This window comes from Euprymna scolopes, chromosome 29 (genome assembly GCF_053919585.1).
Source record: "Euprymna scolopes isolate OS-2025 chromosome 29, ASM5391958v1, whole genome shotgun sequence".
In the NCBI taxonomy this organism is placed as follows: domain Eukaryota; kingdom Metazoa; phylum Mollusca; class Cephalopoda; order Sepiida; family Sepiolidae; genus Euprymna; species Euprymna scolopes.
In genome coordinates, this window is record NC_136510.1 from 2186533 (window position 1) to 2330711 (window position 144179).

At 33.0% G+C, this 144179-nt stretch overlaps 2 protein-coding genes and 1 pseudogene across 9 annotated transcripts in view; 1 reads left to right on the forward strand and 2 right to left on the reverse strand.

Annotated features, from left to right (window-relative positions):
• The window catches only part of LOC145252435 (protein Njmu-R1-like), a 97211-nt gene extending 90707 nt beyond the window's left edge, over positions 1 to 6504 (reverse strand). For 3 of the 4 annotated variants that reach the window (XR_013863597.1, XM_080111832.1, XM_080111831.1), the window contains exon 1: positions 6121 to 6502. Coding sequence is in view for 3 of the 4 variants with exons in the window: in XM_080111832.1 (XP_079967958.1) it covers positions 6121 to 6233 (113 nt within the window). In the remaining variant the exon portion in view is untranslated. Of the gene's footprint in view, positions 1 to 6120 lie in introns of all 4 variants that reach the window. The other variant, XM_080111833.1, reaches the window with a different exon arrangement.
• A 33896-nt stretch (positions 6505 to 40400) lies between these two features.
• LOC145252439 (proton-coupled folate transporter-like) lies at positions 40401 to 109491 on the forward strand. 5 transcript variants are annotated; one of them, XM_080111837.1, is made up of 7 exons: positions 61868 to 62227; positions 62704 to 62790; positions 85877 to 86756; positions 92396 to 92638; positions 96824 to 96907; positions 99344 to 99500; positions 102729 to 109491. In XM_080111837.1, exons 3-7 carry the CDS (start codon positions 85937 to 85939, stop codon positions 102823 to 102825), a joined length of 1401 nt encoding a protein of 466 aa, XP_079967963.1. In that variant the 5' UTR covers positions 61868 to 62227; positions 62704 to 62790; positions 85877 to 85936; the 3' UTR covers positions 102826 to 109491. The 5 variants fall into 5 exon arrangements, with proteins under 5 accessions (XP_079967964.1, XP_079967963.1, XP_079967962.1 ...); XM_080111838.1 differs by lacking the exons at positions 61868 to 62227; positions 62704 to 62790 and adding an exon at positions 40401 to 40616; XM_080111836.1 differs by lacking the exon at positions 62704 to 62790 and having other exon boundaries at positions 62016 to 62227.
• Positions 105873 to 106006, reverse strand: LOC145252987 (U2 spliceosomal RNA; annotated as a pseudogene).
• Positions 109492 to 144179: the final 34688 nt, after the last annotated feature.

A 144179-nucleotide genomic window follows, 5' to 3' on the forward strand; every position in this document is an offset into this window, starting at 1 on the left:
GGGGGGAACCAGCCCCCCCCCCCCCTGTCCAAATTGAAGAGCAATTGTCTGATATAAGGAAAATATTTCCACATTGATCAAAGCTGATTGTTTTCGGACATTTCCGGCGATCGAGACTGGAAAAATACCGCCAGAATTAGTATCGCTTTTATTATACGAAAAAGCCTAATCCACATGCGGCAAGCGAAAAATGTTGAATATTTATCTTCCCGAAGTCGAGCAAATTAAATAGACAGGCGAGATCCGTTAACTCGGAGATATTATGATTTATATGTGATATAAAAAGTTTTAAGTTGTGAGCCAACCGAGCGCTTCTCTGAAAAAGGCCTTTCTTGGACATACACAAAAAGCGAACATACATACACACACATTTTCGCTTATGGTTGCATATGGTTAAATTTGTGCTCATTTTTGCATTAATATTAATCCTTGTTAATTCCTAACTGTGCATCGAACAGATACCATAATACTTAGTTCGCTGCACTTTATCATAAATGTCCATACAAAATTTCAGGCAGATCAGTCCAGTACTTAAAAAAAAAAAAAAAAAAAAAAAAAAATGAAATGGATAAAAAAAGACAAAAACATTTGTATATATTTTTTTTGTCATATTCATCCCAAACAAGGAAAATTACCACCGAGACACAAGGCACTACTGTGGATTAGGGACCCATGTCTATGGTAGGGAGTTGAGCAGCGAGATGTCTGCTCTCATTATACTTCAGTTTAAACTTCTGCATGTAGAACAATCTGTGGTTGAATGGGGACAAAAATAGATGGTCACATTCAATATTGCCAAGAGTAAGCTTATTTCCTTCACTATTACAAGAAACCCCAACCACCAAGAGCTAAAGATACATTATTTGAAAGTACTTTTTCCAACTGCCCGGCTTAACGTTCACAGGAGTTGGAACAGATACAGTGAGAGCATTGCCAAGGCTGCTGCAAAGAAGATGGGTTTTCTCTATCCGTGCTAGAAAGTTACTTAGCCTGAAAGTATCCTGTGCCTCTACAATACACACCCAACCCTATAAACTGACCTTCTTCCAAACCAATTACCCTCCAACTAAAATCGGTGAAGACGGTGGAGAACAGGGACATACAGTGTGGGGGGGGGGGGTTACTAAGGGTGCCTAAGCACCTGCCCTTTTCAGAGAAATGTATTAATATATATATACTACATTTTTTCCATTTTTCTCGCTTGAGCCCTGCCCTGAAAAAGTTTTATGCACATCACTGGTGGAGAGGGAAGCCATTTCTGGGTCAACTCCGGAGTTAATGCCCGAGAGGATGGGCACCGGAAATAAAATAAAATAAAAATAAAAAACAGAAGAGTCTGTTTCAAGAATGTTAGGTGGGGCTTAGAAATAGGTTGTTTTTTTTTTCTCAAAAATACTACAGATGTTGTTCGTTATCGTATTTAGATATTGCAATAGTTGAGGGGAAATTGCAGAGAGAGGTACATGAGATGGATGCAAAATCCCATTATTAATATGGGTAGGGGTGTTTTGTAACTATTCTGTACTTTTACCTAACAATTTAATAAACAAAAATATTGTAAAAATTGAATTTGACTTGAAAATACTATTAAAAAAAAAAAAAAAAAAATAGCGCATAAGCAGCAAAAATTATTTTATTTATAAAAATAAAACTACTTGATCAATTTACATCATTTTTTTGGTGTACAATATCCCCCCCCCCCCCGGCACGGATATGTACAGATTTTCTTTATATTATTTATTTATTTATTTAATTCTGGATAAGCGTAAAAAGATGTCTAATACAATGTTTAAGTGGTAAACTTCAAAATTCGAAGCCCTTACCAAATAGAATATTATTTCTGGCTAGAATTAAAGTCAGGTATCATGGTTTATCCGTGGTGTTAAATTTGAAAGAAAACAGTGCTTCTATATTATACAAACGAAAGAAATATTGAATTTTAAGAGAAACAAATGGTACCTACGAAATTGTCAGGTCTCAAATAGTAAGATGTCCAAAAATTACGAAAAATGATAAGGTAAAAAAAGGTACTTGTACAGTTTAATCAAGAAATTAAAAAATGAAAATATCGAAAAAAAAAAAAAAAGAAGTTAAATTGTACATATCCGTTTTGACATGAAGATCTCAGAAAAAAAAAATTTCACTTAATTTGATCGAGTAGTTTTTTTGTTTTGTTTTTTTTTTTTACAGCGGAAAAAAACCGTATTTATGAGAGCGCGTTGAAGGCAGACATTTTGGATTTGTTTTAAATTTTTGTTTGAATTTTAGAAACGTCACGGGAGATAACTCCATGTAAAGCGAAAGCGCCGACACTCCCTCCCCATCTTTAATAACTAGCTTTTCTTCCTAAAAATCGAACCTTTTGCTCGGTATCATAATAAATTGTTTTTTCGCTGTAAAATAAAAACTACTTGATGAAATTAAGTGAATTTTTTTTTTTCGGAGAACTTCATTCCATAACAGATACGTACAATTTAAACTTTTTCCGATATTTTCATTTTTTAATGTCTTGCCTAAACTGTACAAGTACCGGTAAAAAATAATTATTAATGAAAAAAAAAAAAAAAAAAAACGAGCATTGTGTGTGTGTGTGTGTGGGGGGGTATCCACGAGTGAATAAATCTTATGCCAAAAATTTATTTTCACTATAACTAATGTTTGTGCAAATTTTCCAAAAAATTTAAAGAGTGGTTTTTGAGAAAAGTGCAAACAAACAAATGGACGAACGAGAGTGAATTACGAGGTCCAATCCCTCCTTTGTCGGGGGACTAAAAATAAATTTGTGAAATGAAACGAAATCACTATACTAAAAAAGAAGTTGACAGGGGAGATAATTAAGTTCTGTTGCTTACGACACGTGACGAATGCAATTCAAAATGTCGAACAAAATTTATTCACCATATATAAACTTTATCGAAAAGAGTTTTTTATTAATAATTATTTTTCTACCTTATAGTTTTCCGTTAATTTTTGGATATGTTACTATTTGCTACATGACAATTAAATAGGTACCATTTTTTTTTTTTTACTTGAAATTCAATATTTTTTTGTTTGTAAGCACTGAAATTAGTCCATTTCACCGGCGGCGCCACTATTCTAAAGAACCGAAAACGCGAGGATTGATTGATTGAATGCTATTAAAATGGACTGGAATGCAAAATGAATGCATTCAATTAATATATTGTTATTGATTAAAAACAACTAATTCCATTAATTATTTGGTCTGATGCTTGCCACCCAGTGGACCCACCATGGAAAAGTGTGACAAAAGGTCAGAATAAAGAGGGGATTGAAAAGCCAGCGCACAAGAAGTATATGTACTTACTACTTCGACTTGGGGGAAAAAAAAACAAACAAAAAAACTGAGTAGCCCCGTCCGTCGGTATTGTCCGGTAAGTGGCGACTAATCTCTCTTGGACTTCTCCTTGTGAAGTAAGTATAAGGTTAGGAAGGTGGACTTCTCAGGTGTCGGAACCATACCTCAACTAAACAGAAAGAGCCACCTAATTTCAAAATGGTTCAGAATATCGAACTGATTGTCAAAGACGTATTCTCAATTTGATATGAAAAACACGAGTAATGTCACGTTGACCCCCGCCCTCCTTTGGTTCGATCAGCTGACAATACTTGACATTAAAAAACAATAAAAAGCTTCCAACTTTAACCATTTTTATTATTACACGTCTTTACTTCCACTTCGTTTTGTGTGTGTGTGTGTGTGTGTGTATGGGGGGGGGTAATTATGCAGAATACGGATCGTGCTGAAATAACGTTATTATTTAGAAACCCATGGGGAAAGGGGAGGGGTATTATTATAATTCATTAAAAATTGCACTTTAAAGACAACTCGAGACACACATGCAGGTTGCAGGAGCTGTTTATAAAAAAAACAAAAAAAACTTTTTCGCACCAAAGTTATTCAGGTTTTTTATTTTGATTTCCTATTTCAGTCACGTAAATCAGTTACTGAGAAATGGATTTTAACAAACTTATTTTTACTTTTTCAGTAAACCCAAAATAACATTAAAAACATTAAGTTTCATTCACCAAGTTTCAACATACATTTGAAAATCGACCGGAAAAAATATAGTCGTCATCTTTAATAGTCGAAAAACAGAGTAGCTAAGAAAAGACCATAACTCAAGTTTATAATCCTACTTCAGTTATCGTTCTTTCTCAGCTGGCCTCTTGATTTGTCTTTAAAATGGCGACTATATTTTTCCGATCGGATTTTCATTTCAGCGTTTCCTGTTTCACATGGAAAAAAAAACTTAGTATTTCTTTTGATACTTATGTACTTATAGGATGATGCTGAAATAACATTATTTAGAAAGACATTCTTAACATGGGGAGGGTGCTTTGTAATCTGTACTTTCACCGAACAATTTAATAAAAAAAAAAAAAGGGGTACTAAGGTACTCATGCAATGCAGTGTGCACTCATGCAGAGAGTGATCCGTGCTGAAATAACGTTATTATTTAACAAGCCATTCTTAACATGGGGAGGGGAGGGTGTTTTGTACCTATTTTGTACTTTAACCTTACAATTGAATAAAAAAAACATAACTTTAATTAAACGTGGAAATACGATTTAAAAAAATAGCGTAGATCACTCTGCATTAGCACCGTTTTTTGTTTTTTTTATTCAATTGTTAAAGTACAGAATAGGTACAAAACACTCTCCCCTCCCATGTTAAGAATGGCTTTTTAAATAACGTTATTATTTCAGCACGGATCACTCTCTGCACGAGTACCAAAAAAGGATATCGTAAAACTTGACTTTAACTTGAAAATAATATTAAAATAAAATAGCACGGTAATATAAATACATAAGCACCTTGTTCTATTATTTTTGTACTTATGCAGTTTACGAACCATAGTAAAATAATATTTTGAAAGCAATTCTTAACATGGGGATGGCGATGTTTTCAAAACGTCTGTACTTTCACCTAACAATTTATTAAACGAAAAATGCCGTAAAAATCGAATTTAACCGAAGATTTTTTTTTTTAATAAAATATGGTCTAAGTTAAAATAGTTAAAAAAAAAAAAAAAAAAAAGAAAAAAACCCCAAAAAACGCCGAAGCACAAATGTTATTTCTATTTATTTCTATTTACGCGGGACTTATTTTTATTCTGGGAAAAAAAAAAAAAAAAAAAAAAAACATCTATGGCTTTCTTGAGCATTGTTTGAACTTTTACTAAAGTCGTTTTTGTTGCAAGTTTTTAATTTGTTACATTAAAAAACACTTTTCCACGCAAAAAGAAAGCAAATTTTAAACATTCTATTTTTTGTTGTGTCCTTAAATATTTTAAAATAAAATCTTTTTAACTGAAATACAAAATAAAATTCTAGAAATTGACAATGAATGAAAAATTGACAAAAATCGAAGGAAAATGGAGAAAGTAGTTTTAGAATTAAAAACCCAAGTAACCGCTTAGATATTTTAAAAAACATTAAAATAAAATTTAAAAGATATGAAATTATAGATTTAAATAAACTGAAATTTAATTAAACAAACAAACAAAAAAAATGAACAGAAAATCGAAAACAACTTCAAACTGAAATCGACATGAGAACAGCTGACAGAATGGAAAACTATTTTGAAGTTAAAAAAATAAACATTGACATTAAAGATTATGGAAAACAAATATTTTTAAATATTTATTAAAATCATCTACATTAAAATATTTCGTCTAAACTTGATAGAAAACGTAAAAAAGATTTGGACTTAAATTAAAATATTCGTAAAACCATTTGGATCGTGTTACGCTTTCAGTGCCCCAAAATCCTCGTTTTTAAAAGACCCTAATTTTTGTATGATTATTCGATTTGTATTTTCAGAATTAAATTTAAATTTTAGAATTGATATTAAATTAAATCTTTCTGTATAAATTCTCACTTTATTACTAAATCTTAAATTGCAATATAATTTTCAAAACTACAAAATCAAACAATCATATTAAAAAATAAGGGTCTTTTAAAAATGAGAAATCGGGGCGCCGAAAACGTATACGACTGAAAAAAAAGAAAAGAGCATCAAATTTTTCTACAGAAAAAAGGTAAATTATTTATTTTCTTAAAAGAAACGAATATTGTAAATAGATAAATGCTGCCTACCTGGTCGAATGGAACGTGTACAAAGCATAAAAGTGCTGTCTCTGAACTTGTGTAGGCATATTGTTGTCGTGTAGGGAGGAGGAATCTGAATCGTCGACATTGGCGTCAACCATGCTGGCTGGCTTCAGGGGAAGGGTACATCAAAAAGGCGAAAGAAAGTAAGCCGAACACGAAACGAACCGTTGACCCTTTAACGCCAAACCTATAATACTGTCGTACAGTCGTGCACCACTGCACCAACGAGTAAATTTCACTTTTTAATTTTTCCTAAATAAAAAGTAAACTAAAAAGAAAAAAAATTGCTGATTGTTAATCCAGCTGCAAACCGGATCGGCAGTCGGCACATTTTATGAAGCGCTGCTAAAAACAACTGCAGTATAGTATGATATTAACTGCAAAAGTGCATCCAAGCATCACATGTATGTACAGTGTACACAGGTGCTTTAGATTTTTTTTTTTTTTTTTTTTTTTTTTTTTTTTTAGAGTCCGATGAAACTAAAAAAATGCAAATAAAATTCTTGGATATTTAAAAAAAAAAAAAAAAAAATGGCTCAAGTTTTAGTTAAAAAATAAAAACTTTTAAAAACTTTGACACTTTTTCGGTATTTTACTAAGACATTTTTATGAACCATTTTTTTTTTAAATCTAGAATTGAAGCTAATTTTAAAAAAATATAGAAAAATTCTTATGATGTATGGACGTAAGTAGATCAAGTTAAAGAAGAAAATAATTGGCGCTTCTACACTATTGGGACGAAATTTCGGGAATCGTAAAACTGAAGTTCACATGAAAACAATGGTACCTACGTTTTCCTCGTATTTTTAAGATGATTATATCCAAAGATTACGAAAATCGATGAGGTAGAAAATTATTTATTAAAGAAAATAAAAAATAGTATTTGATGAAAACGATCGTAAAAACACAGTAGAGTTCAAAAAGGAGGTGATTTTCTGTTTCGATTTAAACAAGATGGCGGCAGTTTTTCAGATTATAGTTATTTTTTGGTTAATAATTCAGTAATATTCAGGTAATTCCGACTGCATAATTTGGAAGCTACCATTGTAACTTATTAGAATGGACAAAACAAAAAATTAGTTGAAACCATTGTTTTTTTTTTTGTTTTTTTTTTGCAAGGCCCGGAAGCCACTCGAGGATAAGGGTTATTACGTGTACAGTAATCAATGGGATAGTATCGTAGTAATCGTTAGTATTGGGGATTTATTTGATAAAGTGTCTTATTTAAGGGGGCGGTTCATCAGGAATTTGTTTATGTTGGACTTGAAGACATCCAAGTTGTAGTCAGGTGGGAAACAGGCAAACGGAACAGAGTTCCGCAGGCATCTTCTAAGAAAGAAGCTTTGTTCATGGAATCTACGTTTTGATTTTGGCACAGATAAAGAGTTGGGAAAATGATTGACAGTAGTTTCAGCTAGACGGATGTTTTTCGTGAAGTTTGGCGAGGGGGGGACTGAAAACTAAGCGCCAAATTAAATGATTTTAAACGAAATCGTTAGCATCACAATGCTTATCTCACAAGTTTGAATTATTGCAGAGTTATCTGCCTTTGTTTTTCTGGATGGTGACACAGGACAGCTATTTTTTGCTTTCTAATAAAATGAGATTTTCTTAGATAAAAATAAAACTACTTGATCAATTTACGTGATTTTTGGAATATATCATTTTCATTCGGTGACACGTACGTACATCATAAACAATTATTGCTAGTGTACAAAAAGGATCCCAAATTTCTAGCCTCTTTCTGTCTTCGGAATTTTAAGTCACGTGGTATTAGCTGATCGATGCCACATCAAATAACATTAAATTAGTATAGATATAACCAGCGTGAGGCAGATTGAAGAAATGCATAACGATGCAAAAATCTTTTTAATGAAAAAAAGTGTTTATTAGAGTAATAAAGACGTGTTGTCAAACTACTATTTCAGCCTCACTTGCATGCAACACACACACGTACACAATGCACAACACCTTCAAGTTTGAGACATGTACGGTTATCCCCCCTTATTTCCATAGTTGCATGTTTAAACCGATAGGTGACAATATCAACTTCCTTTTCTCACTCTCTCTCTCAATATATTTCTCTTTTCATCTGGATGTTATCCTCCTGTTTTTTTCTTATAAACATGTCTTGTACCAGTCGCATGTAATAAATTCACAGTTTGTAAGTTACATATTTTGGTGAGCATTGTTTCTTTTATTGTTGTTCGTCCACTGCTTTTATCCTTCTACATCTGGTAGACAGCATTTAACAACATCCACAACAAGTGGTGACCAACTATGTGATATTGACTTGCTACCCCCATGAAGACACGCTACAATCCTTCGGCAAGATGGCACGTGCAACAATGGCGTTCACACATGTTTGAATATTCTTTCTCCTAAGTGTATGTCCGCCGCATAACTTCTTACTGCATGACGCCGTCAAATTAATACCTCAATATTTTTTTTTCTAAAATATGTATATTTTAAAGTAAGAAAAACTCAACCCAAAACCGATCGGACGCAAAACACTTTTTCCTTATGTAATAGACAAGCGTATGTTTGCAAGAAAAATGCAGACGAATAAAATTAAATATATATTTTTTATTTTCACCAAATCAAAAGATTTATAGCGGTAGAGGCGGCGGCGTCAGTAACAACGAGTCTAGTTGATGCCAGCGAGTTACTCGCGATAAGTTGGTGACTGCGATGACGACGACGGCGAGATATTCGCAGTAAGTTGGTGTTGGTGATGATGCTGAGATATTCGCAGTAAGTTGGTGTTGGTGATGATGCTGAGATATTCGCAGTAAGTTGGTGTTGGTGATGATGCTGAGATATTCGCACTAAGTTAGTGACAGCAACAATGGCGAGATATTCGCAGTAAGTTGGTGTCGGCAATGATGGTGAGATATTCGCAGTAAGTTGGTGACGCACAACAACGACGAGATATTCACAATAAGTTGGTGACGGCAATGACGGCGAGATATTTGCAGTAAGTTGGTGTTGGTGATGATGCTGAGATATTCGCAGTAAGTTAGTGACAGCAACGATGGCGAGATATTTGCAGTAAGTTAGTGACGCATAACAACGATGAGATATTCACAATAAGTTGGTGACGGCAATGACGGCGAGATATTTGCAGTAAGTTGGTGAAGCACGACAACAAGATATTTGCAGTAGGTTGGTGACGGCGATGATGGTGAAATATTTGCAGTAAGTTGGTGTCGGCAACAACGGCGAGATATTTGCAGTAAGTTGGTGACAATGAGATATTTGCAGTAAGTTGGTGACGCACGACAACAAGATATTTGCAGTAGGTTGGTGACGCACGACAACAAGATATTTGCAGTAGGTTGGTGACGCACGACAACAAGATATTTGCAGTAAGTTGGTGACGCACGACAAGAAGATATTTGCAGTAAGTTGGTGACGCACGACAAGAAGATATTTGCAGTAGGTTGGTGACGCACGACAACAAGATATTTGCAGTAGGTTGGTGACGGTGATGATGGCGAAATATTCGCAGTAAGTTGGTGTCGGCAACAACGGCGAGATATTTGCAGTAGGTGACGATGAGATATTTGCAATAAGTTGGTGACAGCGACGGTAAGACTGCCTTGTGGTCGGAGGAGGGGTTCCTTTTAATAGTTGGTTTTTGGCTCAAATCGGATAGAAAAAATATTTTATTTATTGTGTCTCTGATTGGTCAGTAAGTATGTCGCCTGCTACGTCTGCATGGAGAACGCAGTTTTGTTTTTGTTCTTCGCAGAGCATGCATAGGCGTAATGGAAATTGTGTACATGACTGAAATTTTAATGTGCGGCAAATGCACTTGTATTTTTAACAGAGTTGATAATACAGTAATTGAGTGGTATCTGTTATATAACACTTATTTTGCTAAGAAAGAAACCACAGCAACCCCACGACATGACAGAAACTTTGTAGATTTCAAGATACTTCTTTACAACATGCAAAAGCCACATATATGTTTCTTTTCAAACGGAAGCTATTTTTACGAAAAATTTCTTCCTCAGTCCAGAAGTACTCCTTCATTATGAAAGCGTTACCCACAGAAGTTGCTAAGGAAATTGAGGATATTTTGGCAAACCCATCCAATGAGAATCTGTATGAAGCCTTGAAGCAAGCTATTTTGGAGCGCACTGGCACTTTGAAAACAACCTGGCTCAAACAGCTTTCTACTGACTTATCTTTGGGAGATCGTACACCTTCTCAACTTTTGCAACAGAAGAGACGATGGATAATCACTTGCTCCTACAATTATGGTTGAACAAATTGTCCCAAATGCTGTCCATGTTCGTCGGAGGCAAAGATCTCATGCAATTGACTGTAATGTAATAGTAGACTGCTTTGCCAATAACTACCACCGTGCCTCTGTGGTACTTACCGTTGTGACCGCAACTGTTACTTCAGTTTTTCCACTCAATTCCAACACAGAACCGGCAGGAATCACCGCCCTCACCAAAGTGATAGAAGCTCTTCTGTCAGACAAACTTTCATGTTCCAACCAGAGATACAACTTCCAAGGCAGACGTTTATCACAACGATGCAGGCAAACCTTGACATTTTAACATTTTTTTTCTGCATTTTTCTTCTCTTTTTGTGATCTGGAAACATTGGTCTCCTAAATTTGTGTGCTCTGGCCATGCCTTTGTTTCAGATTTAAGCACCACCAGAAATGATACCCAAATGAACATCTATAATACGATTTTGTGGTTTCCTATGAAGAGGGGGGGGTCTTTTACCGTTCCTATATAATTTCTTATCTATTTATGAGAGAAATGTCTGTATTTTTTTTTTTTTTTTTTTTACAGTGATCACCACTTATCAAGGCCCGGAAGCCACTCAGGGATAAGGGTTATATTTCTTTTATCAACTCATCAAGCTGTATTTATCAGGGCTGTGACCGTCTAGTTAAGTGTCTCTTAGTGTGTGGATGCGTGAATTACATACAACATGACTACATACAATAATACATGACGTGAAGATATACCTGGCTCTGCTTTGCTGTGGAGGACTCTTCAGCGATCATCTTGGGAGTTAATTCTGTCAACCAAAGACAAACGCATGCCAAATGAACACAAGACGATGACTGTTTTTTTTATATTTTATTCCATTCCACAGGTATTATCTTAGCAGACTAAAGTGGACCAGCAATCTTGGCATGCGGACAAACTGTCGCCCCCTTTTTGAGGAGACCTTTATTCTCACATCTTGTCTCTTTCGTGTCTAGCAATGAAATCAACTAAAATTAACTAAATTTCTCAAAACTGGAAACCCTGATACGTCAGATCTGGTCCCCCATCTACTCAGCTTCGGTGCAGCCGACTGGTCATTCAGTTTGACATATGTCACAACATTGACCCTTTGACCCTTTGACCCTGCAATGCTCGCTGAACTATCATTTCCCACACTTCATCTATTGTCATTCTGTCAGAAGGAGAAAAATAGATATTAGATAGATAGATACATAGATAGATAATCCAATTCTGAATAATTATTTTCTAACTGGCGTTGGCCGGTTATCACATAACACATCCGAATGCACTAATTAAAAAAAAATTTTTTTTTATTACATTTTCACCCCAAACAAGACACATTGCCACTTTGATGTAGGGAGCTACTATCAGGGACATAAGCTACAGGGGTACAGGGGTAGGGAGTTGGGCAGCAAGATGTCGATTCACGTTACACTTGAACTTCTGCATGTCAGTACTGTTGGGGAAGCAGGGATCTGGAAGGGAATTCCACAGTCTAGCGGTTCTGGGGAAGAAATTACTGAAGTAGAAGGCTCTCTTACATCTAGGGATCCCTACTGTGAAGGAGTGGGATTTAGCTGCTGGTCGGGTTTGTCGGGGGTATTTATGTCGAGGGGGTACAAGTGCTTGCAGTTCATCAGAGCATTCACCATTAAAGTACTTGTAGAACAGGCAGAGGGATGCAACATTTCATCGATGGGACAGAGGCTGAAGCTAAGATGACAGTTCAGGACCTATCAGATTGGCAACTCTCATTTGAACCTTGTCTAGGAGCGAGAGACTAGTGGCAGATGCTCCAGCCCAAATATCCAATGAAAACTTATTGATGCCCCCCCCCCACTAACTTTTATAGCCTTTCCCTTTACAAACAATAACTTATTTTTTTTCTTAAAAAAAAATATGGAAAGAAAAATCCCTAAAAGTATTAAAATGTAAATGGTAGTGTTGTGATGATTAATCGGAATCGGAAAAATTAGAACTTTTGCGGGTATCGGAATCGGAAATTTTCCGATGCCAAAAACGATTCTTTTAATTATCTTTTTTATTTAATTTGATTTTGCTTTAAACAAAATCTTCCATTGTTGGTAATAATGATAAAATGATAAATATTTATTGATTTTAAAATACCAGTAAAATTAAAATCGATAGATCACCTCTCCCCAACCATTGAAAGTGTTGAATGATTGCCTAAAATCATGTACAAATGAGTCTCTTTCTGAACCAAGCACTGTCGATTGGAAAATTGATGATTCTTGTCTCAGTTTTTATGAACCTGACAAGATTTGGGCCCGAACAAAGGTCATAGATATTGACGACAAACTAATTGAGGTAAATTAAACTTGATCAAAGGAATACTTACAAGAAATACTGTGACATACAAAACGATGATGTTTAAAAATGTGCCAAGTGGTGATCCCCATGTAAAAAAAAAAAAGAAAAAAATGGAGTATTGTTGTCACATTTGGGCTGGTTCATCTGCTACTAGCCTCTCTTTCCTGGACAAGGTCCAAAAGAGAGTCACCAACCTGAATTGTCATCTAAGCTTCAACCTCTGTCCCATCGACGAAGTGTTGCATCCTTCTACTTGTTCTACAAGTATTTTAACGGTGAATGCTCCAGCGAACTGCTAGTCTTCTACTCTAATAGTTTCTTTTCCAGAACTGTTAGACTTTGGAATTCCATTCCGGTTTCCTGCTTCCCCAACTGTACTGACATTTAGAAGTTCAAGTGTAATGTGAACAGACCTCTTGCTGCTCAACTCCCTACATAGCATCCCTGCAATTTATGTCTCTGATGGTAGCCTCCTAAGTCAAAGTGACACTGTGCCTTGTTTGGTGTGAAAATGTAATTAAAAAAAAAAACAAAAAACGCTGCAGTAAAGTACATCAACTCATACTCTTCAAGGAGTGTTGTCATGTACTGTTTTATTTATATATTTTTTTAAAACCGTTTGAAAAAAAAAAAAAAACAGACGGTGCAATGAAAACAACTAATTAATAATGAAATACTGCACAATTAAGATACTTTGACATAAAAAGGAAAAAGAGAAAACGATCTGGTTTTTCATTTGTTTTTTTTTTTATCTTTTTTTTGTCTGCGGTGTGATGTGATGGGAAGATGTGTTGACAAGTCACACATTTCAATTCAGGCTTTCATGTTGGGCTTCTTAATTACTTAGACACAATCACATCAAATCAATGAAGTGAAAATATGTGGTAATTTCTTTGCGACCTGCATAAGAAGATTGCGTTCATTATCCAAATTGACTTTTCGATTTTATTTATTAGGAAAATTTGTGTGTTCACAATAAATTCGGTTTACAGTGACTGTACACAAATAATAACATCAAATAAATGTTTTCATTGCATCGTCTGTTTTTTTTTGGGGGGGGGGGTTCAAACGGTTTTAAAAAATATATAAATAAAACTGGATTCCAATACAATCACTGATTCTATTCTAAATTTCCGATTCCAATACAATCACTGATTCTATTCTAAATTTCTGATTCCAATACAATTACTGATTCTATTGTAAATTTCTGATTCCAATACAATCACTGATTCTATTTTAAATTTCTGATTCCAATACAATTACTGATTCTATTGTAAATTTCTGATTCCAATACAATCACTGATTCTATTTTAAATTTCTGATTCCAATACAATTACTGATTCTATTCTAGATTTCTGATTCCAATACAATCACTGATTCTATTCTAAATTTCCGATTCCAATACAATCACTGATTCTATTCTAGATTTCCGATTCCAATACAAATACTGATTCTATTCTAAATTTCTGATTCCAATACAATTACTGATTCTATTCTAAATTTCCGATTCCAATACAATCACTGATTCTATTCTAAATTTCTGATTCCAATACAATTACTGATTCTATTCTAAATTTCTGATTCCAATACAATCACTGATTCTATTGTAAATTTCCGATTCCAATACAATTACTGATTCTATTCTAAATTTCCGATTCCAATACAATCACTGATTCTATTCTAAATTTCTGATTCCAATACAATTACTGATTCTATTCTAAATTTCTGATTCCAATACAATCACTGATTCTATTCTAAATTTCCGATTCCAATACAATGACTGATTCTATTCTAAATTTCTGATTCCAATACAATTACTGATTCTATTCTAAATTTCTGATTCCAATACAATCACTGATTCTATTCTAAATTTCCGATTCCAATACAATTACTGATTCTATTCTAGATTTCTGATTCCAATACAATTACTGACTCTATTCTAAATTTCTGATTCCAATACAATCACTGATTCTATTCTAAATTTCTGATTCCAATACAATCACTGATTCTATTCTAAATTTCCGATTCCAATACAATTACTGATTCTATTCTAAATTTCTGATTCCAATACAATCACTGATTCTATTCTAAATTTCTGATTCCAATACAATTACTGATTCTATTCTAAATTTCTGATTCCAATACAATCACTGATTCTATTCTAAATTTCTGATTCCAATACAATTACTGATTCTATTCTAAATTTCTGATTCCAATACAATCACTGATTCTATTCTAAATTTCTGATTCCAATACAATTACTGATTCTATTCTAAATTTCTGATTCCAATACAATTACTGATTCTATTCTAAATTTCCGATTCCAATACAATTACTGATTCTATTCTAGATTTCTGATTCCAATACAATTACTGACTCTATTTTAAATTTCTGATTCCAATACAATTACTGACTCTATTTTAAATTTCTGATTCCAATACAATTACTGACTCTATTTTAAATTTCTGATTCCAATACAATTACTGATTCTATTCTAAATTTCTGATTCCTGTACAATTACTGATTCTATTCTAAATTTCTGATTCCAATGCAATTACTGATTCTATTCTAAATTTCCGATTCCAATACAATTACTGATTCTATTCTAAATTTCTGATTCCAATACAATTACTGATTCTATTGTAAATTTCTGATTCCTGTACAATTACTGACTCTATTTTAAATTTCTGATTCCAATACAATTACTGATTCTATTGTAAATTTCTGATTCCTGTACAATTACTAATTCTATTGTAAATTTCTGATTCCAATACAATTACTGATTCTATTCTAGATTTCTGAATCCAATACAATCACTGATTCTATTGTAAATTTCTGATTCCAATACAATTACTGATTCTATTCTAAATTTCTGATTCCAATACAATTACTGACTCTATTCTAGATTTCTGAATCCAATACAATTACTGACTCTATTTTAAATTTCTGATTCCAATACAATTACTGACTCTATTTTAAATTTCTAATTCCAATACAATTACTGATTCTATTGTAAATTTCTGATTCCAATACAATTACTGATTCTATTGTAAATTTCTGATTCCAATACAATTACTGATTCTATTGTAAATTTCTGCTTCCAATACAATTACTGATTCTATTGTAAATTTCTGATTCCAATACAATTACTGATTCTATTGTAGATTTCTGATTCCAATACAATTACTGATTCTATTCTAAATTTCTGATTCCAATACAATTACTGATTCTATTGTAAATTTCTGATTCCAATACAATTACTGATTCTATTTTAAATTTCTGATTCCAATACAATTACTGATTCTATTCTAAATTTCTGATTCCAATACAATCACTGATTCTATTCTAAATTTCTGATTCCAATACAATCACTGATTCTATTGTAAATTTCTGATTCCAATACAATTACTGATTATATTCTAAATTTCTGATTCCAATACAATTACTGAGTCTATTCTAAATTTCCGATTCCAATACAATCACTGATTCTATTCTAAATTTCTGATTCCAATACAATTACTGATTCTATTCTAAATTTCTGATTCCAATACAATTAATTATTCTATTCTAAATTTCTGATTCTAATACAATTACTGATTCTATTGTAAATTTCTGATTCCAATACAATTACTGATTCTATTCTAAATTTCCGATTCCAATACAATCACTGATTCTATTCTAAATTTCCGATTCCAATACAATTACTGATTCTATTCTAGATTTCTGAATCCAATACAATTACTGACTCTATTGTAAATTTCTGATTCCAATACAATTACTGATTCTATTCTAAATTTCTGATTCCAATACAATTACTGATTCTATTCTAGATTTCTGAATCCAATACAATTACTGACTCTATTTTAAATTTCTGATTCCAATACAATTACTGACTCTATTTTAAATTTCTAATTCCAATACAATTACTGATTCTATTGTAAATTTCTGATTCCAATAAAATTACTGATTCTATTGTAAATTTCTGATTCCAATACAATCACTGATTCTATTGTAAATTTCTGATTCCAATACAATTACTGATTCTATTGTAAATTTCTGATTCCAATACAATTACTGATTCTATTCTAAATTTCTGATTCCAATACAATTACTGATTCTATCGTAGATTTCTGATTCCAATACAATTACTGATTCTATTCAACATTTCTGATTCCAATACAATTACTGATTCTATTCTAAATTTCTGATTCCAATACAATCACTGATTCTATTCTAAATTTCTGATTCTAATACAATCACTGATTCTATTATAAATTTCTGATTCCAATACAATTACTGATTCTATTGTAAATTTCTGATTCCAATACAATTACTGATTCTATTCTAAATTTCCGATTCCAATACAATCACTGATTCTATTCTAACTTTCCGATTCCAATACAATTACTGATTCTATTCTAAATTTCTGATTCCAATACAATTAATTATTCTATTCTAAATTTCTGATTCCAATACAATTACTGATTCTATTGTAAATTTCTGATTCCAATACAATTACTGATTCTATTCTAAATTTCCGATTCCAATACAATCACTGATTCTATTCTAAATGTCCGATTCCAATACAATTACTGATTCTATTCTAGATTTCTGAATCCAATACAATTACTGACTCTATTGTAAATTTCTGATTCCAATACAATTACTGATTCTATTGTAAATTTCTGATTCCAATACAATTACTGACTCTATTCTAGATTTCTGAATCCAATACAATTACTGACTCTATTTTAAATTTCTAATTCCAATACAATTACTGATTCTATTGTAAATTTCTGATTCCAATACAATTACTGATTCTATTGTAAATTTCTGATTCCAATACAATTACTGATTCTATTCTAAATTTCTGATTCCAATACAATTACTGATTCTATTGTAAATTTCTGATTCCAATACAATTACTGATTCTATTCTAAATTTCTGATTCCAATACAATCACTGATTCTATTGTAGATTTCTGATTCCAATACAATTACTGATTCTATTCTAAATTTCTGATTCCAATACAATTACTGATTCTATTGTAAATTTCTGATTCCAATACAATTACTGATTCTATTTTAAATTTCTGATTCCAATACAATTACTGATTCTATTCTAAATTTCTGATTCCAATACAATCACTGATTCTATTGTAAATTTCTGATTCCAATACAATTACTGATTCTATTGTAAATTTCTGATTCCAATACAATTACTGATTCTATTCTAAATTTCCGATTCCAATACAATCACTGATTCTATCCTAAATTTCCGATTCCAATACAATTACTGATTCTATTCTAAATTTCTGATTCCAATACAATTAATTATTCTATTCTAAATTTCTGATTCCAATACAATTACTGATTCTATTGTAAATTTCTGATTCCAATATAATTACTGATTCTATTCTAAATTTCCGATTCCAATACAATCACTGATTCTATTGTAAATTTCCGATTCCAATACAATTACTGATTCTATTCTAAATTTCTGATTCCAATACAATTACTGATTCTATTGTAAATTTCTGATTCCAATACAATTACTGATTCTATTCTAGATTTCTGAATCCAATACAATTACTGACTCTATTTTAAATTTCTAATTCCAATACAATCACTGATTCTATTGTAAATTTCTGATTCCAATACAATTACTGATTCTATTGTAGATTTCTGATTCCAATACAATTACTGATTCTATTCTAAATTTCTGATTCCAATACAATCACTGATTCTATTGTAGATTTCTGATTCCAATACAATTACTGATTCTATTTTAAATTTCTGATTCCAATACAATTACTGATTCTATTCTAAATTCCTGATTCCAATACAATCACTGATTGTATTGTAAATTTCTGATTCCAATACAATCACTGATTCTATTCTAGATTTCTGATTACAATACAATTACTGATTCTATTCTACTTTCTGATTCCAATACAATCACTGATTCTATTCTAAATTTCTGATTCCAATACAATTACTGATTCTATTTTAAATTTCTGATTCCAATACAATTACTGATTCTATTGTAGATTTCTGATTCCAATACAATTACTGATTCTATTGTAAATTTCTGATTCCAATACAATCACTGATTGTATTGTAAATTTCTGATTCCAATACAATTACTGATTGTATTGTAGATTTCTGATTCCAATACAATTACTGATTCTATTCTAAATTTCTGATTCCAATACAATTACTGATTCTATTGTAGATTTCTGATTCATATACAATTACTGATTCTATTGTAAATTTCTGATTCCAATACAATTACTGATTCTATTCTAAATTTCTGATTCCAATACAATTACTGATTCTATTCTAAATTTCCGATTCCAATACAATTACTGATTCTATTCTAGATTTCTGATTCCAATACAATTACTGACTCTATTTTAAATTTCTGATTCCAATACAATTACTGACTCTATTTTAAATTTCTGATTCCAATACAATTACTGACTCTATTTTAAATTTCTGATTCCAATACAATTACTGATTCTATTGTAAATTTCTGATTCCTGTACAATTACTGACTCTATTGTAAATTTCTGATTCTAATACAATTACTGATTCTATTGTAAATTTCTGATTCCTGTACAATTACTAATTCTATTGTAAATTTCTGATTCCAATACAATTACTGATTCTATTCTAGATTTCTGAATCCAATACAATCACTGATTCTATTGTAAATTTCTGATTCCAATACAATTACTGATTCTATTCTAAATTTCTGATTCCAATACAATTACTGACTCTATTCTAGATTTCTGATTCCAATACAATTACTGATTCTATTGTAAATTTCTGATTCCAATACAATCACTGATTCTATTGTAAATTTCTGCTTCCAATACAATTACTGATTCTATTGTAAATTTCTGATTCCAATACAATTACTGATTCTATTGTAGATTTCTGATTCCAATACAATTACTGATTCTATTCTAAATTTATGATTCCAATACAATCACTGATTCTATTCTTAATTTCTGATTCCAATACAATCACTGATTCTATTGTAAATTTCTGATTCCAATACAATTACTGATTCTATTGTAAATTTCTGATTCCAATACAATTACTGAGTCTATTCTAAATTTCCGATTCCAATACAATCACTGATTCTATTCTAAATTTCCGATTCCAATACAATTACTGATTCTATTCTAAATTTCTGATTCCAATACATTAATTATTCTATTCTAAATTTCTGATTCTAATACAATTACTGATTCTATTGTAAATTTCTGATTCCAATACAATTACTGATTCTATTCTAAATTTCCGATTCCAATACAATCACTGATTCTATTCTAAATTTCCGATTCCAATACAATTACTGATTCTATTCTAGATTTCTGAATCCAATACAATTACTGACTCTATTGTAAATTTCTGATTCCAATACAATTACTGATTCTATTCTAAATTTCTGATTCCAATACAATTACTGACTCTATTCTAGATTTCTGAATCCAATACAATTACTGACTCTATTTTAAATTTCTGATTCCAATACAATTACTGACTCTATTTTAAATTTCTAATTCCAATACAATTACTGATTCTATTGTAAATTTCTGATTCCAATAAAATTACTGATTCTATTGTAAATTTCTGATTCCAATACAATTACTGATTCTATTCTAAATTCCTGATTCCAATACAATTACTGATTGTATTGTAAATTTCTGATTCCAATACAATCACTGATTCTATTCTAGATTTCTGATTACAATACAATTACTGATTCTATTCTACTTTCTGATTCCAATACAATCACTGATTCTATTCTAAATTTCTGATTCCAATACAATTACTGATTCTATTTTAAATTTCTGATTCCAATACAATTACTGATTCTATTGTAGATTTCTGATTCCAATACAATTACTGATTCTATTGTAAATTTCTGATTCCAATACAATCACTGATTGTATTGTAAATTTCTGATTCCAATACAATTACTGATTGTATTGTAGATTTCTGATTCCAATACAATTACTGATTCTATTTAAAATTTCTGATTCCAATACAATTACTGATTGTATTGTAGATTTCTGATTCCAATACAATTACTGATTCTATTCTAAATTTCTGATTCCAATACAATCACTGATTCTATTGTAAATTTCTGATTCCAATACAATTACTGATTCTATTTTAAATTTCTGATTCCAATACAATTACTGATTCTATTCTAAATTTCTGATTCCAATACAATCACTGATTCTATTCTAGATTTCTGATTCCAATACAATTACTGATTCTATTCTAAATTTCTGATTCCAATACAATCACTGATTCTATTCTAAATTTCTGATTCCAATAAAATTACTGATTCTATTTTAAATTTCTGATTCCAATACAATTACTGATTCTACTGTAGATTTCTGATTCCAATACAATTACTGATTCTATTTTAAATTTCTGATTCCAATACGATTACTGATTCTATTGCAGATTTCTGATTCCAATACAATCACTGATTCTATTGTAAATTTCTGATTCCAATACAATTACTGATTGTATTGTAGATTTCTGATTCCAATACAATCACTGATTCTATTTTAAATTTCTGATTCCAATACAATCACTGATTGTATTGTAAATTTCTGATTCCAATACAATTACTGATTGTATTCTAAATTCCTGATTCCAATACAATTACTGATTCTATTTTAAATTTCTGATTCCAATACAATTACTGATTGTATTGTAAATTTCTGATTCCAATACAATTACTGATTGTATTGTAAATTTCTGATTCCAATACAATTACTGATTCTATTCTAAATTTCTGATTCCAATACAATTACTGATTCTATTGTAAATTTCTGATTCCAATACAATTACTGATTCTATTTTAAATTTCTGATTCCAATACAATTACTGATTCTATTCTAAATTTCTGATTCCAATACAATTACTGATTCTATTGTAGATTTCTGATTCATATACAATTACTGATTCTATTGTAAATTTCTGATTCCAATACAATTACTGACTCTATTTTAAATTTCTGATTCCAATACAATTACTGACTCTATTTTAAATTTCTGATTCCAATACAATTACTGATTCTATTGTAAATTTCTGATTCCTGTACAATTACTGACTCTATTTTAAATTTCTGATTCCAATACAATTACTGATTCTATTGTAAATTTCTGATTCCTGTACAATTACTAATTCTATTGTAAATTTCTGATTCCAATACAATTACTGATTCTATTCTAGATTTCTGAATCCAATACAATCACTGATTCTATTGTAAATTTCTGATTCCAATACAATTACTGATTATATTCTAAATTTCTGATTCCAATACAATTACTGACTCTATTCTAGATTTCTGAATCCAATACAATTACTGACTCTATTTTAAATTTCTGATTCCAATACAATTACTGACTCTATTTTAAATTTCTAATTCCAATACAATTACTGATTCTATTGTAAATTTCTGATTCCAATACAATTACTGATTCTATTGTAAATTTCTGATTCCAATACAATCACTGATTCTATTGTAAATTTCTGCTTCCAATACAATTACTGATTCTATTGTAAATTTCTGATTCCAATACAATTACTGATTCTATTTTAAATTTCTGATTCCAATACAATTACTGATTCTATTCTAAATTTCTGATTCCAATACAATCACTGATTCTATTCTAAATTTCTGATTCCAATACAATCACTGATTCTATTGTAAATTTCTGATTCCAATACAATTACTGATTCTATTGTAAATTTCTGATTCCAATACAATTACTGAGTCTATTCTAAATTTCCGATTCCAATACAATCACTGATTCTATTCTAAATTTCCGATTCCAATACAATTACTGATTCTATTCTAAATTTCTGATTCCAATACAATTAATTATTCTATTCTAAATTTCTGATTCTAATACAATTACTGATTCTATTGTAAATTTCTGATTCCAATACAATTACTGATTCTATTCTAAATTTCCGATTCCAATACAATCACTGATTCTATTCTAAATTTCCGATTCCAATACAATTACTGATTCTATTCTAGATTTCTGAATCCAATACAATTACTGACTCTATTGTAAATTTCTGATTCCAATACAATTACTGATTCTATTCTAAATTTCTGATTCCAATACAATTACTGACTCTATTCTAGATTTCTGAATCCAATACAATTACTGACTCTATTTTAAATTTCTGATTCCAATACAATTACTGACTCTATTTTAAATTTCTAATTCCAATACAATTACTGATTCTATTGTAAATTTCTGATTCCAATAAAATTACTGATTCTATTGTAAATTTCTGATTCCAATACAATCACTGATTCTATTGTAAATTTCTGATTCCAATACAATTACTGATTCTATTGTAAATTTCTGATTCCAATACAATTACTGATTCTATTCTAAATTTCTGATTCCAATACAATTACTGATTCTATCGTAGATTTCTGATTCCAATACAATTACTGATTCTATTCTAAATTTCTGATTCCAATACAATCACTGATTCTATTCTAAATTTCTGATTCTAATACAATCACTGATTCTATTATAAATTTCTGATTCCAATACAATTACTGATTCTATTGTAAATTTCTGATTCCAATACAATTACTGATTCTATTCTAAATTTCCGATTCCAATACAATCACTGATTCTATTCTAAATTTCCGATTCCAATACAATTACTGATTCTATTCTAAATTTCTGATTCCAATACAATTAATTATTCTATTCTAAATTTCTGATTCCAATACAATTACTGATTCTATTGTAAATTTCTGATTCCAATACAATTACTGATTCTATTCTAAATTTCCGATTCCAATACAATCACTGATTCTATTCTAAATGTCCGATTCCAATACAATTACTGATTCTATTCTAGATTTCTGAATCCAATACAATTACTGACTCTATTGTAAATTTCTGATTCCAATACAATTACTGATTCTATTGTAAATTTCTGATTCCAATACAATTACTGATTCTATTCTAAATTTCTGATTCCAATACAATTACTGATTCTATTCTAAATTTCCGATTCCAATACAATTACTGATTCTATTCTAGATTTCTGATTCCAATACAATTACTGACTCTATTTTAAATTTCTGATTCCAATACAATTACTGACTCTATTTTAAATTTCTGATTCCAATACAATTACTGATTCTATTTTAAATTTCTGATTCCAATACAATTACTGATTCTATTGTAAATTTCTGATTCCTGTACAATTACTGACTCTATTTTAAATTTCTGATTCCAATACAATTACTGATTCTATTGTAAATTTCTGATTCCTGTACAATTACTAATTCTATTGTAAATTTCTGATTCCAATACAATTACTGATTCTATTCTAGATTTCTGAATCCAATACAATCACTGATTCTATTGTAAATTTCTGATTCCAATACAATTACTGATTCTATTCTAAATTTCTGATTCCAATACAATTACTGACTCTATTCTAGATTTCTGAATCCAATACAATTACTGACTCTATTTTAAATTTCTGATTCCAATACAATTACTGACTCTATTTTAAATTTCTAATTCCAATACAATTACTGATTCTATTGTAAATTTCTGATTCCAATACAATTACTGATTCTATTGTAAATTTCTGATTCCAATACAATCACTGATTCTATTGTAAATTTCTGCTTCCAATACAATTACTGATTCTATTGTAAATTTCTGATTCCAATACAATTACTGATTCTATTGTAGATTTCTGATTCCAATACAATTACTGATTCTATTCTAAATTTCTGATTCCAATACAATTACTGATTCTATTGTAAATTTCTGATTCCAATACAATTACTGATTCTATTTTAAATTTCTGATTCCAATACAATTACTGATTCTATTCTAAATTTCTGATTCCAATACAATCACTGATTCTATTCTAAATTTCTGATTCCAATACAATCACTGATTCTATTGTAAATTTCTGATTCCAATACAATTACTGATTCTATTGTAAATTTCTGATTCCAATACAATTACTGAGTCTATTCTAAATTTCCGATTCCAATACAATCACTGATTCTATTCTAAATTTCCGATTCCAATACAATTACTGATTCTATTCTAAATTTCTGATTCCAATACAATTAATTATTCTATTCTAAATTTCTGATTCTAATACAATTACTGATTCTATTGTAAATTTCTGATTCCAATACAATTACTGATTCTATTCTAAATTTCCGATTCCAATACAATCACTGATTCTATTCTAAATTTCCGATTCCAATACAATTACTGATTCTATTCTAGATTTCTGAATCCAATACAATTACTGACTCTATTGTAAATTTCTGATTCCAATACAATTACTGATTCTATTCTAAATTTCTGATTCCAATACAATTACTGACTCTATTCTAGATTTCTGAATCCAATACAATTACTGACTCTATTTTAAATTTCTGATTCCAATACAATTACTGACTCTATTTTAAATTTCTAATTCCAATACAATTACTGATTCTATTGTAAATTTCTGATTCCAATAAAATTACTGATTCTATTGTAAATTTCTGATTCCAATACAATCACTGATTCTATTGTAAATTTCTGATTCCAATACAATTACTGATTCTATTGTAAATTTCTGATTCCAATACAATTACTGATTCTATTTTAAATTTCTGATTCCAATACAATTACTGATTCTATCGAAGATTTCTGATTCCAATACAATTACTGATTCTATTCTAAATTTCTGATTCCAATACAATTACTGATTCTATTCTAAATTTCTGATTCCAATACAATCACTGATTCTATTCTAAATTTCTGATTCTAATACAATCACTGATTCTATTATAAATTTCTGATTCCAATACAATTACTGATTCTATTGTAAATTTCTGATTCCAATACAATTACTGATTCTATTCTAAATTTCCGATTCCAATACAATCACTGATTCTATTCTAAATTTCCGATTCCAATACAATTACTGATTCTATTCTAAATTTCTGATTCCAATACAATTAATTATTCTATTCTAAATTTCTGATTCCAATACAATTACTGATTCTATTGTAAATTTCTGAATCCAATACAATTACTGATTCTATTCTAAATTTCCGATTCCAATACAATCACTGATTCTATTCTAAATGTCCGATTCCAATACAATTACTGATTCTATTCTAGATTTCTGAATCCAATACAATTACTGACTCTATTGTAAATTTCTGATTCCAATACAATTACTGATTCTATTCTAAATTTCTGATTCCAATACAATCACTGATTCTATTCTAAATTTCTGATTCTAATACAATCACTGATTCTATTATAAATTTCTGATTCCAATACAATTACTGATTCTATTGTAAATTTCTGATTCCAATACAATTACTGATTCTATTCTAAATTTCCGATTCCAATACAATCACTGATTCTATTCTAAATTTCCGATTCCAATACAATTACTGATTCTATTCTAAATTTCTGATTCCAATACAATTAATTATTCTATTCTAAATTTCTGATTCCAATACAATTACTGATTCTATTGTAAATTTCTGATTCCAATACAATTACTGATTCTATTCTAAATTTCCGATTCCAATACAATCACTGATTCTATTCTAAATGTCCGATTCCAATACAATTACTGATTCTATTCTAGATTTCTGAATCCAATACAATTACTGACTCTATTGTAAATTTCTGATTCCAATACAATTACTGATTCTATTCTAAATTTCTGATTCCAATACAATTACTGACTCTATTCTAGATTTCTGAATCCAATACAATTACTGACTCTATTTTAAATTTCTAATTCCAATACAATTACTGATTCTATTGTAAATTTCTGATTCCAATACAATTACTGATTCTATTGTAAATTTCTGATTCCAATACAATCACTGATTCTATTGTAAATTTCTGATTCCAATACAATTACTGATTCTATTCTAAATTTCTGATTCCAATACAATCACTGATTCTATTGTAGATTTCTGATTCCAATACAATTACTGATTCTATTCTAAATTTCTGATTCCAATACAATTACTGATTCTATTGTAAATTTCTGATTCCAATACAATTACTGATACTATTTTAAATTTCTGATTCCAATACAATTACTGATTCTATTCTAAATTTCTGATTCCAATACAATCACTGATTATATTGTAAATTTCTGATTCCAATACAATTACTGATTCTATTGTAAATTTCTGATTCCAATACAATTACTGATTCTATTCTAAATTTCCGATTCCAATACAATCACTGATTCTATCCTAAATTTCCGATTCCAATACAATTACTGATTCTATTCTAAATTTCTGATTCCAATACAATTAATTATTCTATTCTAAATTTTTGATTCCAATACAATTACTGATTCTATTGTAAATTTCTGATTCCAATAAAATTACTGATTCTATTGTAAATTTCTGATTCCAATACAATCACTGATTCTATTGTAAATTTCTGATTCCAATACAATTACTGATTCTATTGTAAATTTCTGATTCCAATACAATTACTGATTCTATTGTAAATTTCTGATTCCAATACAATTACTGATTCTATTGTAGATTTCTGATTCCAATACAATTACTGATTCTATTCTAAATTTCTGATTCCAATACAATTACTGATTCTATTCTAAATTTCTGATTCCAATACAATCACTGATTCTATTCTAAATTTCTGATTCTAATACAATCACTGATTCTATTATAAATTTCTGATTCCAATACAATTACTGATTCTATTGTAAATTTCTGATTCCAATACAATTACTGATTCTATTCTAAATTTCCGATTCCAATACAATCACTGATTCTATTCTAAATTTCCGATTCCAATACAATTACTGATTCTATTCTAAATTTCTGATTCCAATACAATTAATTATTCTATTCTAAATTTCTGATTCCAATACAATTACTGATTCTATTGTAAATTTCTGATTCCAATACAATTACTGATTCTATTCTAAATTTCCGATTCCAATACAATCACTGATTCTATTCTAAATGTCCGATTCCAATACAATTACTGATTCTATTCTAGATTTCTGAATCCAATACAATTACTGACTCTATTGTAAATTTCTGATTCCAATACAATTACTGATTCTATTCTAAATTTCTGATTCCAATACAATCACTGATTCTATTCTAGATTTCTGATTCCAATACAATTACTGATTCTATTCTAAATTTCTGATTCCAATACAATCACTGATTCTATTCTAAATTTCTGATTCCAATAAAATTACTGATTCTATTTTAAATTTCTGATTCCAATACAATTACTGATTCTATTGTAGATTTCTGATTCCAATACAATTACTGATTCTATTGTAAATTTCTGATTCCAATACGATTACTGATTCTATTGCAGATTTCTGATTCCAATACAATCACTGATTCTATTGTAAATTTCTGATTCCAATACAATTACTGATTGTATTGTAGATTTCTGATTCCAATACAATCACTGATTCTATTTTAAATTTCTGATTCCAATACAATCACTGATTGTATTGTAAATTTCTGATTCCAATACAATTACTGATTGTATTCTAAATTCCTGATTCCAATACAATTACTGATTCTATTTTAAATTTCTGATTCCAATACAATTACTGATTGTATTGTAAATTTCTGATTCCAATACAATTACTGATTCTATTCTAAATTTCTGATTCCAATACAATTACTGATTCTATTCTAAATTTCTGATTCCAATACAATTACTGATTCTATTGTAAATTTCTGATTCCAATACAATTACTGATTCTATTTTAAATTTCTGATTCCAATACAATTACTGATTCTATTCTAAATTTCTGATTCCAATACAATTACTGATTCTATTGTAGATTTCTGATTCATATACAATTACTGATTCTATTGTAAATTTCTGATTCCAATACAATTACTGATTCTATTGTAAATTTCTGATTCTTGTACAATTACTGATTCTATTCTAAATTTCTGATTCCAATACAATTACTGACTCTATTCTAGATTTCTGAATCCAATACAATTACTGACTCTATTTTAAATTTCTAATTCCAATACAATTACTGATTCTATTGTAAATTTCTGATTCCAATACAATTACTGATTCTATTCTAAATTTCTGATTCCAATACAATCACTGATTCTATTGTAAATTTCTGATTCCAATACAATTACTGATTCTATTGTAAATTTCTGATTCCAATACAATTAATTATTCTATTCTAAATTTCTGATTCCAATACAATTACTGATTCTATTGTAAATTTCTGATTCCAATATAATTACTGATTCTATTCTAAATTTCCGATTCCAATACAATCACTGATTCTATTCTAAATTTCCGATTCCAATACAATTACTGATTCTATTCTGAATTTCTGATTCCAATACAATTACTGATTCTATTCTAAATTTCTGATTCCAATAAAATTACTGATTCTATTTTAAATTTCTGATTCCAATACAATTACTGATTCTATTGTAGATTTCTGATTCCAATACAATTACTGATTCTATTGTAAATTTCTGATTCCAATACGATTACTGATTCTATTGCAGATTTCTGATTCCAATACAATCACTGATTCTATTGTAAATTTCTGATTCCAATACAATTACTGATTGTATTGTAGATTTCTGATTCCAATACAATCACTGATTCTATTTTAAATTTCTGATTCCAATACAATCACTGATTGTATTGTAAATTTCTGATTCCAATACAATTACTGATTGTATTCTAAATTCCTGATTCCAATACAATTACTGATTCTATTTTAAATTTCTGATTCCAATACAATTACTGATTGTATTGTAAATTTCTGATTCCAATACAATTACTGATTCTATTCTAAATTTCTGATTCCAATACAATTACTGATTCTATTCTAAATTTCTGATTCCAATACAATTACTGATTCTATTGTAAATTTCTGATTCCAATACAATTACTGATTCTATTTTAAATTTCTGATTCCAATACAATTACTGATTCTATTCTAAATTTCTGATTCCAATACAATTACTGATTCTATTGTAGATTTCTGATTCATATACAATTACTGATTCTATTGTAAATTTCTGATTCCAATACAATTACTGATTCTATTGTAAATTTCTGATTCTTGTACAATTACTGATTCTATTCTAAATTTCTGATTCCAATACAATTACTGACTCTATTCTAGATTTCTGAATCCAATACAATTACTGACTCTATTTTAAATTTCTAATTCCAATACAATTACTGATTCTATTGTAAATTTCTGATTCCAATACAATTACTGATTCTATTCTAAATTTCTGATTCCAATACAATCACTGATTCTATTCTAAATTTCTGATTCCAATACAATTACTGATTCTATTGTAAATTTCTGATTCCAATACAATTAATTATTCTATTCTAAATTTCTGATTCCAATACAATTACTGATTCTATTGTAAATTTCTGATTCCAATATAATTACTGATTCTATTCTAAATTTCCGATTCCAATACAATCACTGATTCTATTCTAAATTTCCGATTCCAATACAATTACTGATTCTATTCTGAATTTCTGATTCCAATACAATTACTGATTCTATTCTAAATTTCCGATTCCAATACAATTACTGATTCTATTCTAAATTTCTGATTCCAATACAATTACTGATTCTATTGTAAATTTCTGATTCCAATACAATTACTGATTCTATTGTAAATTTCTGATTCCTGTACAATTACTGATTCTATTCTAAATTTCTGATTCCAATACAATTACTGATTCTATTGTAAATTTCTGATTCCAATACAATTACTGATTCTATTCTAGATTTCTGAATCCAATACAATTACTGACTCTATTTTAAATTTCTAATTCCAATACAATCACTGATTCTATTGTAAATTTCTGATTCCAATACTATTACTGATTCTATTGTAGATTTCTGATTCCAATACAATTACTGATTCTATTCTAAATTTCTGATTCCAATACAATTACTGACTCTATTCTAGATTTCTGAATCCAATACAATTACTGATTCTATTTTAAATTTCTGATTCCAATACAATTACTGATTCTATTCTAAATTCCTGATTCCAATACAATCACTGATTGTATTGTAAATTTCTGATTCCAATACAATCACTGATTCTATTCTAGATTTCTGATTACAATACAATTACTGATTCTATTCTAAATTTCTGATTCCAATACAATCACTGATTCTATTCTAAATTTCTGATTCCAATACAATTACTGATTCTATTTTAAATTTCTGATTCCAATACAATTACTGATTCTATTGTAGATTTCTGATTCCAATACAATTACTGATTCTATTTTAAATTTCTGATTCCAATACAATTACTGATTCTATTCTAGATTTCTGATTCCAATACAATTACTGATTCTATTGTAAATTTCTGATTCTAATACAATCACTGATTGTATTGTAAATTTCTGATTCCAATACAATTACTGATTGTATTGTAGATTTCTGATTCCAATACAATTACTGATTCTATTTTAAATTTCTGATTCCAATACAATTACTGATTTTATTGTAGATTTCTGATTCCAATACAATTACTGATTCTATTCTAAATTTCTGATTCCAATACAATCACTGATTCTATTGTAGATTTCTGATTCCAATACAATTACTGATTCTATTTTAAATTTCTGATTCCAATACAATTACTGATTCTATTCTAAATTCCTGATTCCAATACAATCACTGATTGTATTGTAAATTTCTGATTCCAATACAATCACTGATTCTATTCTAGATTTCTGATTCCAATACAATTACTGATTCTATTCTAAATTTCTGATTCCAATACAATCACTGATTCTATTCTAAATTTCTGATTCCAATACAATTACTGATTCTATTTTAAATTTCTGATTCCGATACAATTACTGATTCTATTGTAGATTTCTGATTCCAATACAATTACTGATTCTATTTTAAATTTCTGATTCCAATACGATTACTGATTCTATTGCAGATTTCTGATTCCAATACAATCACTGATTCTATTGTAAATTTCTGATTCCAATACCATTACTGATTCTATTGTAGATTTCTGATTCCAATACAATCACTGATTCTATTCTAAATTTCTGATTCCAATACAATCACTGATTGTATTGTAAATTTCTGATTCCAATACAATTACTGATTGTATTGTAGATTTCTGATTCCAATACAATTACTGATTCTATTTTAAATTTCTGATTCCAGTACAATTACTGATTCTATTTTAAATTTCTAATTCCAATACAATCACTGATTCTATTCTAGATTTCTGATTCCAATACAATTACTGATTCTATTTTAAATTTCTGATTCCAATACAATCACTGATTCTATTTCAAATTTCTGATTCCAATACAATTACTGATTCTATTGTAGATTTCTGATTCCAATACAATCACTGATTCTATTCTAAATTTCTGATTCCAATACAATTACTGATTCTATTTTAAATTTCTAATTCCAATACAATCACTGATTCTATTTCAAATTTCTGATTCTAATACAATTACTGATTCTATTGTAGATTTCTGATTCCAATACAATCACTGATTCTATTCTAAATTTCTGATTCCAATACAATTACTGATTCTATTGTAGATTTCTGATTCTAATACAATCACTGATTCTATTCTAAATTTCTGATTCCAATACAATTACTGATTCTATTGTAAATTTCTGATTCCAATACAATTACTGATTCTATTTTAAATTTCTGATTCCAGTACAATCACTGATTCTATTCTAAATTTCTGATTCCAATACAATTACTGATTCTATTGTAAATTTCTGATTCCAAAATAATTACTGATTCTATTGTAAATTTCTGATTCCAGTACGATTACTGATTCTATTCTAAATTTCTTATTCCAATACAATCACTGATTCTGTTCCATTTTACAAGTGCGGTATAACAGCAAAGTGAAGACATTTGGTGTCTGAAAATAATTTTCTATTTTGCTTTATTTCCTGTGGCCCCGAATTCATAAAACGCCTAATGTCTTAATTAGCAACGTGTTCTTTTTAAAAGAAAAAATTTTCATTAAAAATTTTTTTTTTTTTTAATTCTTACTCACCCCAAACATGGCATATTGCCTCTTGGACCTTAGAATGTACTATTTTAGATCATATCTATAGGGACACTATGTAGGAAGTTGAGCAGTGAGATGTCTGTTAACATTACATTTAAAATTTTGCATGCCAATACAGTCAGGTAAGAAAATGACCAGGAGTAATTTCCAAAATCTAGCAGTTCAAGAGAAGAAACTTTTAGAGTAGAAGGCTTTCCAACATCTAGGAAGTACCTCTACACTAAAGAGGTGGGATTTTGCTGATTGTCTGGTTATTCAGAAGTATGTACATCAAGGAGGCACAAGTGCTACAAGCACATTCCATCCAAATACTTCCTTTCATGAACAAGGATGCAACATTGTGATGGTGGGATAGGGATTGGAGCTTGGTTGATAATGCAGAACCTATTAGATTGGAAACTCTTTTTTTTTCTTCTTTTTTTTACATAGGAGCCACCACTTATCAAGGCCCAGAGGCCACTTAAGGATAAGGGTTAATGAGTGTACATTAGTCAATGGAATTATAGCGTAGTAATCGTAAGTAGTAGAAATTTTGTAAATTGGATTACTTAGGGAGACGGTTCATCAAGAATTTGTTTACATTGGACTTGAAGACAACCAGATTGTAGTCAATTGGAAAGCAAGCAAACGGAAGAGAGTTCCACAAGCGTGCAGTTCTAAGAAAGAAGCTTTGTCCATGTAATTTACATTTAGGGTTTTTCGGACCTTGTTTAAGAGAAAGAAACTACTGGTGGATGCAGCAGCCCAGATGTAGCACAAATACTCCATGGGCGAATGGTCTAACCTTCTGTGAAATCATGAATAAATATTATGTTCTTATAGAATAATCGAACCACCATCTCATTGCTGGCAAAATTTCATTGAGAATGCTGGTGACTATGTAGAAAAATAAATTCTGGAGCACAAAATATCACTTGTTATAATTTTACCACTTCTGTCTTCATAGATCTTCATTGTTTTTTTTTTAGTTTAAAAATGGGACGCATTACTTTTGGAACGACCGTCATAGAATAATCGAACCCTCCATTGGATTTCTTTCCACCCAGCAGGACAAATTATTTTGGAAAAGGAAATCAATTTGTCAATGTTGTGTTAACGCTTTCTATCTTTATCATGGCGACTCTTGCCTTGTTCATCTGCTTTAAATATCAAACAACTTCTCACTTTGTTATTAAAAATCGTTTTTGTTAATGAATTGCCGACTTTCATAAGAAAAATCAATAGATTTATTGACTGATCAGAGGAAGCAGCGGGTCAATAATCAAAACGAAATTTTTGCCCATCTTTTTAAAGTTCAAAAAAAAAAAAAAAAACAACAGATGTATTTAATTGTACATGTAGTCCATATCCTTCTCTATGACCTCTTTCTGTCTATTGGATTTTTAATGACTTCCTGTTTCCTAACCAAACCACATATATGTACTAGCTAATATATACACTAGCTAACTTACCCACTTTGAATATCTAACAATTGTTACTTTGCTAATATTGTTGGAGCACAGGTTGGATCAGGTGCTTTTGTGATAGCAGGGATTAGAAGTAGATGGAATATGTTCAGAAAACTTTTGTCATTACTAACTAGCAGATCATTACCACTGTAGATCAAGGAAAGAGTCGATCAGGCATATGTACACAGTGTGATGATATATCAAAGTGAAACTTCGCCAGTGAGGGTTGAGGACATGTGTTGCATGGAGAGAAATGATATGAGAATAATACGATGGATATGTAATGGGAGTCACTGGCTTAGATCTGACGATCTCAGAGGAAGATTAAAACAGGACAATATATGGAGATGTATGCAAAACAGGAGACTTCGATAGTATGGCCACATTGAAAGAATGGATGAGAATTCTTACAGGTTCAATTCATGGAAAAAGGTGAAGGAAAACAGGGAAGGAAATCATAAAAATGGAGCTGAGGGATAAATAAAGACCTGACCAGAGATAGGTTAGTTTGGACTTAAATTTGTTAAAGTCATGCACATGTCAGCCAAGGGTGTAGCCAGGAAAGACTAAGGCAAGGTGTCCAAAATTTTGTAGCAAAAATTTTACAAAATCTATTTCATTCATTTCATTTCATTTTAGTAAAGTTTTGTTTTGTTTGGTTCGTTTTGTAATATAAAGAAATTGCAATTAATGCTCATTAAATGTTTTTATAACGTGGAATTGAAATATTTTGATTGATTTATGAAATATTTTATAAAATTACTTTGTTAAATTACTCAACCTGATTAATAAATACAAATTGTGTGTTGCCCTAATTATAACTTTTCATGTTTCATAGTTTTTATCCTTGGTAACTTTCCCCACATTCTGGTTGTAATTAAATACTTATACATGTACAAAACAAAATGAAATATGAACGAAATGATACAAAAAGTTTTGTTTCATTTTCGTCCAAAAATTAAAAATAAATTAGTAAATATTTTGAATGAAACGAAACAGATCCAACCCTGCAAAATTCCCCCTTAAGTATGTAAACTTTGAGGCGTTACTGCGAAATGGCAGGCAAAATCGATTTGCAAGCAGTAAATAATTTCCCCATTTGGAGGCAAATTATTTACAATAAGGCAAATAAGTGCCTGCCTATCTCTGGCTGCCCTACTGGTGCTTTAAATTAGGAATAAAATATTCCGTTGACTTTTCAGAGGATGGAGTGGGTCCAAAAATCGCGGCAAGCATGGCTAGCTATATCTTTGATGCCAGGATGTAAAATGAGCTGGAAACTACTGGCGGTGGTGATGTTGCTGTTGTGGCGTTCATACTAATTGTTGTTATTCATTATATTTTTTATGGTAATTGTTTTGTGAATGTTGAGAAAAAGAATAATGTATCAAAGCTGGCCAGAGGATTAGTTGGCCAAAACGTGATGAGAGACAACCAACAACTATGGAAGGCAGTAACTACTGAGGATACAGTTAAGAGACTCAGCATTGCTATCCTGTCATGATTAACCATCTGATGAAGGTCAGCGGAATAGTTGTCCGAAACGTGGTGAAACAATAACTATGCAGATGAAGATAACACTCCGCAAATAAAAAAAATATACAAATGACTCATCTTAAAGGATTCTGAGAATAAAATAATATACCATTCAGACCCGATGATGGAAGTCCAGATAAGAAGAAAAAACTTGGATTTATAAGACAAAAAAATCCAACCTTGATCGCCCTTTGGGGCCATGGCACAGTGGATAGAGGCATTGAATCTCTATGGTTACAGATGAGCATTGTCTGAAGATAGTGGTTTCAATCCTACACAAAGCAGGCCAGAGGATTAGTTATCTAAACTCCGACACCTGCTTCTAGTGTGCTTTATCTAAAAAGTTAATCCTGGATCTTGGCGCACTCACGCTAGGAGCACTGAGTTTATTTCCGTTTGTTGCCAAGTTGTCCTCACGTATATTTAATGTAACCTTTATCGAAATTCATACTAGTTAACATAATCTCTACTTACTGACGCAGGGTCCCAAATACATAACAAACGTACACATATGTATTTTTTTTAATTGTGTTATTTTTTCAATAATTATAAATTGTTTGTTTCCGCATTGAACTCTGTATAAATATTTTTAAATAATAGTGTTAACTTTTTTTTCAATGAATTAATTGCCAGTATAATAATGAATTTAATTAACATTTATGTAGTTTGTCTTTCAAGTTTAAATTCTATTAATAATTGAACTTTTTTAATGAATAAATTGTCATTGTAACTTAGTGAATTTAATTGACCTTTTAACACTAAATTATGTTTTTTATGCGCATCCATACTTTTTTTAATTTTGTCGCCATGATTTTTTTTTTGATATGATAAACAAACTTTGTTACTACCACTGCCAAATTTTTGGATAATTATTACATTTTCAGCAAAAGTTAATTACATTTATTGTATTAATTCATTATCTTAAGACTTTAACTTAATACTTCACTTGGAAATAATTCCAGAAAACTTATATTTTTCTTGCCAGAAAAATGTAAACACGATCTTTGTCATAATGAATTTTTACAAGAAATATACGGTTTTTCAGATTTGAGATAAAATTATTCCACATATTTTTTATTTCACATGCTATTTTTTCTTTGAGAAATTAACTTTAAGCTGTAATCTTTCAAATATAGTAAAAAAAGTAACTGAAAATTTAAAAACTATTATGATTAGTCGACGTTCAAAACCATGCCCACTACCCAATCAGCCATTAGTTTACACATACCTAATAAGTACTAATAAATATTCAGAAAGTAATATTGTGCTACATAGTTCAATACAAATAATAAAATCACATTGTAAGAGACAATCTTTAATTTACTCCTTCAGTCTCACACCTCTTGGCAGACAATGTTCTTTTTTGCCCTGTTTTTTTTTTTTTCGAATGTTTCTTTTTTACAAAAGGTTTTGTTGACTTCTTTCTTAAGAGAAGAACTGCTGCATATCAAAATTACTAAAAGTTCCTTTCTTACACCTTACAATCTTATTTTTAAAATGATATTCGAAAACGAGGCTACATTAAAAAGAGGCCACTCATATTCTTGTCCAAGTTTTCCAGATTGGCCTTTTTAAAGCCAACTTTTGCAAATTTGGCCTTTTTTAAAAGTATTTTGGCCTTCAAAAATTGTATTTAGTTTTTTTCAAAGTGTAATATACAGACTAAGGAAGGAAAGAACACGAAATATTTTAGATGATACTAGCATTTCAGCCCGGCGTTGCCCGGGTTTTTGGATGTGTATGTTGAGCAAAAAAAAAAAAAAAACGTGGTAGTAGAAAGGCAGGCTCGAACCCGTACTGCGAAGGAGGAAAAGAACGGGAAAAAAACCTGATGTCTTTGCTGTTACGACCACTGCCAAACCGGAAGTGATATTTTTCAAAATTTAGGCTAGACAATCGAACGGAGAGGATGACTTTAAAAAATATTGACGAAAAATCACCCCCCCCCTGTAGAAAAGTGCCCAGTTTAAAGTGAAGATTTTAATGTTTTTAGCCAATTTTTCGATATTTGTCGTCTGAAAGGTTGAACTTCAAAACGATACTGATTTTGAGGAAATCTGTCGCCTCTGTCGAAAGTGTTGGGCAAACATGCAAACATACATCCATACATACATTTATATATTGGTAACTAAAAATTTTCGACCCAAACCGATGAAAAAGCTTGCCCTATTTCTGAATATCCTTTGTGTAAAATTTCAAATGTTTAGACCAGAAATCGTCTGAGTAATTTGGTAGAGACCGCAGAGGTCAAATTTTTTAAACTTTGACCCCTATTATGATCCCTTAACATTTATTGTTTTGAGCTCAAATCGATTTATTAAGTTAGATCCATGTCCAAGGAACCTATATCTAAAATTTCAAGTGTTTAGACCCAAAATTGTCGGAGGAGTTTGGTAGAGTTCTCAAAGGTCAAATCGTTGAACCTTGACCCCTTAACAGCCAAAATTCTGGCAGAAAACGGATTACAAAGATTTTCCCAAATCTCAGTATCATGTATATCAAATTTCGAGTCTGTAGACTAAAAATTGACAGAGTTATTGCGTAGGGAAACGTACACAGACAGACAGATACACAGACACTTTCACTTTTATAGATATACTAGCATAAGTGCCCGGCGTTGCCCGGGTATTTGAAGGTGAATGTTGAGCCAAAAAAAAAAAAAGCGGTCAATTTTTTAAAATTTTGACCCCTATTATGACCCCTTAAAATTTATTGTTTTGGGCTCAAATCAAGTTATTAAGTTAGATCCATGTCCAAGAAACCTTTATCTAAAAGTTCAAGTGTTTAGACCCAAAATTGTCGGAGGAGTTTTGTAGAGTTCTCAAAGGTCAAATCGTTGAACTTTGACCCTTTAATCTCAAAATTTCTGGCCGAAAACTGATCACATAGATTTTCCCAAATCTCAGTACCCTGTATATCAAATTTCAAGTCTGTAGACTGAAAATTTACAGAGTTATTGAGTAGAGAAATGTACACAGACACACACACACACACGTTCACTTTTATAGATATATAGATATAGATTTGAAAACTAGGCCACTTCCAAGGGAGGTCACTCATATTTTTGTCCAGAGTTGCCAAATTAGTTTTTTTAAAGTTAAATTACGCAAATTTTTTTAAGCTGGTTGGCCTTGAAAAATTGTATTTGTCTTTTTGTCAAAGCATAACGAACAAACTAAGGAAGAATACAAGATATTTTATATTAAATTCAAAAACGAGGCTACATGAAAAGGAGGTAGGTCACATATTCTTGTTCTGAGTTACCAGAATGTCTTTTTAAAGCCAAATTTATCAAATTTGGTCTTTTTTAAAAGCATTTTGGCCTTCAAAAATTGTATTTAGCCTTTTTTCAAAGTACGGACTAAGGAAGGAAGGAGCACACAGAACATTTTGGATAACATTTGAAAATGAGGCTACATCAAAGGGAGGTCTTATATTTTTGTCCAGAGTTGCCAGATTGGTCTTTTTGAAGCCAAATTTTACAAATTTGGCTTTATTTGAAGCTATCTTTTTTTTTTTTTTTTTTTATTACACAGTGATCACCACTTATCAAGGCCCGGAAGCCACTCAGGGAAAAGGGTTATTGCAAGTACATTACATAAGTGTGGAGATTTGATGAAGTGTTTACTTAAGGTGGCGGTTTATTAGGAATTTGTTAACGTTGGACTTGAAGACATCCAAGTTGTATTCTGGTGGGAAGCAGGCAGACAGAACAGAGTTCCACAGGCATGCAGTTCTAAGAAAGAAGCTATTTGGCTTTAAAAAAATTGTATTTGGACTTTTTCAAAGTGTAATGGGTGGACTAAGGAAGGAACATACAATATATAGATGTTATTCGAAAAATGCAGAAGAGATGTTGCGATTTTGTCTCTGATGTACCGTTATTTTCATGGAAAGTGTTCATCTGAGCTTCAATCTATGGTCCCCCCTCGCCAAACTTTCACAAGAAACACTCGTCTAGCTGTAAACACTATCAATAATTCCCCCCACTCTTTATCTGTGCCTAAACCTAAACGTAGATTCCATGAACAAAGCTTCTTTCTTAGAACTGCACGCCTGTGGAATTGTCTTCCGTTTTCCTGCTTTCCGGCTGACTACAATATGGTTGTGTTCAAGTCTAACGTAAATAAGTTCTTGATGAGCCGTTCCATATAAGTTATCAAATTTACCAAATTTTCATTACTAATGATTACTATATTGTCCAATTTCTATTGTACACTCTTTAACCCTTATCCTTGAGTGGCCTCTTGGCCTTGATAATGTGGTGATGCCTATGTAAAAAAAAAAAAAAAACGAGGCTACATCTCATATTCTTGCTGAGAATATTCACATTCATATTTATACATCTCAAATTCTTGCCCAGAGTTGCCAGATTGGCCTTTTTAAGGCCAAATTTGCTAAATTTGGCCTTTTTACAAAACAGTTTGGCCTTAAAAAATTGTATTTGGCCTTTTTCAACGCATAACGTATTGACGAAGGAAGAGGCACAATTATTATTATGTAATCACACGTAATTGGCGAATACACATTAAAAGTATTTAACTCTCGTACAAAGTCTGTGATTAAAACGAACAACTTAAGAGTTTAAAAAAATTTTCTGTCTAAAAACAAATCTTATCTGAACGCATTATCTATTTATGATAATGCGTTCAATCTTTTTGATACTCGCTTTAAATTGTTTAAACGTTTATTTTGAGTGACTCAACAGCATTTGTAAGTATCTTCTGTTTTATATATCGCAGTTTATTATTGCTTAGATGCTTACTTTTTTGATGGAAATCGCTCCAGACAAAGAATGAAGCCACTTGATGTCACAAACTTATCCAAACTCATTACGTGTTATGTCATAATATCTAATGTTTCAGCACTTTGTTCAAACGTAAACGACTGTTTTCAGAGATGACAGCATTCACGCATTCATAATTTTTGTTTTGATTTATGACATACGACAGTTTGCTTGAATCGAGCACCGACTTTAAATGAAAATAACAAGTGTACAATTACGGCCTGTGAAATGACGACACACGCATGTTCATGATTATATAATTCCTGTTCTTCTTTGTAACTTCTTTCAACGTTCATAATCTTTTTTTTTTACAAAGGAATCATTACTTTTCAAGACCCAGAGGCCACTCGAGGATAAGAGTTAATGAGTGTACAGAAGTCAATGGGACAATATTGTAGTAATCATTAGGCTCATCAAGAACTTGTTTACATTGGACTTGAAGACGATCAAATTGTAGTCAGTTGAAAAGCAGGAAAATGGAGGAGAGTTCTGCAGGAATGCAGTTCTAAGAAAGAAGCATTGTTCAGGAATCTACGTTTGGGTTTAGGCAAAAATAAAGAGTTGGGAAAATTATTGGTAGTGTTTTCAGCTAGACGAGTGTTTTTTCATGAAAGTTTAATGAGGGGTACCATAGATTGGAGCTCAGACGAGCACTTACCATAAAAATAATGATAAAGCAGACACAGGCTCGCAACATTAATAATTGCGCATTGTAATTTCCTTATAAAATTCTGGCGTTTTTCGTTGATAATAAAGAACCAGCGGCATTCTCTCGACATTGGTTAAACCAACATCCCCCAAAGGAGAAACTATCTAGGGAATCAGATTCAAAAGCACTTGCATGTATATCCTGGTCAGGGGGAGATAACAATGTTATGTTTTTGCAGTTCTTGTAGAAAAGTACTACATACAGCGCCTGGTATTCCCGGAGTAGAAAGTGGTCTCGGATCTCTTTTTAGCAGCTTTATGACTCTCGCTGTTTATTTTATCCTTTAGTCCTCACATTCCATGAGTAATGTTTCTGACAAAGAGGGAAAAATTGCTGTTTACTGAGCCAGAATGTATCTATCAAACACTTATTGCTGACTAGTTTTGATCTTGAAGTAGTGTTTTTTTTTAGTTTCTTACATCAAGTGGCTTAATGCATTGTCTGGAGCAATTTCCATAAATAAAATGGTCACTAATCTGATAATGACCAGGTTCAACGTTGCTTAACTTCAGTGATTTACTGAGCGCCTGTGAGTCAAGATGATTATTGTCGTATCGTTTTCTTGTTTGCCTTAAACAAGAAACACCAACTTCATTTCGCTGACCATTCCTCCTGACATTTCCAACGTTTACACACTCATCAGATAACGTAATCAAATCCACAAATATGTTTCACGGTTGACTTCATTCATTCAGCTATTTCAAAGTTCAACAATCACATCACATTTTAAAGCGACTTTTCTTTTTCTCTTTTTCCACAATGTATAGAATTGAAAACATTTCCTAACAATAAGCAATCATGATAAACTGCACTTTGAAAGCTTTAATTAGCCAGAATTGTGAAGTCGCATGACAAGAGAAGTATTCCATTATTTCTCCATTGTTTCTAGCAGACGATATTTACGCAAAAATAAAAGAGGACAACATAAGTTCATTGGAATTAAATTTGAATAACAATGTTTATTTATTTACTTACTAGCAAATGACCACTCATCAAAGGCCAAAGGTCACTCAAGGACAAAGGTTAATGGTTTGTTTCAGGGGAATGTTGAGACAAATATTTTTGAGGATTGCAGACCATGGTTGAGTCTGAGTTGAAATTGATTACCTAATGGGGCAGCTCAAAAACATATGTAGTCTTGAAAATGACCATCTTGTAGTCAGTTGGGAAGTAGCCCAATGGTATTGTATTCCACAGACGGATACTTTTTTTTTTTTTATTACATTTTCACCCCAAATAAGGCACCTTGCCACTTTGATGTAGGGGGCTACTATCAGGGACATACACTACAGGGGTACTATGTAGGGAGTTGGGCAGCAAGATGTCTGTTCACGTTACACTTGAACTTCTGCATGTCAGTACAATTGGGGAAGCAGGGACCCAGAAGGGAGTTCCAAAGTCTAGCAGTTCTGGGGAAGAAACTACTGGATTAGAAAGCACTCTTACATCTAGGGATTTCTACTGTGTAGGGGTGGGATTTAGCTGCTTGTCGGGTTTGGGGTATTTATGTTGAGGGGGTACAAGTACTTGCAGTTCATCAGAGCATTCACCATTAAAATACTTGTAGAACAGTTCAGGACCCATCAGGTTGGCGACTCTCATTTGAACATTGTCTAGGAGCAAGAGACTAGTAGCACATGCATCAGCCCAAATGTGACAACAGTACTCCATACATGGGCGAATGGCGGCCTTATAGAGGTACAAGATACTTTTAGGCATTAGTAGTTTTCTAGCACAGTAGAGAGAGCCTATCTTCTTTGCAGCGGTCTTGGCAATGCTCTCAATGTAACTGTTCCAACTCATGTTCCTCAACTGTTATCATATATATTGATGTGTTTTAAAAGTTTGGAGATAATTTGGATTGTTTGGATTATTTGGATTGTTTGAGCTATTGTTCTCACCTTGGTTGTTTTTTTCCATAACGTTTTGGCTGACGTAACCTCTGACCGTCTTCAGGTTCATTCACACTGGATGTTATTGGAGAATGGTGAAAAATACCTCCAAGTTTATTTCTTTTTTTTTTTTAAATAAATTCAAGTCCATTCCGTTTTATTTTTTTTTTTTTTATATGATGAATGCATCTTTTTGAGATGAGGATTGATAATTATTTTTATTTTATTTTTTCCTCATCTCAAAAACATCCAAAAAACGCATACGCAAATTAGGAAGTGAACGCGAGAAGAAAAAGGAAAAAAAAAAAAAAAAAAACAGGAAAAGAAAGGAAAAGAAAAAGGACTTTTTTAATAAATTAATACAAAATAACCCGACCTCACAAATTGAAGAAAGTTCCATTATGGTATCTTACTTATAAGGTAAAGCTAGAGGTAGATAAAGCCAAAAAATATCCACGCATCAATATGGGAGGGGAGACTATATGCAAATATCGATCTAAACTGAGAATGGAGTAACAGACTTATATTAAGTAGATATTAATAAGCCCTTCTTACCTTTTTTTTTTTTAAATGGAGAGTAGATAATGCACTGTAGATCTGTTATCGGCAGCTCCAGTAACTCTCATTTCTCCTTTTTTGTCCTTCAATCCTCATTTCCAATGAGTGATTTTTCTGACAAAGGGTGAAGAAAAAGCTGCTTTCCAGGTCGGTAGTACTTTGTAAACAGTAGCCAGAGATGTCGGAAATTTTTCTGTTTCTATGTGTATCCTTGTAGCCATGTCACTAGTAAGGGTGTTGGAGGTAAACGTTTCATCAGGGCTGACGTTAGCCGCCTGATAGTCAGGGACCCGAACCTTGGATTAACCATTAAGAAGGTTGTCCTATCAGCAAAGTACTGGGCTACTATTGCCATTTGGTGAACGGATTCTGGACTGTGCAGTAGTTTCTGGTGGGCCTCTTGATGCCATATTAGTGGGTAAGTACGGCTTTACCTTATCATGTGCTACAAAAAAAAAAATTTCCTGTCTTTTTCTCTCTTACTTTCCGTCTCTGCCCTGCTCTAACCAAGTCTGTCGACCTGTTCCACAAATCCCAAAACCTCAACATGAAATATCTAAAAAAAAAATAAAAAACACGAATAAACCTAGAACCCCATCCTCCAATGTAGACCCCTACTAACATGCCTCCTTCAACATCAGGGGTCTACGTTCCAACCTTCCAGAGGTTGAAACCCAATTACAAGAAACAAAACCAGGCATATTCTTTCTAAGCGAAACTGGCATAGGGCCGACCATTTCCCTAGATGAGTTCATAATTAAAGGATACTCTAACTTAACATCTAAAACCAACACCCAAGATCGCCATGGGCATGGAATATGCGCCTACATTAAAGATGGCTTTCCATGTGGCAGGGATATCTCCAGAGAAGATCCTAATTTACCCTATATGTGCTTCCGGGTTGCACTTGCTTACATCATTGCATTTATATTTGCCCTCTATCGCCCCCACAACAGCTGGGTTACTATTTTTAAGAGTATATCTGAGAAAATTGACCACATCCTGTCTGCTCATCCTTCGGCTAACATTCACATTTGCGGTGACTTCAATGTCCATAATGTGGAATGGCTGACCCACTCAAATAAGACAGATGATGAGGGGAAGTTCTGTCATGATTTTGCCATTGCCAATGACCTCACTCAGATTGTTCACGAACTCACCTGTGTGCCCGATACTGCCGGTCAGTATGCAAGCTTTCTAGACCTTTTTCTCACAACTTTTCCTGAGCTGTGTTCATGTTCTCTATCTCCCCTGGGATCCTCTGACCACTCAGTTATAAAAATGAAATGCAATAAGTCTTCAGATGAACCTCTCCATCGTACTGTATATCGATATTCTTTGGCTGACTGGGATAGCTTCCGTACATTCATATCTAATCTACTTCTGCACTCCATGTTTAAAAAGGATGTGTCCTCTATAGTATTAGACCTGACCGAATGGTTAATTGTAGGCATAGACCGATTCATACAATCCAAAACATTCCAACAAAAACCTAACAGTCAGCCATGGTTCTCCCCAGAATGTGCTGCTGCCATCGCGCACAGAAATCACTTTTTTCATAGCTACCAAAGATGTACTGAGACTAAAGCTGCTTTCTGGAATGCCAGCAACCACTGTAAAAGAGTAATAAAAAATGCAAGAGAGCTATATGCTCAGTCTGTTAAATCCAAAGTAGCTGAGCAGCGGTTTGGTTCCCACCAGTTTTGGCAAATAACAAATAGGATCCTGAACAGGAACGTGCGTTTTATCCCAACAATCATCAATGGACCTGAAATCATCTCGTCAGCATCAGACAAGGCCAAACTATTTGCAAAGAACTTTGCAGCTAATTCTACCCTCTGCGACGAAGGCCATCAACTCCCCATATTTCCTCCTATAACAGACAACACACTATGCAACATACAAATATCTGTGCGTGGGGTCGCCAAGCTAATCAAGAACCTTGATTCCAGTAAAGCAACTGGCCCAGAGCGCATTCCGATTATAGTGTTGAAAAAGATTCGACCAGAACTTGCCCCCGTACTTACAAAACTGTTTAAGCATTGCCTTAAGGAGAAGTGCTTTCCAACACCCTGGAAAACCTCATCAGTATGCCTTGGATGAGTGAATCTCTTGACAAAGGCTTCCTTTCTAGGGCAATTGCTCTTGACATATCAAAGGCCTTCAATAGAGTATGGCATAAGAGCCTACTTCACAAGATTTCCAGCTATGGTATAACTGGAAATACTTTCTCAATCATTAAACCATTTCTCTCTGATAGGCTCATCAGCGTAGTGGTTGATGGGCAAAAATCAGAGGCCCAGAGTATTAATGCTGGAGTCCCTCAGGGGTCAATCCTGGGCCCAGCTCTTTTCCTGATCTACATCAATGATTTCCCAAAACACATACTTAAATCATTCGTTGACATCTATGCTGATGACACGACCAAATCAAAGGCTGTAAATGACAAAGTTCTCTCTGATTCTCTCTCCTCTGATCTTGAGCGCATGGTACAATGGGGGAAGGGATGGCTGGTTACTTTTAATGCATCTAAAACCAAGCTCCTATCTTTACATCATCAACGCTCTGCTCCCCATCTAGCATCAATTGAAATGAATGGCTCTTGTCTTGGGGAGGCTTCATGTTTTGACAAGCTTCTGGGTTTGATCTTACTCCTGATCTGAAATGGAACATGTATATCAAGTCTGTTGCCAAGGTCGCTGGAAAGATGGTGGGATCCTTCTACCGCTCCTGAAGATATCTCACTACTGATGCAATTCTCTATCTGTATAAAAGCCAAGTACATCCAAGGATGGAATACTGTTGCCATATCTGGGCAGGAGCTGCTAAAAACAGCCTATCCTGCCTTGATAGAGTACAAAATAGGCTTCGTGGCTTAGTGGGGGATGCCCTTGTCTCTTCCCTGCAACCTCTCTCCCACAGAAGAGACGTTGCAAGCCTGTCCTTGTTTTATCGTTATTTCCATGGCAAGTGCTCGTCCAAACTCCAATCTCTGGTCCCCCTTCGCCAATCTTTCACCAAAATCACCCATCTAGCTTAAACCACTGTCAGTAATTTTCCCCACTCTTTATCTGTGCCTTAATTAAAACATAGATTCCATGAACAAAGCTTCTTTCTTAGAAGTGCATGTCTGTGGAATTCTCTTCCGTTTGCCTGTTTCCCACCTGACTTGGATGTCTTCAAGTCCAACATAAACAAATTCCTGATGAATCGCCACCTTAAGTAAGACACTTTATCAAATCTCCAATACTAACTATTAATACGATACTATCCCATTGATTACTGTGCAAACACTAACCCCTATCCCCGAGTGGCTTCCGGGCCTTAATAAGTGGTGACTTCCATGTAAAAAAATAAAGGAGAAAAAATGCACCATGTGGTCGGAGGAAGCAAAGTGGGTGTCAAAGAAAATGTACGTGTAACGTCGAAGATCAGAATGGCCCGGCTGTAGCCGGCATGTGGTTGGAGGAAGGAAATATAGCCAGGCTAGATGGACATGTGACAGCGATAAACTTTTTAAGTGGTGTCAACATGGAAGAGTAACACGAATAAAAACATGGAAAAGTGACGTTTAATGAAAACATGGAAGAGTAACATTTAATAAAAACATGAAAAAGTAACGTTTAATACAAACATGGAAAAGTGACGTTTAATAAAAACATGGAAAAGTAACGTTTAATAAAAACATGGAAAAGTAACGTTTAATACAAACATGGAAAAGTAACGTTTAATAAAAACATGGAAAAGTAACACTAAATAAAAACATGGAAAAGTAACGTTTAATAAAAACATGGAAAAGTAACGTTTAATAAAAACATGGAAAAGTAACACTAAATAAAAACATGGAAGAGTAACATTTAATAAAAACATGAAAAAGTAACGTTTAATACAAACATGGAAAAGTGACGTTTAATAAAAACATGGAAAAGTGACGTTTAATGAAAACATGGAAGAGTAACATTTAATAAAAACATGAAAAAGTAACGTTTAATACAAACATGGAAAAGTGACGTTTAATAAAAACATGGAAAAGTAACGTTTAATAAAAACATGGAAAAGTAACGTTTAATACAAACATGGAAAAGTAACGTTTAATAAAAACATGGAAAAGTAACACTAAATAAAACATGGAAGAGTAACATTTAATAAAAACATGGAAAAGTAACGTTAAAGACAAACATGGAAAAGTAACGTTTAATAAAAACATGGAAAAGTAACGTTTAATACAAACATGGAAAAGTAACGTTTAATAAAAATAATGAAAAGTAACGTTTAATAAAAACATGGAAAAGTAACACTAAATAAAAACATGGAAAAGTAACGTTTAATAAAAATAATGGAAAGTAACGTTTAATAAAAACATGAAAAAGTAATGCTAAATAAAAACATGGAAAAGTAACGCTAAATAAAAACATGGAAAAGTAACGCTAAATAAAAACATGAAAAAGTAACGTTTAACAAAAACATGGAAAAGTAACGTTTAATAAAAACATGGAAAAGTAACGTTTAATAAAAACATGGAAAAGTAACACTAAATAAAAACATGGAAGAGTAACGTTTAATAAAAATAATTAAAAGTAACGTTTAATAAAAACATGGAAAAGTAACGTTTAATAAAAACATGGAAAAGTAACGCTAAATAAAAACATGGAAAAGTAACGTTAAATAAAAACATGGAAAAGTAACGTTTAATAAAAACATGGAAAAGTAGCGTTTAATAAAAACATGGAAAAGTAACGTTTAATAAAAACATGGAAAAGTAACGTTTAATAAAAACATGGAAAAGTAACGTTTAATAAAAACATGGAAAAGTAACACTAAATAAAAATATGGAAGAGTAACGTTTAATAAAAATATGGAAAAGTAACGCATAATAAAAACATGGAAAAGTAACGATTAATAAAATATGGAAAAGTAACGTTTAATAAAAACATGGAAAAGTAACGCTAAATAAAAATATGGAAAAATAACGTTTAATAAAAATATGGAAAAATAACGTTTAATAAAAACATGGAAAAGTAACATTTAACAAAAACATGGAAAAGTAACACTAAATAAAAACATGGAAAAGTAACGTTTAATAAAAATAATGAAAAGTAACGTTTAATAAAAACATAGAAAAGTAACGCTAAATAAAAACATGGAAAAGTAACGCTTAATAAAAACATGGAAAAGTAACGCTAAAAAAACATGGAAAAGTAACGCTAAATAAAAACATGGAACAGGAACGTTTAATAAAAACATGGAAAAGTAACGTTTAACAAAAACATGGAAAAGTAACGTTTAATAAAAACATGGAAAAGTAACGTTTAACAAGAACATGGAAAAGTAACGTTTAATAAAAACATGGAAAAGTAACACTAAATAAAAACATGGAAAAGTAACGTTTAATAAAAACATGGAAAAGTAACACTAAATAAAAACATGGAAGAGTAACGCTAAATAAAAACATGGAAAAGTAACGCTAAATAAAAACATGGAAAAGTAACGTTTAATAAAAACATGGAAAAGTAACGTTTAATAAAAACATGGAAAAGTAACGTTTAACAAAACATGGAAAAGTAATGCTAAATAAAAACATGGAAAAGTAATGCTAAATAAAAACATGGAAAAGTAACGTTTAACAAAAATATGGAAAAGTAACGTTTAATAAAAACATGGAAAAGTAACGTTTAACAAAAACATGGAAAAGTAACGTTTAACAAAACATGGAAAAGTAACGTTTAATAAAAACATGGAAAAGTAACGTTTAATAAAAATAATGAAAAGTAACGTTTAATACAAACATGGAAAAGTAACGCTAAATAAAATCATGGAAAAGTAACATTTAACAAAAACATGGAAAAGTAATGCTAAATAAAAACATGGAAAAGTAACGCTAAATAAAAACATGGAAAAGTAATGCTAAATAAAAACATGGAAAAGTAACGCTAAATAAAAACATGGAAAAGTAACGCTAAATAAAAACATGGAAAAGTAACGCTAAATAAAAACATGGAAAAGTAACGCTAAATAAAAACATGGAAAAGTAACGCTAAATAAAAACATGGAAAAGTAACGCTAAATAAAAACATGGAAAAGTAATGCTAAATAAAAACATGGAAAAGTAACGCTAAATAAAAACATGGAAAAGTAACGTTTAATAAAAACATGGAAAAGTAACGCTAAATAAAAACATGGAAAAGTAATGCTAAATAAAAATATGGAAAAGTAACGCTAAATAAAAACATGGAAAAGTAATGCTAAATAAAAACATGGAAATGTAATGCTAAATAAAAACATGGAAAAGTAACGCTAAATAAAAACATGGAAAAGTAATGCTAAATAAAAACATGGAAAAGTAACGTTTAATAAAAACATGGAAAAGTAACGCTACATAAAAACATGGAAAAGTAATGCTAAATAAAAACATGGAAAAGTAACGCTAAATAAAAACATGGAAAAGTAACGCTAAATAAAAACATGGAAAAGTAACGCTAAATAAAAACATGGAAAAGTAATGCTAAATAAAAACATGGAAAAGTAACGCTAAATAAAAACATGGAAAAGTAATGCTAAATAAAAACATGGAAAAGTAACGCTAAATAAAAACATGGAAAAGTAACGCTAAATAAAAACATGGCAAAGTAACGTTTAATAAAAACATGGAAAAGTAACGCTAAATAAAAACATGGAAAAGTAATGCTAAATAAAAACATGGAAAAGTAATGCTAAATAAAAACATGGAAAAGTAACGCTAAATAAAAATATGGAAAAGTAACGTTTAATAAAAACATGGAAAAGTAACGCTAAATAAAAACATGGAAAAGTAATGCTAAATAAAAACATGGAAAAGTAATGCTAAATAAAAACATGGAAAAGTAACGCTAAATAAAAACATGGAAAAGTAACGTTTAATAAAAACATGGAAAAGTAACGCTAAATAAAAACATGGAAAAGTAATGCTAAATAAAAACATGAAAAAGTAATGCTAAATAAAAACATGGAAAAGTAACGCTAAATAAAAACATGGAAAAGTAACGCTAAATAAAAACATGGAAAAGTAACGCTAAATAAAAACATGGAAAAGTAACGCTAAATAAAAACATGGAAAAGTAACGCTAAATAAAAACATGGGAAAGTAATGCTAAATAAAAACATGGAAAAGTAATGCTAAATAAAAACATGGAAAAGTAACGCTAAATAAAAACATGGAAAAGTAATGCTAAATAAAAACATGGAAAAGTAACGCTAAATAAAAACATGGAAAAGTAATGCTAAATAAAAACATGGAAAAGTAACGCTAAATAAAAACATGGAAAAGTAATGCTAAATAAAAACATGGAAAAGTAACGTTTAATAAAAACATGGAAAAGTAACGCTAAATAAAAACATGGAAAAGTAACGCTAAATAAAAACATGGAAAAGTAACGCTAAATAAAAACATGGAAAAGTAACGCTAAATAAAAACATGGAAAAGTAACGTTTAATAAAAACATGGAAAAGTAATGCTAAATAAAAACATGGAAAAGTAATGCTAAATAAAAACATGGAAAAGTAACGCTAAATAAAAACATGGAAAAGTAATGCTAAATAAAAACATGGAAAAGTAATGCTAAATAAAAACATGGAAAAGTAACGCTAAATAAAAACATGGAAAAGTAACGTTTAATAAAAACATGGAAAAGTAACGCTAAATAAAAACATGGAAAAGTAATGCTAAATAAAAATATGGAAAAGTAATGCTAAATAAAAACATGGAAAAGTAACGCTAAATAAAAACATGGAAAAGTAACGTTTAATAAAAACATGGAAAAGTAACGCTAAATAAAAACATGGAAAAGTAATGCTAAATAAAAACATGGAAAAGTAATGCTAAATAAAAACATGGAAAAGTAACGCTAAATAAAAACATGGAAAAGTAACGTTTAATAAAAACATGGAAAAGTAACGCTAAATAAAAACATGGAAAAGTAATGCTAAATAAAAATATGGAAAAGTAATGCTAAATAAAAACATGGAAAAGTAACGCTAAATAAAAACATGGAAAAGTAACGCTAAATAAAAACATGGAAAAGTAATGCTAAATAAAAACATGGAAAAGTAACGCTAAATAAAAACATGGAAAAGTAACGCTAAATAAAAACATGGAAAAGTAACGCTAAATAAAAACATGGAAAAGTAACGCTAAATAAAAACATGGAAAAGTAATGCTAAATAAAAACATGGAAAAGTAATGCTAAATAAAAACATGGAAAAGTAACGCTAAATAAAAACATGGAAAAGTAATGCTAAATAAAAACATGGAAAAGTAACGCTAAATAAAATCATGGAAAAGTAATGCTAAATAAAAACATGGAAAAGTAACGCTAAATAAAAACATGGAAAAGTAACGCTAAATAAAAACATGGAAAAGTAACGCTAAATAAAAACATGGCAAAGTAACGCTAAATAAAATCATGGAAAAGTAACATTTAACAAAAACATGGAAAAGTAACGTTTAATAAAAACATGGAAAAGTAACGTTTAATAAAAACAATGGAAAAGTAACGTTTAATAAAAACATGGAAAAGTAACATTTAACAAAAACATGGAAAAGTAACGTTTAATAAAAACATGGAAAAGTAATGCTAAATAAAAACATGGAAAAGTAACGCTAAATAAAAACATGGAAAAGTAACGCTAAATAAAAACATGGAAAAGTAACGCTAAATAAAAACATAGAAAAGTAATGCTAAATAAAAACATGGAAAAGTAACATTTAACAAAAACATGGAAAAGTAACGTTTAATAAAAACATGGAAAAGTAATGCTAAATAAAAACATGGAAAAGTAACGCTAAATAAAAACATGGCAAAGTAACGCTAAATAAAATCATGGAAAAGTAACATTTAACAAAAACATGGAAAAGTAACGTTTAATAAAAACATGGAAAAGTAACGTTTAATAAAAACAATGGAAAAGTAACGTTTAATAAAAACATGGAAAAGTAACATTTAACAAAAACATGGAAAAGTAACGTTTAATAAAAACATGGAAAAGTAATGCTAAATAAAAACATGGAAAAGTAACGCTAAATAAAAACATGGAAAAGTAACGCTAAATAAAAACATGGAAAAGTAACGCTAAATAAAAACATAGAAAAGTAATGCTAAATAAAAACATGGAAAAGTAACATTTAACAAAAACATGGAAAAGTAACGTTTAATAAAAACATGGAAAAGTAATGCTAAATAAAAACATGGAAAAGTAACGCTAAATAAAAACATGGAAAAGTAACGCTAAATAAAAACATGGAAAAGTAACGCTAAATAAAAACATGGAAAAGTAATGCTAAATAAAAACATGGAAAAGTAACGCTAAATAAAAACATGGAAAAGTAACGCTAAATAAAAACATGAAAAAGTAACGTTTAACAAAAACATGGAAAAGTAACGTTTAATAAAAACATGGAAAAGTAACGTTTAATAAAAACATGGAAAAGTAACGTTTAATAAAAACTTTTGGTAAAAAAAGAAAAACATGCCGACCCGAATTTTTATTTATTTTCTGTGTTTGTTTATCCCCGTGACATTACAAACTTACCTGAAGAAATTTGGAGGTTACCTCGGCCGAAACATAGTGAGAATAACACCCAAAATGAGAACAGTAGTCCGAATAATTTAAAATGTAGAAATGATCAATACTCATCTAAAAAGCCATTTGTAACATGTGGAGGGAGTCATTGAAAAACTCAAATTCGTTGAAGAATGATTTTCTCTAAAAAAAAAACAAAACTACTTGATCAAGTTACATTGTTTTTGGTGTACAGCACTTTTTTTTTTTTTGCATTTCTAGTAGAAAAATTTTTTGTCTGTGTTTCAATTTCACTTCTGTGATAGATATAGAGATGACCTACCTCATAAACGGGCGAGAATCTTTGGCTGGGGAGTACATCTGTGGTTCCGATATGCCTATGTACCGAGCGGGAATGGGATTATTGAGCGGAACCACAGGACTGTCAAAACTATCGCTGCCAGAACGGGCTGTGTGGTGTCTGAAGCAGTTTATTTATTCAATGTGACCCCAAAAGATGCTGTATCACCCTCTACAGCGCTGGCCGACACATTGTATAGGTATCACGTTAGCGTAAAGAGCATAGAAATGAACCCAGTACCTAAGTATGAAAGTAACTGGAGGGAGACTGAAAAAAGGGGATGTTGTCTGGATCAAGAACCTGTGTGGCAAATATACAACTCAGTATAGACTTGGATGCATCACTGAAGTGATCAGCAAGCAAGCAGTGTGTGTCGACGGTGTGCCCCGTCATATTAAGGATTTATGTCTGACAACACAATCGCGGCTACCCGTGAACAACAGGAGTGAGTCTGACTCCAAGTCAGGGACAAGTGAGACATCGCTCTGGTTCACAGCAGCTCCATGAGAAGGTGAGTGATATCAGTAGCCTCCCAGCGGAAGCAGTATTCTTCAACCCCCAATCCGCGGATGAGAGCTTAAGTGAAGAAGAAGCATGCATCGTTCCCCTTTGGAGAAGCACCCGGCGACGGCCATCACCACCCCATTGCCATTTCTGTGATCATGAGATCAGGAGGGAGTGTGATAAACATAGAGAGGACCTACCTCTGAAACGGGCAAGAATCTGTCTCGGCAGCAGGCTGAAAGACAGAAAAAGAAAAAAAAGAGGCCCAAGATGGCGGCTGTTGTCTTTTAAAGCCTCCGGTCATGCGTATATATCGAGCAGTCTCGTGTGGTATATGCATATTGGGTGTGCCCGAAACATTATAAAAAGCGAGTCACTGGGAGGAGTGGGAGAAGCGTTTAAGACATGCGAATAGAGAACGTCGACATGTATCTCGTGTTGTGAACAACGAACTTTACTCGACTCAACTTGTGACTAGCGAACCTCTGTTTGACGTTTTAATCAAAAAGTTTTGTTACTTTGCATTAGACAAAGACTTCTGATTCAAGCTATTTCGGCTGTATTCTAATTATGGCTCTAAGACAGTTTGACCTCCGACTCATCCCCGAGTTCAGTGGCGCAGCAACGGACGTTCCAATAGTAGAGTGGCTAGAGGATGTAGAGTTAATGTGTGAGCTGTGCGAGGTAACAAAGGTGGAGCGAGTACTGCTGCTGCGACTGAAGAGTGCGGCTCGTGAGATGTATCGGCAACTCTCGGAGGACCAACAGAGTGACCTCGAGGAAATCAAGCATGCTCTTGTAAAGGCTTATGGGATGGATTCGTTTATGGTATTGGAACAGTTCACTGCCAGTCGCGTTTGGCTAGGGGAGACCGTCGATGAGTTTTTGACGGATTTGCAGCGGCGGGCACGCCTGGTAGGTGAAATGCCACCAGAGTGTTGGATAAAGGGAGCCTTCGTGAATGGATTGCCATGCCAAGCAAAGGGACTTTTGCGAGCCTCAACCCGAATGGACAAACTGTTATTGAAAGAGCTGCTTGAGAGGGCTTGTGCCGTGCTGATGGATACCAGAGATGAGGAGGTCGTCGCCGCATGTGCACCTACACCACTGCCTATAGCTAGTGAGAACACCAGAAGTGTTAACTGCTTCAGATGTGGGGGCCCAATGGTTTGGGCCCATGATTGCCTTTTGTCACTGTCAACGACCCAGAAGCCTAGCGGACAGCGGTGTCACAAATGCAAAAACCAGGTACACCTGGCTTGTGCATATACGGGAAATGGACTAGGGGAGGAAGTTACAGTGCCAGTCTTCTCCCCAGATCATAATTAAACAAGGTGCTACCTGTGGTGAGTGTACGCCTTAACGGGCGTGGGTGCCACGCGCTTGTGGACACGGGTTGTGCCCAGACACTTGTGCACAAAGAACATTGCAACATTTGGAAAACAACAAGAACTCCGGTGCTGACTGTAGGCGAAAGCTCGTTGTCCTCTTGCGGAGAAGGTGTCATCCACATAAGCATCGGTAGCAGGCCTGGAGTAGCCGTGCAAGCTCAGATTATGGGCAGGGAGCTAGAGTATGATTTACTCTTAGGAATGGGCGCAATTGTAGTAGAATCAGCTGGGAACGTGACGTTCTCCCAACGCGAAGAGTGCGTTTGCGCGGCACTCACCCTATATAAGCCTGATTTTTGTGCGGACTTCGACCAGTGCATGAAGTCCTGGACTGTGACTTAGAAGTGGTCAGACAAACAACAGCCAGAGAATTTGTTCAATAGAGTGCCAGAGTACAAGATTTCACCCGGAGCTTGCGTAGAGTATGATACAGACCTGGATCGACAATAGATGGTTCCTTATCCTGAGAAGACCTCCAAAGTGTCTAATCCCACTAATGGCGGTCGTCCAGCCAAACAAACAAAAAGTGAGGCCAGTGCTTGATTATAGGGAGTTGAACAAACACGTGGACCCCTTTACGGCCCGCACAGATGTATGCGTTGATAAATTATGCTTGATCTTCGGAAGGCATACCTTCAAGTGCATGTACACCAGTCACTATGGCCTTATCAGACAGTTCTGGTTAAGGGGAAGAGATCCTTCTTAATCCGTATGGAGTTCGGACTCAATGTAGCGCCATCAATTATGCAAACGATGAGCGCATAAGGCAAGCAACATCTGCATATATTTATGACGTGTATGTGAATGAAGGGGTTGTATCCACGATGCGTGTAGAAGAGCATCTCCGCAACTTTGGACTTCTCAGTAAGGAGCCGGAGAGACTACAGGATGGCGTATGGGTGGTCGGTTTACAGGTCCGGGAAGAAGACGGCATCCTGCATTGGAAATGGGGAAATGAAGTCCCAGACATACCCCGCGATGTCACGCAAAGAAACATATTTTCTTGGTGCGGAAAATTGGTTGGACACCTCCTTGTGGGTGGCTGGCTTCGTGTTTCAGGTGCGTTCATAAAGAGGAGAGCGTCTGAGGTCACCACTGGATGGGAGGATATGGTACACACCCCTCTCAACACAATGCTGAAGAAAGTCCTCACTAGAGTGCGCAAGGAGGACCCTGCACATGGCAGATGGTACAGGCGGGACCTGAGTGTGTGGGTTGATGTGAGCTCTCTTGCCATGGGCGTATCAATAGTCCATGATGGGGCTGTGGTGGAAGATGCCTGCTGGTTATTCCCAGAATGGGACTCCCTGCATATAAACCTGGTAGAGCTTGATGCCGTCATCAAGGGGATAAACTTGGCGATCCTCTGGAAGTTGACTACCCTGCGACTGTTTACAGATTCTGCTTGCGTCCACAAGTAGATTTCGGACACCCTTACCGGGAGGGCCAGAATATAAACTAAAGCTACGAGCGATATGCTCATCCAACGGCAGCTCAATACCATCATGAGCATCAAGGAAGAATATGCGCTGTCAATGGAAATCTCCCTGGTCAGATCCAGCCTGAACAAGGCTGATTGTTTAACAAGAGTTTCCCGCAGATGGATTGACACCACTAGAAGAACCATCGAACCCATACAACTGGCCAGTGCCGCAGCCACATGTTCTGCTCAGTTTGATTGAATCAAGGAAGTCCACCACCACCTTGTATTTTGCTAAGTTGGATGACCCTGAAGTACGAAAAGCAGATGTTAAAAAAGTGGTTGAGAGCTGCGTGGCTTGCCAATCCATTGACCTGGCATCCGTTCGCTAGGAAAAAGGAAAACGACATAAAGAGCCACTGGAGCCGGCTGGCGATAGATGTTACTTACCACAACGGTGAGGATTACTTAACGCTCATTGACTGCGACCCATCTAGGTTTGCGATATGGTGGCTACTCCGCCGGCAAGATACAACAGCAGTCATCCATCAGATAAACAGCATCTTCCTTGAACGTGACTTCCCCAATGGCACCGCTTTCACCAGTGAACAATTCAGAAAGTTTGCTGATGGCTAGGGAGTAATCTGTGGTTCCGATGTGCCTATGAACCAAGTGGGAATGGGATTATTGAGCGGAACCATAGGACTGTCAAAACTATCGCTGCCAGAACGGGCTGTGTGGTGTCTGAAGCAGTTTATTTACACAACGTGATCACAAAAGATGCTGTATCACCCTCTACAGCGCCGGCCGACACATTAGGGTGAAGAGCATAGAAACAAACCCAGTACCTGAGACGGAAGTAACTGGAGGGAGGCTGGAAAAAAGGAATATTGTCTGGATGAAGAACCCGCGTGGCAAATGTATAACTCAGTATGGACTTGGACACATCACTGAAGTGATCAGCAAGCAAGCAGTGTGTGTCGAAGGTGTGCCTCGTCACATTAAGGACTTATGTCCGACAACACAATCGCGGCTACCCGTGAACAACAGGAGTGAGTCTGACTCCAAGTCAGGGACCAGTGAGACATCGCTCTGGTTCAAACAGCTCCCTCAGAAGGTGACTCTGATATCAGTAGCCTCCCAGCGGTATTCTTCAACCCCCAATCCACGGATGAGAGCTTAAGCGAAAAAGAGGCATGCATCGTTCCCCTTCGGAGAAGCACCCGGCGATGGTGATCACCACCTCATTGTCATTTCTGTGACCATGAGATTAGGGAGGAGTGTAATAGACATAGAAAGGACCTACCTCAGAAACGAGCGAGAATCTGCCTCGGCAGCAGACTGAAAGACAGAAAAAGAAAAAAAAGAGGCCCAAGATGGCGGCTGTTGTCTTTTTAAACCTCCAGTCACGCATAGATCTTGAGCAGTCTCGTGTGGTATTTGCAAATTGGGTGTGCCCGAAACATTATAAAAGACGAGTCGCTGGAAAGAGTGGGCGAAGTGTTTAAAGATATGCGAATAGAGAACGTCGACATGTATCTCGTGTTGTGAACAACAAACTCTACTCGACTCAACTTGTGACTAGCGAACCTCTGCTTGAAGTTTTAACCAAAAAGTTTTGTTGCTTTGCGTTAGACAAAGGCTTCTGATTCAACTTCTAAAACTCATTGTAAAAAGAAAATCAACAAAATAATACAAAAAGTTTATGTACTTACTTCTTAGGTTAAAAAAGGCAGTACACCAAAAATTACGTAAATTCATATTCGTATTTTTGTTGTAAAACAACACAAATTTGACTGCTGAATTCTCTCATCGCTCATTTTTCCTCTTCATGTGCCTTAATACCAAGGCGGCCATCACTCAGTGTAAGAGCCAACAAAGCCTCCCCTCCCCCCACACACACCCCGCCAATACCTACATGTTAAAAATGGATTCCAAAATTGCACAGGAATTATTTGATTTTATTTTTAAAGCAATAATACTGGATCAAATTTCGTCAATTTTGGTGTACTGCACCCCCCCCCTTTTTTTAACCTAACAGGTATGTACAAAATAAAGTTTTTGTGCAATCATATTTTTTACTGTTGAAGCAAAATTGGATAAATACCGAATTTTATTTATTTTTTATTTTTTTCATGGGGAGGAGGAAGAGTTTTTTTTTTTTACAAAGTGGTCACCACTTATCAAGGCCCGGAAACCACTCGGGGATAAGGGTTATTGCGTGTACAGTACGTTAGTATTGAGATTTGATAAAGTGTCTTACTTAAGGGGGTGGTTCATCAGGAATTTGTTTATGTTGGACTTGAAGACATCCAGGTTGTAGTCAGGTGGGAAGCAGGCCAACGGAAGAGAATTCCACAGACATGCACTTCTAAGAAAAAAGCTTTGTTCATGGAATCTATGTTTTAATTTAGGCACAGATAAAGAGTGGGGAAAATTACTGACAGTGGTTTCAGCTAGACGGGTGATTTTTGTGAAAGATTGGCGAAGGGGGACCAGAGATTGGAGCTCGGACGAGCACTTGCCATGGAAATAACGATAAAACAAAGACAGGCTCGCAACGTCTCTTCTGTGAGAGAGAGGCTGCAGGGAAGAGAAAAGGGCATCCCCCACTAAGCCACGAAGCCTATTTTGTACTCTGACAAGGCAGGATAGGCTGTTTTTAGCAGCTCCTGCCCAGATGTGGCAGCAGTACTCCATCTTTGGACGTACTTGGCTTTTATATAGATAGAGAATTGCATCAGCAGTGAGATATCTTCTGGAGCAGTAGAAGGATCCAACCATTAGGAACAAGTGCAGCAATAATTACCATAGGTGCATGTGATGCTTGATTTCTAATTTTTAACCACAAACACTTACGCACATATACACCCAAACAGATACACACATGTGCGTCCTGAGTAAGTTGCTGGAATTTGTGTTAAATAGAGAAGTAGTCAACCACCTCAGCAAAAATAACCTCCTCTGTGACATGCAATATGGTTTCTGTTCTGTTAGATCTACAGCAGATGTGCTAACAGTTATATCTCATAAGATTAGCGAATCTCTCAACGAACGCTTCCTTTCTAGAGCAATTACCCTTGAAATATCAAAGACCTTTGATAGGTATGGCATAAAGGTCTACTCCATAATATCTCTAGTTACGGTATAGTTGGAAATGTTTTTTCAATTATTAAATCATTTCTCTCTAATAGGTTCATAAGAGTAGTTGTTGATGGGCAGAAATCAGAAGCTCACAATATTAATGCTGGAGTCCTACAGGGGTTCATCCTGGGCCCAACTCTCTTCCTGATCTACATAAATGATCTTTCAAATCACATCTTCTGATCATTTGTAGACATTTATGCTGATGACACTTCAAAGGCCGTAAATGACCACGTTCTCTCTGATTCTCCCTCCTCTGATCTTGAGCACATGGTGCAATGGGGAAAGAAGTGGCTGGTTAATTTTAATTCATCTAAAACCAAGCTTCTATCTTTACATCATCAACGCTCTGCTCCCCGTCTATCATCAATCGAAATAAATAGCTCTGGTCTTGGGGAGGCTCCATGTTTTGACAAGCTTCTAGGTCTGACCTTTACTCCTGATCTGAAATGGAACATGTACATCAAATCCGTTGCCAAGACTGCTGGAAAAATGGTGGGATTATTTTACCGCTCCAATAGATATCTCACTGCTGATGCAATTCTCTACCTGTATAAGAGTCAAGTACATCCAAGGATGGAGTACTGTTGCCACATCTGGGCAGGAGCTGTTAGAAGCAGCTTATTCTGCGTTGATAGAGTTCAAAATAGACTTCATAGTTTAGTGGAGGATGCCTTTTTCTCTTCCCTGCAACCTCTTTCCCACAGGAGAGACGTTGTGAGCCTTTCTCTGCTTTATTGTTATTTTCATGGTTAATTCATGGTGTTATTTTCAAGTGCTCGTCTGAGCTGCAATCTTGAGTTTCACAAAAATCACTCGTCAGTTGAAACCAATATCAATAATTTCCCCCACTCTTTATCTGTGCCTAAACCTAAACAGATTCCATGAACAAAGTTTCTTTCTTAGAACTGCACGCCTGTGGAACTCTGTTCCGTTTTCCTGCTTTCCAACTGACTACAATATGGTTCTCTTCAAGTCCAATGTGAACAAATTCTTGATGAACCGTCCCCTTTAGTAATTCAATTTACCAACTGTCCACTACTAACGATTATTATATGTTCCCTTTGACCACTGTACACTCATTAACCCTTATCCTCGAGTGGCCTTCGGGCCTTGATAAGTGGTGACTCCTTTGTGAAAAATGAACAAAATAAAATACGTAGAAACACACACAAACACACACACACACACACACACACACACACACACACACACACACACACAAATAAACCCAGGCGCGCCCACACACAAACACAGACACACAGACACACAAACACAGACACACATACAAACACAAACACAAATAAAACGTAATATGCGGCCACAGTCGAGATTGAACTCACTACACAAGTTTGTTGCGTAATTCAAATCTTGTCCGTAGCTGAATACTTGATGCTTTTCTTCACTAGGTCTATCAAGGATATTTTTTATCGTGACGCCATGGGTTGCCTACCACGACTTCAGAGAGGTCCAGGTCCATCTTCCTTCGAAAGAAGGATAGACCGCGTCAGTTTCCCAACCTGGCATTTTTCCTCGCGGTACATACAGCGCCTTGCCTTCCCAAATGGTCACCAATCTGGTACAGGCCAGGCAAGCTCGGCGTTATGTGGGGGTAACCCCACATATCAGACCTTGGTCACTGAAGGGGCAACCCTTCATACCAACAGTTTCTAATCCAGCCCCCACTTCCCTCCTCTGGGGAGCTGGATCCCCTCTTTCCCTCCTCCTTCCCCCTATCTCCACATTAAAAACGGCCTCCTGCCTAATTTGCTCAGTGGGGAAGCAAATAAATAAAAACTTCGGTTATCTGGCGAGAACTGGTGTGTTAACGTAATTGTGCACACAAATAGACACGCGTGCGCTCGCACACACACACACACACACACACACACACATGACTTCCCTTTATAAATAGATTTTCAGTTACAACTTCAGAGTGTGAGGAGGAGATCAAGCGAAATATGTTATAATATTCAACAGTCTCTATGCTACAATCGAACTATCTATCCAAATTAGGTTAATAAGGTATGCATCTTTTTTTTTTTTTTTTTCTTTCAGCCTAAACAGAATCTCGTTTTAAATAGATATTATGAAAAACTGACATTAAGGAGAGAAGACCTTCTCCTTTCTGGCATTTGCGGGCATTTTTGCCCTTTCCTCGCCGCCTTCTCTCTTCAACTAATTTCACGCACCGACTCTCATTTCTTCGTCTCTTCTCAACTTCAATGGTTGTTTTTTTTTTTTGTTTTTTTTTGGGGTTTTTTTTTCGTTTGACCTCGTGTCACAAGATTTATTTTTAAAAGATAAAACTTTTATTTCGCTTCATGTTTCCCTCGTAAAAAACCGGCGGATTTGTTTTAGTTTTAAAAATGGTAAGTGTTGTTTTTTTAAATTTTTTTTAAAACTCATTTTTTAGCCCCCCCCCCCCCTCAAAAAAAAGTTAAAGTAAGATACTCTATAGAATTAGAAATTTAGTAATTTGGTGATATTAATTTTTCTAGCTCACCCGCCACTATTCCGAATTCGTACCCGTGGGCTGCCATCAGTGGACTCTTGTACCAAACAATTATAAATAATATTTTTCAAGTGTAAGTTATACTATTTCAAGTCGATCTAAATGATTGCATATTAAAAATATTTAAATAATAAAAAAAAAATTTTTTTAATTTAATTATTTGATTGTTTGCGACCGAATGCAAGAAAAGAACACCAACAAAAAAAAACAACAACAAAAAAAAACAACAACAAACAAACAAAAAACGCTATGTAGTCATTCAAAATGGATTTATATGGGTGACACGAATAAGAGACACGAAGTCGGCAGCAAACAATCTCAGAAAAAAAATCGCATTATACTTAATTAGGCAGACATCACTAAAAATGCGTGTTTTACCAAGGCTATATCTCAGTGGCAGTGGTTTTACACGTTTCTTTTAAGTTTTTTTTTTTTCGGACGATTATGGGTAACAGACTAAATGTATTATATTAGCATAAAATATTTTTGAAAAAAAAAAAAAAAATTAATGACTTTAAGAAGTTTCACTTTCTCGTTATAACGTCCTACTTCCTTGCTACCTGACTTATTATTTCTTTACCGACGTGTCACGTGATTAGAACGAGAAAGTGACCATTCTTAAAAGTAATTAAATTAATTTTTTTTTTTCAAAATTTTTTTCTGTCCATATGATACTTAAGTCAATGATCTATGATAATCGTGGGGGTGAAGAAAGTTAAAAAAAAAAAAAAAAAAAGGTAAAAAATAGCCCAAAAAAACCCAAGCATTTTTAAGGGGGGCACTCTCGTACAGGTCCGCCCTTTGTTTTTGTTGTTGTTGCTGCTGTTGGTGTTTTTGTTTTGTTGGTTTGTTTTTATTTATTTATTTATTTTTTGCTTAAAATGCTATTTTGATTGTTTTTAATTTGTTTCAGTATTATAAAAAATATACTTCATGAAATATTTGTACAGTTTAGTCAAGACATTAAAAAAATGAAAATATCGAAAAAAGTTTAAATTGTATGTATTCGTTATGGAACGAAGTTCTCCAAAAAAAAAATTTCACTTAATTTCATCAAGTAATTTTTTTTTTTTTTTTTTTTTTTACAGCGAAAAAACACGTTTTTATGAGAGCACGTTGAAGGCGGCCATCTTGAATTTAAAAAAAAAAATTGTTTGAATTTTAGAAATGCTAAAGGGAGATAACTCCAGTTAAAGCGCTGTATTAAAGATGGAAAGAGGTGTCAGTGACACCTCTTTCCATCTTTAATACCAGCTTTTCTTCCTAAAAATCGAACCTTTTGCTTGGTATCATGAGAAATTGTTTTTTCGCTGTAAAAAAAAAATAACTTGATGAAATTAATTTTTTTTTTTCGAACTTCGTTCCATAACGGATACATACAATTTAAACTTTCTTCGATATTTTCATTTTTTAATGTCTTGACTAAACTGTACAAGTACCTTTTATTTATTTTATTACATAGGCATCACCACTTATCAAGGCCAGAGGCCACTCGAGGATAAGGGTGAAAGAGTGTACAGTAGAAATTGGACAATATAGTAACCGTTAGTAATGGAGATTCGGTAAATTTGTTAACTTATATTGAATGGCTCATCAAAAACTGGGAGTATGGTCTTCTAAGAGCAATATTGGGTGCTTACTGCTTCTTATGTACTTATTGAACCGCACTATTTTTAAAATTGTATTTTTAAATTAAATTAGTTTTATGATATCTTTTTATAAATTAAACTGTTAGGTGAAAGTACAGAATAGTTACAAAACACCCCCTCTCTCTATGTTAAGAATGGCTTTCTAAATAATACTGTTATCCCAGTACAGTTCAATAAGTGCACTGCAAAAGTACCCAATATTTTTTGGGAAAGCCGAATGAACGGCTTAAATCCCCCCCCCCCCCATCTCTCACCCACAAAATTTTCTTTTCTCCATTTCGGCCCATCTAGAGAGCATCCTCACTTAGAGACTGACCCGTAGGAGCTCAGCAGGTTCCCTTACAAACCGAAGTGGAACGCCTGGAACGGGCGGTCTACCAACTAGATGAGGTTGGGAGGGTCCTAACCACTGTTTGTATTTTTTCTTCCCCCGCCCTCGACACAAATGAATTATGGTATCATCATTATTGTTATCTTTTCCTTTTTTTGTTTTTACACGTAAATAAAAAATGTTTTAAATAATTGGGTGCTAAGTAGGACGTGCTTAAGTACGAAAGGGTGAATGCGGTATTATGGTGGTAGACGATACTAGCTAAGAGAAACTCTTGTTTAGTTCTAGACTGACAAGGATGAACAACGCCCCCCCCCCTTGTGCCTAAGTTTTTTGTTCATGTAAATTTTTGCCTGAATAAAAGATTTTTTTATTTTATTATGTATATTTGCAGTTTACGGGCCTTGCTGAAATAACATTATTTCTAAACCCATCATTCTTAACATGGAGAAGGAAGAACTTTGTTAACTATTCTTTACTTTTACCTAACAATTTAATAAACGAAAGATACCGTAAAAATTGAAATTAATTTGAAAATCCTATCTAAAAAAAAAAAAAAGAAAAAAGTACTGCCCATAAACTGCATTAGTACATATTTTTATTCCGGTAAATATTCGATTAAGAAATAATAATAAAAAAAAAATTCAACGAGCATTTATCAGTTACGTATATGCGAGAAACACACAGATTGACAAGCATAGTGTAGTACACTAGTGTACTTACTTCACCTTTTCTGTTCTCGGTCAGTGGAGGAGAAATACTTCATGACTGAGACAATTTTAATTTTTGTTCCTATCCAGAGTGCCTCTTTTGGGGAGCTGGATTTTTCCCTACATTAAAAACCGACCTTGTGTCTAACTCTGCCCTCGTGGGAAGGCAAATAGATAGGAATATGAATATGAACAACAAACAACACGTTTTTATTATTTTTTCGGTATTTTTTAGATTGGGTCCACTTCCACAATTTTCTTTTAAATGACGCCTCACAGGTTTTCGACTATGCTGAATACGGAAATCGCATTGAGATTTTTCAGAAATAAGTAGTTATCGAGATATAAAAAGTTGTTTTCTGCATTGTATTCTTTGGTGGCCATCTTTGTTACGCGCGTAGATTTGTTTATGACGCGCGCACAAGCGGATAAAAAAGATGGCCGCCAGAGATTACAATGCATTATATAACTTTGTATATCTCGATAACTACTTATTTCGACAAAATTTCAATGCGATTTTCGTATTCAGCATAGTCGAAAACCTAGACAAGTCGTCATTTAAAAGAAAATTGTGGAGGTGGAGTGGACCTAATCTAAAAATTTACCAGTTTTTTTCTTTTAGCAAACATGATTATTCAAAAATTATATATATGATTATTATGGCATACTGAACGTATTGGCGTTAAAATTAGTTTATTAAATTAAATTAAATTAAATGATAAAAACAAACACTTGTTAATACATTTAAAATTCCGTCTATTTTTACTCCGTCGGCTTGATCGATAAAAAAGGTGAAATGGACATATGGTGCCATGAAACGAACACAAAAACGAAGTTTTTAGTTCCTTATAAAAATAATTGTAAAATATCAAATATTTATATAAAAATAAAAATAAAATCGTTTTCGCATCATAATTCTTATTTGCGCCATAGAAAATTTCTGAAAACATGTTTCAAAATATAATAAACTTTATTTAAAATTTTTAAATAAAGTTGCCTATATTTCGAAACTTTTTTTTTTTTTTTTTTTTTTTTTAAGATGGAACTTCTTTTCATTGAACCTAGTTTTGGTTACGCGTTTTGCAATTACGATTTATCCAATGAAAATCGATGTATTTCCATTTTGGAAATAAGCTAAGACTAAAAAAAAATTTCAAGTTTTCTTTTTACGAAATTGATTTTGACTCCAATACACCGGGTATGTCATTAAAATATATTTTGCGCGCGCGTGCGCGCGCACACACACACACACACACACACACACACACACACACACACAATCTTTATGATATGCCAATTGATCAGTAATTTAATGGTAATCGTGAAGAAAGAGAGAGCCTGTTTCCTCCGTTTGACTATAGGTGGCGTTAATGTCTGTCCACCCAGTTACGGAAGCACAAAATGTATATACTGGCACCGTTGAAATAAAAATAAATGTTTAATTTTAAACATGTTTTTTTTGTTTGTTTGTTTTTTGCAAACATATTTAAGTTTGTTTTTGTTTTTGTTTTTCAAACATATTTACGTTTGTTTTTTTGTTGTTGTTGTTTTTGCAAACATATTTAAGTTTTATTTTTCCAAACATTTACGTTTTGTTGCTAGTTTATTTTCAAACATTTACGTTTTTTTTTGTTTTTACGTTTTTTTTGTTGTTTTTTTTTTGCAGGCATAAACTAAATATTTTTGAAATATTTTTCTTTTAGAAAAGTTTGCTTATGCACTTATTGTACCGCGCTATTTTTTATTTTTATTTTTTATAGTAGTTTCAAGTAATATTCAGGTTTTACAATATCCCTTTTCAAATATATATATATATAAATACTCGCGGAAAAAGTAAAATAAGTCCAGAAAAATTAAGAAAAAAGAGGGGGGTTCAATAAAAAAAAAGATAAAAGAAAAAACGTTGACTTTTTTATTATAAGAACGTAAAAAATACTCGCGGAAAAACGGTTGTACCCATAAATATGTTTAAAAGAAAAATATAGCAAAAACATTTAATTTATGCTTGCAAAAAAAAAAAAAAAAAATATTAAAATTAAAGCAAAAATAACGTAAATGTTTGAAAATAAACCAGCAACAAAACGTAAATGTTTGGAAAAATAAAACTTAAATATGTTTGCGAAAACAAAACAAAATAAAACTTAAATATGTTTGCAAAAAAAAACAAAAAAACAACAAAAAAAAAAACAACATGTTTAAAATTAAAATCTAATAAAAACATCTATTTTTATTTCAACGGTGCCATTATATACTTTTTGTGCTTCCGTAACTGGGTGGACAGACATTAACGCCACCTATAGGCAAACGGAGGAAACAGGCTCTCTCTTTCTTCATGATTACCAATTTAATTTTATGAATAAAATAATTCTTAAACAATTAATGGGTGTACCAGGCTGGTTTTAAGAGCTATTTAGGGGGAGATCGTCGCTCGTCGCTTAGCCATAAAATTTTAGTTTCCTTTTTTATATTTGAATAAGATTACTTGATCAATTCATGTGCTTTTTCTTTCTTTCTTTCTTTTGTGTTTATGCTATTTTCTTTCGTTCGTACATCATAAAGATTTGTCTTTATTTTTGCTTTTCTTCCAGGGGAGGAGGTACCAACGCTATACAATTTTTGAGCTTGTGCATATTACCCCCCCTCCCCACAAAAAAAAAAATTAACTGTTGTCAAAACTATTGTTTAGCCTTTCTTTCTTTAACAACATTTATTTCACTATCTCGGAAATATGGCGGACGAGACATTTCACCGTTAAAATGTATTATTTTTTTTGTTTGTTTTAAAAAATAGTGAATTTGTATAATTTTTGGTGTACTCATTTGTTAGCTAATTCTTGTATTGCATTTAAACTTCTGCATGTCAGGATATAGTCAGGGAAAACAAAATGGAGATGAATTAGACATGAAAGGATATGAGAGTCCCCGGGTAGCAAGAACTCATTCATGGGATTTTTGGAATGAAAGCAAGAAAATATAAATTAAGAAAATATATTTATATCAACAATTTTACAGAAATGCAAAATATGCGTTGAAAGACCAAAATTTGTTGAAAAGTTTTAAACTTCTTGAATAAAAAGTAAATAAAAACAGTCGGAAAGTTTGTTTCAAAGTTCCGTTGTATGGATGTGAGTTTAGCTTCTTAGTGTTTTTTTTTTTTTTTTTTTACACAGTGATCACCACTTATCAAGGCCCGGAAGCTACTCAGGGATAAGGGTTATTGCAAGTACATTACGTTAGTGTGGAGATTTGAAGTGTTTACTTAAGGGGGCGGTTCATTAGGAATTTGTTAACGTTGAAGTTGAAGACATCCAAGTTGTAGTCCGGTGGGAAGCAGGCAGACGGAACAGAGTTCCACAGGCGTGCAGTTCTAAGAAAGAAGCTTTGTTCATGGAATCCGCGTTTTGATTTAGGCACAGATATAGAGTGGGGGAAATTTTTCACAGTGGATTCAGCCAGACGGGTGTTTTTCGTAAAAGATTAGCGAGGGGGACCAGAGATTGGAGTTCAGACGAGCACCTGCCATGGAAATAATGATAAAACAAGGATAGGCTCGCAACGTCTCTTCTGTGGGAGAGAGGTTGCAGGGTAGAGAAAAGGGCATCCCCCACTAAGACACAAAGTCATTTTTGTACTCTGTCAAGGCATGATAGGCTGTTTTTAGCAGCTCCTGCCCAGATATGGCAACAGTATTCCATCCTTGGACGTACTTGGCTTTTACATAGATAGAGAATTGCATCAGTAGTGAGATATCTTCTGGAGCGGTAGAAGGATCCCACCATCTTTCCAGCGATCTTGGCAACAGACTTGATGTACGTGTTCCATTTCAGATCAGGAGTAAAGGTCAAACCCAGAAGCTTGTCAAAACACGGGGCCTCACCCAGACGAGAGCCATCCATCACAATTGATGCCAGCTGGGGATCAGAGCGTTGATGATGTAAGGATAGGAGTTTGGTTTTGGATGCATTAAAGGTAACCAGCCACATCTTCCCCCACTGAACCACGCGCTCGAGATCAGAGGAGAGAGAATCAGAGAGAACTTTGTCATTTACAACCTTTGATGTGTTGCTGTAGATGGCCGTGTCATCAGCATAGATGTCAACGAATGATTTAAGTATGTGTTTAGGGAGGTCATTGATGTAGATCAGGAAGAGAGTTGGGCCTAGGATTGACCCCTGAGGGACTCCAGCATTTATATTGCAGGCCTCCGATTTTTGTCCATCTACCACTACTCTTATGAGCCTATCGGAGAGAAATGATTTAATGATTGAGAAAACATTTCCAGTTATACCATAGCTGGAAATCTTGTGAAGTAGACCCTTATGCCATACCTTGTCAAAGGCCTTTGATATGTCAAGAGCAATTGCCCTAGAAACGAAGCCTTTGTCAAGAGATTCACATCCTGTGGGATATAATCGTCAGCACATCCGCGGTAGATCTTGCAGAGCAGAAACCATATATTGTGTCAGTAAGAAGGTTATTCCTGCTCTATTAAAAAAAAAATGTGTTCTATTTAAAAACAAATTTTTTGCTTATTATCAAATTGTTTCCACCTTTTATGTTTCTGAAATGTTTTTGAGATAGGGATTGATAATTTGTATCATTTGAACTATTGTTCTTGAGTGTTATTTCCATGTTTCATTCTTCAGGTGGATTTTTTGGAACTTAGGAATCTTTCTCTTGGGTATCTGCATGGAATTTTAAGCAGAACTCTTTATTTAATCCATGTGGGGGGTAGCATACTCTTCTTCTGTCAGTCATGACTGGGTAGAAGGCCTAAGTAATTCACAATTGCATTTTGAGTGTTGCTAGAATTGTCTACAAGGACTCATGGCGTAGTGGATAAAGTACTTAGTAAAATTCAGTTGAAAGTTACTTTTCTGGAGGTTGAAATTTTAATCCTTAGTGTGGGTGACACTCAAAATCCAATTTCTAATTACTTTTACCCAATCATGGCTGATGGAATGGAAACATGCTAATCCTGAGGATTAAATAAAGGATTCTGGGGTTCTGTTTGAAATGCTGTACAGATTCCTGAGTTTGACAGAATGATAACCAAGTTCAACAGAAAGATTCCTGAGCTCAACAAGATACGCCTAGAGAAACCATTCTGATTCTTTCTCCTCTGATCTTGAGCATGTGGTTCAATGGGTAAAAAAGTAGCTGGTTACTTTTAATGCATCTAAAACCAATCATCATCTTTACATCATCAACGCTCTGATCCCCATCTGCCACCAAGTGAAATGAATTGCTCTCATCTCAATAAGCTTCTGGGCTTGACCGTTATTCTTTATCTGAGATGAAACATGTACATCAAATCCGTTGCCATGGTCGCTGGAAAAATGATGGGATTCTTCTATCGACCCAGATATCTACCTGCTGATGCAATTTTCTACCTATATAAGAGCCAGGTACGTCCAACAATGGAGTATTGCTGTCACATCTGGGTAGGAGCTGCTAGGAAGAACTTATCCTGCCTTGACAGAGTTCAGAATAGACTTCATAGCCTAGTGGGGAATGCCCTTTTCTCTTCCCTGCAACCTCTTTCTCATAGAAGAGACATTGCGAGCCTGTCTCTGCTTTATGATTATTGTCATGGCAAGTGCTTGTTTGAGTTCCAATCTATGGTCCCCTCTCACCAAACTTTCATGAGAAACACTTGTCTAGCTGAAAACACTATCAATAATTTCTCCCGTTCTTTGTCTCTGCCTAAACCTAAACATAGATTCCTTTCTTAGAACTGCACACCTGTGGAACTCTCTTCCGTTTACCTGCTTTCCAGCTGACTACAATATGGTCATCTTAAAGTCCAATGTAAACAAGTTCTTGATGAGCCGTTCCCCTTAAGTAGTCCAATTTACCAAATTTACACTTCTAATGATTATGATATTGTCCTTTTGACCACTGTAAACTCTTTAGCTCTTATCCTCGAATGGCCTCTGGACCTTGATAAGTGGAGATTCCTTTGTAAAAAAAAAAAAAAAAAAAAAAAAAAGTTGGAGGTTACATCGACCAAAATGTTGTGCAAATAACACTCAGGATGAGGCCAGTAGTCCGAATAATCCAAATCATATGAGGTTTTTCCATCTGTCTTACATGACTCAAACCTGAGTCTTTTTTCTTGATTTACTATTAAAAGAAAAATCTCTAATGTTCTATGAATCCTATTAAGAAGATCCAATGTGTTAACTGTTGAGATGAAATTTATGAACATTTACAGTTGAACTTTGGTGTCATTTTTACATGTTTTTTCAATGGTATTGAGATTTTTCCCAACATTTAAACTTTTGGTGTCATTTTTACATGTTTTTTCAATGGTATTGAGATTTTTCCCAACATTTAAACTTTTGGTGTCATTTTTACATGTTTTTTCAATGGTATTTAGATTTTTCCCAACATTTAAACTTTTGGTGTCATTTTTACATGTTTTTTCAATGGTATTGAGATTTTTCCCAACATTTAAACTTTTGGTGTCATTTTTACATGTTTTTTCAATGGTATTGAGATTTTTCCCAACATTTAAACTTTTGGTGTCATTTTTTCATGTTTTTTCAATGGTATTGAGATTTTTCCTAACATTTAAACTTTTGGTGTCATTTTTACATAAACATATTTCCGATAAAAATTCAATTTCATAAACATATTTCCGATAAAAATTCAATTACATAAACATATTTCCGATAAAAATTCAAATAAAATAACACTTATGTTTTTGATTTTGTTATTAAAAATGTAAATAAAGACTAATTGTGTTATTATTACCTGTATAATTTTAATTTTTTATTATACTTTTCAATAATGTCCTTTACTTATATTTTATTTCAATAAATTTCTTCACAATAGAAATACTGAAGAACAATAAACGGTATATGAACAAATAGACAGAACTAGACGATTACACATGACATTAAGGCTGATAAGATAATCACACACGATTCCCTTTATGATACAACAAATATATAATATACATCATCTCTTCTAATCCCTTATTAGAGATAACAATTATACTTTTCAATAATGTCCTTTACATATATTTTATTTAAATAAATTGCTTCACAGTAGAAATACTGAAGAACAATAAAAGTGAAGGAACTGATTTGCCTTGTCACCGCTTCCAGTAGCGCTATGCTGAATATTAGGAAATTTGTTGACTATAACCAGATTTTTTTGTGAAGAGGAGAAAAAGCAATCAATTACTAATTATTGGTAAATATTAATTTGAAAACATTACAGGACAATTATACATAAATTTTAATTGAGTTTAAATATATTGCTGCTGAAATTTGCATTTCTGTATTATTTTCATATGTTATCTATTATTTCCATTATGATTATTTTCCAATTTATCACATCTGAGCTCTAATCCTTCATCCCCACTCGCTAATCTTTCACAAGAAACACCTGTCTGGCTGAAACTACTGTCAATAATTTTCCCCACTCTTTATCTGTGCCTAAATCCAAACGTAGATTCCATGAGCAAAGCTTCTTTCTGCACGCCAGTGGAACTCTCTGCCGCTTGCCTGTTTCCCACCTGACTACAACTTGGACGTCTTCAAGTCCAACATAAACAAACTCCTGACAAACCGCCCCCTTAAGTAAGACACTCTATCAAAACCCCCAATACTAATGATTACTACAATACTATCTCATTGATTACTGTACATGCAATAACCCTTATCCCCGAGTGGCTTTCGGGCCTTGATAAGTGGTGACCCCCCTGTAAAATAAAAAAAGAAAAAAAAAAAAAAAAGAAGGATTTTTCACTTGTTTAAAGCCTGTTTTTTAGTTGTACATTGTGACAATTGGTCTTTGGACCAATAACACACGAGGTCAAATTCTTTAACTTACGACAAACTTTGAACGGTCATAATTTGATGGCTACTTAAAATATCAAAATAAATTTGGTATCATTGTTTATGTTTTACAAAAGTTTATGTGTTCACATTAAAAACATCTATATATAAGGCAAAATGGGTACAAGCGTTTGTGTATGTCCGCGAAAGGCTTTTCAGATCGGGGTTCTGCTGTCGGTTAAATTCCACAAGAAGTTTTCCTATACTTTGGAGATCATAACATCTTGATTCGCAAACGGACACCATTTCTTTCCTTATTTTTTTGATTGAGTTAAAAAAAAATTCCCACCGTGCTGTCATCTCGAGTGTTTGTTTATCTTTTTTGTAAAATAAAGTGAAACTATTAAAATGCAAATGACAGAAAATGGGGAACCTTAATGGCCCCCTGGCCTGACCTTTGGGCCAGGATCAAAGTGTAGTATCTGTTCCGGCAGATACTGCAAGCAAAGACCATATGTGCCCCCCCCACACACATATAAGACTTTGGTCAATGTAGGGGCAACCCTTCATACTAATTGTCACTATCCAGCTCCTCTACTCCCCGGGGAGTTGGTCCCCATTTCCCCTTCACTCCTCACATTAAAAATCGGCCTTGTGCCTAATTTGCTCAGTGGGGGAGCAAATAAATACCTCAAAGTGTAGTATCTGTTCTGATGCTTCACTTAAGTAATTGGTTCTTGGTCAATGTAGGAGAAACCATAATCATTAAAGATCCCATCAAGAACAGAAAAAATTCTGTGTGTGCATTAGAAATGGTTTTATAAGGAATCATTTCGCATTAAAATCCATTTAGTATTATGCATGTAAACTTGATAAAAACACACTTGAAATGTGTCAAATTATGTGAATAAGCAAAATTAAAACATGACATCAGGTCAAATTCTGTTTTGTTTTGTCAAACTTTAAAGAATTTTTGTTCAACAAAATAAAAAATGTTGAATTCACAGAGTAAATTCAAAACAAAATGGTGACCGAATTTGACGGGATGTTGTGTTTTAATTTTAGTTTTTCACATAATATTAACACATTTCAAGCGCGTTTTTCCTCTAGTTTACATACTAAATACTAAATACAATATTAAATTTGTATCACTCACAATAAAGGAAAGCTTATTTAGCTAACAAAATAGTAAATATATATGGCAAGTGAGCACTTCACTTCACTGAACTTCAATCTATGGTCCCCCCCCCTCTTAACAAACTTACAAAAAAACCACTCACCTAGCTACAGTCACTATCAACAATTTCCCACTCTCTATCTGTGCCTAAATCTAAACAGATTCCATGAACAAAGTTTCTTTCCCAGAACTGCCCGCATGTGGAGCACTGTTCCATTGGCCTGCTTCCCGGCCAATTACAATATGGTAGCCTTCAAGTCCAATGTAAACAAATTCTTGTTGAGATGTCCCCTTAAATAATCCAAATTCTACCAATCTACACCAGCAATGATTACTAAACTACCACCTTATATTCATTAACCCTTATCCTCGAATGACCTTTTGGCCTTGATATGTGGTGACTACTTTGTAATATATATAACTATATATAGTTTTTTTGTTTTTTAAGTGTAGAAAATAGACCTTGGGTTTATTTTTGGCAACCTCACTTTCTTTATTTTGTCCTTAATCCTCAAATTCCATGAGCAATGTTTCTGACAAGGGGAGAAGAATTGCTGGTTTTATGGTTGGAATCTATTCATCTAACACTTATCTTTGGCTAATCATATTGACACATCGGTTCTCGTTGGATCACCGAAGTTAAGCAACGTTAAGTCTAGTCAGTACCAGATGGGTGACCATGTAGGAATATCAGGCGCTGTAGGAGGATGTTGATATCTCTTTGCAAGAGCTGCAAAAATCTAACGTCGTCATTTCCCTTTGATAAGAATATATGTGCGACTAAAGACCACTTGTAAATTTCATAATCCCATGAAACTTCCTCCTTTGGAGGAAACCGGTTCAAACCGCCTAGCATTAGTGTTGCTTCAGTGCAGTACAATATCTTTGGATAATTTTTGACCTTGAAGTGGTATTTAAAAAAAAAATTTTTAGCTCCTTTCATCAAATGACTTCATGCCTTTGTTTGGAATGAGTTCCATTTAAAAAAACAAACAACAAAAAAAAAACAGATAAAAAAAATCATTGTTTAATTTATGTTCTTTTTTATTTCTAAAAATATGATTTATAAAAACCACAAAGAGGACGGAAATACTTAAAAAAAAAAAAAAAATGATCAAATTGTTTTTAATAAGAGAAAAGGATCAACTATAGATTTTTGATGCACGACGAGTATAAAGATGTGTTGATGTGTGGGTGTGGGCGGGGGGGGGTCGATCGGAAATCTTCCCCACAATTGTTTTTTGTTTTGTAAAAGATGAGTAGATGAACACTTGTATTTGACACAAAAAAAAAAAAAAATCTTGTGTTTTTAACTAAAATTCGATAAAAATAACACGGACATCTTGCTGTCGTACATTCTTGCAGTATCAGATTAGGGTTGATGATTTGAAGTAGGACCAACGATTTTACAAAGCAATGATTCGTCCCCACTTAGAATACCCTAATGTCTGTTGAAGTTGGCAAATTGTTCTCTGATTCTACAGCATCGTACCATCGGACATATATTACATATTCCCTGCTGAAACCCTATTCCCTCTGGAGTATATGATCTGCTTCGATTAGATCTGCTGTCTACTCACCAAAATGTAACAGTTGCTTCTGTTGCCTACAGATTATTTCATGGTTCTTGCCGCTCCACAATGTTTAAATACCATCCTGTGCTGCGGTCAAACAGACCAAACGTGCAACGATATACATTCACATTAGACCTACTGTATAATCACACTAGTGTTTGCTCAAAGATGTATCGCCGATCGCCTTTTGCATTGTGTTCTGCAGTCCTGAATGTGCTGCCTCAGAATTGTGTAAAAAAAAAAAAAAAAAAAAAAAAACAAACAGAAAAAAAAAATGTCACATTTTCGAAGTTCTATATTTTCTAACCATCGTGATATTCCAAAGTTTTATGCATTCCCTAATTAGCTTAGTAGCCTTTGTCTATTGTTAACGGTTTTATGACCATGGCTTAATAAAGGGGGGGGGAAACAAAAAGCAAAAAAAACTGACAATCACCACTTCATGAGGAAGCAAGTTTTTTTTTTTTTTTTTTTAGACATACTTAATCATGCCTCACATTTCTGTATTGCCAGAGCCAGCCAATTGTCACGGAATCAGATTTCTAAAACTGAGAATTTGTTCTGACTATGACAAAATGATACGAAAGAGGATATGATGCCAGCAGCAATTGGTGCAGTGACTCAAATGATTCTCTCGGCTCATATTTGCAAAAAACAGTATTTGTGTCAACTGATTTGTGTTGGTCATATATCTGCTGAGCCATTGGCCAATGAAAACTGACTTGTGTTGATAAGAATACACACACACACACATACACACACACACACACATAGATAAGGGGATCCAAAAAGAATTAGCAAATTCTTTAAATGGAGACTTATCAGGAATATGCAACATAACATTAGCTACTTATATTTTCTCTACCTCTCTCCCTCGACCCAGCACTGTACAATAATCAACAAAGTCTCTGACAGCATAGATACAGCACTCACCCTCAATATTAGTGCACAAGTACATGTATTTGGTGACTCCAATGTCTACAATACTAACTGGCTTGGATTCTCTACTTATATGGATGTAGCTGGTAGCATAACACATAGCTTCTCTATATCTCATTCCCTATCACAGATGGTTACATCTCTGACACGTTTCTCAGACCAGCAAGATTAACATGCCTCACTTCTAGATCTATTTCTGACTACAGTTCCCGATGATTGTGTAACGAATGCCAATAGCCCATTCGGGAATGCTGATCATGTTGTGCTAATGGTAGAAATCGTCGTAAATTCTCGACCCAAAACTGAAGCCCCATTGCTCAAAACAATGAGATATTATAAAAAGGCCGACTGGGAAGCCATCAGGGATCTCATCAGAGATGCCCCATGGGGAAATATCTCTTCTCTTCCTGCTGAACAGTGTGCAAATGAGATCACTGAATGGTTCATAACGGCAATTGAAGTACAGGTTCCCATGTGGAAATTCTATAGCAAACCCTACTCTCCCAAATGGTTTACTTTTACTTGTGCAGCTGCCATTACTCAAAGGCAGCATGTGTACTAACAATTTAACCGACATAAGTCCAGATCAAACAGACAGAAATTTGTAGAAGCTAGAAATAATTCTAAGAGAGAATATACTATTAAAAATGCTCAATACAGGACAGAGCTGGTATATATTTTGTTTATTATACAAACATAATTGGTTACATATGTGCATACATGTTTCAGTGGAATACTAATTTAAGAATAACACTTCATCAGACCAAAAAAGAATCGATATAGAAATGGGAGTCTAAATTACATTAGTTTTTATAAGCTCTTATAAGCTGTGGGTTAGGTTCTGGAAGAAAGTGGGGCATCTCTGATGAGATCCCTGATGGCTTCCCAGTCGGCCTTTTTATAATATCTCATTGTTTTGAGCAATGGGGCTTCAGTTTTGGGTCGAGAATTTACGACGATTTCTACCATTATCACAACATGATCAGCATTCCCGAATGGGCTATTGGCATTCGTTACACAATCATCAGGAACTGTAACAAAGCTTCTTTCTTAGAACTGCACGCCTGTGGAATTGTCTTCCGTTTTCCTGCTTTCCGACTGACTACAATATGGTTGTGTTCAAGTCTAAAGTAAATAAGTTCTTGATGAGCCGTTCCATATAAGTTATTAAATTTACCAAATTTTCATTACTAATGATTACTATATTGACCAATTTCTACTGTACACTCTTTAACCCTTATCCTTGAGTGGCCTCTGGGCCTTGATAATGTGGTGACGCCTTTGTAAAAAAAAAAAAAAAAAAAAAAAAAAAAAAAGTGGGGTGTATATTTTGTGAATGTGCGCAGTAAGAGTTTTGGAGGACTTTTTAGTACTCTTTATATACTTAATCAAACACCTGAAAATAATTAAATAAAATAATCTATGGGTCTGACACGCTTGTAATTGTAATGTTGATATATACCTACAAGAAGTATTATCATAAAGCAGTGCTACATTAATAATTGACCCCAAACGATAACTAAGCACTTTAACTCAAAAACTTTAGGGACAGAATACTCCAGAAATATAGATAAGTATATACTATTATGCAACTGCTTACATGTGTATGGTCTAATGAATCTCTCCCTAAAACGAAGCATATAAACCTATCAAATATATATATGAATTCTAGCATAGCAGAAAGGATAAAGAACCCAAATGAAGAAATGACAACCATCGAAATTAAATTTATATATAGATATAAAAACCTTTGCCACAACACAATAATAACCTCAAATACTGCAGTAGATGAAAAAATATAACTACAGCATACCACCTTTTATTTAAATCATATAAATAAGCTCATATATCTGTTCGACTAACTGTCAATTTGGTCATATGGACATATATCTTATAAATAAACAAATGAATAAAGAAAGAAAGAATTTGAAATCTAGAAACACATGAACGGATAAAAAAAAACAATGAACAGAATAAAAATAAATAAATAAAATAATAAATAAATAAAACTTGTCAATAGGAAAATGAAGTTACCACCAGAAAAGAAAAAACAGCCATAAAAAGCTAAGATAGGGAAGTAGTTACTATAAGAGTATAATATTACTTTAAATCAAAGCGAAAACTTAGACCAATAAACCTCCCTCCTGCTACAGCTTAACAACACACAACACACACAAATCATATTTCCCTCTTTCCTTCCTCACCCCTGCTCCCTTCTTTCACAACACCTCCCTCCCAAAACCCCTACTGCTCACATTCACTAAGTATAAACCTCACTTTCTTCCAGAACATAAACCACAGCCGAATATCTTATAAAAATATATGTAATTTTGACTCCCATGATGAAGTGTTATCCTTCAATTGGAATTTCACTGAAACATGTGTGCACATATGTAACCAATAATGTTTGTATAATAAACGAGCTATATATATATTTTAACCTGAAGCCTATATATATATATATATATATATATATATATATATATTTACGTATTTGTGTATGTATGTATACTCAGGCATGTGCTCTTCCCCCATTGATGTGTGTGCGTACGTTGTATATGCATGTGTGTGTATTTGTGTGTGTGTTATTTACTTATTATAAACATTTCCTTAATAATTTTATTAATTTATTATTTGATTAACTTACTGATATTATTACCTATTTTTATATTATCAAAATAAACCTGTAACATATAATTCATTAATTTATTCTCCTATTTTCCTTCTCTCTTTCTTTCTTTCAATTATAACGTCCGAAAATTCAAAAATCAATAAATAAAAATAAGAAACAAAAAATATTTTTCAATCTCTCCCCGCCCGGCTAATATATATATATATATATATTTACGTATCTGTGTATGTATATATACTCAGGCATGTGCTCTTCCCCCATTGATGTGTATGTGTATGTTGTACATGTGTATGCGTGTGTGTGTGTGTGTGTGTATTTGTGTGTGTGTGTGTTATTAACTTATCATAAACATTTCCTTAATAATTAATTTTATTAATTTATTATTTCATTAACTTACTAATATTATTACCTATTTTTATATTATCAAAATAAACCTGTAACGTATAATCCATTAATTTACCCTCTTATTTCCCCTTCTCTCTTTCTTTCAACTACAATGTCCGACAATTCAAAATTTATAAATAATAAACAAAAAAACAAAAAAATATTTTTCAATCTCTCCCCGCCCGGCTAATATATATATATATATTTACGTATCTGTGTATGTATATATACTCAGGCATGTGCTCTTCTCCCATTGATGTGTATGTGTATGTTGTACATGTGTATGCGTGTGTGTGTGTGTGTGTGTATTTGTGTGTGTGTGTGTTATTAACTTATCATAAACATTTCCTTAATAATTAATTTTATTAATTTATTATTTCATTAACTTACTAATATTATTACCTATTTTTATATTATCAAAATAAACCTGTAACGTATAATCCATTAATTTACCCTCTTATTTCCCCTTCTCTCTTTCTTTCAACTACAATGTCCGACAATTCAAAATTTATAAATAATAAACAAAAAAACAAAAAAATATTTTTCAATCTCTCCCCGCCCGGCTACAACTCTCACTATCACTTTAAATCCCATTTGCAACATGTTCTTTCCTCCTCCCACCACACCACGCCGACTAACACTGACTCTGCAACCTGTTGCCATGGCGATCCATTAAATCAACTGCTAACTGCTGCTTAAACTCATGCCGTTATAAATAATAATAGCGTCTATTAATTTTAAACCGTCATAAACTAGAAGAGCGTCTATAAACATTAACACATAATTAATATTTAATAATAACCCCCCCCTTATTATATACACTCCTACTACTTTAAATTCCAACGTCCTCTCCCTTCCATTTCCCCTTCTTATCTAACTCCCCTTCATCTGCTACGATTTTTCCATTCTTATTTGGTTTTATAACTCAGTCTATCTATGAATTCTGATGAAGTTAGTCGGATATTTCCTCTTCTTTTGAGAATATCCCCCTAGCGGAAACAATATGTAAACTCATTCTGGACTCACAGTAATAAATTTCCTATATATATATATAATCTCAAAGGAATCACCACTTATCAAGGCCCAGAGGCCACTTGAGGATAAGGGTTAAAGAGTGTACAGTAGTCAAAAAGACAATATCATAGTAATCGTTAGAAGTATAAATTAGGTAAATTGGATTACTTAAAGGGAACGGCTCATCCAGAACTTGTTTACATTGGACTTGAAGACGATCATATTGTAGTCAGTTGGAAAGCAGGTAAAGGGAAGAGAGGCGTGCAGCTCTAAGAAAGAAACTTTGTTCATGGAATCTAGGATAAGGCAACATAAAAAAGTTTATTTGTCACTGAAGTCATCTGGTTCCAAAATGGAAGAAGTGAAATATGTTTTTATTTATAAAAATAAAATATTAAAACGCTAAAATTTAAGTGGAAGGGGTGACATTAAGTGACATTTTAGACTCAAAATAGGTGATAAGAGGAAAGAGAATGCGAAAACTTAACAGGATAATTGGAAAGTGTAGAAAGGGATAAAAAGGGAAAGGAAAGGATAACGAAAAAGAAAGAAGAAAGAAAGAACAGAAAGACAGAAGAAGGATGAAGGGGTCAGCATGATTACATTGTTATAAGGAGTGGGAGAGGAGGTGAAAACATTAGAAATCAACTAAGATTAAGGGTTAAGAGTGAACATGTCAAAAAAAGATAGAGGTCGACTTGCGGGCAGGATATTGACAAATTAGCACATAGGGTTTCCAGTGAGGCATACACACACATACTTCTATGCGTGTCAGCAACCCAGTTGGACACATGCACAGACACATGCACATATGTGCACAAAGAAATAATAAAACCTGAGACAACTTTACGCATATTAAGTTGTGTTCTCTTAAACATATGCCATATTTGTCACAATGAAGTTAATAATTTAAAATTAAAATTTCCAGTAATGAAAATTAAAGTAAATAATTAAATAATAATAATGATGATAATAATAATGATAATGATAATAATAATGATAATAATAATGATAATAATAATAATGATGATAATAATAATGATGATGATAATAATAATAATAATAATGATAATAATAATAATGATGATAATGATAATGATAATAATGATAATAATAATAATAATGATAATAATAATGATAATAATAATAATAATAATGATAATAATGATAACGATAATAATAATAATAATAATAATTTGCGGTTTCACTTAATGCCTTAACTAGCAAATTCTAGCATTACTACAAATATAATTTGCCGATTTCTTTATGTCCTCTGATGAGAAGAATAATAAGAATAGCATTCTTTGAAACTCCGGAATAAGGACTTTGTTAATTGTTTTTTGGAGTATTCAGTCGAACAATAAATTTGGATTGTAAAGTTGAACTTATAGTTTTAATTTTCTTTCTCTTATATATATATATATATATATATATATATATATATATATATATATATATACACACTCTGTCTATATGTCTGTCTGAGGAACAGTCTTTATCAAGCTTCTCTATCAATTTTTGGTCTACAGATTTGAAATATGATATATACAGAATTTGGACAAGTAGAAAAAAATCAATTGGTTTTTAGTCGGTAAAAATAGCTGTTAAGGAGTCAAAATTAAAAAATTGGAACTTTACAGACTTGTTGACTTAATGTGTATCATGTACGCATGCATAAATATACATTTATACGTTTAACTACATTATTTTTTAAAGTTTTGATGTCCCTGTATCCTTAGGTCAAATAGTAGTGAATACTGTCGGAAAGCTAAAACTTTCGGTTTTGATTCTAGCTGATGGCACCAAAGTTATATTTTTTTTAACTTTTGAAATCATTGTTGTATATTGGGTACAATATATTAATCAATAAAGAATTAACTCTATAATAATAAATACAAAATCTGCATGAATTAAAATATCATATTTAAGCATATTTTACGACTGGGCAACACCGAGAAGCCTACTAGTGTCTATTATATAAAGGAAAAATGTTTGTGTGTTTGTATGTCTGCTAAAAACTTTTCTCATTCGCATTGGACTGGCACGAAATAGCAACCCTCTAAAAGGGTAAGGCTCCGGATGCAAAATATGTGAAAGTTAAAGAAACATTGGTAATCTCCAAAAATACCGTTAGGGCTTACAACATGGCCGCCAGAAGAGTCAACAAAAAACTGTGAATAAAATATATAAAACTCGTAATTTCTGTTTTTAAAGTGGGTTGTCAATTTTCTTTATGAAATATACTTCCAAAATAAACTATTACAGTCGTTTAAAACATAATAGAAGTATTATTTTTTATTTTTTAAAAACAATGTTTACAAAATGTCTACGCACGTTCGTAGACATTTTGTAAACATTGTTTTTAAAAAATAAAAAATAATACTTCTATTATGTTTTAAACGACTGTAATAGTTTATTTTGGAAGTATATTTCATAAAGAAAATTGACAACCCACTTTAAAAACAGAAATTACGAGTTTTATATATTTTATTCGCAGTTTTTTGTTGACTCTTCTGGCGGCCATGTTGTAAGCCCTAACGGTATTTTTGGAGATTACCGAAACATTGATGCTGTGGGGGGATCAACTGGACCACTTTTTCAAATTGGGCGTGTGCATTTTTCGCGTCTCTTTTTTTGCAAGTCACGTATACATATTAAACTAAAACTATGTTTAAAACAGTTATTTTGTAACGTTATGACGTTATAAGCACTTATGGCTGTGTGAGCAAAAGTGTTTACCTGTGACGTTGTCCGTGTGCTGCCCCCCCCATGGACAACGCTGGGCACCTACCTGCTAGTATATATACATATATATATATGAGTGAAAAGATTTGATCTTTGAAAAGAAAGAACTGGTATCGCCTGACGAGGTTTTTAGTTACTCATAACTATTGCCAGAAACATTGTCGTGATAGTGTAGCGGCATTAAAAAATGTTTATTCAAACATAAATAAAAAAGTATATCTTGCTCTATTTATTATTGAGCACTCGTATATAATCTTCGTTAAATTCATTTTTTTTATCTTTGAATATACTTAACCTGGAATAATATATATATATATATATATATATATATATATAAGAACAAGTGCTTAAAAAAATGTTAAAAAACACTTTGAAAAACAGTTAAAAACATATTTAATTTTAAAAAGGAAGCACAAAATAAGTGGATAGTCCTTAATCTGCGGAGTTTCGAATTCACGTGAAATCACCTTTTTCTTCACCCTATTCCCTCTGCTTCACTTTTTGTTATCAAGTAAGATCTTTGACTTACTTGCAGTTTCATCAAATACTTTTGCAAGCAAAATCCCATCCCGCATTTTGCTAAATCCTACCCTTTGATGAAAAGGAAAGTATTTCTTCGAAACTCCGCGGATTAAGGACTATCCACTTATTTAATGTTTCCCTTTCAAATTAAATATGTTTTTAACTGATTTAAAATTGTTTTATTGACTGTTTGCTCTTAATATGATTTTTCAATTATATTTCACCTTTTATTTATGCCAATCCTTAATCTATGAAGCTCAATGTAATTACATAGCATATAATAAATAAATAACAAAAGTCTATTTTCCAAATTTCATGATGTTGACCATCTTATAATTTATTCCTTTAATTTTTGATGGGTTGATAGGTACTATTTCTTCTAACGAGTTAAGGGCAAAATAGATTCATTAAGTGATATAATAATTAAGTGAATGGTTTTGTGTTACGAAATAGTTGCTGTCAAGAATTGTGAATGTCAACGTACTTAAAGGAATAAATTATAAGATGGTCAACGTCATGTAACTTGAAACATAGACTTTTGTCATTTGTTGATATATATATATATATATATATATAATATATATAATATATATATATATATATATATATATATATATATATATATATATACTTGTCTCTGTGAGTTCATTCCCTATGGACTCCGAAACGGGTGGGCCAATATTTTTGAAATTTCACACAAATATACTTTATGTATCTGGGAGTGTTCTTAGTTTCTTAGATTTTTGTATTTGAATGCCTCTGATAAGTATCAATAATCAAAAATATTTCAATTAAATAAGGAACAGCCCGATTTAAGTTAACACTCTTATACAGCCTAACATCACAAAAGCAATTTGACAAGTTTTATCATCACACAAGCAGAAGGGCCCAGCATATGAAATCAACAATCGGTTTTTTAATAGGACAGGCACGCATTCGAAATGAATGCTTCTTTTTAGAGCACAATTGAATCATGATACTTGACATTTTGCATTTTAAACTTTAATTCCGGCCATTATATAAAAATAATTTTATAAATTAACAGTAGAGTCTCTACAATGCAATGTAAACTATGATGTATTGTAGTCCAAGTCACTGCAGGGAGGCATGAGAAACTTCCTCCTGGTACAATGCAATGGATCCCCAATTAGAGCAGGCAATCAATCAATTTAATTGAAAAATGGCCAATTTTGCCGATTTTTTTTTTTCTTTTTTTATGACAATGAAAATATTGCAGTCTGGATCATTTGTTGATCATCATTCAATTCCGGGCACCGCGGGTTGATTTTTGATACTTATCTAAGAACACTACCAAACACATAAAGTACATTTGTGTGAAATTTCCAAAAAAATTGGTTCAGCAATTTTGGAGTTCATAGGAAACGAGCTCACACAAAGTACATGTTTATATGTACAATATACGTAAATACAAATTTAAATTTTTCTTTGCCATGGTCTTTTCTTTTTCACTTTTTCTTTTTTTTCTTCTCATTTTTTCCTTTTTTACATTTTCTTATTTAACATTCTTTCTTCATTCTTTCTTTATTCTTTCATTCCTTTTTCTTTTCCTTTCGCCATCTTTTTTCTTTAATTTTTTTTTTTTTTTTTTTATTTCTCACTGTTTTTATCCATTTCCTTTTCCCTTCATATTCTTCCCCCTTCCATTTCTTATTTTCATTTTCTTCTTTTGCAGGATTGCTGCCTCAGGTGTATAACTTCAATTATCAGAGGAGCTCCAAATCTTTCCAACAGGATGCCTTGTTATATAAAGCCACGTCAACTGGTCGAACCGATCATTTTTGTATACATGTTATGCGTCTTCTTGCAGTATCCGGCCGTACAAGCTTTGTGCTACTTAAAAATTTGTTTAAAAAACTACAACGAAACCGTCTGCAATAATTTATCCAATGGCACTTACAAATCCGAAGAAAGCCAGATACAGAAAGATACATCGGAATGGATTTTGTACATAAACTTGGCATTATTAATACCATCCATTTTTTCATCAATGTTTCTGGGACGGATTGGGGACACAGTCAGTCGAAAAGTAACGTTTTTTTTACCAATTATTGGCATTTTCTTCTGCAGCATTGTTTATTTGATAAACGCCCTCTACGTTAATATTAGCCTATCATACATACTTCTTGCGCCATTAATAAACGGCTTATTTGGCGGATTTACTTCTTTAATTATGGGTATCTATAGCTATGTCGGCCACACGACGCAAGTAAAATCCAGAACTATTCGTATGGGAATTTTAGAAGCTATGACGTTCTTTTCCGGAACTCTTGGAGTGATTCTGGTCGGTACCCTTTTGGATCACTTTGGTTTTGTTACCGTTTTTGCGGTTGTATTTACTCTGACGTGTTTTGCTTTAGTTTACACGATTTTTGTCATTGAAGATATCGTTCCCGAAAAAGTCTCATCAAAAGTCAGCATTTTCCGTCAGGTTTTTAGCAAAGAAGGATGTCGGGATTTTGTCATGGTTTTCCGGAGAACCCGAGAAGGAAACCAGAATGCGATTTTAATTCTGGGAACGTTAATCATCTGCATACTCATGTTTATTACGGCCGGTAAGTACATTCGTTTTATCAAATATGTCCTAAGATGGAGTACTGTGTCTACAGCTAGAGAGGTGTTGCTAAATAATGGACAGTCAACTATTCCCCCACTATCAAACAATCATGAGGTTGCTTGCACGGCAACTGACAAGGCTAATCTGCTTGCCAGTCAGTTTGCCTCAAACTCCACACTAAACTCGGTACACCACTCCCTCCATGATTTTCCTCTGCGAACAGACGCCACACTAGACAATTTGAAAATCACCCCTTCTCAGGTACATGCTATTATAAAAAACCTAGACACCTCAAAAGCATGTGGACCAGATCTCATCCCGGCTGTGCTATTAAAAAAATGCTCTGCTCTGCCGAGGTTGCTCCAGTTCTCTCCAAACTTTACAATAAATGCCTTAACGAATCTTGCTTTCCCGACTGCTGGAAAACTGCCTCTGTGGTACCAGTCTTCAAGAATTCTGGTGAAAGAACTGACCCACTAAATTATCGCCCCATTAGCCTCCTCCCGCTTTTCGCCAAAATATTTGAGTCCTTAGTTAATCAAGCCCTAGTCCAGCACCTAACAGCTGCTAAACTCATGACTGACAAACAATATGGATTCAGGCAAGCCCGTTCAACAGCAGATATCTTAACTGTAGTTTCTGAACGTATATACCGTTCATTGAACAAAACAGGGGAGGGTAGAGCGGTAGCCCTTGATATATCTAAGGCTTTTGACAGGGTATGGCATGATGATCTTCTAAGGAAAGTTAGATCATATGGAATCACTGGAAGAATTCATAATGTAATTAAATCCTTCTTAAGTAATAGAAAAATCAAAGTTGTCCTCGACGGTCGTACATCTAAACAATATGACATAAATGCGGGAGTACCTCAGGGGTCTATCCTTGGACCTCTATTATTCCTGATATTCATAAATGACCTCCCTGATAAAATTGTTTCAGAGATGGGTATATTTGCCGATGACACCACTCTCTATAACAGATATGAGGGGAAAACAAATGAATACATATCCAAGGAAATGGCAGAAACACTAGAGGATGACCTCCAATCCGTAGTGGAATGGGGACAAAAATGAATGGCCACATTCAATGTTGCTAAGACTAAGCTTGTTTCCTTCAATAACTACAAGAAACCTTCTCTACCACCAATAGCAATGGCCAAGAACATTGCCTGAAAGTACTTCTTTTAAACTCCTCGGCCTAACGTTTACAGGGAATATGAACTGGAATAGATATATTGAGAGCATTGCTAAGGCTGCTGCAAGGAAGGTTGGCTCCCTCTACCGTGCTAGAAAACTACTTACGCCTGACAGTATCCTATACCTCTATAAGGCCACCATTCGCCCATGTATGGAGTACTGTTGTCACATCTGGGATGGTGCATCTGCTGCTTGTCTGAAGTTCAAGTGTAATGTTAACAAACATCTTTCTACTCATCTCACTTCATAATGACCCCGCTAATTAAGTCCCTGATAGTAGCCCCCTGCTTCAAAGTGGCACTGTGCCTTGTTTGGGGTGAAAATTGAATAAAAAACAAAAAAAAAAAAAACCTTGACAGAATACAAAACCGACTTCGAAATCTAGTGAGGGGGCTGTCCTTGTTATATACCCAGTGGATGTATAACATTATTGTCAGTGTACAGGTTGGAACAATAAATATTTCGCCCTAAAGAAAACAACACTACAGCTTTATTTAAAAACTTTTGTTGAAAAAAATCAATTCAGGTAACTTGATTATGTAGTAGAGCTGACATCTATTTAATGTAGTTGTCTTCAGCCTCAATACGGGTCCAGAACTGGGAGCATGCCTTTTTCACAAGTGCCAGTGGGAGCTTGCCGAATACTCAGCAGATGGCAGCAATCAGGCTGGCTTTGGTGTTGGGAGAGGTTATGTTGGTGATGTTCTTGACATATGACCAAACAAAGTAATCTAGCGGGTTCAGGTTGTGGGAGGAGAGGGTCCAGTGGAGAAAGGTACAAAATCATAGCACTTCTTCTGAAACCAAGTCTGGGTCTCTCAGCGCTGAGTCCTGCTGCCACACCCAGGGTCTGCCAGTGGCCACCTGATTACAGCAGGGGCTCACCACACTCTTCAGCACATCCAGGTACACTTTGGTGTTGGTTTTCAAGCCGACTTCAAAGATGTGAATGGCATGATGTGGCCCTCACTTGAACCCACACTAAAGACCATAACCGTGGCTGGAAACTTTGTTTTCGTCACCCTGGGCATGTGGAAATCCAACGATGCATTTTGAGGGTAAGGGTGGTAATGGTCCTGTTATCGTAAATTGGATTGGTAGAAAGCATGAGTTGTACAACGGCGAATCTCCAATTCGTGTCACTTTCAAACATGATAGAAGGCTCTTATCGCTCTTGAGATTCGTACACAACTGGCCAAATAGTAGATGGTCTGCAACAAAAAAGAAAACCGGTTTTCATCAAACAGAAATGGAATCAATTTTATCGTTCCACCCTCTATGCAAACAATATGACATCAAGTCGTTAAACTGTTCTTCTATTGTGTGTATGTGTGTGTGTGTGTTTCACATATGATAAAAGAGTCCATTAAGATTTAGTTTGCGTAACATTGTTTCTTCTCATTGTTCAAGTTCTTCTCCCTCCAAAGGAAACCAAACAACGATAGGTTATATATTTGATATAACTTTATTCTTAACTTCCCACTGGGGCTGCAATATATAATTTTCTATATTATTCTAAAGTTGCGTTTCAACCAGCTTCCAAAATGCGGAGACGATATCTTTCATGTTAACTTGTCCGACTTTTCCAGTCTCTCTCCATATTCTAAACTAATCTGATTATGTGCATTACTAAGCTATCTTGTTACATCATTAACTTCACGTGACCAAAGACACAAATCGGATGATCTACCTTTGTTGCATATTTTGTTTATGTTCTAACATTCTTTTCTATCAAAACATTTTAACAGAAATAATTTTATCTGTAAATATTTATTTCGCGCTGATAACATTCTTTCTGACATTCTGTTTTTACAAATATTAATAACAACCATAATAATATTTGTCCAACTAACTTGGCGTTGCTTGGTTAATATCTTAACATTCTCTTTGCTTCCCTACAGCCTGTTTCTCACAGAAGACACGTTACTATACTAGTCTTTCTCTACTTTACTCCTTATTTTCATAATAGGTGCTCGACTGAGCTCCCATTTCTGGTTCCTTCCTGTTAAGCATACACAGCAAAAACTCATCTATCTAACAACCGTTGTAAATAATTTTCCTTTCTCCAACTATGTACCTAAAACTAAGCAAAATTTCCATGAACAAAGTTTCTTTCCAAGATCTACCCATCTGTGGAACGCAATATCACGGAGTTGCTTCCCAGCAAACTTAAACATTATCGTTTTCAAGTCCAATGTTAACAAATTTAACTCTCTACTGTGAATTAAAGGGGAATGATGATGATGATGATGATGATGATGATATTCGTCTATTGCTTGTGAAGATGACCGTAATCATGCCATTGTGTTGTGGGTTTTGAGATGGCTAGTCAGTTCAGTTCAAGTTCTGAACTATCTTCCGCATGTGGGATGATAATGTAGCAGATATCACCACTTATCAAAGCTCGAAAGCCACTTAAGGATAAGAGTTAATAAGTGTATGGTAGTCACCAGGACAACAGTGTAGTAATCATTAATGGTTGAAACTGGGAATAATTTGATTATTTGAGAAGACAAGAACTTGTTTACATTGGACTTGAAAACAAATATATGCAGACGATGATACAATATGCTGAAAGGATTGAAGTCCACTGAATAGCAAACCAGCAGAACAGTTCCATAGGCGGGCAGTTCTAGGGAAGCAGCTTTTTTCATTGAATTTGTATTTAGATTTAGGCACAGATAGGAAGTAGAGAAATGGTTGATAGTGTTCTGTCTTTCGTAATATAGTACTGTTATTCTTTCTCACATGATTTTCTTTATTGAAACGCACCCTTTTTATTCTTGTATATATTCTTTTGGCCTCTTGCCTCAGTTAAATTAATTATGTACAATTCAGTTGAATAAAGCTTTGATAAGGTCTTCTTTTTGTTTTAATTACACTACAATACACGTATGTTTCCTCTTGCGTTCTTCATTGCATCCAGATTCAGCGATTTTAGCCCCTTTGTGATTTGTAGTATGCCAGGAACATCAGTTTTGAGCTATTTTTTTTCCTACAAGATGGAATACAAACTAAACTGACCTTGAAGCTGTCCTTGAACCATTTCTGTTGTACTTCTATAGTTTTTTTGCTTTGACAGCTCATTGTAAAAGAACTGTTTTGGGAGCCTTGAACCTGGTATGAGGCATATATGCCCTGCCTAATAAACCCGACACTGCTGCAGCACGGTGTGTACTGACAGGTAGTTTGACTGGACTAAAACCTCTGTGTTTTGTATCCTGCCTTGCCACTTGATTTTCAACAGTCTATAGAGCCAGGTCATGTCGTAATGATTCAGCTTCTTGGCACATCTGGCATATATGATGCAAGTTTTGCAGGGGGAAAATCACCCAATGATTAGTCAAAAAAATTTTTTTAAATCCACAGATTTCCAGATTATTACATTATTTAATTTTTAAAAAAAATTTTTTTAATTTACTGCTGACCTGCTGATTGTGAGCTTGTAAGTTTCAAAAATTCAAATTTTGTAGTTGCATAATTTTCTCTGACGAGCTTCAAAACTATCTGCAAAACGATTCCCAGAGGAAACGTCTGCTGAAATAATGCTTTTATTGATTAATGAAAATAGAATAATTGATTAGAATAAAATAGATTTTATGAATAATTAATAGATTCTTTTGTGTAAAATATTATTGGACTTAGATAGTCACTGTAGAATTTTTTTTTATTAGGCAAATCCTTTTTTTACAAAGAAGTCACCAAATGAATGTAAGATGGTAGTGTAGTAATCGTTAATGATATAAATTGGGTAGAACTTGTTTACATTGGACTTGAAGGCTACCATATTGTAGTCAGCTAGGAAGCACACCAGTGGAACAAAGTTCCACAGGTGAGCAGTTTTAGGAAAGAAGCTCTGTTCATTGAATCTGTGTTTAAATTTTGGGCACAGATAGAGACTGGGAGAAACCATATATAGTGGTTGTAGGTAGTCGAGCGGCTTTTTTTTTGTGAAAATTTTGCAAGAGGGGGAACATAGACTGGAGTTCAGTCGAGCTTGTTTTCAAATAAGTGCATACACTGAACTGTTTGTGGTGTGCATTGGTTCAGCAATAAATAACCTTGAAGGCTACTATATTGTAGTCAACTGGGAAGCACGCCAGCAGAACAGAGTTCCACAGGCGGGCAGTTCTAGGAAAGAAGCTCTGTTCATGGAATCTGTATTTAAACTTAGGCACAGATAAAGAGTGAGGGAACGCATATATAGTTTTTTTAGATAGTATAGTGTTTTTTGTGAAAGTTTTGAAAGGGGTGGGACATAGATTGGAGCGCAGTCGAGCACTTGCCATAAAAATAATGATAGAGCAGTATCAGAAAACGTTTGACATTTGAGCAAAAGAAAAGTGGCGTTAAATGAATAGCTATTAACTACTTTTGATAAACTGACTACCTTTATTTTATGTATTAGATGATATTAGATTTTTTTTTTTTTTTGCAGGTGATATTGACCTCAGCCTCCTTTACCTGCTTCATCCACCATTGTCGTTCTCAAAGAGTTACATTAGTTATTACCTCGGCTGGGACAACTGTATGAAAGCTCTACCGCTCCTTATACTCTTACCATTGTTCAAGAGATGCTTTGCAATCAGCGATTACTTCTGGGCCATCCTTGGCATTCTATCAAAATCCCTCGGATGTGTTCTCTTCGGAACATCCCATGTTACCTGGCTAATATTTTGTGGTTAGTAGAATTTTTTGTTTTATTTTTCATTCAAATTAATTTAAAAAAAAATACACAAAAATCTTTATTATGTACATACTTATCATGGAACTAAGGTGTCATATTCCAAAAATCGTATAAATTCATCAAGGAGTTTTTTTTAACTAAGAAAATCAAATTTTATGATGAGCAAGACAGGAGCAGCCATGTTGTTTTGAAACGTGTTAAAAATCAAGGGCAACAACTCAATTCGACTGCTGAGATTTTGTTTGTATTTAAGATAATTAAAACATTTTGTTTGTCAAAAATTGTAAATTTGGATTTTCTTAGTTAAAAGAAAAACTAATCAAATTACATAATTTTTGGAATGTGACGTTCTCTTTCTGTGACGGGTACATACATAAAATGATTTTCTGTATATGTTGTTTTTAATTAGGTTAAATTCTGCATGACAACCAATTTTTAAAAAATTATTTTTGTTTACAGTCGTCTGAAAGAAGCAAAACATTCTCCATTATATTGTGTTTTTATTATTTTTTTTGTGTGTGTGTGTGTTTTTTTTTTGTTTTTGCGTGTGTTTTTTGTTTTTTGTGTATTTTGTGTTTTTTGTATTTTTTTGTGTTTTTTGTTTCTAAATTTTTTAGATAAAGATTAATAATTTGTATTATTTGGGTTCTTTGGACTACCGTTTTCATCTTGTGTTATTTTCACAACGTTTGTAGTCTTTGAACTTGGGCATCTTTATGTTGAATTCAATTAAAATTATAGGTGCTTGTATAGTTTAATCAAGATAATAAAAATGAAAATATTGAAAAAAAGGTTACGTACTCATTATGGAATAAAGTTTCATACAAAAAAAATCACTTAATTTGATTAAGTAATTTTTTTTTTTACAGAGGAAAATCAAACTTTAATGAGAGCAATCGTGTCGCGGCCATCTTGTTTCTCGCGAATGACAGGGAAGGGAGCACCAGGGGAGATAACTCACATCACCCCTTAAAGTTTGTCAAAATTTGACGAGATTATTTTGAAACATGGGCAGAAAAAATACCTGGATAAATATTTTAGGGTTTTTTTTTTTTTCTTATTTTACAAAGTTTCTGTCCTTTTTTTTTTTTTTTTTTTTTTAAATCATTTTGTCCTTTGTTAATCACTTTTCGGCAAATGGCGACGATACGATCGATCTTATTAAAATTTGATTTTCCTCTAAAAAACAAAACAAAACTACTTGATGAAATTATGTGATTTTTTTTTGTATGAAAACTTTATTCCATAACGAGTACGTACAATATAACTTTTTTTTATAAATATTTTCATTTTTTAATGTCTTGATTAACTTGTACAAGTACCAAATTTTAAACTAAACTCTCAATCTACGGTGGTAGTTGTGAGTGCAAAAATAGGCGCTTATGTCAACGGATCATTAAATCTAAGGGAGATAACCAGCATAGAAATAACAAAACTCGCACATTTTGCAAGATATAATTTGGGACGCTGAAATAATCAGTAGAACAATGAAAGATTGTTAAATGAAAAAAAAAAAAAATGATTACACGATTACTGTAGTTAAGTTCCGGAAATTGTTGAAGCAGTATACGAAAAGGAAACAAGTTAGCGAATTGTACAATTGTAACGATGTTAATTAATCCACAACAAAAAATAAAGTTGTTTGAAACGATGATAAGTGAGAAGTATTCGCCTGTATGCCATCAGAAAGCAATGTGTGATGTGAGTTTTCATTTCCATTAATTAACAAGTTTATTTATTTTTTGTTGTTGATTAATTAACATCGTTTCATTGTAAAAGGTTGTTTACTTTTCTTTTGTGTAATACGTTAATTAATAAGTTTATTTTGTTACTTAACATTGTTATATTTTAAGTTCATTGATTAACTTGTTTTCTTTTTGTTGAAATTTCCGGGACTAACTTCACTCGACGTTTGCAGGTATATTATTCGTGTAATTATATGTTTTCTTTTCTTTTTTTTTTTTTTTTTTTTTCATTTAACAATCTTTCATTGTTCTACAGATTATGTCAGCGTCCCAAATGATATCTTGCAAAATATGCTTATTTTTGCTATGTCTATGCTGGTTATCTCCCTTTGACATAAGCGCGCAAAAATAACATTTTTACACATTGGAGGTTCAAGTAGATGAAGTCCTTGGTGGAATCTTGTTTTTTTTTCTTCAACCAAGACGAGAATAGTCTAAATAATCCAAAGAATCCAAATTTTGTACAATTCAATAACTTGAATGTTATTTCTTCTGCCCGTCACACCAATAATTTCCTGGGTAAGTTTGACACTGTAATTGTCTGTATTTTTAAGATGAGGTGTTTTCATTTATTGAGATTGTCGGACTGACTTCCTCATCTTGGTTGTTATAGTCACAACGTTTCGGCCGTTTTGCCCTCCGGCCTTCATCAGGTGTTTTGTATCGAACTGGGGAACCGTTTGTTAGGAGTCTCGAACCAACTCTATATTATTATTACGGGGGTACCGTGTTCGGACTCCAGCTAGGCTCTGGGACATAGTTGCTGATTCTCTGTTTTGAATGTTACTTTTTACTGCCTTTGTTCAGGATTGAACTCAGTTACCTTTGGGTAACTGTAAACTTTGATACAACGTCTAGGACCACTCGGCCATATGTCACTAGGTCCTAATTTCAAACAAATAAAATATTTGTTTACTTTCCTAATATTATGTTGTGATTTGGCTTTCAAGCACACTTGATGCATATTTTATTTTATTATATTTACTTATGTTTTCTTTTTTTTGTAGTTGTTTGATTTAAGGAGAGGAAGGTATTATTGTTCAACTCATTTGGGAACCATGCAACAAAATGCCTAAAACCACCAAACTGAAGCAAATATTGTTTGACTTCTAAAATGGATTTATACAAATGATCATAAAAACCAATTTGTGCATTGATTTCTTTTTTTTTTTTTTTTTTTGCAGACTGTTATCCGTATCTTCATAGTTGTTGTTGCACCACGTTTCGGGCTAACTAGTCCTCTGGCCTTCTTCAGGTGGTTAATTGTGACGGGATTGCAATGTTGAGTCTCTTAACTGTATCCCCAGTAATTACTGCCTTCCATAGTTGTTGTCTCATCACGTTTTGGCCAACTAATCCATTGGCCAGCTTTGATAGGACTGAAACTGCTTGGTAGGATTGAAACTGCTATCTTCAGACAATGCCCACCTGGAACCATAGAGACAATGCCTCTATCCACTGCGCCATGGGCCCTGAAGATAAGGATAAGAGTCCACAAAAAATCAATGCACAAATTATGAAGTCTTATCTCAAAGGATTCTAAAAAAATAAAATAATGTATAAAAAAAGATTTGTCACATATCACGATCAGTTTTACAAGTGGATAGTTGATTTGATTCATTTGCATTGTGGATTGCCTTTTTTTTTTCTTTTTTAAGAAATCGCTTTAGACAAGGCAAGAAGCCACATAATGTAAGGAGCTAAAAAAAAACTCTACTACTTTAAGGTATAAAATGTGCCAGTAATAAGTGTTAGCTGGATAGATTCTGATCCAGAAAACAGAAATTTTTTCCCATTTTAGAGAAACATTGCTCATGGAATGTGAGGTCTAATGGATGAAATAAGGGAAGCGAGACAATCTATATATCTATAAAGGTGAACGTGTCTGTCTGTCTGTCTGTCTGTGTACATTTCCCTACGCAATAACTCTGTCAATTTTTAGTCTATAGACTACAAATTTGGAATACCGGGTACTGAGATTTGGGAAAATCGATATGACGGGTGTCAGCCAGAAATTTTGCTGTTAAGGGGTCAAATTTCAACGATTTGACCTTTAAGAACTCTACCAAACTCCTCCGACAATTTTGGGTCTAGACACTTGAAATTTTAGATGTAGGTTCCTTGAACCTGGATCTAACTTAATAAAGTGATTTGAGCCCGAAACTATAAATTTTAAGGGGTCATAACAGGGGTCAAATTAAAAAAAAAAATTACTCTTTTTTTTTTTTTGCTCAGCATACACCTCCAAACACCCGGGCAACGCCGGGCTGAAATGCTAGTGTTTTTAAAAGTAAACTTGAGATCCATTTTTTACTTTAGTTTTCTCTGATTATTTTATGTTTTTGTGACCCCCCCCCTCCTTCATGGTCTGATGCTGAACTAAAATAAATTCTGTGTTGAATATTAATTCTGTGTTCTTTGAATTAACTTTCAGTTCCTCTTGTGAAAATGTTTCAAGGCTTCCCTTCGGCTGTCATGAGATCCACATTATCCTCCATTGTTGAAAAAACTGAACAAGGTAAGCAAAAAAACTTTGCATTTGGCCTTTTTCTTTCAGATTTTTTTTGTTTCTTTAGCTATTTTTTGTTCTTTTTAGCTATTTTTGGTTCTCTTAGCTATTTTCTTTTAGCTAATTTTTTGTTGTGTTAGCTATTTTGGGTTATTTTTAGTTATTTTTTAAAATCTGTTTATACTTTTTTCTCATTTCTTTTTAATCATTTTTTTTTTTTTCAGACATTTTTTATTCTTTTAGCTATTTTTTAAATTTTTTCCATTTTTTTATTTATTTATTTTTTTTAGTCATTTTTGCTTTGGTGGCCATTTTTTTTCGTTTCAAACGTTTTTGTCTATTTGTTATTTTTGTTTTTTTTGCTCTCTCAGACTATTTTTTTCCTTTTATTTATTTTTTTTTTCTGTTATTTTAAAAAATAACATTTATTTATTTATTTTCAATTATTTTTATCTTTACTCCTGATCTGAAATGGAACACGTACATCAAGTCTGTTGCCAAGGTCGCTGGAAAGATGGTGGGATCCTTCTACTGCTCCTGAAGATATCTCACTACTGATGCAATTCTCTCTCTCTATATATATAAAAGCCAAGTACGTCCAAGGATGGAATACTGCTGCCATATCTGGAAAGGAGCTACTAAAAACAGCCTATCCTGCCTTGACAGAGTACAAAATAGACTTTGTGGCTTAGTGGGGAATGCCCTTTTCTCTACCCTGCAACCTCTCTCCCACAGAAGAGACGTTGCGAGCCTATCCTTGTTTTTGTCGTTATTTCCATGGCAGGTGCTCGTCTGAACTCCAATCTCTGGTCCCCCTCGCCAATCTTTCACGAAAAACACCCGTCTAGCTGAATCCACTGTGAAAAATTTCCTCCATTCTTTATCTGTGCCTAAATCAAAACGTGGATTCCATGAACAAAGCTTCTTTCTTAGAACTGTACGCCTGTGGAACTCTGTTCTGTCTGCCTGCTTCCCACCTGACTACAACTTGGTGATGTGTGATAAGTGGTGACCACTGTGTAAAAAAAAGAAAAAAAAAAGTAATTTTTTTTAATGGTCATTATATTTTGTTCAATAGGTACCTCCAACGTGCGCCACAGTTTTACCCCCCAGCCCTGTATGTAACACAATGTAATTGTAATTTAATTAAATATTATCATCCTAACTTTTTTACCATTTAAAAAAAAAAAAAGCTTCAAATAAACTGCTAATATTTAAAAAAATTTTTACAGCAAACAAAAATAATGAAAATGCGAGACAAAAATCATGTTTATATTATCGACGCTTTAAAACAACATTCCTATGTAGTGATGTTTTTTAAAAGCTGTAGACATACCCATATTTTAAAAATCTAGCAAAAATCAAATAATAGTCATATTTTCCTGAAATTTTCGATATTTATTCATTATTAAATAAACTTACATAATAAAAGTATATTTCATTAAATATATAAGAGGAAATTTTTTTTTTAGGTGTTCTACCCCCCCCCCCCCATATTTCATGTTACGAAAACTAAAAAAAATAAATGTAGGTCGATAAAAATTTCAACATTTTTTTAAAGCTGGAAAGATCAAATAATTAAAAAATAGTTATTTATATATATATATATATATATATATATATAAAAGCATGTTATTTATTTCAATTACTTTAAAGTTGTGAATAAAATTGGACATAAAATCAATATTATTATGTTAAAAAAAAAAAAATAAACAATTTTTCTTGATTTTTTTTTTCTAGGTAATATATTTATTTGAATTACAACAAAAAAACAGAATTCTAAAAAATAATTATTTTTACAAAGCTTTAAATTCCAATATCCTGTGATATGAAGTTTAAACAAAGATTTTTTTTATAACAGGTTTCCAATATTAAAAAACAAATTTATATAATAGAATATATGAGTCTTGAGATAATAAAAATTGAGAATTCAAAATCAGTCTAAAAAAATTTGATTTGATTAAATTTATAGAGGGTGAACTTTATTTTTTGCACCTTTTTCCAAAAAAGTATGGATGCCTTTAAGCAGCATTATCTTTATATTCATAAGCGTCAACAGAAGACGTTAAAATTAATTTTATTTTATTAACTCTTTTGGGTGTAGTTTGTTAAAAAATCTATTTGTTTTACAATGTAAATATGAAAATCCGATAGCAAAAAAAAAGTTACTTCCATTAACCATTATAGCGCCAATGCCCATCCATAAAAATTGACACAGAAAATCTAATAAATGGGCATCTGGTATGCAAAATATCTTTCACACTTTGAAACTGGTAAGTCTTCATCCACTGTTACATAGATAAAACCATGGGAATTCTGATATGTTGTCTACATCAAGAAAGATAAGTTATGTTAAACAATTGCATGGATTTTTATGCAGAGTTGAAATTTGTTCTAGAAATTTTTTGGCAGCCATTTTCTTTTCTGTTTCATATTTTTTTCCAGGTCAGTTGTTTGCTGTCGTGGCGTGCACAGAAAGCATCCTCACTCTTCTGGCGTCCGTTGTCTTGAACCCACTTTATGCTGCAACAGTTAACATCAACCCTGGAATTTCATTTTATGTCTCAGCTGGACTCGGTTTGATCGGAACAATATTGGTTGCGTAAGTTCACAAGGATCAAATTTTATTCAACTTTTGTTTAATTTTAAACTTTCAATTTATTTTAATTACCCGTTCAAAACAAAGAAAAATGTTATTTTCTTAAAAATCAATTTTATGTTTGATTAACTGAATTAAAAATTTTTTTTTACAAATATCTATGCAGTATTCTGCTGGTTGTACGGCACAATACCGTTGACACACCGGTTCTTGCCAGATCACCGAAATTAAGCAATGTTGAGCCTGGCCAGTACCAGATGGGTGACCATTTGGGGAGGCTAGGCGCTGTATGTACCTTCTGGGAAGGTTGGGCGTGGGGCCAACACCCTCACCCTGTAAAAAGAACTCCTCGCTACAAAAACATCTACAAAAGTTGTAGATGGCCTATGCCCCTTCAGGGGCTCAAGGGCTATGGATGGATGGATTCTGCTGATATTAGTCCATACCTATGCTTTAAAAAATATATATGGAGGTCAAACTGCTTAAAAAAAGGCTAAATTCATGTAATTTGGCTTTAAAAAAGGCTACTCTGGCAACCATGGACAATAATATAAGAGTGACCCCCCTTTCATGTAGCCTTAGTTTTGAATATGATTATAATAATATATGATCACTGTTGCAATGGTGTGAGAAAGGAACTCTTAGTAATTTCGACTGCAAAAGATTCTGTAAAAATGGAGTTTAACTTGAAAATTCAATCTAAAATATAGCATGGTTCGTAAACTGCAGAAATACTAATAATTCTATAGTCGGTGCCTCTCTTCAGTCTCAAGAAACAATGGACACATCTGTAAGGGCAGCTGCACATGTAATTGTGAGGCAAAGGTTGTGCAATCCCTAACTACGCCTTTGCTGAATCGGCTTTGCTTGGGTCCAGTGGCAAGGAGAAGCCCAAGACCGACTGGAAACAATGCTGAGATAAGCAGAGAGTACATACTGCACTTGGGATTCCCAAATGGTCACTCAGTTTAGTATTGACCAGGCTTAACTTTAGTGATTTGATAGGAACCGGTGTGTCAATGTGATTATACCGTAAAATTCCATAGTAATACGTGATAATACCATGCATTTAAACAAAATGGGGCTCACAAATTCACTCTAGAATTGTTTACATGGACATAAAGCCTAACGGTGAAGAGGGTTGATTAGTTTGAAGTCACAGTTATATAGAAGTTGAAGATTCAATCCTTTCTATAGGCAATAGCAACTCAAATTACATAAAAAATAATAATTCTACTCACTCATGGCTGACAGAATAAGAACAATCTACCCTTATGAATTAAATAAAATGCTCAGTTTGATATTCCATACAAATTTGCTGGTTGAGCATAAAGATTTCCAAGTTCAACTAGAATTGTATATTATTTAAAAAAAAATGTGTTTTTTGATTATTATTGAGTAATTTGTGTATTTATTTATTTGTTTATTTGTGGACTGTTACCCTCATCTTCATAGTTGTTTGGGGCCCATGGCACAGTGGATAAAGACGTTGAGTCTCTATGGTTCCAGGTGAGCATTGTATGTTAATCCTACCCAAAGCAGGCCAGAGGTTTAGTTGACCAAAAATGTGATGAGACAACTATAGAAGGCAGTAATTACTGAGGATACAGTTACAAAACTCAGCATCCCGTGTGGTTAATCACCTGAAGAAGGCCAGAGAATGAGTTAGCCATGGTTGTTGATTGGTTGGTTGGTTGGTTATTTTTGTTTTACGGCATATCAACCCTATTCAGATTATTTAATGCCGAATCTAGTGATTTTGAAAAAAAATTTTTTAATAGAATATCATTTTTTTTCAAATCGGTTAACCCATAGTTGGGACCCTAACAAGTACTACCACTCCGGGTCAGAGTGGACCTGGGAGCAATGGCAATTAAAGTGTTGCTCTACACTCCCCGAAACCCGCAAGCTGGGGCCTCACCATCGGATATAGTTTAAGGTCATATGCAGGATCCGGAAACGTGGTGAAACAACAACGACTATGAAGATGAGGATAAAAGTCCGCAAATAAATTTGGTTAGAATATTCCCAAGTTCAAAAGATGCATCCAAAGAAGATCGAAGTTTATACCAGCAGAAACATTTTGAATATAATGATCCAAATGCAAATAATAATCCGAATAATTCAAATAAAAGTACTTATGCCAAATATGGATCACGCTATTTTTTAAAATAGAATTTTAAAGATAAATGCAATTTTTTTCAAACAAAGGAGTCATTACTTATCAAGACCCGGAGGCCACTCAAGGTTAAGGGTTAATGATAAGGGTACAGTAGTCAATGAGAAAATGTTGTGGTAATCGTTATTAATGGAAATTTGGTAAATTGGATTACTTAAGGGGATGGCTCATCAAGAACTTGTTCACATTGGACTTGAAGACAACCATATTGTAGCTGGAAAGCAGGAAAACAGAACAGAGTTCCACAGGCGTGCAGTTCTAAGAAAGAAGCTTTGTTCATGGAATCTATGTTTAGGTTTAGGTACAGATAAGAGGTAGGGGAGGAAATTATTGATAGTGTTTTCAGCTAGTCGAGTGTTTCTTGTGAAAGTTTGGCGAGGGGGGACCATAGATTGAAGCTCAGGCGAGCATTTGCCATGAAAATAATGATAAAGCAGAGACAGACTTTCTTAATTGGAACTGTAATTGCTTATGTTATTGGTAGAAAATATCTATGCAGTCACTTTTAACAGTAATAACTTAAGAAACTCAGAATTACATGGGAGCAAGAACTTGAAAATGTTTTATGGTATCTTTTCTTTATTTAATTGTTAGGTAAAAGTACAGAATAGTTAAAAAAAAAAAAAAAAGTCCACTCCTCCATATTAATGATTACTTTCTAAACATTATTTTAGCATGGTATGAATTCTGCATAAATATCCAAATTATCAATTCTCATCTAAAAAAAATTTGAAAAAAAAAAAATGAATGAAAAAAAATAATTTAAAATTAATTTTAATGAATTTTGAAGAAGACATTCGGATACATTTTATGAAAATTTTTTGTATTTTTGTTAAATTTTTCTATGAATTGATTTCTTTTTTTTTTTTTTTTTACTTGTCCTTAATCAATGTAAGGGAAACCCTTTTACACTAAAGCAATTTTTATTTTTGCCTATTTCCAGAGTGCCCCTTTTTGGGGAGCTGGTTTTCTCCCACACTAAAAACGACCTTGTGTCACATTTTGCTCTCGTGAGGAAGTGATACTAATTTTTTCTTTTTTCTTCATTTCAGCATAGTGTGGAAACTTTCTCGCAACAGCTTTAAATATGAGCATTTTGTAGAAGTCCCAGAAAACACAGAAACATCGAACGACGTCGTTGAATCCTAACGTTCCATAACTCAGATTCTTTTCATCTTTGTTATACATTGTTTTTACATATACTAGCTGACCCGACCCGGTGTTTCCTGGAAATATTTGTAAATATTTTTTTAACTCTATTATTGGAACTCGATATTTTATATGTAAACTGAAACGAACAATTGTTTGGAATGTAAGATGCTGTTGTTTCTACAAAACTATGGTTTAAGTGAAAATGAGTTTTTACTGAGTTAAACTAAAAATCATTATAACAATTAAAAACAAGTTGAAAACATCACCAACAGAAAAAGTATTTAAAAAAAAAACAAACAGGATGAAATATTTTTAAACATGTCTTATACATTTAACATTAAAAAGATTTTATATTTTATCAGTTAATTTTTACCTGGCTATCTTACTTCTGTAAATGTTAGCCGACGTTTTGCTTGAGAAACACAAAACAAACTGAACAATTCTCATTTGAAAATATTTAATAGATTAAAGTAATTTGCTTGAAGCATTGTTTAATGTGTATAAATTTAAGTTTATAGAAGGCAGAACAATGCAAAGGTATGACGGATAGATCCAAACTGACGCAACTAAAGCTATAATCGTGGAATCTGCTATGCAGTTTCACTTTTATTAATCCAATTCATGTGTAAATGTATAACCATATATATATATATATATATATATATATATATATATATATATGACTACTTCATTTACTCACATAAATATACAAAGGTATAAATTTATGTGTAAACTTTAAGTATTTACTTTAACAGTGCTCAATACGTAGGTAGAGGTAGGGAGTAAGTTATAAAATATAATCGCCATGTATATTTTATAACTTACTATATATATATATATATATATATATATATATATATATATATATATATATACACACACACACGTTTTTTTTATATACAAAATTTTACATGTAGGATGTTCTTACTTGTGTCAGGCGATCAGGTGGTGTGTCTTTGATGCTATATTTTGGGATGTCTTCCCACATCAGGTGTGCGTTTGACTTTCAAACATGCATGGCGAAGATATTTATTTTGAACATTCTTTATCAGAAACAGTCACCACAGGTTACAGCTTCAAATTTATGGATTTTTAAAAACAACATGGCCGATGTAGTTGATCATGAGGCAAAAACTTAGAAAAAAAGTGAGAATATTGAATTTGAAATATTACCGATTTATTTTTATATAAACCTGCTTGTTTTTCTTATGAAAATATGATTTAAGTAAAAAATAATTACTTATCAAAGCTGAAACCCATTAAAATAGAAAATTAAAAAAAAAAATGAATAAATGAGAAAGGTCATCATTAACAAAAAAGACTTGAATTCAATTGACAGTAAATCTTTTTGAGATATGAAAGCCATTTTTAGTTTTAACAAATGAAGCGATTTCATTGGATAATAATCTCTATTGATTAGCCAATACATTTCACTAATAATTTTTTTAGTAAAATTACAGTAAATCACTGAATAGTTTGAATCAAATATCGATTTGTTAGCTACAAGCTGTTTAGGTGTGAATGTAATGTAGCTGGTTTGAATGCTGGTAATTTCTCATCAGCGAGAAAACAACTCGCAACACAAATTTGTTTATTATAAAAATATTATTTTATTTCTTGCCTGTAGATGGCGGGGAAAGCAGGAGGGAGTGGATTCAACAATAGGCTCTTGCTAATGTCGCTTTCTGACCGCTGGCTTGTGTTTCCCTCTTGTATATATATGATCTGTTTCCAAGCAGGTGTTAATTACTTGACCTTTTCACCTCTGGCGACATCAGTTTTGACAGCTTCACCCCCATTGCTCAGTGTGTTTTAGCTATTGACTGTCGTGCGTGTGCATGTGTGCGTGTATGTGCAGTTTCAACATGCGACATAAAGGTAAAATGTGCTCCCTCGACGCACATATCCCCGACAAGCCCACTTAGCAACAAAATCACATTCCTTCACTGTTGAGCTCCCTAAATGCCAGAAAGTTTTCTATTCTAATAGTTTCTTCTCTCGAGCAGCTAGACTTTGGAATTCTCTTCCTGCTGCCTGTTTCCCTGGCTGTACTGATATGCAGAAGTTTAAATGTAACATAAACAAATATCTTGTTAACCTTTCCTAGACATGACCCCAAATAGTAGCCCCTTACGTCCAAGTGGCGATATGCTTTGTAAAGGGTGAACATTAGTAAAACAAAAATAAATAAATAAATAAATAAAAAGTTGAAATGAACATTTTGCATTTCAACTTGTCAACATATTTCTGTGCGTGTTATTCATCCATCCAAACAAAGATTTTATTCGTTATAAACTATACTTTGGTGTGTGATTATTATTTCCTGTTTATTTCAGTGTTATGTGGTCATTAGTTTAAGAGTTTATCAGTTAAATATTCACACGCACACACACACACACGTGCATATTGAATGTTTTATTTATATAGATTATTAATGTCATACACATCTGGCACTCTATTCATTGCGTGCACAAAACATCAATGCATGTACATTGAATGTATATATAAAAAATTTAACTGAACCAAAATTAAAAATGGAATAAATATTAATTCCCGAAAAAAAATGTCTGTTTAACTTAAACCAATAAAAAATTTGGAGTTGATTTTTGAACCGTTACATTTCTTTTTATATAAAGTCGCCACTGTCAAAAACTTTCCCCACTCTCTATCTGTGCCTAAATCAAAACGTAGATTCCATGAACACTGCTTTTTCTTAGAACAGCACGCCAGTGGAACTCTCTTCCGTTTGCCTGTTTCCCACCTGACTACAACTTGGATGTCTTCAAGTCCAACGTAAACAAATTCCTGATAAACTGCCCCCTTAAGTAGACACTTTATGAAATCTCAACACTAACGTACAACGTACTGTACTTGCAATAACCCTTATCCCTGAGTGGCTTCCAAGCCTTGATAAGTGGTGACCTCCTTGTAAAAAAAAAAAAAAAAAAAAAAAAAAAATCTCTATCATTAGATAGAAATATACCTATTTACTATGCCTCCCCATGGGACAGAGTTAGACACCAGGATCGTTTTTTAACGTGGAGAAAAGGTACAAAAATAAAAATTGTCTCAGTCGTGAAGGATTTCTCCTCCACTGAAAGAGAACAAGAAAATGAAGTGCAGCATCTGAAGAACAGATACTACACTTTGATCTTGACCAAAAGGCCAAGAAAGAAATATAAACAATGAAATAAATTCGACGGTTTAATCTAAGGGAAGCAATTCATATGTATTAGTTTAAAAACTAAAGAGTTACTTCCCTTTATATATAAACGCTTTAAAAATATACATTTTAATTTCGAGTAAATTTAAATAGAAAATACTAAGGAAAAAAGTTACAGAAATGTTAATGGCTTCAATGTCATACGAATGGCGTTAGTTTGAATAGGGGAGATAACTAAAAGCTCAATTTTCACTGTCTTTGAAAAGCTGTCGTTTATTTTTATTAATAATTAATTTTCGACTTCATCATTTTTCGTAATTTTTTAATATTTTAATTACTGAGACATGAAAATTAAGTAGATGCCATTCATTTTACTTGAAATTTAAGATTTCGATTTTTATTAATGAAAACAATTTGTAAAGACAATTAGCGAAAATTGAATTTTTAATTACCTCCCCTTGATAAAACCGTGATTCAAATTAGCGCTGAATAGCTGACAACAGATCTCCAAATCTACTTAATAATAAATGAAATATTTCTCAATTTCAATCAGAAAATTATTTTTTTAATTTAATTGTATTTAAACAAGTATTAAAAAAATCAAACTTATTTTATTTTAAAAAAATTACAAGGAAAAATATACAATAATTAAAAATTGTCGAGTTTTACAAAACGCAGAGCGATGCTATCGTATACAACACACTTGTCCAACTGATACTTGTGTATAATTGTGAGACGTGATCGATGCTGAAACAACAAAATCACACGATCCTGGCTAAATTGAATGGAGAAACTTGCTGGTCTTACTCTACAGTCTGGCATAAAAAGTCACACAATAGTTTGAACATGTTACCTGCTGTCAGTCAGCAAAATGCTCCAAAGTGTATTTCACATTGATGTCATTGGTTCAAAATCACATTAAGATATCGAGGTGATCAGTTAATGCTGACCAGACCCTGGATGGTGGCACAAACCAAATGTCAGCAAACAGCAGAAGTTTGAAGTCATTTACAAAATGTCTAACCTCACCGTGAGACAAAAAGATGAAAAATTAAAAAGATTTTTTTTTTATTTAATTTGCATTTGTTTATCTTTTCCAACAATTTAGATGGAAGAAAACATTTGGTAGAAATGACGTTACAATCATGGTTAAATTTCTGTGTTTCATAATTAAATTTTTTTTTTTACCAAACTGTAGCAGAACTGAAGAACAACATTAGGGAAATTGAGTAATGAAGAAAATGATTTACACAAACGGGTGCGTCTCTCTCTTTCCTGTCAGATGGTGGGATGAGGGAAGGAAAAAGAAAGAAAAGATCGTTTGTAGAAGGCTCAGTAATATACATATGGCATTAATTTGCATAGGAAGACAGAAACTGCTATGAAAAGGACGAGTTGAAAGCATAAGGTGTTTTTTAGTTTTTCGACAATTGAGAGAATAGATGGTGGAAATTACAGTTGAATTTAGTTGTGGTAAAACAGGAGTTTAAACAAATATTTTTCTTCATTTAATTTCCTTTTTTTTTTTTTTTTTTCACAAACTCAAATGTTGATATTGTTGATAATGTAAAAAGATTGTAACAAGATTGTGTTTGCTTTTTTTGTAGAGAAATCAGATTCTGTTAGCAAAAAAAAAAAAAGTATTTTTTTCGTGTAAAAACAAACTTCAGATTCAAAAATTAAATTTTATTTTAGGCCAATCAGAAAACACGTAGGAAACATGTCTTATCAAACATAAAAATGTTTTTAACAAAGGAAAGACTCATGGTTAGCATACTTGAAAAAAGTCAATGGTAAAAGTGATATCCTCTGGAAGGTCGAACATTCAATTACAAATTAATTAGGACCTCTATCCAGTCATGACTGACGGAACAAAAGCATGCTACCCCCATAAAATTCCATCCAAAATCCAGAGTTCAACAGAAACATTTTTAAGTTCAACAAGGTACACCTGAAGAAGATTGGAAGTTAAATTCACTTAACAATATGAGAACAATATGACAATAAATCCAAATAATATGCATAAAAATGTTTGTTAGAATTATAATAAAATTTTTCTGGAAATTCTCATTGAAATCATAAATCGAAAACATAAAGAAGCCAGATTAGTTATTAGCTGCTACCAGTTGCTTTACAAGCATTACACACGTGATAACCACAAATTAGACAAACTAAAACAACACACACTTCTTCACTTGATGCTACTAAACTACCAAACTTGTTGTAGTTTGTGGCTGGTTACTTTTAATGCATCTAAAACTAAGCTTCTATCTTTACATCATCAAAGTTCTGGCATTAATTGAAATGAATGGCTCTCGTCTTCAGGAGGCCTCAAGTTTTGACAAGCTTCTGGGCTTGACCTTTACTCCTGATCTTAAATGGAACACGTACATCAAATCTGTTGCCAAGGCCGCTGGAAAAATGGTGGGATCCTTCTATCGATCCAGTAGATATCTCACTGCTGATGCAATTCTCTATCTATATAAGAGCCAGGTACATCCAAAGATGGAATACTGTTGCCACATCTGGGCAGGAGCTGCTAGAAAGGACTTGTCCTGCCTTGATAGAGTTCAAAATAGACTTTGTAGCCTCATAGGAGATATCCTTTTCTCTTCCCTGCAACCTCTATCTCACAGAAGAGATGTTGCGAGTTTGTCTCTGCAGCATTGTTATTTTCATGGAAAGTGTTCGACTGAGCTTCAGTCTATGGTTCCTCCTCGCCAAACGTTCACAAGAAACACTCGTCTAGCTGAAAACACTATCAATAATTCCCCCCACTCTTTATCTGTGCCTAAACCTAAACGTAGATTCCATGAACAAAGCTTCTTTCTTAGAACTGCACGCCTGTGGAATTGTCTTCCGTTTTCCTACTTTCCAGCTGACTACAATATGGTTGTCTTCAAGTCTAACGTAAACAAGTTCTTGATAAGCCGTTCCACTTGTTAACAAATTTACCAAATTTCCATTATTAACGATTACTATGTTGTCCAATTTCTACTGTACACTCTTTAACCCTTATCCTAGAATGGCCTCTTGGCCTTGATAAGTGGTGATGCCTATGTAAAAAAAAAAAAAAAAAGTTTAAAAACAACTCCGCTCTTTTTCCTCACATCTAAAATAAATTTCTTTGTTTCTTTATCATTGATAGTTTCCTTCCTACAAATTCAGCATTTGCTTCATCAGTTTGTCTTGTGAATCGTTGCAGCATGTTGTTAAGAATAAAATGCCATTCGATTGAATTCTTTCTGAAATATACTATGTCCAACTCGAAATTCTTTTCAAAGGATTTTCATTTTTACTGTGTTTGACATAAAGAAATCTTTTTTGATTGAAACAAAATAAACAAAAAAATCATAATATTTTGAAAATTAAAGTTTAAAAATAGAAACGTAAATCAAATTGAAAAAAATACTGGACAATGCCAGGTAGGGACAGCTAGCTGAAACTAAATCAACTCATGTTTGAATTTTTGTATCAAATAAAGATTTTAATTTTTATAAGATTGCGTTTGTTCATTCTTATGCATTAAGTTTTTATATTTATGGATAAAAAAGTTTGATCTTGAAATTTGTATCAGGTTTCATTAATGTTAGTTACGATGTAATGTTAAACCCATTCCTTTCAGAGACGAGAAGAATTAAGGTGAAGAATTAAGGTGCAGAATCTATGCTTGAACCAAAACAAATATAAAAATTGATTTGGACTTGGAATTCAAAACAATTTATATTTAAAAAATAGAAAGATCAACAAAATATATACAGGATGGAACAATAAAATTGTCGCGCTAGAAAAGACGACATGATTCCATTTCTGTTTGATGAAAACTGGTTTTATTTTTTTGTTGCAGAGCATCTACTAGTTGGCCAGTTGTGTACAAATCCATAGAGCGATAGGAACCATCTATCATGTCTGAAAGTGACACAATGTTCAACAAATGAGATTGAAGATGCACTGTTATACAACTAATGCTCTTTCCTAATCAAAGTTATGACAACAGGAGCATTGCCAGCACCCTCAAAATGTACAGACACATGCGAAGGGTGATGAAAACAAAGTTTTTGGCCACGGTTTTGGTTTTTGGTTTGGTTTCTAGTGAGGGTCACATCATGCCACCTCACATCTTCAAAGTCGGCTTAAAAAGTCAACACCAAAGTGTACCTGGATGTGCTGAAGAGTACAGTGATCCCTTGGTGCAATCAGATTGCTGCTGGCAGACCTTGGGTGTTACAACAGGACTTGGCACTGGCTCACAAGTCTAAAGAGACCTAGGTTTGGCTTCAGGAGGACTGCTACAACTTTGTACACTTCCCTGACTGCCTCTCCCCTGACTTGAACCCACTTGGCCACATGTCGAGAACATCACCAACATGACCTCCCACGACACCAAAGTCAGCCTAATCGCTGCCATCCACCAAGTATTTGCTAAGCTCCCGCTGGCGCTTGTGGAAAAGGCATATGCCCAATTCTGGACTCGTATCGAGGCAGTGATTGAGGCTAAAGAAGGCTACATTGAGTAGATGTATATGTAAGGGCAGAAAACATTTTTTTTGATCATTTTTACTAGAACATTGAAACTAGGTCAAACAATCAGTCAGCCATTGGTGATATTTATCTTCTCTCTTACTTTTTTCTTTTTTTTTGGGGGGGGGGTGTCAAGCTATTGCAGAGAATAAGAGAATGCGAAAGAGAGGGGGAAGTGAGGGATGCCCTTTTCTCTTCCCTGCAGCCTCTCTCCCACAGAAGAGATGTTGCGAGCCTGTCATTGTTTTATCATTATTTCCATGGGAAGTGCTCGTCTAAGCTCCAATCTCTGGTCTCCCCTCGCCAATCTTTCACGAAAAACACCCGTCTAGCTGAAACCACTGTCAATAATTTTCCCAACTCTTTATCTGTGCCAAAATCAAAATGTAGATTCCATGAACAAAGCTTCTTCCTTAGAAGTCACGCCTGCGGAACTCTCTTCCGTTTGCCTGTTTCCCACCTGACTACAACTTGGATGTCTTCAAGTCCCACATAAACAAATTCCTGATAAACCGCCCCCGAAAGTAAGCCACTTTATCAAATCTCCATTACTAACGATTATTACGATATTGTCCGATTGATTACTGTACACGCAATAACCCTTTTCCCCGAGTGGCCTCCGGGCCTTGATAAGTGGTGACCCCCATAAAAAAAAAAGTAAGGGGATAGTGTAAGAGAAAAGAGAAGAAAAGGGGGGAAAAAGAGAAAGGGAGGAGGAGAGAAATAGAAAAAAAGAAGAGAGAGAAAGTATGACACAATCGCATTAACAAACTGGTTCTCGTCCGGTCACCAAAGTTAAGCAATGTTGAGCCTGGTTATTACTAAAATGGGTGACCAATTTGGAAATTCCAGGCACTGCATGTAGGACGTCGACACCTCCCTGCAAAAGTTGCAAAAACCTAACGTCGTCATCTTCCCTAACGAGGATATACATGCGACTGGAACTGCTTATGAATTTCATACTCCCATAGAACTTCCTTCTTTGGAGGAACCCAGTTAAACCCAAATAGGGTTAGTGCCGACCGACACACAAACTAAGAGAGAGAAAAAATCACGTCATACACTCATATATATATATATATATATACTAGCGGGACGTGTGGAAATTCCACAAGAAACTCATTCATATGTAATATATTGATGTTGGCATTTTGTAGATGTTCAGTGTAAATGGAGACGCTCTGATTATTATTGTAGCTTTTTTATTAAAACTGGAAAACTATTTATCTAAGCCCGGTCGTAAAGTACACTTAAATATGATATTTTAATTCTTGCAGATTTTGTATATATTATTATAAAGTTAATGTTCTATCGATTTTTATATATTATAAAGTTGCGATTTCAAAAATAAAAAAATATATCCCTATGACATGAGTGCATTAGCCTGAATTAAAACCGAAATAAAAACTTATGAAAAAATATGTATATATATACATATATATATATATATATATATATATATATATATATATATATATATAAACCTGAGTTCCTTCTGCCATAATCGAAACCAAAACCAAAACTTATGAAGAATTCTTGATAAAATTATTTATAAAAAAAATACATGAATTAAGTACTATCAGCTATAATCAAAACTGAAACCAAAACTTATGAAGAATTCTTAGTAAAATTATTTATAACAAGAAATGAAGTACATAACAATTAAACAACCCGGATGTAAGCGCGAAACAGAAAATAACACACAATATCGTATTGATAAGCAATCAAAGGGAGATAACTGAGTTACTTGACGCTTAAATCACACGTCGTCATCACAAATCAGACAAGGGGAAGCAACTCTTCCAAACTAAAAAAACATGAAACTCACACAATTTCAACAGGATGATGAGTATATACACTTTTACTGATGATGCAAATGACTGCGATGAAGTGGTGGAAACTGATGGCTTGGCTAAATTATAATTGTCGTGTCAGTTGAATAGCAGTCGTGTCACTATGAACATCTTGAATCTTCATGTGGTGCTTCCCATGAGTGCTTAGTCCCCTCGAGGTAAACCAGCTCGTTTTCAAGTCAAACGTAAACAAATACTTGTTGCGCTGTCTTTTGAAAGAATCAGATTCTGCCCAGTTTCAAGCATCATGTTGACATAATCACATGAACCCGACTGGTTCTCATTAGATCAGCGAAGGTAAGCAACGTTGAACATAGTCAGTTCGAGGTGAGTGACCATTTGTGAATATCAGGCACTGTATGGAGGAGGATGTCGACACATTTTTGCAAGAACTGGAGAAACCTAACATTGTCATCTTCCTCGACTGGGATATGCATGTGACTGGGAATTGCTTTTGAGGGGGGGGGGCTTTGGAAAATGTAGTCATAATCATCATTTTGTCATCATCATCATCGTCATCTTCGTCGTCGTCATCATCATCGTCATCATCATCATCATTGTTATCATCATCATCATCATCATCATCATCATCATCGTTGTCATCATCATTGTTATCATCATTATCACCATCGTCATCAACAGCAGCAGCACCAGCAGCAGCAACTCATTTATCCTTTCTTACTGCCTGATTAATTTTCAAATTTCCGGCTGGAATTGGCAGATGACTTTGCCTTACTGATTGGATACCCTAGTACTTTCTGTTTCTTTTGCATCCATGGTTGAGTATCGAGCAAAGAACATAATATTCTCTTCATTTTATGTGTTTATCGAGTTGTTATTTAATATGAATACATCTGGATTCCTCCTCGGAGGATATGATGACAAGTTAAGACATAAACGTAGTGGACCATTATGGGGTGACATCGAAAGATACACTGAATGCCTCACACGTAAACATATTATCAGCGCCGATCATGAACACCCGATCATGAACACCCGTTCAGTAAAGCAATTATTACTTGAATGCAGTAGCCAAGATCCCTCAGCTATTTCAAACGAATATATCACCTAAACACAAATCTAACGAGTAAATTCTTTATGTTATTGCTTGGAAACGAGAAATAAATAAGTCAGATGAAGAGAGCAATTTTGATAGTGATGGCTTGGATTTATTTTTTTGTTTTTTGTGGGGCGAGGGTAAATTTAATAGAAAAAATATCCATTAATGGAGCCTTATCAAAACATCTTGAATTTATTGTCAAGAAAATAAATGTGTATTTTACAGATGAGCAGAAACGAGTGTTTGAAATGAACATTTATTAAATTATTACATTTTTTAGCTCCAGTAATAGAAGCTTTCAAATAATTACTTTTAACAATAAATATTATTGAACTATTAACCCAACTTTTGTGTAACTTTTAAAGAAATTTACTATTTTATACATACTGTATAAGGCGACCGTCAGATAAGGTACAAAATTGGAAGAAATTTTAATAAACTTATCATATATCGGTTTTATAGGACGACTGCTAAATCACGAAACTGTGTTTGTTTAGCCTAGGCTAGAGATTGTAACATCCAGTATCTTATGAAATGGTTTTTAAAAATGATTTTTTAACTTTAAGGGTCGTCTTATATGCTGAAATATATGGTATTTACAGGGTGAACAGAAAGTCCTTGGACCAATTCAAAAGTGGTTTATTAATAGAAAATTACAAAAATATAAATTAAACATGAATGAAAATTATAAGTTAGGAAACCAAGAATAAATTCAATTTATTTATTTTCAATGTGATGTCCCTTACTTTTGATTAGACGTTCAATTCTCTGTCTGAAGTTACCAACTGAGGCACGCAGCGTTTCCTGAGGTATTTTAGGCCATTCACTCAGAAGAGATTTCTTCAAAGCATCAACACTTGGATGAGCAACAGAATAGACCTTTGACTCCAACAAAGACCACACCGAAAAATCCATGGGATTCAAAGCAGGCGATGCAGGAGGCCACATATTGGTTTTTAAAAATGATTTTTTAACTTTAAGGGTCGTCTTATATGCTGAAATATATGGTATATATACATATAGTCATTCACAGACAAACTGTTTCGTTGTATCACACAATAGTGTGATACAACGAAACAGTTTGTCTGTGTGGTTAGACTAGCACTCATCCCGACTCAGAGATCCAACCTACAACGATCTAGTTAATAGTTGTCAGTTCTAAGCTCCAACCCATGGGATCATCACTCGCAAACAAAGTCTCAAATTATTTATATAAACATTTGCTACTTTTACAGTGCTCGATTTGTTTATTAATAAAACAAAGATCTTCACATAATGTTAAGTAGCAAGCGAGATCATTTACGATCATTAACAAGGGGAGGGGCTTGTAGATACATTATAGATAAAATAGTTATCCATGGACACATGCTTTGTCGTTACTGCAACTTATCAACGTGGCTGACGATGACAGCATTTAGACTCATAATGAAAGAGACTGCAAATGAATGCGTTAGCCGTGGATTTCAATGATGTATCTTTGCTACTGATGTACGTCCATGACAGGGGTTGCTTTCTTAGTGTATCACATCGTCAATATCTGCAACAGAGAGATGAAACTTTCCAGTCATGAATGCATAAGTTCAGTCATCATAACAAAGCAATTTGTAATCATCTCTGAGCTATTCGGACAATAAAAATAGGAGGCATTACTTTTGGAACGTCTCTCATATAATTCATTTATACAAACATTGATGGCTACATATGTGCATACATGTTTCTGTAATCACCCGTTATTGGGGAGATTACGTCTTCAGGACAAGAATTTCCCTTGAAAACTGAAACTCACAAGATACAAAAACATTTTCTTATATCACTTACAAAATTAGAATTTTGTCAGAGAATAGGGGTGGGGTTGGTATATATATATATATATATATAATTACAAAGATAAATATTATCTTTAAATTAGAACCTATCAGGATAAACGAAAGCTCAATATAACAGACCAATTAAAGAAATAGGAAAAATTGATGATGAAAAATAAAATTGAATAAATTCCAAGATTTATTGATCCATGAAAAATTCAAACAAGAAATTATAATCATGAAAAATTTTTAATCCATGGATTTTCAAAGATAAGCTCTTTTCTATCAGAGCAAAACATTAGAACCCCCCCCCCACCATTATTTGGAAGTTGGAAATGGTCAAAAGCAGAATTAATAGACAAAAAACGACTATTTTATATAATGAAATATGCTTAAGAGAAAAAATGCTGCCTAAATGCACACACACACACACACACACACACACACACACACACACACACACACACACACACACACATATATATAAATATATATAATATAGTAAGTTATGAAAATATATATGCCAATTAAGCTACAATTGCCATATATATTTCCATAACTTCCTACCTAGCTCTATCTATGTATTGAGCACTGTTACAGTAAAATGTACGCATAAAATTATATCTTCGTATATTAATTTATGTGATTAATTGAAGTAGTCATATATAACATAGGACTGGTTTCTTCTGTAGAAAACAACCATTTTTAAGTCGCCTGACGATGACTTCTGGTTTTAACTGACTATTTGTCCGAAACATGTGAATTTGTTTATATTAATAAAAATAATTCGTTAGTTATCACTCTTGAATACCTCCAAACGGGTATATATATATATATATATATATATATATATACCATATATATATAATATATATATATATATATATATATATATATATATATATATAGAGAGAGAGAGAGAGAGAGAGAGAGAGAGATGATTCAATATGGCGTAATGGAAAAATATAAAGGTATCTGCCACTTCTCTTCCAATTTTCGGATTTTTACCATGTCAAATCACATTTTAATTCTTTTTGACGGATTGATTGTTGCTATTTCTTCTGACGAGTTAAGGGCATAATAGATTCACTGATTGATATAATAATTAAGTGATTGATACTGTCAAGAATCGTATAAATCAACTGATTTAAATGAATAAATTATAAGATGGTCAACATCATGAATTTTGGAATATAACTTTTTGTCATTTATTCTCTATATTGCTCTGTAATTACATTGAGCTTCTTAAATAAGGAGTGATATATATTATAAGAAAATACATTTCTACAGAAATGTATATATATATATATATATATATACATTTCTACAGACATGTATATATATATATATATATATATATATATATATATATATATATATATATATATATATCAGAAGAAGCATATGTGGTAGTGTGCGAGTGTATATACAGGTATGTTCACATTTACGAGTGTGTTCGTGGGATGCGTGGGTGTCCAATTCAAATTTTTATAAAGGACTTAGTTTTGAATAGAGGCCACACAAGTTGCTGACCATTCCAAGTCGAAAATGTTGGAAGGGTCATATTCAGATAGATCTTTACCTTAATGGCTATACCCGTGCCCCTCCCCCGATGCTAACTCTGCCAGCTCACTCATGTTTTCTGTCATTCACACTGAGGAAGATCGGAGGATCGGTCGAAAATATGTGCTTTTGAAGGAAACATTTTTGTTTTTTTCAAAAGACTTTTTCTATTCCTACACGTCAACACACAGGAAATAAATACAGAAAAGATATAAACATTCATATATTTTTTGTATTGATTTTTATTCATACATATTTAAATATATTATATATATATGTATATATATATATATATATATATATATACATATATACATATATATACACACACACACACGCACACACACATATCCATATATACACGTATAAATCTATATAAATATACACCTGTGTGTGTACGTGCGTGCGTGCGTGTGTGTGTGCGCGTGTGTATGTGTGTGTGTATGTGCGTGTGTGTGCGCGTGTGTGTGTGCATGTGTGCGTGCGTGTGTGTGCGCGTGTGTATGTGTGTGTGTGTGCGTGTGCGTGCGTGCGCGCGTGCGTGTATGTGTGTGTGTGTGCGCGCGTGCGTGCGTGAAAATCAGGGTGTTATAGTGTACTGATCTCATCATAATATTAAGCTTCAGATGACGCAGACGCACTATTATTTCTGAACGCAATTCCATTGTTTGGGTCTCGAAGATACCACACGAAGGGTTAACTGTTTGTGTCTCTGCAGGTGACAATCGCTTTTCCTCCGCCATTACCAACAAGCGGATAAACTGGGTTAATTATGGCAGGACAAGTGGACCTGTCGATTAAAAGCACTTGTTTCAGCCTAAGAGAATTCGCCGCAACACCTTCGGCCGATGTGTAATAATAGATGTTCAATGAAATTCGTAGGTTTGGAGATGTCGTCAAATCAAAGAACGAATCAATTATTTGCTGGATTTTACTTTGTCGGGCTCAAAGCCATCACACGCGTAGGGAATTCATGGAGGATTAAACTCACGAATTAATGGCTATTCATAAGAAGGATATATATATATATATATATATATATATATATATATATATATATATAGTCTTTGAAGTTTTTAACATTTGAAACTATACAAAAAACTACTTTTTATCATTCGTTAAAAAAAAAAACAAAAAAAAACATCTAGTCAGTAAGTCATTTAATCACCTGCAATCACTGCATCAACTCTCGAATTTACTATAATACCAATTTTTATTTTTTATTTTTCAAGGGATCATCAGTTGTTTACCATGAAACACTGTTTCGGGGATTTAAAAACAAAACAGTATATTACATTATGGCTCCCCAGCAGTGTTGATCAAACACCACCACCCTTAATCTTAGGAAGAAGACATGTTACAAAAATTTGATCCAATTTCCTATTCTTAATTGCAATTACTAACCTTTTCATACTATAAAAATGAATTTCTTACCTGTGCGATTCATCAATTTCCACATTTAAAATGAATATATTTTTTAATTTATCAGTCTTGTATTTATAAGATTAGTTTTAATCCATTTAACTACTTATCACCCCCACTATAATTAGTAGTTTGTATATTTACATTCTTATTTATTTAAAATTAGATATATAAAGGTTAAAAATATTTTATTTTTACATATATACATTTTTTTTTTTATATATATCTATAAATTTATTATATGTAATTATAAATACATTTTATACATTGCTAATATAGTTTTGGATTTCCTTTATTAATATAGTCTGGTTTATCTTAAACGATTCAAAAGCATCAGGATAACGAACAAATGCTTTATTTAACTGTTTAAATATTTTATTTTTATCTCCACCTTGTTTTATCATCCTTATTACTAAGTTAGAAACTGGTGGTATAAAATCTGTTAATTTTAGAGTAACGCGAGCTATTCTCAAAAACTCTGACATAATGGTTCCATAAAACACAAAAACAGGGCAGGTGCTATCCTTATGGGGCATACGTACTATTTTAAAGGGGAATGCGTTTCTTTTATCAAATATTTTATAAAGAAAAATCCCATCCTCAATTTTTATATCTAAATCCAGAAATGTAGCCTGTTGTCCTTTATGTTCACAATTCAATTTTAGTTCGTTTGGATATATAAGATGTTTATTTTTTTCGAATTCATCATTATCGTTTATCCATATAAGGTCATCTATAAATCTGCTACACCCATAAAAGTTATATGTTTTAGATATATCTGTTTTTAATAATGATGACATATATATATACACTCGAGTCTATGTAAATACAAATTTGCCCAAAATGGTGCAGGATCCAATCCCATTGGGATACCTATCGTTTGGAGTAATATTTTATTTCCTATTTGAAAATAGCATTCTTTAATAAGATGACTTACAAGTATTTTTAAAATACCTTTAGAAACACTAGTTTTGCTATTTTTATTTTTACACCAGAAAGCTTTAGAGTTTGAAAAGTCTATATATTTACCTTTTCCACCTTGAAAAGCTAAATCTACAGTATCATTTAATTCTTTTATAAGTTTTTCGTGCGGAATTTTAGTATACAACGAATAAAATCATAAGTAGCTATAGATTTTCCTTTTATTCTGGAATTTATTTTATCTAATTTTTCTTTCACTGGTTTGGAATTATTTACTACCCAAAATAGGTTTATATTACTATAGAATTTACTTTTCAGGTGAAAATTATTTATTTGATTTATAATTAATTTAAATATTTTAGATATAGCTTTACTTAGAGGTTTAGTGATGCACGTCTTTGAACCTACAATAAATCTAGCACCAACTGGATTTTTATGCATTTTAGGTATCCAATACATACATGGAAGATTTTTATACATATATATATATATATATATATATATATATATATATATATATATATATATATATATATATATAAAAGTGAACGTGTCTGTGTAATATAAAAGTGAACGTGTCTGTGTATCTGTGTGTCTGTCTGCCTGTGTGTCTGTGTACATTTCCCTACGCAATAACGTTGTCAATTTTAAGTCTACAGACTCGAAATTTGATATACAGGGTACTGAGATTTGGGAAAATCTTTGTAATACATTTTCGGCCAGAAATTTCGCTGTTAAGGGGTCAAAGTTCAACGATTTGACCTTTGAGAACTTTACCAAATTCCTCCGACAATTTTGGGTCTAAACACTTGAAATTTTAGATATAGGTTCCTTGGACATGGAACTAACTTAATAACTTGATTTGAGCCCAAAACAATAAATGTTAAGGGGTCATAATAGGGGTCAAATTTTAAAATTTTTTTACCTTTGTGGTCTCTACCAAATTGCTCAGACAATTTCTGGTCTAAATATTTGAAATTTTCCATAAAGGGTATTCAGAGATAGGGCAAGCTTTTTAATCGGTTTGGGTCGAAAATTTGAGCTACGAATATATAAATGAATGTATGTATGTTTACATATCTGCCTAAAACTTTCGACAGAGGTGACGGATTTTCACAAGATCAGTATCGTTTTAAAACTCGACCCTTCAGACGACAAATACCGAAAAATTGGTTAAAAACATTAATTTTTTCACCCTGAACTGGGCACTTTTCGAAAGTCATCCCCTCTTTTCGATTGTCTAGCCTTAATTTAAACCTACATCACTTTCGATTTGGCGGTGGTCGTAACAGCAAAGACATCAGGTTTTTTCCCCGTTCTTTTCCTCCTTTGTGGTACGTGTTCGAGCCTGCATTCCTACTACCACTTTTTTTTTTTTTGCTCAACACACACCTCCAAACATCCGGGCAACGCCGGGCACCCATGCGTATATATATATATATATATATATATATATATATATATATATATATATATATATATATATATATATATATGGCGTAATCGCACGTTAACACAGCGGTTCTCATCAGATCATCAAAGTTAAGCAATGTTGAGCCTGGTTAGTACCAGATGGGTGACCATTTGGGAATTCTAGGTGCTCTATGTGCTCTCCGCTTATCTCGGCATTTGTTTCTAGTCGTCCTGTACTTCACTTGTCACTGGTATTTAACAATGTAATCTTAGGAGAGGTGTGGTTGGAGATTGCGCACCTCCTGCCACAAAAATTACACGCGCAGGCAACCCTATGTGAGTATCCACGGTCTGTCAAAGACTGAAGGAACCTTTTATATATATATATATATATGTATATATATATAAGGTTTAATTTTCAATAATGGCTCATATCATCAGAGGAAAGGAAATGCAATTAGCAAAATTATCAGTTACGAATAAACATATTTTGCTGGTCAACACATATTGAAAAAGTTATTTAAAAATATTCTGACGAGCAAAATATATGTTTATTCATAACTTATAATTTTGCTAATTGCATTTCCTTTCCTCTGATGAAATGAGCCATTATTGAAAATCCATGAATTAAGAGGAAATAAATATAATTCTTTTCCATATATTCCTGGTTTCAAACAATAAATTCTTAACTTGAATATATTTTTATGTTTATTTTAATCTACAGAATTTAACTTTAATCCTTACATTTATATATATATATATATATATATATATATATATATATATATATATATATATATATATATACGTTTTATTTTTTATTACCGTATCTTTCTGTTACATTATTGTTTCGAGTAGCCAAAACAATAATGTAACTTAACAGAAAGATACGGTAATAAAAAATAAAACGCATATTTGCTCTACAACAGTATTGAGCACTTTCTTCAGTTTTTATTAATTACCATCTCCACTATATATATATATATATATATATATATATAATATCTTCTCCCGTTGCGAGAACCTGGGCGAAGAAACTCGTGCGTTGCTGAAGCAGCACGAGTGGAACTTGACAACAGCCGGGAGAACGCAAGGAAAGACAAGGTCGATACGTTGGTACCGACTCTGTCTGTAGGAGATGGCCGTTGGCTCATAAGAAGCTCATCCGACCTTTGGTAGGTCTTGTGTTTGGTCCTGCTGGGTGTCCCTACACCCTCCTCACCCAGGTTACCCCGGGCGGGGAAGCCGGTTTAGTCGCCGACAACCCGACCATGAGGCAGCTAGCGCTGGGTTACATGGTACCAGTGGAAGTCTAAGACTCAGCTGACACAAATATATATATAATATAATATATATATATAATATATATATATAATATATATAATATATATATATAATATATATAATATATATATTATATATATATATAAAATATATATATAATATATATATATAATATATATATAAAAAATATATATATAGATAAAATATATATATATATATTTTATCTATATATATAAATATATATATATAGAAAAAAAAATATATAATACATATATATATATATATATAAAAATATATATAGATAAAATATATATATATATAATATATATATATAAAATATATATATATATAATATATATATATAAAAAAAAATATATATAGATAAAATATATATATATATATATATATATATATATATATATATATATATATATATATATATATATATATATATATATATATAGGGTCGGACTGGAGCTTTAAAACGGCCCGAGCATTATCTACAGAGCGGCCCATCTTACTAAAATAGGCCTAAAGTAGCAACTCGTCTTACAGGCTCTAGGATATATTCTATTCAATTTTGTGGATATAACGGATTTTTCATGTGTTATTAGGTTCAGAAATATAATTTGGAAAGTTCTTAAACGTACTAGATGTTATAAACGCGCGGTTTAACAAAGTAGGGAATCTTGTTTCGCAAAAGCAGTCGAGAAAATATGAAACAACATGAGTTTAATTAACGTCTTTGTTTTCATTGTTACAATCGCATTTTCAGGCGGTATACCTTTTGCAAGTTTCCTTTCTCGAATTCAATCAGTTGATTACCAAATCCAATCAAAGAATTTTGAAAAAAAAAAAAAAAGAAATCATAAAAACTTACGTTGAGTTTTCTCGCTTATCTACGGGTCTATTGTATCAAAAGAGAGAGAAAGAAAATTCCCAATTATAATGATATCAACTTAAAAGAGTAAGTTTTTGTGCTGTTCACTGCTGACAGCAACACCATCGATTATGCCCTTATTTTCAATTTTTGAAAGAATGTTTTTTGCAACAGACATCAACGTGAAAGCTTCAAGATGTTCTTGCGTCATTCGTACTTCGTAAGCGACTTTGTACTTCGTAAGCGACTTTGTACTTCGTAAGCGACTTTGTACTTCGTAAGCGTCATTGTACTTCGTAAGCGTCATTCGTACTTCGTAAGCGTCATTGTATTTCGTAAGCGTCATTCGTACTTCGTAAGCGACTTTGTACTTCGTAAGCGACTTTGTACTTCGTAAGCGTGATTGTACTTCGTAAGCGTCATTGTACTTCGTAAACGACTTTGTACTTCGTAAGCGACTTTGATTCTTTTTAAAGCAGGAAAAGAACGTTCACACGCTACTTGCAACACGGACAAAGTTAGGAGAAACTTGTCTGCAAGCTTCTGTAGACATCAGTGAAAATATTCAACTTGAGGAGGACGTTGTATCAGCAAAGAAGGCAGACTTTACACGAATCACATGTAGAGAGCATAACACTTCTGAAACCAATGTCCTCGTGATTGTCATCATGTACCCGATAAAGATCCATCACCGATTGCTGCAGTGTTGGCCACTGTTCCACAAAGTTTCTAAATTCTGTGCGTAGTTATTCTACCGTGGCATCCTCATTAAATCTTTGCAAATGTTTTTGAAGCTCTTCCATGGATGATGCTGACGGGACTTCTCCAAAGTTTCGTGAATGACGAAGTGACAAATTAGCGTACAGTGTTGAACTTGATGATCTGTCAAATCGTTGTTCAATGCTGCTCACTATAGTGTCCACTATCCGGTTGTAGACTTCAATCCGATATTTATCGAATCGAGTAGAGGATGATGTAACCTCATCAAGAGATACTTCTGCAGCCACGCATTTGCGGCGTCTCTGTTGTTTTAAAGGCAGAGTTTCTTCAATAGCGAAATCTGCATCAGTTGATCATTTGCCATTGAGCAAATATTTCAGCTGCATCACGACAAACTTGGAAATCTTCTCGAATCTTCTGCATATGACCAAGCAAGTGATTCACCATGTTGTGTGCTGTCAATAAATCGAGTTGTACAGTTTGCAGATACATTGAAAGTGGTGACGTATAAAAAAATGTCTGCAGATATACTTCAACAGTGAAAACTGTTTCGAACTTCAGGAGTCTCTCAATGTACTCATGAGCCTTGGTGTTATATACTGGTGGTATTAAGATGACATATATTCTGTATTGTTGTTGTTGTTCGTCTTAGGAGAGCCTTAGTGAGATATCTAGAGACAGGGTACACACTTCTATAGGAGCACCAGCCTGTAATTCAACTAAGAGATTTTTTGAATATCTCGATAGATAGACTGAGAGATAGTGTGTTTTACATTTGTACATATATGTTTGTTGTAAATCGTCTAGTGATTGGAATGACCGCTGATTTCATTTATCAATGAATAACGAGACACTTTGTTATAAAAAACTTGGTTTATTTAGTAAACATTCATATATACACAATATGGCGGTGGAGGTGGTGGTGGAAAAGGTGTGGGTTGTGAACGTAACATGCAGTTCCTCGTCGTCTGTCTCTCTCTCCCCGTCTCCGGCGTCTCTCCTTGTTTTTGTTTACCATCTCACTTTTATGGACTTTCGACCTGGTAACCCATAAACCAGTTGACGTCATTGATCCATATTTTGACCAGCCTGGCGTTTGCTTTTTGTCTGACCCCGAACGAATTACGTCATCTCCAGGTCATCACAATTCCCGGGTTACATTTTTGTCAGCCTGGACATGAGTTCATTCGCACCTTGCTCCATAAAACGGGCTGACCCCCAAAACAATTTGCGTCATAGGACCAGGTCATCACAATTCCTGGGTTACATTTTTGTTGGCCCGGATTTTGAGTTCGTTGGCACCTTGCTTCACCATAACATTGGCTTTAACGTTTGCACACATCCCATCTTTGTTTTTAAAGCTATTAAGAGTTACGATTATCTCTTTGAAAAGTGCTTCAGTTGTATTATTGACTGAACCAAAAACCTTTTTCCAAGCGGCATCCTTTGAACACCATCTGATATTTCCAATCATTCCGATTCGTTTTCCAGTAGAAGAGTTTTGAATTCACATTCATTCACTGATGCGATTCTCGAAAGAATACCCCTTTGTCATTAAATAGTGAGAACAATGATGAAGCAGTCACAACAACACTTGTAACTTCTGTTACAGCCAAATATAACACATGTGTGTGCCACTAAACATGTAAGTGATTTAAAGTCTCCTTTGATAAAAGAGTACCGAAGCGTTTGTATCGACCTTGCATGTTTGCTGCACCGTCTGTCAAATTTTAGATGTAGTTACATAGATCAAGTTTAAGTGTCGACATTATTTCCGAAACAAGTTGCACAAAAACTTCGCCGGAAGATTCATCCCATTTTGCCACGCTTACCAACCTTTCTTGGATATCACCAGAGCTATCAACATACCGTACAACAACAGAGCACTGGTCTTGTGTTGAAATGTCTTGAGTGGTGTCAATTTCAACAGAAAACATGTCTGTAGTCTCTTCAGAAATCCATTGGCATATCTTATCCGGTATAACCATGATTACAGAGTTCACTGTAGATTTTGATAGTAAATTTATCAAAGCGCTTCGACCTCGGGAATCTTTTACTTTTTCATGTGACTTTTTTGCTTTTTCTAGCAATTTCAGATGATTGGCTGTACAAGAATCGTACTTCCTAAACAGTTTCATAACTTCCAGAAATGTTCCATGAACGACATCACTATTGGTAAGCGTGTATGTTGCTTCCTCTTTGATTCCACTGTAACCGAGTTTAACAACATCCACAACTATTTCCATCACTTTTCGTCTTTTTCTAATTTCATCAAGATGGCCAGGTGCAAGCAAATGAGAAATGCTGAACTTTTTTGCTCAACCAAATAAACTGTAGAAAGTTTCAAATGACATTGGCGCCAGTCAGTTAATATTTTCATAAACGTAGAAGTTTTTGAGGTGCTCAAAAACGCTATGCATACTGAGCAGTGAAGCGAATGATTTTCCTTGTTATAAGACAACCACCATCTGTTTCAGCCATCTTTTCAAAAAAAGAACAAAAAAAAAAGAAAAGAAAAAGAAGACCTTTTGACAACTTGGTTGTCAGTTTTCTGATTTGGATGGTAATTCCAAAACAATAAATTTTCTTCACTAGTGCATGGTTTCTTGAAGAAGACAACTAGGGTTCCCTCTCTAATTTTAGATGCAACATTTTTTGCAGCTGAAGACACCTTTTCCTCGTCAAGATTTTGCACTACTTCAGATGCTTTTTTCCGCCACGGGGTCATCTGCGAACTCAACTGCGAATGAATTGATTGTCATTGTACTTTGATGAACTCTCTCCCAACTTTATCCTCTTTCGATCACGCTCTTTTTCAGCTCCTTTTTGTTTCTTTTGTCTTCTTTTCTCGGTCCTGGATATGACCTTAAACTATATCCGATGGTGAGGCCTCAGCTTGTGGGCTTTGGGGAGTGTGGAGCCACCTCTTAATTGCCATTGCTCCCAGGTCCACTCTGACCTGGAGTGTTAGTACTTGTTAGGGTCCCAACTATGGGTTAAATAGAAACCGACTTGAAAACAACAAATATATTGTATTAAATTTTTTTTCTTTCGAATCACTGGATTCGGTCTGAAATAACCTTAAAAGGGTTGATATGCCGTAAAACAAAAACAACCAACCAACTTCTTTTCTCCATAATCTGTTACAGATGGGAACTCTGAAGAAAAATGTTAATAAAAAAAAAAAAAACAGAATATTTTCCGAAAATAGCTTAAGCATAAACATACGACATAATAATTTTTCGTGTATCATTCAAACACTGCCATGTTTGAATGATATGGTTGAGTTCAGATTGCATTTTTGAAATTCACCAGTTGTGACAATCAGGCTTTAGTAGGGTGTATTCCAATTCCTGCTGTAGCTGTTCATTTGAACCTGAAAATTGGTCAGTCATCTCATTAGATGTATAGCAATAAGATACTGAGTTTTCAACAATTTTAAATGTTTGTACAAAAAAAAAAATGTCTTGAAACTTATTGAAGGCACCTCGTAACTGGATTGTTTTTAAATTGCATTTCATTCTTGCTAATAATATTTTATTTTATTTTATTTTATAAAAAGTTTTGTGGTTGGCCTTTGAGCCAAGATCACAGTGTAGTATCTGTTCTAATGCTACACTTCACCTTTTCTGTCAAAGGAGGAGAAATCTTTCATGACTGAGACAATTTTTATGTTTGTTCCTTTTTGGGGAGCTGGATTTTCCCCACATGAAAAACCGACCTTGTGTGTAACTCTGCCTTTGTTTATTGGTAGAACCTACAACTATCAACTAGATAGTTGTAGGTTTGATCCTTGGATATTAGTCTATCCAAACTGAAGAGCTGTGATACAGTGTCTGTGGTGACTATATATGTATACTAGCTGGCCGCCCGACGTTGCCCGGTCGTACAATACACTTAAACATGATATTGCATATGTATTCTAGAATCAATCCTCGGTTGAATATTATATATTATGAGAAATAATTTGCTCTGTGGACTAATTCGCAAAAAAAAAAAAAAAAAATTAAAAATTAAAAAAATAATAATGCTAATATCGTCCATCAAATTCCATCTGTGTTTGTTTAAAATAGCACGTCAACTGATATTTGGGCTTGACGATGAATGCCCTGGAAAAGTCACTTCTGATTAATTTTTAGTTTTAAAATATGCAAACAAAGAAATGATTTTCAGTTATTTAAAATGGTATCTCTTCTTTTATTGTAAAACTGAACTCATTAATAAAAAAAAAAAAAATTAAAATAAAATGGTGAGGTACACCTGGGTTTGAACAGGGAATCATTCGATCTGTAGTCGAACACTGAGCTATATCTCCAGATGATTTTTTTTAAGAAGAAATGATTTGCTGAGCTTTTATTATGTTTCTTTGCCGATGTAATGTAAAATATTCCCCTGTAAAAATAATAATTTTTTTTTTTTTATCTATAAGCGAGAAAGACTAGTTTTTCGATTCTTGATATTTATCGGACGAATTTCTGTACAAAACATATCTAAGAACACTGCCAGAAATATAAATTACTTTAATGTGAAATTTGCGAAAGATAGTCTCAGTCGTTTCGAAACCAATGAGGGAGGAGCTCACGCACCCAAAATAACTTTTATACAATTGTAGATAGATAGAGATAGAGATGCATATGTATGTATCCACCGATAACATATGACAAATTCGAAGACCTCAGATGTGACTCACACCTTTTCCGTGTCTTCTTTTTTGCCTACAAAAGTAGCACAAGAAAAAGAAGAAAAAGAAGAAAAAGACGAAAAAGAAGGAAAAGAAGGAAAAGAAGAAAAAGAAGAAAAAGAAGGACGTTTCATTTATACAAGTATAATTAGATGACACCCGGGTGACCTAAAGATCGACATTAACTAATTTGCCTTTTACTTACCTGAGCCGCAGGGGAGGGTGAGGTCTTCAGTGTTCTTGTGCTTTTAGTTTTCAACAATAAATGAAGAAAAATAAAGAAAGAAATAAAAATAAAAATAAATAAAAACAAATAAAAATAAATAAAAACAAATAAAAACAAATAAACATAAATAAAAACAAATAAAAATAAATAAAAACAAATAAAAACAAATAAAAATACATAAAAACAAATAAAAACAAATAAAAAATAAATAAAAAGAAATAAAATAAACAAAAACAAATAAAAACGAATAAAAATAAAAATAAATGAAAATAAATAAAAACAAATAAAAATACATAAAAACAAATAAAAATACATAAAAACAAATAAAAACAAATAAAAATAAAAACAAATAAAAATACATAAAAACCAATAAAAACAAATAAACATAAATAAAAACAAATAAAAATAAATAAAAACAAATAAAAAATAAATAAAAACAAATAAAAATACATAAAAACAAATAAAAACAAATAAAAATAAAAATAAATGAAAATAAATAAAAACAAATAAAAACAAATAAAAATAAAAATCAATAAAAATAAATAAAAACAAATAAAAACAAATAAAAACAAATAAAAACAAATAAAAACAAATAAAAATAAATAAAAACAAATAAAATAAATAAAAATAAATAAAAACCAATAAAAACAAATAAAAATAAATAAAAACAAATAAAATAAATAAAAATAAATAAAAACAAATAAAACAAATAAAAATAAATAAATTAAAAAATAAATAATTAGAATCTAGAAAAATGCATGTATGTTTGCATTTGCACATACACAAAAAATATTGTATTTGTTCTGATATACTAGAGGTGTCCTAAAAGTAATGCCTTCTATTTTTATTCCACCCGAATGGATCAGAGGGGATTTCAAATTACATTTTTATGATGACTGAATTTATTTCTAAAAAATTTGAATTCACAAATTGTTTACATAAACTGCATGTATTCAGTCTCAGTGGACGTGTCATTAAATATGTTCTAAGGAAAATTGTAAGCAATGCACTTACCATAATTGACTCTCTCAGTTTATCTCTCATATGTATATCCTCTGATCACAACTCTGGAATGAAAGTGGAATTATTATTATTGCATAATTCATGTAGGTGTGAATAAATTTGTATAGCTGGTACCGAAAGATTCAGCCTCTAGGCCAAGAAATTGTCTCTAAAATCACAAGGCCCTAATTGCACTGGCAATTATGTGTTCTAGTGCATATTGAGATCAATAGGTGTGTGTTAGCAACGATATGAAGCCCGAATGAGTAATTGTTTTTACTTGCTAAAAAGACACGTTTACCAAACGAATAACTGTTGACAATAAATTATTCAGTGGAATTTAATAAAACTAAAATAAAGGAAAAAATATTACTTTCAACTTCAAAAGTTAAGAAAGAATTGATAGTTCGAGCAGGAGAGGGGTGGAGTTTTACGAATCGGGTATTTTGTTAATAAAAGAGAGATCGTTTAAAATTATCAAAGTGAAAAATTATATCATTTCTTATCAAAGAAAAATGCTGTTTTTGAAGAATATAGACACCGTGTAATACGTTGATTGGTTCGTTAAAATATGACCGCATTCGTACCTCTGCATAAATAGACATTGGAGACAGTGTTTGAACAGAAAAGACTGAGAAAGAAGAGAAACGAGTAGAAATAAAAAAGAAAAAAAGAGAGAGTAGAAGGAAGAAGAGAGTAGAAAGAAGAAGAAGAGAGTAGAAAGAAAAAAGAAAAAAGAAGAAAGAAGAAGAAGAAGAAGAAGAGAGTAGAAAGAAGAAGAAGGAGAAGAAGAAGAAGAAGAAGAAGAAAACAGTCAGTGGAGTAAGTTCAGCTGAACTCAGATGGAACGCTCAATGCTGTATCCAAAACCTGTCTCTGAATGAACTCTTAAAATCCCTATAATGTGCACGAGCCTTTTCTAGTCTCACACAAAAACACACGTTCACATTTCAAGCTATATTACTTGTCATATACATACGCGCACACAAACATACTCGCCCACGTCCACACACGTACATATATTCACGTTCGCGTACATACACTCACATTCACGTGTATATATACACACGCTAACGTACACACATGTACTCACACACGCGCACACATATGCACACAAGGACAACGTCACTTCCCCTTTCAAAGGAAATACACACATGCGCAAAAGACTACCGGAAACACCTATAAAAGAAAGAGCAATAAACACCATCTTCCTTTTTCGACTTAGCTCTCGAGCTGAGCGGTCGTCGAACCATTTGCCCCCCTTTCGGGGCGCCTGTGCGCGTCACGCCCCCTGCGACTATGTATGGGCACGAGCTAACAAACAGTACGTACACTTTATACGCTTTCTCTCTCCATGAACAGGATTGACTTTCTCACTCTATCTTCCCTTCAGCTTTGGTCCATCAAACAGACATGTGCGCGACGCTCTACTGAGCTTAACCCTCTCTTTCTACAGGCCGGCTTGCCACTTCGCGTTTCTCTATTGCATTCCCCTTTCCTTCCACGCGCGTCGTCGTCAACGACGGAATGAACACGTGTACACCGAAGACTTTCATTTCTCAACAGAAAATAAACATGTTTATTTTATTCCAGCATTTGAGTTCTTTGTTTCCTTCATTCAATTCGTTTCATTATTTTTTCTTGTAGCGAGTTTAGGGTATTTATATCCTGGTCTTCTACAAATGACAGCCCTTCCGAAGAAAAACCGAATTCGAATTCGAAACTCCCCTGACGAAAACTGTTCAAACTGTTCGAAACGATAAAATACCCGCCTGCCTATCAAAAGAGAACGCAAATAAAAGGAAAGAATTTAAATAAAAGCCGTCCAACTTTTTTGATTAATTAATTGATTATTTTGTGATATATTGTTTTACAATTAATATTTTTTTGCTTTCTTTTTAATGTCAACTCTTTTTTAATAAAGTATCGCCACATTGATGGCTGACATAATTTTAAATGCAACCGTTTTTATGGAAAACAAACTTGTGTGTGTTATTCCTATTTTATTTTGACACGCTTATAAGTTTCTTACCTGATGCCAGCAGAACGATGTATCAATCTTGTAGAGGTTCATAAACTCCCAACCAGATGTTTACGCATGGGCTCGATGCACTCATCCGGTCAAAAAAGAGAAAAATAATAAAAATTTCACCCCAAACAAGGCACATTGCCACTTTGATGTAGGGGTTTACTATTAGGGACATAGGCTACAGGGGTACTAGGTGGGAAATTGGGCAGCAAGATGTCAGTTCACGTTACACTTGAACTTCTGCATGTCCGTACAGTTGGGGAAGCAGGAACTTGGCAGGGAGTTCCAAGGTCTAGTGGTTCTGGGGAAGAAACTACTGGAGTAGAAAGCTCTCTTACATCTAGGGATCTCTACTGTGAAGGGGTGCGATTTTACTGCTTGTCGGGTTTGTCGGGGGGTATTTACGTAGAGGGCGTACAAATGCTTGTAGCTCGTTGGAACATACACCGTTAAAGTACTTGTAGAACAGGCAGACGAATGCTACATTGCGTCGATGGGACAGAGGCTGAAGCTTAGATGATAGTTCAGGACCTATTAGGTTGGTGACTCTCTTTTGAACCCTGTCTAGGAGTGAGAGATTAGTAGCAGATGCACCAACCCAAATATGACAACAATACTCCACACGTAAGCGAATGGAGGTACAGGATACTTTCAGGGGTTAGTAGCTTTCTAGCATAGTAGAGAGAACCTACCTTTTTCGCAGCGGTCCTGACAATGCTCTCAATGTAATTGTTCCAACTCATGTTTCCTGGGAACGTTAGGCCGAGGAGTTTAAAAGATGTGCTTTCAAATAAAGAGTCTTTGGCCATTGCTATTGGTGGTAGAGAAGGTTTCTTGTAGTTATTGAAGGAAACAAGTGTTTCTGCCATTTCTCTAGATATGTATTCATTTGTTTTCCTGTCGTGTCGGTTATAGGGTGTGGTGTCATCAACATATATACTCATCTCACAGACAATTTTGTCAGGGAGGTCATTTATGAAGATCAGAAATAATAGAGGTCCAAGGATAGACCCCTGGGGTACTCCCACATTTATTTCATATTGTTTAGATGTACGACCATCAAGGACAACCTGGATTTTTCTCTTATCTAAGAAGGATTTAATTATGTTAAGTATTCTTCCAGTGATACCGTATGATCTGATTTTCCTGAGAAGACCTTCATGCCATATCATGTCAAAAGCCTTAGATATATCTAGAGCTACCGCTCTACCCTCCCCTGCTTTGTTAAGTGAATGGTATATACGCTCAGAGATTACAGTTAGGATGTCTGCTGTGGAACGGGTTTGCCTAAATCCATATTGTTGGTCGGACAGAAGTTTAGCATCTGTAAGGTGATGGACTAGAGCTTGGTTAATTATGGACTCAAATATTTTGGCAAAAAGTGGGAGGAGGCTAATGGGGCGGTAATTTACTGGGTCAGTTCTTTCACCAGAATTCTTGAAGCGGTTTTCCAGCAGTCGGGAAAACAAGATTCATTAAGGCACTTATTGTAAAATTTGGAGAGAACTGGAACAATCTCAGCAGAGCATTTTTTTATTAGCACAGCCGGGACGAGATCAGTTTTCCAGCAGGCAGGAAAGCAAGATTCATTAATGCATTTGGTGTAAAGTTTGGAGAGGATTGGAGCTACTTCGGTGGAGCACTTTTTTAATAGCACAGCCGGGATGAGATCAGGTCCACATGCTTTTGCAGTCTCAAGATTTTTTGTAATGGCATGCACCTGAGAAGGGGGGTGATTTTCAGATTGTCAAGTGTGGCGTCTGTCCGCAAAGGAAAATCTGGGATAGAGTGGTTAGCATGGTCCAGTGTGGAGTTGGAGGCAAACCGACTGGCAAGCATGTTAGCCTTTTTTGGTTGCTGAGCAAACTTCATGATTGTTGGATAGTGGGGGAATTGTTGATTGCCCATTATTTACTACACTGTTGTAGATTTTCCAAAAGTCATGGGTTCCTAATTTCTGAGCTTCGATGCGTTTTTGGGTGGTTTCAGTAAATTCTTTCTTAGCTGTCGCTATTTCTTTCTTACAGTTACTTCTGGCTTCTATATACTTCTGTCTGTTTGAATTGGATTTATGTCGGTTAAATCTGTCTGTTTGAATTGGATTTATATTGGTTAAATCTGTGGTACGTGTGCTGCCTTTGCGCGATGGCAGCTGCACATGTGGAAGTAAACCATTGGGGAAATTGGGGCTTGCTAAAAGATTTCCGCGTGGGGACATGTGTTTCAATTGCTGTTTTGAACCATTCAGTGGTCTCATTTTTGCACTGTTCAGCAGGAAGTGAAAAGATATTTCGCCATGGGGCGTCTCTAATGCGATCCCTGATGGCTTCCCAGTCGGCCTTTTTATAATATCTCGTTGTTTTGAGCAATGACTCTTCAATTTTGGCTCTAGAGTTTAGGGTGATAGTCAAGTAAAATTTAGTTATAGAGAAAAAAATTCATTTTTTATTTTTTATTTTTAATTATTTAGCATGCAAAATCAGACAATGGCAGTCGTCTGGGAGGAAAAGTATATATTGGATATACGTAGCACACAAGAGAGAGGAGTTTCTACCGTAATAAGACTATGTGGCACGTCGAAATTCGTAGTTAACGACAGTCAATTAGGTCAGACACAAAACATTGTGTATCTATTCAGAAAGTCATAGTGACGTATCTAAGATCAGTGTATATTTCAGGTACATATACAATTGAAAGTAAGGAAAACTATATTCTGTGGTTTGCTATAGATAGCAAGGAAGCCACATATTCAATACAAGCTAACGACCGATTTTTAACTATTTTAAAAGCTGACTACACAAAAATGAACCTTTTTGAACACGCACATTCAATATAGTCTTTTGTTGATAATAAAAGTTATTCAAATCTTAAATGCTTAAAGCTTGTTTTGTGTTAAATGGAGTTATATTTCATGCTTTTACATTTAGAAACAACTTTATTGGTTATCTTCGTTAGTTGTTTCTGTGTAGAGACTTTAAAGATTAGACAGGCCTGTTGAAAGAGAGAAGTGTTCAGTGGAACGTGTTGAAGTTGGTAGTCGGAGCGTGTATAATTTGTTGATTAATCATCGCAGCAGAAGTTTATTTAAAAATACAAATCACTCTTCCCTCCATGCTAAGAATTTCTTCCATGTAACAAAATACAAGATGGCCGCCATCTTATATTCCTATATGAAACATTCGGAAAAGTATGCTTTCGGTATCGTGAAAACTATTTGCCTGACCCAAATTTAAATGCGATATTCGTTCTCAGCACACTCGACTACGCCTAGAAAATAACTTTGTAGGTTTTGTGTTGGTCTACCAAGCCGCAATTACTGAAATAGTCGTGTTCCGTATTATTTGGATTCATCTGATTATTATTTTCATCTTGAGTGATTTTCACAACGTATATATATATAAGAGCAAGTCAATAAAACATGTTAAAAACACTTTGAAAAAGAGCTAAAAACATATCTAATTTGAAAAGGAAACACTAAATAAGTGGATAGTCCTTAATCCGCAGAGTTTCAAAAAAATACTTTCCTTCTCATCAGAGGGTAGGAATTAGCAAAATGCGGGATGGGATTTTGCTTGCAAAAGTATTTTATGAAACTGCAAGTAAGTCAAAGATCTTACTTGATAACAAAAAGTGAAGCAGAGGAAATAGGGTGGAGAAAAAAGTGATTTCACATGACTGGATAGTCTGGTGAAAGGTAAAGTATCCAATGACGGTAAAATCCAAAAATATAAATCCAAGAAAGTTAGTTAGATTTCCATTAACACAAGTAAAATCCAAGGAAATCGCGTAATTGGAATATGGTCCAAAATACTTCAAAAGGCCGAAATCCGTGAAATAATTCACAATAGGTAATTATATATATATATATATATATATATATATATATATATATATATATATATATATATATATATATGACTACTTCATTTAATCACATAAATTAATATATGAAAGTATAATTTTATGCGTAAACTAAGTATTTACTTCAACAGTGTTCAATACATAGGTAGAGCTAGATCTTGACAGAGTTAGCTTACTATATATATATATATATATATATATATATATATATATATATATATATATATATATATATACATATATATATATATATATATATATATATATATATATATATAACTACTTCATTTACTCACATAAAATTAATATACGAAAGTATAAATTTATGGGTAAACTTTAAGTATTTTGTTCAAAAGTGCTCAATACGTAGGTAGAGGTAGTTAGTAAGTTATAAAAGATATATGGCGATTAAGCTACACTGAATATTCCGCGTTTCATCCACTCTAGGACTCTTCAATGTAGCTATATATTTTATAACTTACTATATATATATTGAGTAAGATGATTGATAATTAATAATCAAAAATTAAAATTAAAAATCGGTTTCATGATATCAACATTTTCAGACATTCTTAAACTACATTTACCATCCAAATGAATGCTTTGAAGATGATACGACTTTTAGAAGGCGAACCATTAAAAAATACATCTGCCTTACCTTAAAATGCTAGTTTTATTTTTGGTGTCTTTCAAAAAAAAAACATCCAATATTTTTGCTGATGAGGAGACTTTGTTTCAAAAAACTAAATGATAAAATTATTATCCAAGACTTATTGTCCATCTCAATAAAAACATCGTTTCCGAAACGATCGTACAATTGACGGATTTGTTTGTTCTTCATTATGAAACCGATTTTTAATTTTTAATTTTATTTTTTAATTATTAATTATCAATCATCTTAACATTAAAATAGCTCTAGGATATATATGCCTATAGAGCTTATTATATGTCTGCATTGCAACGAGCACCGTTTTCTTTTATTTTAATTGTATTAATTTACTAATACATTAAAACATACTCTGCTCTTCGAACTGTTGTTCTAACCCCCTTAATATATATATATATATATATATATATATATATATGTGGATGACTATATATATATATATATATATATATATATATATATATATATATATGAACAAATGATTAATAAAACATGTTAAAAGACATATTGAAAAAGAGTTAAAAACATATTTAATTTTAAAAAGGATGCACAAGATAAGCGCGGATAGTCCTTAATCCGCAGAGTTTCGAAGAAATACTATCCTTCTCATCAGAGGGCAGGAATGAGCAAAATGCAGGATCGGATTTTGCATATAAAAGTATTTAATGAAACTACAAGTAAGTCACAGATCTTACTTGATTAAAAAAAGGGTGAGGTAAGGGGAATAAGTAAAAACAATAATATATATATATTATTGTTTATATATATATATTATTGTTTTTACTTATTACTTGTATATATGATCTCTAATTATAATTAACGGTTCCCATATCGTATTAAATTCTATACTATTCCAGCATATTTGAAAATCACACTCAAGATGAGAATTGTAATCCGAAGAATCCAAATAATATGACTAACCAATCCTCATCTCAAAAAAAATTCAGAAACGAAATAGTTGTGTTCCGTAATTATTTGTGTTTTTTTTTAATTTTTGTTTTTATGATTTGCTTTGTTGATTATCGGTCAAGCCAAACAGCAAGAAAAAAACAAAACATTCTATTGCCTCTTTCTTTGTTGTGGTCAGTTTAGAGTTTATTTTTACACCATAAAACATCATTGAATGAATAAAAATACACGGACAGTTCGACTGACCAGCTTTTCAAACGAGATACTGAAAACAAAAATCGATAATCAATCAGTTTGTTTTTGCGATTGAACAATCGAATGCACAATCATTTTAAAAGCAATTTTTTTGCATCTTAAATATTTTTTTTTTATCAATCATCTATATTTATAAACGACGAAAATTGTTCGTCTGTTCGCAAACCAATTTTATATTATTAGTAGGGCTGTGACAACAGCATATTCTTTTCATTGTTTTGACTCTTGAGTATATATCCGTTAATATCTTATATGTTTTTAGATAGACTTATATGGTTCTCGGTTGATTGACTGTGTTTCACTGTGCCGGATATATACTTGAGAGTCAAAAGAATGAAAAGAATATGCTGTTGTCACAGTCGTAATTATTAGACAATTTTACGTTATTAGACCTAAGAACTTGAAATCTGGGAGGAAAGTTGTTAGGGATAAACAAATTACAGTGTTTTGACAGATTGTATTTTGTTGGCATTGGTTTCCCTGGTGTGCCCATGAGAAGAACCACGTCATTCATGAAAGCATTACTGTAGAGACGACAGAACTTTAACATGGTATTCTGTTTCAGCGCGCGCGCGCACACACACACACACACACACACACACACACACACATACTCTTTATTTGTTTTTACGTAAGCAGTAATATGTTGCTACACAGTCATGAGCATGTTTCGGTCAGCTAGTTACTAATAACTAGAGACCTCTTCAGGCGATACAGCTTATACGAAAGCAAAGTTTGGAATGAAAATATTCAGTCTTCTTCGTCACAGGAAGTTAAAATCAAGAGGTTCCGTCAGATACTGTTCAAAAATAAAATTTGGTTGTATGTAAAGAAATACGGGTGTGGATTTGAGTCTGTGTTGAAATATGGGAAAGGACGGGTGGGTTTAAAGATTGGTATTCATATACGTGTGAGATGGCCCGCTCCAAATCTTAAACATACTAGTGTGTATAGGTTCAATTAGTGAGGGAATGTGAATTTGATATACATATGCTAAAAAGGTTTCAGATTTAATGGGGATCATTCAGTTATATATATATATATATATATATATATATATATATATTTTGTGTACAGAAAGTTGTTAGTTGAGACAGGTCATTGGTACCGTCGGTTTCAAGCCCGATAATAAGGCCCGTTTAAGGTATCCTTATCAAGCTCTCTTCAGCCAATATTCGTCTATCTTATAACCGGAAGTGTGAAGTATATATACCTCGCGAATCCACGTTCAAATCTCGTTTTGTTTAATCCCCCCCCCCTTTTTTTTATCTATCTATCTATCTATCTATCCATATATATATATAAATATATATATATATATATATATATATATATATATATATATATATATATATAGATATCGGGTAATGTAATACCTAATTTTCAACTTTGAATTATTTAAATTTAAGATCTAATTTCGAAAAAATGAATCGATTTTAATTTGAACCCCATTTAATTTTAAAATCTCTTTCCTTATGTATAAAAACTTCAAAATCTGTATTGGTATCGGTTAAAAACTTAAAAATTCGTTTAATTATATCGAACATTTAAAAATTTCCAAAAATACGTTTAAAGTTTTTAAAAATATATTTTTAATTATATCGAATCACGTTTAAAAATTTCGAAATACGTTTAAAAATTATTTTTAAAAAACCCAAATCTTTCAAGGTTTGGGGAAGTGAGTATTTATCTATCCTAAGTGATTTCCCTAGTTTATTAACATTATTATATTTTTCTATAGTTTTAAATTCGAAATAGATTATAAATTACATTTATAAAATATAATTTTTTTTTTTTTTTTTTTTATATATATATATGACATTAATTAAAAATCTATAATATAATTGCGATTAAAATCCAAGTTTACCGACTAATTATTTATGTATTTACAATTTTTTTTCCTTATATATATATATATATATATATATATATATATATATATAAACAACATCTAAGTGTTGTTCTTTTCATTAATCCAATTTATTAGGAGCCCCTTCCTTCTATGTATGCAACTTTTCAAAGCTTCACTCCTCACATTTAAACATTTTATTTTTGGGTCATGAATGGACCGGAGGATGTAGTATTTCTCTGCGTTACAGAGTGAGCATTGACTTAATTCCGGGACGTATGCTGGTCTATGCTCTATTTTTCTCCATTTTATGGAAAAGGGTGTATTTTTTTCTTTAAGCTCCCACACGCGGGTAGCTAATGCTGTATTCATCCTTGTTTTAGCTCTAAAGGAGCTCATATGTGCATAATATCTTTGTTTAAATTGGCCTTTTGTCATACCTATATATATTTCCGGTATATTTGTGGATTGTTCCGTTACTGTGGCCTCATAGACAAGGGATTCAGCTTTGCAATTACCCTCCAATGGACAGCTATTTTTGGTCCTGCAAGAGCAGCCTGCGTTATCTATCTTTTTTGGTTCTTTGGATATTATCGACTTTATTGATGGAGCTGTCGAGTAACTAACTTTCACCGTGTTTCTATTAAAAAGTTTATGTAGTCTATGTGTTCTTGGAAAATGTTTGTCTAGAAGGCTAAGAAAACAATGCCCTACTCTAGTTTTAGTGTTCAATGAAAACGGAGGTAAGAACCAGATTATTTTCCGTTTCCTCTTTCGTTTTATATTTTCTTTATTCTGGGTTTGTTGAAATGTTATGTTTTCATTGAACCCACTTTGATGCAGTGCGTCATTATAATATGGTGCTGCTTTCTCGAACACTTCAGCGTTCGAAGAAAGCCGTGAAATCCTTTGGCTAATGTTCGCTACCATATTTTTAAACACTGTGGGTGGGTGGCATGAACCCTTATTTATATACATGAGTTTTTCATTTAGTTTGTGAAAGGGTTTGTGTATTTTCTTCTCGAGATCTAGAGTGGCATCTAAAAAATCTACTCTATCTAAATTTGTCTGTATTATTATTTTAAAGCCTAGTTCCTTAAAAAATTCAGTTAGGTCTTTTCTAAGCCTGTCTAGTGCACATCCATTGTAGTCACGCGATAGGCAAAGTCCATCATCTCTATATAATCCAAAAAAGTGATCTGGGAATTTATATTTCATGGTCTCCAGTAGAAAAAGTCCAACCAGATCGCAGATATCCGCACTATCATACGCCCCCATCGCGACGTCAAAGGGGTCTTCGGGGTTTGATTTTTTGACCCACGTTTTATCGTCAAAAAATAAAAGGGTCTGTCGAGCTTGCATGATTGTTTCCAAATCATAATAACCACTTCTGTTTAAGTCTGTCGAAGTTGCTGGATCGTTGATATGATTTTGTAACTGAAACATGTGTAATTAAGCAGATAAAACGGTAATAAAATAAAAAAATATATTTGCTCTGCAATAATATTGAACACTTTCTTCAAGGTTTTACTAATTACCATTTTTGCTATATATATATATATATATATATATATATATATATATATATATATATATATATATATATATATATATTCTTCAGAATAGTTTTTTTTAACAATCAGTTGACATGGAAACCTGTGATTATAAGGTTTACAAAATATTACTAGCAGTAATATTTTATAAGTTATCCCATCTAAATAAGGATTGCTCGATGTGCAAGATAGAGCAAATAAATTGAGATGGTAGACGTCGGAACCCTATAGGTTAAGAAGATTAATATACTAAAGTATTCTTTGTCTTGCTTAGAATAATATAAATCTTTGATATGAAACTCAACCACTTCATTTCAATAAGGGTTTTTTGAAATTCATTGAATCACAATTTCTTTCTTAAAGTCGAGTTCATATATATATATATATATATATATATATATATATATATATATATATATATATATATATATATATATATATAATTATTATAGTAAAAAAATAATTATGACAGCCCCTTTAAGAAATTCGTTTCTTATCGTTGAGCACTTTCAGTTGAATTAAAAGTCGGTCAATTTAACTCTTATGCGTAGATCATCGTATAACGATTTGATCACTGTCTGTCTGACGTAATGAACATTTAAATTAAAATGTTTAAAATTCAACGCTATTTCACACGGTTAATGTTAGCCGAATGGATACGGCCTTCGCTAATCGAGCCAGAGATGTCTCGTGTCGCGGGATTCGAATCGTTCGACTGGTAGTATTCGTGACACCCTGCACTGAAGAATCCCGAAATGATGAAACACTAGTGTCTGTAGGTATTTAATTATTATAGTAAAAAAAATAATTATATATATATATATATATATATATATATATATATATATATATATATATATATATATATATACTAGCAGGCCGCCCAGCGTTGCCCAGTCGTAAAATATGCATGAATATTATATTTTAATTTATGTAGAATTCTTCTTTATTATAAACAGAACGTTGTTTTGGTAAAACATGTTTTTTCAGTTATATTTCACTCTTTGTGTATACCAATCTTTTTTGTTTACAAGCTCAGTATATATGAACAAAGATGGCTGCCGGAACAAACACACGATGTTGAGTCTTCTGTGAACTTTTTTCTTCTTGCAACGTTATATTGTCATGCATTTTTTTTTCTATCTAAGAAAATAATTTCTAATTTTTATGAAGAGTATATGCACGAAAAAAGACGGCATTTGCATAATAATAACCATTTGTTTCTGCATAACGAAACAGATCTGGGAAAAAGGTATCAAAATTTAAACATTCTTGAGAAGCTGTTTTACGTGATAAATAAATATTTGGATCTTGGATGCAACGATACTATTATTCTTTGACATATATATATATATATATATATATTAATTTTATTTATACAAACATTAATGTTTGTATAAATAAAATTAATATACATGCTCTGTTCACTCATTGAGCACTATTTTGGTAGACACGTGTTGTTTCATTGGATGTACTTCTAGGAAACTAAACTCTACTGGCTATATATATATATATATATATATATATATATATATATATATATATATATATATTAATTAATGGACTCTCCCATCGATTTCAACATATGAGGTTCCGACACAACAACTAAGTTGCACGGAAATTCACACAGATAATTTGTTTATCTTGGTGAAGGCTTTGTGTAGAACCATCCACGCTTTTTGGTATTACTGCTAACCTCCGTCGGTGCAGATAACTACCACAGGACAGAGTATACAGCAAATTGCAAGTCTTTACATCAGAGTTACCTTCTCTTAGATCCATGCCTTACCGAAGACTGGAGTGCATCGCTCCCAGTGAATTAATGCACCTCCAGATATCAACCTGAAAATTTCTACAATTCGGCATGGTACATACAGCGCCTAGCCTTCCCAAATGGTCCCCCATCTAGTGCTGGCCAGGCTCAATGTTGCTTAATTTCGTGATTGTGATTGTGCCATATATATATATATATATATATATATATATATATATATATATATATATATCATCATCATCAGGATGAAAATATGGCCGCTGTTGAATTCTTGAATTCTGTGAGAAATATTTTTGTTTGGCATTAATTCTTTGAGTCTTTAGATAAATGCTGCCAGTTGGCATGAAATTTAAAATCTGCAACCATTCATGTCAAAGACTCCAAAGAAAATAACACAAATTCTCTTTCATTTTTTTTAATCTCCCTCGGTTGCATGTACAAAGCCAAGTGCATTTTATTGCCATTTTTAGATTTCTATGCTTTCTCATCTCTTATCAAAGGTACTTAAGCATTCTTTTATGCATCTTTATGACTTTGTGATTTTATGTGCTAACATATCACAAAATCGTTCTTAAGAGTAATGTTTTTATCATCATTATTATTATTATTATTATTATTATTATTATTATTATTATTATTTTTATTATTATTATTATTATTATTATTATTATTATTATTATTTTTTATTATTATTATTATTATTATTATTTTTATTATTATTATCATTATTATTATTATTATTATTATTTTTTATTATTATTATTATTATTATTATTTTTTATTATTATTATTTTATTATTATTATTATTATTTTATTATTTTTATTATTATTATTTTTATTATTATTATCATATTTATTATTATTATTATTATTATTATTTTATTATTATTATTATTATTTTATTATTTTTATTATTATTATTTTTATTATTATTATCATATTTATTATTATTATTATTATTATTATTTTATTATTATTATTATTATTTTTATTATTATTATTATTATTATTTTATTATTATTATTATTATTTTTATTATTATTATTATTTTATTATTATTATTATTATTATTTTTATTATTATTATTATTGGCTCACAAGTAACTTTCACACAGGTCTTCAGAGATCTTTCCCTGAAAACAGCATGGAAGTGTTCCCTGGAAGCTGAGTGACAACAAGTCTCCCCAAGTCTCCAGTACTCTCCACCTCTTTCAATAACATTTGCAAATAAATTTGCATTATCGCAACAGCTGCTTGCCATTGATTTCTCGTTGGCAGCAGCTATTGGTCTTTGCTGGGATTTGAGTAACAATAAGCCTCTTCAAGGTACCACTCCTCTTTGCACTTATTTGGCTGAGGTCTGGTCACTTCATCGGTCTTCCCTTCCTCTTTGACTCTACTTGGTTATTTGGTCTCGCTCTTTTTTTTTGGGGGGGGGAGGCAGTGATGTATTTATTTATTAAACAACACTACAGCTTTATTTTAAAACTTTAATTCAAAAAATCAATTCAGGTAACTTGATTATGTAATAGAGTTGACATATATTCAATGTAGCAGCCTTCTGTCTCAATCACCGCCTGAATCCCGGTCCAGAACTGTGAGCATACCTTTTCCACAAGCACCGGTGGGAGCTCGGCAAATACTCAGCAAATACTCGGAAGATGGCGGTGATCAGGGTGGCTTTGGTGTTGTGGGAGGTCATGTTGGTGATGTTCTTGACGTATGACCAAACAAAGTAGTTCAGCAAGTTCAGATTAGAGAGGAGGGGGGGGGCAGTAAGGAAGGGTACAAAGTTGTAGCACTCCTTCTGAAACTAAGCCTCGGTCTCTCTGGACTTGTGGGCTGGCGCCGAATGCTGCTGCCACACCCAGGATCTGCCAGTGGCCACCTGATTGCACCAGAGGATCACCACACTCTTCAGCACATCCAGGTACACTTTG

Excerpts from the sequence above, each read along its gene's own strand:
- LOC145252439 (XM_080111839.1), top strand. Across the intron at positions 86,757-92,395 it reads ACTCATGTTTATTACGGCCG|GTGATATTGACCTCAGCCTC; the intron begins GTAAGTACATTC and ends TTTTTTTTGCAG. Across the intron at positions 96,908-99,343 it reads TGTTGAAAAAACTGAACAAG|GTCAGTTGTTTGCTGTCGTG; the intron begins GTAAGCAAAAAA and ends ATTTTTTTCCAG.